This window comes from Protopterus annectens, chromosome 2.part0, assembly GCF_019279795.1.
Source record: "Protopterus annectens isolate FY-2018-M chromosome 2.part0, PAN1.0, whole genome shotgun sequence".
Classification (NCBI taxonomy): domain Eukaryota; kingdom Metazoa; phylum Chordata; order Ceratodontiformes; family Protopteridae; genus Protopterus; species Protopterus annectens.
Window position 1 is genome coordinate 1,809,585,637 of NC_056728.1, and position 144,179 is coordinate 1,809,729,815.

Genomic DNA, 144,179 nt, shown 5'->3' on the forward strand with positions numbered 1-144,179 from the left:
TGCCCAGGACAAAACCTCCTGTCCTTTGCCCTAGCATGCCTATGGAACTCCCTCCCTTCCTCCATCCATACTACTGCCAATCTCCCTTCCTTTAAAAAATGACTTCACTCACATCTAACATTCAAGTGGGAATGTTCCTGCTCCCACCCCACAAAGCCTATTCTCCACTTATTTTTGCAACTATCTCATATATCCCCGGCACTAACTTCATATTTGTATCTAGCAAATACTAAGCCAATTTAAATAACTTCTTAAATTCTCAAATTGTACTACTCCATTTGAAGAAATTGTATATTTACTAATGTAATGTTTTGTCTTCTACTAAATGTAACCTAAAAATTTAATTGTAACTGTTGAAACTTTGTTGAGTCTTGTAAACAAAAATTTAATTTGTAAACTGCTGTAATCTTTGTTTTGTCATGGAGCTTTTCTCCCCAGGACTCCATTGAAAATGGGTTCTCTTTGGCCCAGTGGACTATACTGGTTAACCAACTGCAAATAAATAAAAATAAATAAATAAGAATTTACGACATATGCCTTCTTTGCTTATGTAAAAATAAAGACATTCCATATATTCTTTACCAGTCATAAGTGCTGTGAAATATTTTTCCACATAGATTTGATTTTCTACCTTGCCCCAAAAGGTAATCTCTTAAAAGTTATCTGTGTAGCTGATAAACAAATATCACTGAATGGGATATGATGACCAAACTTGTTTACACTTATCTATGTTTACTATTAATCTTAGTTTTTTGTGAATTCATATTCAGTCATTTTAATTGCTTTCTTCATCGATACTTTACTTTTAACAATAAGTTCAGCATCATCTGTCTAAGCCATACATAAAGGTATATACAATTATTTGGTCTCATCTACCAGACTGTGTCAACTTAATTATATTTACAATTATGTAGCACAGAATTTCATGTCAAACCAAACAGCACACTGCTTAATGGGCATCCCTGTTTTATGCCTTTTTTGTATTTGGATATCATTAACTAAATAACTATTTATCAATGTTTTTGTAAGTATTGTCATATGTAGATCAAATAACCATAACTGAAGTAGAATGCAGACCACAGAAATATACAATGTTCAACATCATATTGTGATTTATATCGTCAAATGCCTTCACAAAGTCACATACTCATACTAAAATTTTACAATTTCCACTTTTGTTATTATACAACCTACCACTTCCTTATGCATTACAGCATATCTTTCACATTCCATTCCTTCACCCTTGTGTGTGTGTGTGTGTGTGTGTGTGTGTGTGTGTGTGTGTGTGTGTGTGTGTGTGTGTGTGTGTGTGTGTGTTTACATTCAATACTTCCTTTAATACTGCACTGTATAGCTTCCATATCATTTTTCTTGCAAATAAGTATAATATCATGAGATATTTCTTTATTATTAATTCCTTCAGAAAGCCATTCATTTAAGATTTTTAAAAGAAAGTTTGTTATTGTTTTACCGTAAATTAATTAGAATTTAGTCTATACCATCTGTATAATAAATGTTATTATCATTTAAACATCAAAGTACTAAATTAAAATCAAATATAATTATGGGAGTGATCATAGTTCTCACTATGGTTTTCATAAATGTTTTAATGCTCTATAATGTTTTAGGCTACATTTCCCTTTTGTTCATAAATTTTGCATGCAATCTTCTACAAAATGCATAATGTTACCCTGTTTGGTTAAATTATCTATCATATCATCTTTCAAATAATCACTTTTACTTTCTTTAGTCTTAATAAATTGTCCAAAAAAAAAAAGATGAAACAATTTATTTTTTATTTGTAATAGACAAGAAAGCCTTTTGTCTACTATATAAATTCAACATAAAGTATATTTATACAACTTTTGTTTCTGTACCTTTACACAGATTGATTGTTTCACTATAGTACATTCAAGCTTTGCCTTAAGTCTAAAAGCAGTATCTTTACTCTTCTCCAAAAAATATCACACTAAAATAAATGATCTGTTCTTTATTTTTGTCACCAAATTTTACAAGAGTCACAAAAAGGATGCATGGATAAGTGGTCTTTCCATAATGCAGACATAACCTATGGAAAGTATTGTTCTGTCATACGATTTGCCAACCTCTTTATATCTTTTCCCATCTTAAAGTAATCCTCATTTTTTCTACTTTCTGAGTCAACATCGCCAAATGGTAAGAATAAACAGTATCTGTAGTACCAGCATTATATTCAAATAATCTTTTAGATAATAATATATATTATATTTCAGTCTTGAGAAATTGTCTATAGTACACATGCCCTTCACAAATTCCTATTTTCCAATCCTCATAAGAAATCAATTTTCCATATTTTAATATCTGAAACAATTTTACAAATAGTTTTCTTTAGATTATAATTAAATTGCCCATAATCATAATCTCCACATTAATGATCACATACAGTAACATGGCTTTAAATAATTGTACTCTGTTAGAAGTCCAAGTGTAATCATAAAGTCTATAAGCAGTTCATACATATCATATGTCTAAATTAATTAATCTATCGTGATGTACAACAATCCAAATCAAATATCTTAATATTCTCACTCTTATGAAACATTGCAAGTATTTATCTTGTCCAAAAATCCATATAATAGTCAGATCACTTCTGTTTGTGGGCATTGCTATTGTCAGTAAGTTTGCATCTAACAAACAATGTAGATCATATGCCTTCGCTTAAACCATTTTAGAATCATTGGGTGTTTAGCATCATGTTTAAGATTGTTTGCATTGATAGATAAATGTTTTGTTGCTAACATTTTCCTTTTTTGCAAAAAACTTTTTTCTTCTCTAATCCATTTTTTAATAGTCATATCAGTTTCACCCTCATTAATAATGTCTTCCTGTTCACTGCCTTTGTTAATGAGTGCATCATTCATGTCTAGTAATGATATGGCATTAACTGGCTCTTAATATGTCTTCTACAATGTCTCTCAAATTAGGTATATCTGATTGTATGTCACTGTTTACCTTTATCATCTTGTGTAGCATATTTAGCTGAATCATCTTGTACTATAATGCCATTGGTTGCAGAACAGTCAAACCAAGAATTACCTCCATTAGTACATTTTTCCGCATTGTTTTACAATTGGCTGCAGCATGGCTTGAATCTCTACACTGGGAACATTTACGTTTAGAGCAAGAGTTCATTAAATTATCAGCAGAATTGTTATAACATAGTTTGGGTTGACCACAATCTCTTATCATGCCTATTTGACAATTCAGATTAATAATAAGGGCAATATGCTGTGTATATGTACCATCCACTTTTAAAGTTACCAATGCAGACCGATCACTAGTCCATAAATGTCTCTTATCTGCAGTTTTGTTAATATCATGTACCATTGGACAACAGTTGTAGAAAAAAAGATGTTTTTATTCCCCTGATACTTCCGATATTCAAAGTTGCATAGTTACTTTTTTTTAACAGAGATACAATCATGGCACGGGCTACAAACGACTTGGTATAAAGTAATGCCAGAAATTTCTCAACTAAGTCAAGTGTTTCAAAAGTGGCTTCAAAAAATGTTTTGATCAAATGTGAATTAGTGCTGTTATATCCACAGTATCCAAAATATGTGTCTATCTATCAACAGCTTCATTAGTTTTACTTGCAGTGCAAATCACTGTATTTTTTAGTGTTAAACATATCTTTGACTGCTATTTTATTTCTGGATTTTTCTGACCATGTCTGCATAAAACTTCAGAATAGGACAGTTTTCAGTTTACTTATCCTTTTTCTGTGTTATAGTGCTTACATTTTCATTTACATCAGCTTCCATACTAGGTGTCTGTTGCATTTACATGCAGTTGTCCTCACACGGAAGACACCATTTAATGGCATGCAACCAGGAATGTGGCAGCTCATCATTTGGTTCATCATCATTCATCATTCTACAAAGTATGTCATCTTCTAAACCTCTCTCATTAAAGGTCATGATCTGACAGTCATCTACTTGCTGGTTATTATCCTGTTTATTTTTATTTGATAAGTTGTTCTTAGAAACAGGTAGATTCTGCTCCATTGCTGCAGCCATCACAGCATTCTCTCCTGTAGCTACTCTACAGTTCATGTTACAGGAAATGGAATTATCCCCTCAAAAAGAGTAGGGGATGTTTCCTAGTGCTCAGGATAAATTTCCCCTGGTCAGTATGATTACCCACTGGGGTCACCCCTGTAAATAAGCCTTTGACTTAGTGTGACTAATCTAGTCAACAGATTTACCAGGCTTCAATTCATACCACACCTTTCGGCCACCTAACCCAGAAAGAAGCACTAAAGGCAGAGGCGTGTCCATATTCATTAAGGTTATCCACACCTCCAGGCTAGTTGCACAGCATAATGCATCCGAGATAATCCAAGTGAAACTAACTCTGGGCAAGACCGCAATCCAAATTGTAGCTTGCTACAGACCCCCCACCATGCCCTAGGATTCACACTCCTCATTTCTTGATACACTGGAAAGTATTAGGGTACAACCCAACACCCTAATAATGGGTGATTTCAACTACCCCACCATTAACTGGGAAAACTACTCATGTACCAACTCTTTTGCTCAACGTTTTCTAAAATTCATAAATTCCAATGCCTTGGATCATCTTATTCACACCCCCACCAGGGGCAGCAATATCCTAGACCTGGTCATTACCAACATGGGAAACCAATGTTCCACACCAGAGGTCAATTCCTTGTTGGTCAGATTCAACCACAAGCTAATCAGCCTAGACATCCACATCCACATCCCCAGCCCCAATTAGGGGAACCATCATAAAAAACTTCTCAAAAGCCAACTTCACACTTCTTAAGACAGAAGTGGCAATTTTCATGACACCCATGCAGACGGACAATAGAGGTATGACTGCCTAGTCCTACACAAATGCACTTTATAAGCACTTACACGAGTGCATGGATCATGCTATCCCTAATAGAACCAAGATGTTATCCTCCAAAAAAAGGAAGCCAATCTGGTGGTCCTCTGCCATAAATAAACTCTACAATAGAAGAAAGACACTGTTGCAAAAAAGAGTAAAATCCCATGACTGGAGGAACTCCCTGGTCAACCTCAGTAAGAAGCTGTGACCCTCATAAAATCCTCCAAAGCTAGTTACGAAAATAAAATTGCCACTGACTCTAAAGACAACCACAAAGTATTCTATAGCTATGTCAAGAATCTAAATGGGAACACTCAGATCGGCTCTGAGTTACAGCATTATGGCACTAAATATACAGAACCAACTGATATTGCTAACATCCTAGCAGATAAGTTCAGTGCTAACTTTACCCCCCCCTCTCACCGCTAGAGGGCCCATCTCTATACTGGAAGAATGCAAAGTTCCTATAATCACAGCTGCACAGGTAAAAAACACACTCTCCAAAGCCAAGAACACAGCATCCATGGGACCTGACAATATCCCAGGCTGTGTTCTGCATGAACTACAGAATGAACTGGCACCCTACCTAAGTACCATGTTCAATCATAGCCTCACCTCAGGCTTTGTACCCACTGAATGGTGCACCATGACAGTTATCCCACTCCACAAAGGGGGAGTCATGATGGACCCCAGGAACTACCACCCCATTAGCCTGATGAGCCTGGTCTGCAAGGCCATGGAACGTATCACCATGGAAGTCATAAACAAAGACATTGGTAATCTCCAAACTCTTGACCCTAATCAGTTTGGATTTGTAAAAGGCAGATTATGTCTCCTAAACCTGATTGACTTTTTTGAAGCAGTCACCAAAGCCATAGATGAGGGTAAAATGGTTCACACAGCTTATCTAGATCTCGCCAAGGCTTTTGACACCATCCCCCACTCTGGAATTATAGATAAGCTCACTAAACTAGGTATAAATCCCTAGGTCACAAGATGGGTTGCCAACTGGCTCATGGACAGAACCCACATTGTGAAAGTAGCGGATTCAAAATCCGACATCAGACCAGTGAGAAGTGGAGTACCACAGGGTTCAGTCCTGCGTCCTCTCCTGTTTGGTATCTACTTCTCTGAAGTGCAGGCCAACACAGAAGGTCTTTGGCTAACAAAGTCTGCAGATGACTGCAAACTAGGAGCCATAATTGAAACTCCTAACGATGTGGACAAACTACAAAAGGGCCTCACTGAGACAGATACCTGGTGTCAAAGCCATGGCCTGAAGCTCAATGCCAAAAAGTGTATTGTCATCCCCTTTGGTAAAAACTCTGTACCCATGAACTACCACATAGCTGGTAGTCTACTTAATGCCGAAAATGTGATAAGAGACCTTGGGACACAGGTGGACAGTAGTCTCTCCTTTGATAATCACGTCGCCACAGTGGTCAGGAAATCCTTCTACATGGCTCATCTCATCACAGAAGGATTCTCATCCAGAAAAAAAGAGGTCATTGTTCCCCTCTGCTCATCACTCATTTGACCCATTATAGAGTACAACACCCCTTTTGGTATGTACCTCACAAGACATCTACAACAACTGGAAAGACCACAGAAATACCTCACAAAGAGGATTACTGGCCTCAAACATATGCCCTATGCAAACCGTCTCAAAAAGCTACAGCTTTACTCCATCGCATATCGCCTACTCAGGGGCGATCTCTGCCTAACATATAAAGCTATGTCAAACCCAGAGCTGTTGGACATGCTCCACTTAAAGAAATCCCAATCCCTCCTAGCTACACGCTCTAGGGATTTTAACCTTGTCACCACAATAAACATAACATGCTGGAGGGATAGATTCCTGTCCCAGAGACTTCCCATACTCTGGAACAGACTACCTATCTATGTCAAACAGAGCTCCTCATTAGCACTCTTCAAGAAAAATCTTGATGATTGGATGGGAAATGGGAAATTCACCCCGGGGATCAATTATGTGGCTCTGCTCGACAGGGGCACAGGAAAATAATTTTCTTGGGTGGCGAAAGCCAGGGTACATTTTTTGGCTAGGCTTGTATGGGCCCTAGGGCCGATAGCCTAGTACCTACCTATGTACCTATGAAATAATAATAATAATAATAATAATAATAATAATAATGATGATGATGCTAATAATTATATGCTAACTCTACAGAATAAATATGATATCTTACAAGGACAGGTTCAACACAGGCCCTGCATTGGCAGGAAACATATAACAAAAAATGTCTGCTATTTTTGCTATGGTTAGCAAACTTAAGCAGTGTCAGTTGCACAACTAGAAGTATACTCACCCTTGGGAAGAAGATTGTGGGTTCTATTCCAACACCAGGAAGCTGGACTACCTACACTGTATTGCAACATAAGGGGGTGCTGCACTCCTGTCATCCTCTGGATGAGAAGTTAAACTGAGGACCCATACTGTTGCATTGGTGGTAGCTCAGGTGAATGTAAAAGATCTAAGGCACCTCTCTAAAAGACTAGAGGGAGTTCCCTAATGCCATAGACAAGTTTCCCTGATAGTGTCTCAATTTTCTTCTGAAAAGAGGCACCTAGCCTAATGGGACTATCCTGGTCAACAAAGGATAAATAATTAAATAGAAAAGATGCTTGTAAATTCCCCATATTTAGTGAAGAGGAATGTGAAAGCTTTGCATGTTAATGTTAACAAATTTGGGATTTGTTCCTTAGGGGGTTAGCTATACTGCACAGGGTTAAAACAACAACAGTGCTAAGATGGAATGTCTGCAGGGCATAGAGTTGTAGCATGTGGGCTGGTGTGTAAATCTGGCATACTTGGGTAGGTGACTGTTCTGGATTGGGGGTGTTATGCAAGAAAAGGGCTTTAATTCTGATAGAATCATCAGTAACAGACTGTGGCAGAGATGTTTGCATTGATTTCGAGATGCCAGGAATAAGATATAGCAAGTGTATTGTCAATGCTATCAGTAAACAGTGTGTAAAGACAAAGTTATTGTTTGAAAATTCCAGACCTTTTTCATATGCACGGATTGGTAGGTTGTAGCTGGCAGATTTTAATTTTGGAATAAGGCAGACAGGTTTATAAAAGTACAGATAAGAGAGATTTTCAAATGAGTAATTGAAGGAAAGATAGCAAGTTAGGCAAGGGGGAAATATATTCAGCAAAAAGACTGGGTAGGTTGAAAGTTACATGCACTAGAAGAAATCTGGGGACAACCATAGGTCTAGATTTAGGAATATGAGTACCATTCATCATCATCAACAACCCCCTTTTCCCCATTTTCTGCATGTGGGTTGGGTGTCATATCAACTGCAGCCATCTTTCTCTCTTCAGTGCAACTTTCCTGCCTTCTTCGACACTCATGCCTGACTGTCGCAGGTCTTTTTTCACGCAATCCATCAATCTCTCTACTGGCCATCCATGCTTCTTCTTGCCTTCTTCCTGTCTGTCTAAAATCTCCTTCATCAGATTGCCTTTTGTTTTTCAGCACATGTGCCTGAACCACAGTAATCTTTTCTCTTTGACCTTTTCAGCAATTGGAGCTACTCTGGATTCTGCTCTTATGTCATCATTTCTTCGTTTAACCCACAGTGTCCTACCACTCATCTCAGGCACTTCATCTCCATCATCTCTGCCGTCCTCAACTACTCTGCCTTTACTGCCCGGGTTTCCATACCATACTGTAGTACTGCTCACATTACTGTTTTGTATGCCTTATTTTCATCTTATTTGACATTCTTCTGTCATATAATACACCTGACACTCTGTGGCAGTTGGCTTTCAGCTTTTTGTGTCATACACTAACTCTCATACTCTGTGCCAGTTGGCTGCAACTCCTCTGATTCTAACTTTGATCTCCTCATTCAGACTTCCCTTCTCCTCAGCCACCTAGACCTACCATCTCCTCACTAAATATCACTTTCATTACCCCTGAAACCCATACTAAGCTCCTTGATGTGACCATAGATGATCAGCTCAAGTTTGATCTACATGTACATCACTGTATCAAGAAATCCCACAAAAAGTTTGGTTTATTAAACAGAAATAAAAGGTTCCTCACCCCTGACTCTAGATTCTTACTCGCCCATGTCTGCCTCCTCCCAAACCTCTTCTATGGCTCACAAATTCTAACTAATCTACAGTCTTCACTTCTCTCCAAATTAGAATCTACCTACAACAGGATAGCCAGATTTACTGCTAATCTGTCTTTTAATTCTCATCATTGCCTGGCTCTGAGGACACTCAGTTGGCTAGACTTTCCTAAACAACTCCTATTTTCTCAACTTCTGGTTATCCATTTTATCCCGTATAAACCCTCCACCTGGCCTAGCATCTCTGCAATTATCTCCATCTACAGACCACTCGATCTCTCAGAAGCTCTCAGCAATGCCTACTACAAATTTACAAACCTAAAAAAATCACTTGGACAGAATCTTTGCAGCTCTTCTCTTGTCGCCCGATGGAACAAACTTTTGGTACCCCTGAGAAATATTTCAATGTCCAAGAATTTAAGAAAACACTTAAACTGCATCTAAATAGCACCTGCTCTTGTCTCTGTAATCATCCCACCTGGACCTTGCCCCTACTCTAGCACTTCTTTCTCCTTTCCTTTCCCCATACACTCCACCTTTTCAGATTTTTCTACATAATGGCTCAACCTGACTTTCATATTTCGTTCTTCCTTTACTGTTTTACCATTATCTACTTTCTTTGTCTCCTTTTTATTTTTACTTATAGGTATATTTTTACTATTACTGCTTATATTGTCAAATTAATTGCCAAATATTTGTCATGTACTTTATCACATGAATATTCTTATTGTTGTAATGTGGAGCTTTTCTCCCCGGACCTTCACTGAAAAAGGACCATGCCCAGTCGGACCATCCCAGTTAAAAATTTCAAATAAATAAATAATACTTAGAGCTACTAACCTGTTCCACTATTTTCCCTTTTCTCTCAGTTGTCAACTTCTTCTGAACTCCACCATTTGCTGCCATTATAACTGTGAAATCTGTACTCATTTGCATCCTATGTGCCCTCAGTTTTGCATTCCATTCCCCTATCCTTTGCTGAAGTTCTTGCTCAGAGTCTGCCTGTAATGCCACATTGTCTGCATACAGCAACTTTGTTGATCTGTCCCCTCTGACCTGTTTGCTAATGTAGTCTATCACCAGTATGATGTACCTTGGTGCACATCTACTTCTACTGGGAACCCCCCCTGTGAGACCGAGCACTTTTCTTACTTGAGTCATTGGGTCCTTATGCATAGCTTGTACTAATTCTATCAGTGTTTCTGAGACTTCAAACCACCATAGGACTGCCCAAATCAGCTTTCTTTGGACTTTGTCATTCTTTTTCCAAGTCTAGGAATGCCCATTTGAACTATTTCCTCTTCTCTAGCTTCTTCTTCAACTCTCTGTTTCACTGTAAACATTGGGTCCTTTGTACTACATCCTGATCGGAATCCATACTTCTCATCTCACATCTTACTTTCTACTAATCTCTGTATTCATTTATCAGTCACCCTCTCCAGAAGTTTCATTCAATGTGACAGGAGTCTGATACCTCTGTACTGCCCACAGTTGTGGATGTCCCCTTTGTTCTTGAACACTGGCACTAGTATGCTTACTTGTCAGTCATCTGGAATACGTCTTTCTGTCCATACTGCTATAAGTACTCTACAGAGCCATTTCTGCCCATCTCACCCAGCATCTTTACCATATCTGCCGTGACCTAATTTGAGCCAGCTGCTGTTCCTGACTTCCTTTTACTCAGTACTGTTATTACTTCTTCTATGGTAAGCTCCCCTTCTTCTCTCATCATAGGCTTTGTCTGGGGCAGTGCAGCTTCTGTGGGGTTTTCTTCATTTAGAAGCTGCTGGAAGTACTCCTTCTATGTACATTTGATGTCCTATGAACTGGTGAGCAGGTTTTTGCTGGCATCCATTATGAAGGGTGTCTGACTGTCTTCTTTATCTTTCTGTCTTTACTGTGCAACCTGATAGAGTTTCTATGTGACTTGTACTGACTTACTTTCCAGCAGTTGGTAGAGTGCCTCTGATGTCTTGTTCTTTGTTATTGCAACTCCTTTCTTAGCCTCTTTGTTAACCAACCAGTATTCCTTCCTAGCCTGGTCCATCTTTTCTATCTTCCAGCCTTTCCTGCATACATTCTTTCTTTCAATGTCTTTCTGGATTTCTGCATTCCACCATCAGCTTTCCATTGTGAAAACGTTTTTAGAGGATATGATAATTAAAGCCATTTTTTTTATCATAGGATCATAGGAGATTACTAGGCTATTGACTGGAGGTCATTTTAAGCCTAGCTGTTTCAACCCGATGTAATACTGTAGAAGTACTAGTCAGCACCCAAGATTGCATTTAGTGATGACTGTCCATGTCCAGGAGGGCTGTGGGCACTACCCCCAGTAAGAATGTATGGTGCCCCATCCACTCATCCAGATTCCTCTTGAACAGTGTCATAGAGGTGCTCTGTTTCACATGAATTAGTAACATGTTCCAAAGAAGTGGCGGTCACTGGGAGATAAATTTGGTCCTCCAGCATGTCCTATTTAAGTCATAGGTCATATTTAAGTCCCTGGAATGGTAGCCCTAGACCCATTTGATTTATGTATATGCAGTGAGTTCATTAGGTTTGGGTCTTAGGCTACTCTGTAGGCCATGCATAGGTCTCCTCTAAGAAGTTTATACGATACAGAGTATAGTGACAGGGATTTTAGTTGGTCCACGTAAGGCACATGCTGGAAGCCCTTGATCTTCTTTGTAAGAAACCTCTGAGGTCTCTCTAATTGCTGTAGGTGCTTAGTATGGTACATACAGAATGGGGTGTTATACTCAATTATGGCCATATAAGTGCCGAGTATAGGGAGTTATAACTTCTTTTGCTCTTGAGGTGATGCCTTTGCTAATCAAGTGAGCTATGTGGAAAGCTTTCCTTACAATGATAGATATGTGGTGGTTGAAGTTAAGGTCCCGGTCAACCTGTGATCCCAGGTCTATTACCACTACATGGGTACTTAGGGTATTGTTACTGATTTGATAGTATGCAGGGACATTGTTTGTGCTAAAGGGAATGATGATGCATTTCTTTGCATGCAGTTTGAGCCCGTGACTAATACACCAGTCATTGGACTGTGGGAGACCCTCTTGGAGTTTACTGACTTAATTTGAGGATTCAATGATTGCACCTTGTTTGTTGTTGTCTGCAAACTTGGTCAGCCACAACACTTTACTTTAGTTTTGACCTGAACTTCTGAGAAGTATATACCAAACAGTAGGGGGCCCAGCACTGACCCTGTGCCACCCTGCTGGTAACAGGTCTGCTGGTTGATGTGGAGTCACCCACTTTGATAGTGTGTGCTTGGTTTGTGAGCCAGTTGGCAACCCATCTTACAACAGAGTTTACATTCAGTTTGCTAAGTTTATCAGTAATGCCTGAATGTGGGATTGTGTCAAAAGCTTTTGCCAAGTTGCTTTGCCCACATATTTGCCCTCATCAATGGCCTTAGTCACACTTTCAAAGAAATCCACCAGATTTAACAGGCAGGATCTGCTCTTCACAAAGCCGAATTGGGTAGGATCCAGGGTTTGGAGGTCACCTATGCCTTTTGTATGAGATCCATAATGATACGTACCATGGCATTACATATGAGGTTTGTTAGGCTTATGGGTCTGTAATTACCTGGGTCTGTTGATAGGCTACCTTTTTGGAGAGGAATAACTGTAGCTGTTCTCCCTTCCACAGGAACAAAGTCTGTGGCTAGGCTATGATTGAAAATAGTACTTAGTGGTGATGCTAGTTCATGTTTTAGCCTGTTTTGAAGACAGCCTGGGATGTCATCTAATCCCATAGAGGCCATGTTCTTTGCCTTGGACACGGCTTTGAGGACCTGCTCTTCAGATATTTAAGGCGGAGGGAAGTTTGGGAGAGAGTTTGTTGTAAATTAGGAGGGAATAAGGGAGATAAATGTTCACCAAACTTATCTGCTAGCATGTTTGCTTTTTCTGTGGGGTCAGTGTGCGTGATACCATTGGCCACCAGTTCTGCACATGCTTGGTTCCTACCCTTTAGATTACATACATAGCTGGGAAAAGCCATATGGTTATCCTTGTTAGTACTTGCTAGGTTTGTTTCTCTCATAGGAGCTGTTGGAAGATTTGACAAGTTGTTTTGTTTGCCTGTTAAGGTTGAAGAGGGTACTTTTCCACTGTTGGGTCCTTGTCTTTATTTTCTTGCAAAGCAACTCTTTGTATTGCAGAGTTTGATGATGCTGGAAGTCCACCATGGCAACCTGATTTTACTTGGGTCTCTGTCTTTGGTTTTATCTGGCACAGCCGAGTTTATACACTTATGTAAGTGATAGTACAGGCTTTAGTGTAATATTCAGTGTAGTTAGCACTTTCAGCTTGGGGTGGGGCTTGGAATGCATTTGTACCTTCACCTGGGAGTGTATAGTTTGCCTTGGTGAAGTTTTTTAGCCTGATTTCACCCTTTGTAAGTTCGGGTGTTATTGGTAGTTTGAAGGTGACTGATCTGTTATCACTTTTAACTAATGAGGGTCCAACAGTTGCAGCAGTACACCTGTTTGACATGTTGGTGAGGACCAGATCTAGAATGTTTCTTCCTCTTGTTGGGGTATGGACAATTTGCTCCAGGGAATCACAAAGTCAAGGAACTTTTATACTAGCGAGTTTGAGTTACAGTAGGTTTCCCAGTTGATGGTGGGATAATACCCCATAACCAGTGTGTTTGGTAAAATTTTGATTGTCTTCATTTGGGTTAAGTAGGCTTTGTGGGTGTTGTGACCCATGGGGGGATCTATAACTGGGTAAGACTTGAATGGGCATCTTACCCACCGTAACCTGGACCTGGAGTAACTCCATGGAGTTGTCCAGTCTAACTAGACATGAGGTGAATTTATCTCTAATATAGATTGAAACCCTGCCTCCTTTGGTTTTCACGTGTTCATTTTGCAGTATAAAGGTGTGGAAGGCATTGTAGTCTTGCAGGGTTGGGGTACTCTCTGAGGCCTTAAACCAGGATTCTGTGACTGCACAGATGTCTAGATCTTCTAGTAATAGAAGTGCTTCCAGGGAGTGCAGTTTTTGGTTTAAGCTCCTAGTATTTAGTAGCATGACCCTTATTTTGTTCTGATTGGTTAATTTCATGTCAGTAATGTTGTTTTCCAGACCTTGTCTAAAAAGGCACTAGGGGGGAGGCAAGAGTCTTAGCTAGCAGCCAAAAGCCTAAGGGTGCCAGGTGCAAATTGTATCTAGGAATGCAGTGAGGTTTGTTAACCATTGCTTCCCAGGCACACAAGAACTGGATACCCTTGGAATGAAAAAAACTAAGCCAATTATTGAAATCAATCATATTTTGTTCATACTGTGGCATCATTCTACATGAGGGTAGTATGCTGCTCAAAGCTAGAGACATACCTGCCTGGGACACATGCTCAGAGAGCTTGACCATGTCTCTCTTCATATAGACCAATGAGGTATGTCTCAGGCCATTCACACCAATATGAACTATGACAGAGTCATAATGGTGCTTGTTGTTGAGGGTCCTGAGTGCATGCATGATTTGGTGAATCCTTGCACCAGACAGGCAGCCGGCTGTGACTTTCTCTTTGTCCAACCTGGTGAGAAAGACATCCATGTGTCTCACTACTGAGTCTCCAATGACAAGAAAACTTGGTTTTTGAGTGTTATGTCTTATGGGCTTGGTGGGTGAGACACTGGTGTTGCCATGTGGGTGTCATGGGTGGTGTGGTGACTTGTGTTTTGGAGGTTTCTGGTGTTTTGGTAAGTTTTTGAGAGAACTTCTGTGTATGTGAATTTATGTGCTTAATGTCTACTATGTATATGACTAGTGGTATGCGGTATGAGTAGTGGTACTATATGAATATGTAGTGGTGGGTGAGGTGACAACCTTCTCTTTGTTACTGTTTTGAGTAAGATAGAATATGGATTCTAGATTCTTGGTATAAATACATCTCTCACATTCTGTACTAGACTGTGTTTTCAGCAGACGGTTGTCTGTGTACATGAGGCAATTGCTAAACTGCCTAAAGTGACCCAAGTCAACAGGATGGCAGGAGAAACAAGGGTAGTCCAACTGTCCACAATGCTAGGTTGAAGACTGGTGTCAATAGGAGTGGCTTTTGAGAAATGATCAAGAAGGATCTCGACAAATGGATATTTCTGCCTGTGTTTTAAGGGAAAATTTGTTAAATTTAACTGTCCAGCCTTGGCACACGGTTGCGTGGAAGTGCACAGTGCTGTGTGATGCATAAACATACAGAAATCTGCTCAGATGCAGGGACAAAATATCAGAATCTAAAACTTGAAAAAAAAACTCTAGCAAAATTCAAACAGACCAATGAGGATGCTTATTCCAAGCCCTAGATTGGCCTCCCTTTACCAGTCAGGTGCTAACCAAACACAATTCTCTCATGAAAGTGCAGATAGGCCCCTTCAAATCCAAGATGGCATGGAAAACATGCTCAGAACAAACAAGCCACTACAAACAGTTCCAGAAGAGGCAGGCCTGGATCTGGAGTATGCTATAGCTACTAGCTACCCTAGTTTCAGAAGGAAACACTAGAGAATATTTAACACAGCAGAAAAATAGCAGTGACACACTGAAAAAAAATGTATTTTACATATTTATTTTATTTTACATTTGTTTACCGAGAGAGTCCGACTGGGCGTAAAACCCTTTTTCAGTAGAGGCCTGAGGAGAAAAGCTCCATTGTTAGTAAACTATTTTGTCAGTAGAAAGAAAGTTGTATAATACAATAACGAAAAAATAGTAACAGACATGCATAATGGTAAAAAGACTAAAACAGAATAAATTGGTCAAGTGGGAGACAAGACCAATAATCTTGTATAACAATGCTTCTAGAAGACAGTTCATACAGTAGTAGCAGGTAGTGGCATTGTATACAATAAGAGTGCAATTACGATTCTTAGTCTTATTTACAGGTAGCATAGCAAACTGAAGACTTAAAATCTGATAGATATTAACAGTGAGAAAGAAAAAAAACATAAGGTAGTCATATGGCTTAAATTCAATGCTCATTACATATGCAATTAAAATTTTAAAATCAGCTAGTTCCATGGTTTGGGCTACCCATGCCTAGTACATGTACAAGTCCAGGAATTGGTGAGGTGGGCTTTAATGAGATGCTTGAAGTTTTTTAAGCTATAGTTCTAATTTCAAGTGGTAAGGCATTCCACAGTTTAGCAGTGTAGTAGGAGTATAGATAGTCACTTGAGCTATTTTTACTCCTGGTTACTTCAATTAGAGCTTTATTAATGGATCTTAGTGGACGGGCACTTATATGGGGATTGAGGAGGCCTTGTAGAGCTGGTGTTTTATCGGGTTAATAGTACATTTGATGGGCAGTAGAGAGTTGTGTGAGAATGAGTTGGTGGGGTAGTTCTAACCAAGATAGCTGTCTTAGGGTCTTACAATGATGGGTTCTAGGAGGACAGCTAGTGAGAAATTTAGCTATCTTATTATAGCAGGCATCTAGCTTGGTTAGGTCTGATTTGTGGATGTTGGTAAGGTTGGGTAAGGTGTATAGTAAATTTGACAGAAGATGAGTTATGGCTGTGGTTATTCTGCAGTTGTGTTTCGGTAGTTTTTGCATCTGTATGAGGTACCTATTTTATTGTGTACTTTTTTTACAGTCTGGGCAATGTGTAAGTCGAACTTCAAATTTTGATCAATAACAACACCGAGAAGTTGGGTGGATGGTAGTGGTTCAATAAAAGTCTTATTACCGGATGTGATGTTGAAGTAAGTGGATTGGGTTTTGAATTTAGTGGAGTGGAAGAGCATGAGTTTAGTTTTATTTGGGTTCAAGATTAATTGGACATCTGCCAACCATGATTCAATAGCATTGAATGCTTAAAACAGCAGAAAATCAGCCAGGAAGCTCTAAAGAATGATTTAAACAGTTAACAGATCAGTTACTTATGTACTGCTTGGCAGGAAAACTGAAGCAGGTAGAAGAGGTAGATTTAAAACAGTGAAAAAATACCAATAAATATTTAACAAACAGAGGAACCAACAAAAAAGCTTACTAAACAGTGAAAACAACAATAAAGTTTGATTTTACAGGCACAGTGTAGGAGGTGATTGCAGTATAACAGTGTAGTTTAGTAGACAGTAAATAAATACAGTATAAAAATGGGCAACAGGCAATAAAAAAGTACAGTAAATAGAACAGATAAGCAAAAAAAAAAAATAAAAAACAGCCAACTTATTTTTTTTTTTTGGAAGCTCAGAAGCTTCTAGCCATCTGGTATCTCAGCTCATAGTTGTGGCTGGTAGCTCACCTCACTTCAGCTTGATACAAACAAGCAGAAACCTGCTCAGATGCAGGGCCTAAATACCAGAAGCTAAAACTTGAAAAAAGACGTCTTAATAAAATTCAAAAGGACCAATGAGGATGCTTTTTCCAAGCCCTAGACTGATCTCTCTTTAGCAGTCAGGTGCCAGTCAAACACAATTCTCTCACAAAAATGCAGACAGACCCCTTTCAATCTAAGATGTCATGAAAAACTTGCTCAAACCACTACAACAGTTCCAGAAGTATCAAGCCTGGATCTGGACTGTGCTACAGCTACTAACTACCCTAGGTTCAACAGGAAACACTAGATAATATTTAACACAGAAGAAAAATAGCAGTGAGCTGCTGAAAAAAATGTTTAAAATAGCAGAAAATCAGCCAGTTAAAAAGTTAGTGCAAAACAGGGGACATTAACATAGACTCAGAGTTGTTGATGAAAAAGAAGATAAAGCAGTGCAAGTGTCTGCTATGTCAGTGTCACTGGGGTATATATCCAGTCTTGGATAGGACAGTGAAGAAAAGCTGTAAGATAAAAGACAGCTGGAAGTAAAAGATGCAATTTGGAAGAGAAGGGACGAAAATTGAGCAAAATATGAAGTAGTTTACCACTAAAGTTTAAGATGTTGGTCTCCTAAAAACTTCATACTGTTGTCCTAGATTTTATATCCATATCCACCTGTTACAGACTGTCTGACTCTGAGGAAATTATGTAACTAGACATATATCTTCCAGGCTGTACTAGAAAAAATGCAATTTGGCTAAATGAGTTGAGATCAGGAAGGAAAGAAATTATGATACTTTTGGGGAATTACATAGGGAGATCAGGTGGGCGACATGAAGGTTATAGAACATAACCAAATTTTCTTAGAAAAGAAAGGAAAATGGTTTGACAAGTGTTATTACAGACAATAATAGTAAGCACAGGGCACTTCATTGGTCAGATTGGGATGCTACGATTGCTTTTAAAAGAACAAAGGCATATTCAGCAGAGTTGTTTTTCATCTTTGGTTGCTAGTTATAGAATATCCTTACCTATTCACTAAGGAATAAACTTTTAAATACACATTTCAGATATAAACTCACCAAACATTTCATTTTTACAACAATATGCAGTATCATATGCTCATATCCCAGAGAGAGAAGTGAATTCTGATTAGTATTTGCTTTTTGTTTTAATGTAAATTGTAGTCGTTATAGCTATTGTACACATAGGGCAGGACTCACGAAGGCTTGCACGGAGTCTAAGAGTAGTGTAAGACTCCATGCAGCCCTCGCGATCCAGGAACAGCCCGAAATTCCGTGTAAGAGACCAGCTAAAACATCTCTTACATGGAGTGGGCGTGGATATGCTAATCACCTCACTTGCAGCCGAAAGGCATGCAAATGAGGTAGATTAGCGATCCAGGAAGCCCAAAGTAGCCTGTGTAAGAGCCGTTTTAGCTGCAGAAATGTACTCAGTTGACAACTGAGTATGTTTCCGCAAATAACACAATGGAGCCATGTCAGCTTCAAATAAAGGGTGCATATGTGTCAGGCAGCATGCCAATGGCCAAATATGTGGCCATTGGCAAGGTACCCTGATGCAAATATAAGAAATAAATAAGTTTAAACGCAGCGCAGCCCCACACAAACGGGCTGTGTTATATAAAACATAAAAATGAAGGTTATAAACCCACAAATGTGGGTTTTATGCAATACATGGATTTACAATGCAGGGACCAGCAGACGAAAAACAACATGGCCACCATTTAGTTGTTGCTAAGGGGGGAAGCTGAGTCTAAGACATGTAACTAAGCATTAGTAGGCAATCTGATGTAAATGAGTGTTAGGATACTGAATTCCACTGTCACATAGCAAAATGAGCACATTCTGAGTAGTGTAAGAGATACATAAGGGGGAGGAATAGAGTAGGAGATAGGTGACATCACAGGGGGGAATGGCAGAAAGAAATGCAGTTCATTGGAGGTCAGTGTTACATGACAGATGTCAGACACATGTCATGGAAAGAGGAGTGCCACAAGATAAGCATGGGAAAGTCAAGAAATGGAAGGTGTACACTGTTGTTTACACCAAAGTTTCTTGCTGGGCGTGCATGCGCACATGTGTGCGCCATGAGGCACAAGTAGGGCAGTGTGCACACGTCTAAGGCAGACTGAGCATGTGGGAGTGTGTTGGCAGACTTCTAAGACTGTTTGTGCCAGTGTGCATGCGTTTTAACCTGAATAAGATGATTCTAAACTGTGTAAGCATGTCTGCGCGAGTGTAAGCCACTGTGAACATGTTTCTGCTGGTATGCGCGTTGCTCCCCCCTGAGGAAACAGAAAGGAAAAAGGAAGCAACAGAATTAGTAGGAAGCTAGCAGGGAATACTGCTGGAGCTAGCAGGTGAAAACAATTAGAAGCAGGCAATTACACAGGTAGAATAGTAGCTCAGCCAAGCACTTAAAACTCTGCAAACAACAGTGCAGGATGTTTCTCTCAAGAGACACTGCAAGACAGGAGTAAGCTATTAGAAGTGAAAACTGAAAAAGCTGAACTCAGAGCAGAAATGCTAGGGGCTGCCATAGCTGTCATAAGGAGACATAGGCTGCTTGCTGAGGGTGGTGACAATGCAAATGGTGCCAGACAACCCACAGCCAGGAGACAGAGAAAAGTGTACAGGCCCAGGGTCACCTACCACGGGTTACATGAGTTGGAGATAGTACAGCACTATAGAGTGAACAGAGACCTCCTGCAGCAAATTGTCGAGCTGTGCAGGCCACGCCTCACACACAGAACCAACAGAGGGGAACCCATCCCAGTGGAAACCAAGGTATGTGTTGGCCTAAGAATACTAGCAACAGGTACCTTCCAGAGACCAACTGGTGATATGATGGGGATATCACAGGCATCAGCCTCCAGGGTACTGCACCAGTTCCTGGATGCCATGTCAGCACATGTCGGTGATCATGTATATTTCCCCAATGCCCGTGAGGTATTGGCCAGCAATATGCGTCTCTTCCAGCAAATAGTGGAATACCCTGAGGTAGTGGGTGCAATAGACTGCATGAACATACGCATCAAAGCACCAGCCGGTGAGCGGGGTAGGGCCTACATTAACCACAAGGGCTTCCCCTCCATCAACTGCCAGGTCGTGTGTGATGCCCAGGGCATAATAATGAATGTGTGTGCTGGCTGCCCTGGGAGCTACCATGACTCCCATATCTGGCATTTGACGCAGCTGTACCAGACATTTGCCAATGGATAGAAAGTTTATTGAGTGAGTTGGATGGCATTCATGATAAAATAACACATGATTTAATGTTTGATCAGTATTTTACCAACTATGTTAACACAGTGAAGGACATAGAAAAGAACTGTGATATTTTATATCGCAAAAAGTTCGATAAATTGCAGCGTGATATTGTGGCATACAAGAATGGGAAGGTGTACCCGCTGGAGACCAATGCCAGTCATCGTATTTCTACAACAGAAGATTCAACCAATCAAGAGGAAGAACTACAAGAAGGGGCGTTTACGGAAACAGCAACAGGTACTTATAGTGCCGCTGTGCGCAGACCCTTTAGGAGAAGTTCCAAGGAGGTCGGAGAGAATAAGACAGCAGGGGCCTGTTTATGGAAGCGACAAATATCAAACGGGTCTAAAGTCAAGGATGGATTATCAGTGGAGAAACCAACAGGGCGACTGGCAGAGGACAGCAAAAAGGTAAATAAAAGAATATTTTGGATACATGACAATTCTAGTTGCGAAAAAGACTGTGTTGTGTGTTTAAGTAGCGGCGCAAAAGACTTCTCGGGGCATGTTTTGTCAAGTTGTTCCATGACTCCGATTAGAAAGAACTTAATTAACGGCTCTGAGAATTTGTTAGACATTGAAATCAGTGTTTATAATGATGTGATGGACGACGACAACGTGAATGCCAGTTTACATTTTGAAAGTTTATGCGACGATTACTTAAAAGTTAGCGTTACTCGTGATGAGACTGTTTTGTGTTCTTCTATGGGGGACAAATGTGGTTCCAACCCAAATGATACAGCTCATGTTATGATGGATATTTGTGACCATTTGGTCGACATTAAGGACAAGAATGATATTAACGACAATTCTGTTAGCATACATGGTGACTTAAATAGTCTTCAAGATGGGGTAATCATTGATTCAATGTTCCCTAGTACTGCCGATATTAATGAAATGCAGATGAGTTCGCATCAAATTATGGATGTACCGAATTTTGTTTACACCGATTCTGAATGTATGATGTGTAATACTTTTTTAGAACAATTAACAGCAGGCACTTGTCAGCATATTGACTTGAATTCTTCTGTAGTACAATATACGACAGAAGATTTTAATACTAACCTTGTTAAGGACATAAATATATGTGCTAGTTATGTGGGTGACAACTATGTTCATAACACCGTTAATGAAGACGTTCATAATACAATAGGAAATCATTTGGTAGATGACAGATATATAGACATTAATGATGGAATTTTGATGCAATTGAGTTTACACAAAGGTTTTGAAGACCTAATCGAAACACAATCAGAATTAAATGATAAGCTTAATGAAAATAATGAGCAGCAAGCTGTACATACAATGGCGTTAGAGATTAATGAGCAAATTATAGATGATGAAGTTAATTTTGATGTAATGAATGGTAGTGATTTCTTTAAAGGAACGAATAACGACAATAATGATTTAATTAACAGTTTTGAATATGAAGGAAGTGTTTGCTCTTGTCAGAGCGAACGGATGGTAGAACTTACCACCCCCTTGTCCAACCCTACAATTATATTTAATACCTCCCAAGATTTTAAATTATTTAATTATTCAAGTTCGGAGTTTAATGTTCAGCATGTGGACACATTATCAAAAGGTTTTAATTTTGTACCTTGTAGAAGAGGGAATGTTGCAGAGACACTAAAGGATTTAAAATTATTTACACGCAAACTTAATTTGTTAGCACATTTTGGATTTGAGAAGGGTGAGGATAGTAATGCTAGACACACAGGATTACAAAAACCAAGCTATTTCAATCCACCATACAACAACTTGGTGCATATTTTCGAAAATTTGTGTGAACAGGAGATTAGGCAATTATATAAAAGCAGTAATGTTACAAAGTGCAGCAATCTAGGGAAAGATAACATTGAATGTATTAAACACATATGTAACAACAAAAATATACGTGTGATGAAGCCCGACAAGGGAAATGGAGCCGTAATAACAGACAAGATTGATTATGATAATGAAATGTTGATTATGTTATCCAAAGACAACTATGTGGAAGTAAGCATCAATGAGATCCATTTAGCATATCAAAAAATTGATCTGGCCCTAGATGACATGTTGTATCAGGGACAAATTAACGAGGAAGAATATTTCTTCATGGTTAATAAACATCCTGTGATCAGTGGGATCTTTGGTATCCCAAAAATCCATAAGGGCCTTGACAATGTTCGTTTTAGACCTATCGTTGATGGTAAGAGGAGTAAGGTGTCTTTTATTAGTCAATACTTAGATTTAAAACTGAAAAGTGGTTTAAAAAGTTTTTCGTATATCTAAGGACTCGTGGCACTTTTGGATAAAATTAGAAATTACAAAACTTTGGAAAACATTGTGTTTTTGACAATTGATGTGGTTAACCTATTTAGTGTTATTCCACATGAAATTGGTCTTGAATGGCTGGAGGAACAATTGATGGTCACAGGTGTTTATGATCAAGATCAAATTAATGTGTATGTTAGGTTAATGGAACTGGTACTAAATAACAATTTCATATTTTTTGAAGGACACAAATTTCGTCAAAAAACTGGTGTGGCAATGGGGGCAGCATGTGCCCCCATTTACGCTAATTACATCATGGCGTATTGGGAGAACAAGTTTGTCTTTAATAGTGAGTTCAGGTCATCCATTAAGGTATACACCCGGTTTTTGACGATATTTTTATTATATGGCAAGGTGACAAGAAAGATATAGAGAGATTTATATCTTATATTAACCAAACAGTTTGGTTTTTGAATTTTACCTTTGAAATAGGTGAAGACGAGATTAGTTATTTAGATGTGAAATTAATTTACAATAGGGATAAAAAATACATCTCTTCTAAAATATTCAGAAAATCAACATTTTCAAATTCTTATCTGCATTACGACAGTTGGCACCCAGAACATCAGAGGAAATCAATTGTCAAAGGTCAGTTAATTAGGGCTGCACGTATGGTTAGTGAAGAGGCTGAATTTTTAAAAGAAGTTGATTTTATGATTAAATTATTCACGAATAGGGGTTATCCTTTATCCCTGTGTGAAAAGATAAAAAAAGGAAATATACACTAAAAGAATGAATGGATGTATTCAGCCAATCATTAATAGTTTGTGTTCAGTATTTACCAATCCTAACTCAACAAGGTTTGATTTACGGGAGGAGTACACCTTATTTGTAGTTACATACAATGCAGATACAGATGGTGTAATTAAAATTATAGAAAAGAATTGGAGATCTTTTACCAAGCTTAAGGAGTTTCAGGGTTTTATAGCTAGAAAACCAAAATTTATATTTCGCAAGGATAGGGCTTTAAAACAAATTTTTGAAGGATCTGCAAATCAACTGGACAATATTAACCAATTAAGGGGCAATAATAATTGTGGGAGATGTTCTACTTGTAGTTATGTAATGAAAACAGGGGGTAGAATAACAGTTAACAACACTAATATTTTGATTAGGGTAAGTTCAATTGTCATTCCACAAATGTAGTTTATTTAGCTAAATGTGAATCATGTACAGCTTTCTATGTGGGCAAGACATGTAGGAAATTCAGGGACAGAATAAAAGAACATGTCCTTGACATACAACATCAAAAGCCCACGAATGCTTTAGCTAGACACATTATAGCACATAAAACTCACAAATTCTCTTTTTGTATAATAGAACAATTGGTACAAGATCAACAAGGTAGGTTAACTGGGTATCATCTTGACGTTTGTGAGCTTAAATGGCAACTAATTTTAAATGCACATTTTTATCCAGGCCTCAATGAATTCATATCTATTAAACCCTATCTGAGGCTACAAAATATTATGGGTTAATCCTGTGCAGTAGTGTCATTTTAGCACGGCCAGTATGCAATGTTTTAACTGTATATAGTGGTCATGATGGTTAATATTAATCATATTTAACATTTTTTCAGTTGAATTTAGACAATATGATGCATTATATTACGTTACATTAAGTCAATTCTTTATGTAGCACATGTATATTCCACATGAATAGTGTTTTTAATGAATAGGGGTTTTTAGTATAGATAATTGACATATAGTGCTTGATGTTTGATGTTTTTTGCTACTTGTTTTTTTGTTGTTTTTTTGTTGTTTTTTTTTCGTGTTGTTGTTTAATAGTCAAGTGTAACCAATCAATTATCAATTGAGTAATTGATGTTTGTATTTATTGTGTCAGCTCCAACACTCTGAAGAAGTCTTTACGACGAAACCTAGGTCAGTGGTGGAGTTGTCTTGTGCCTTCTGTTACAATAAACCTTGGTGGAACTTCGTGTCCTTGTGGAGTTTTAAATTCAGTTTAGTTTTGGTTACTTGGTTTGTACCAGACATTTGCCAATGGGGACATCCCACATGGACACCTAGTGGGGGATGCAGGTTATGCACTGGAGCCGTGGCTGATGACACCCATCAGAAACGCACACACACCTGAACAGGAATGCCATAATGAGGCACAAGCACAAACACATAATGAAATAGAGCGTGTGTTTGGGCTGCCCAAGTCACGGTTCCAGTGTCTGGACACATCTGGTGGAGCCTTGCAGTACTCACCAACTACATGTACCCAAATTGTCATGGTATGTGCTATGCTACATAATATGATCTTGCAAAAACAGCTGCAGCAGGACCAGCATAGGGCCGGGCCAAACAGCCCCCCACCATTGCCAAGGCCATCACTGGCTGAGCGTGACTCGGAGGAGGAATAACCTGAACCTGCCCCAGTAGGCAGAAGGAGGCATGCCCAGTATGCCCTGGCCTTGGCAAAGAGGCAATGCATAGTACATACACTGGCTCAGTAGGAACCCTGGGAATGATACCCCTCTCTGACTCACTCATATAATAACAGGGATGCCTAAAATGACATAACCTGCTCTCAAACATGTACAGGGAGTGTAGTATGTGCATCCGACAGAGGCAGCCCTGCAGCACCACCTGAGGCATGAATGCCATGTGTTAAGCAATGTAACACCATGTAGTATATGCACACTTGATGACCCTGACTAACATCCTACCCTCAGCAAGCATGATGCCACAATATGACGATGAGATGATCAATTGCAATAATTGGCTGAAGTATTGCAGTTAGTCAAAGGGGATCCAATGTGTGCCAGCCTGGGATGACATGCTGAGCATGACATGATGCTCCACCTGCTAGGGGTGGCGTGCACCTATCAGTCCAGGCCTTATGGATACTGGCAAAGGCTGTTGTTACCCACAGCATGCCCTGAATAGGTAAGGCTCAAAACACAAACCCACCTCCATAGGTATCACAAGGGATAAGAACCTAGATGTAATGTTACCCAATGCCAGAAGTCTAAACAGCAAGATGCATGCAGTCTAAACTCCCCCAGTATGGAGAATGTTGATTTCTGTCCTGTAATAGAAAACTGGGTCAAGGCTCACAACAGCACCCTAACACTACCAGGTTACACATAATACTGTGCTGTACAGCCTCAAAACATGGAACAAGCTACAAAAGGAGGGTGACTAGCAATAATTGTCAAGGATAACCACACTCCCATGTTGGTACCACAACAAGAAGCAGCATGGACTAGCCATGGTCAAGTAACAGTGGCTAAAACTTCCTCCCAGTTTATAGCCTGCTACAGACTACCATCCTAACACCAGGAACTGCACTTGGCCTATGTTGGAATACATGAATATATCAAGCCCTCCAAACCACATTATATTGGGTGACTGAAAATACCCTGACATAGACTGGGAGCATTATACTAGCTCCAACACTGTAGGACAAAAGTTCCTAGAATCCATAAACCAAAATGCCCAGGAACAATGTACCATTCCCACAAGAGGGGTAAGCATACTGGATGTGATAATCAGCAACATGGGTACTGGATGGCAAGATGAGAAGTGTATCCCTCACTGGTAAGACCAGACCATAGAGTAATCACACTGGATATACACATCCTGACCACAGTCCCTGGCCAGAAAACCACAGTGAAAAACATGTGTAAAGCAAAAGTTGCACTCCTCCAAACTGATGTGGAATCCATTAAAGGCCCTGTGCAGGTGCAAAATATGGGCCACACCTCAGAACCTGTTATACAGGCATTCCATGAACACTGCCAGGAATGCTTGGATTATGCAATCCCAAATAAAACCAAGACACAATGCCATATACACAGGCATCTGGCATGGTGGACTCCAGCCATTACTAAACCATGCAAGAGAATGAGGAAGCTACTACATGATAGAGAAAACATAAAAAGGGAAGTAATCACTAATCAGTAGTATGGCAATAAAATATGTCCACACATACAATCCACTAAGGCCAGCTACAACAAGTTGAATCTGTGAATCTTGAGGCAATGTTACACCTGCCCCAAGTACACAGACAACCCTCAACTCACCCCAAGAAATACAAATATATGTGAGAGATGCAACCATTTATCCAAACCAGAGGCTGAGCTCCCTCAACTCAGTACTGTCAAAACTAGTCAGGAGGAGAAGGTAACCACACACACCACAAACCCAGTCCCACATAGACCGATCACAACTGCTAACCAAAGACATAAACACAGAAAAACATTCCCGGAGGCCCTAATTACAAACACACCACATCAACAGAGGCCTCCAAAGTAGACACCCAAGCAACCACAACCTCCAAACATAGCACATGCAACACATAGTACACAAAGCTGGTGTGCCAAACAGTCACAGGCCAGAAGGAGAAACAACATGCCTGATACAGTTGTAATAGGTGACTCCATAGTCAGACACACTGCTGTCCCGCTCACCAGACTGAACAAGGGAAAGGGTACAGTAAGCTGCCTGTAGGCTGCTACAATACGCCACATAACACAAGTACGCAGGTCACCCCAAAGCAAGTAGAAATATGATGCAGTCATTGTCCATGCTGGTGTGAATGACCTGAGATGTACCTCCCTGGACTACATGAAAAGAGACATAGATGAGCTCTCCGATTATGTAGTCCAGGCCGGTTTGACACTGACCATTTGCAGCATCCTACCCTCACCAAGAATGATGCCACAGTACAAACACAGAATGATCAGCTTTAACAAGTGGCACAATTACTAGTGTCATTCCAAGGGGATCCAATGTCTGTCTGCTTGGCATGTCATGCTTGACAAGCTATGCTGCTGTTCCAGGGATGGCTTGCACCTGTTACCCCTGGGTGTCTGGATATTGGATAAGGCTTTTGCCACCTCCATAGAGCCTTTTGTAGGCATGGCTGAAAAGACTAACCCACCACCCTAGAAAACATAAGTGGAAAGAAACATAAGGGTAATGCTGACCAATGCCAGATGTGTAAACCTCAATATGCATGCTCCCGAGGTCCTCCCCAGTATGGAGAACATTGATGTCCATGCAGTGACAAAAACCTGCAGCAAGCCTCCTGACAGCACATCGGCACTACCAGGTTATACCTCATATCATGCGTTATGGCCCCAAAACCTGGACCAAAACATAAAAGGAGGGGGAGTATCCATATTCAGCACAGACACCCATACGTCCAGGTAACTGACAATGCATGAAGCATCGGAGACCACCCATGTGCAACTAACCATAGGCAAAACTACTTTACAGTCTGTAGCATGCTACAGACCACACTCTCACACACAGGAACCCCACCCAGCTGTCCTGAAGACAGTGGACAGTATAAATGTCTCACCAAATACCAAACAAGGTACTCACAAATTACCACATAGGTGGTAAACCATTATATATGGAAGGAGTAATCAGGGACCTAGGGACACAAGTGGACAGTAACCTGTTATGTGACACTCACATTGCCAATGTGGCTAGGAAGACTGTCTATATTGGACACCGTATCATGAAAGGATTCACATCTACGTCAACAGAGGTCATTGTGCCCCTATACTGTTCTCTTATCAGACCCATAATCTAGTACAATGCCTCATTTGGGATGTACCTTACCTGACACCTGCAGCGGTTAGAAAGACCTCAAAGGTACCTCACCAAGAGGATAAAGGGTCTCAAATATATGTCATATGCTGCCTGGCTGTAGACACCCTAGCTGAATGCAGTCACATACTGCCTACACAGAGGCGTTGTATGCCTGTTGTACAAGGCCATGTCCAACACAGGAGTAATGGACATGCTCCACCCCAGAAAACCCAAAGCCATAGGAGCTGTGAGAGTGAGAGATGTCAACCTCAACACATAATGAAATAGGATGTGCTGGAGGGACAGATACATAACCCAGAGGCTCCCTACACCCTGGAACAGAATCCCACTCCATGTTAGGCAGAGCCCCTCACTGACAATCTTCAACAGGAATCTTGCCAAGTGGATGGATGATCGTAGATGTACACTGGGGGTCTTCACTGTGAAACGTCCAGACAGAGGCACAGTAAAGTAAATCATAAATGGCCATAATATTCACATAGCAAGGGGTGGTGAAAGCCACACACACACTGGCTAGGCTTATAAATGCCCTAGGGTGGATAGCCTAGTATGAACCTATGAACCTATGAAGATACAAATTGTACAGGACACTAAGGATAATCACAAGTCTTTCTTAACTGATGGTAGGAACCTTGCTGGGAATTCACAGATATGCTCTGAATCACTCAAATATTACAAACAACATACCAAACACACACACATATTGCCAACATCCAACCTGACAGGTGCAGTTCAACCCCCCCCCCCAGAATGCAAAATATCTATCCCAGCAGAATGCTGGCCCCCTGACATTGCATATGCTGAGGTAACAGCCAGCATCTACAAAGCAAAACACACAGCAGCAATGGTATGAGATGGTGTCCTGGGCTGAGTCCAATGTGGACTCCAAGAAGAATGGAATGCCAAATCACACTACTGCTCAATGTCAGCCTTACCACAGGATATGTACCCAAAGAGCAGTGTACAACAACAGTGGTCCTTCTCAACAAAGGTGTTGCCTGAATGGATACTGCAAACTACCACCCCAGAATCCTGACAAGCTTGGTCTGCACAGCTATGGAAAGGATCAGCATGTACAGCAGACATAAAGATATTGGGGACCTACTGACAACGGACCCTACCCAGTGTGGCTTTCTTAAGTAAAGATTCTGCCCCTTAAACATGTTTGACTCATTTGAAACAGTCATTAAGGTCATTGATGAGGGCAATGTGGTCCACACAGCGTAGCTGGACCTTGCAAAGGCTTCCATACAATACCCCACGTGTTCATTAAAGATAAGCTCACCAGCTTAAATATAAACCCCTATGTCAGTAGAGGGGTTGCAAACCAGACCAAGGACAGAATTGATATGATCAGACATGCTGCAGCCATGTCAGACTACAAACCAGATATAACTGGCATCCCACAAGGCTTGGTCCTGGGACCTCCCTTGTTTGGTATATATGTCACATAGGTACAGGCCAACATGGAAGGACTGTGTCTGAACATGTTTGCAGAGGACTACAAACTGGCCACCATATCTGACCCTCCAGCTGACACAAGCATCCCACAAAAGGGCCACATAGAAACAGACAACTGGTGCCATAGCCATGTTAGCAAGCTAATTGCAGAAAAGTGTATAGTCAACCCCTGTGGATATACAGTAAGTGCCCACCAATTACCACATAGGTGTTAACCCATTAAGTACTTAACATGCAATGAGAGACCCTAGGACACAAGTTGATAGATATCCTGCATTGGACAAGCATGTGGCTGTAGTGGTTACAGAAACATACCATATACCCACCTAATCATGAAGGTTGTCAGATCTAGATAAGGGGAGGTCATTGTGACTCTGCAGTCATCCTTCATCAGCGTTACAATTGACTACAATAGCCCCTGTGGGATGTACCTCAGCAGACACCTCCATCAACTGTAAAGTCCCTAAAAGTACCTCACCAGGAGTATCAATGAGCTTGAACAGATGCCATGTGTTGCCTGATTAAACAAACTGCAGCTCCACACACTGCCATACTGACCACCCAGAGGCAAGCTGTGCCTGATGTATAAAGCCATGTCCAAGCTAGAATCAATGAACATGCTGCACCTTGTACAATCTGAATGGCAGTGAGCTATGCACATGAGAGACCTGAACCCCAGCACTGACATATATAGGACAAGCTGTACTGAATGATCCATAACACAGAAGCCACCCTCACTCTTGAGTAAACTCCCAGTACAGGTTAGCCAGAGAGTCACTCATCGACTATCCTCAAGAGGAATCTTGATGAGTGGAGGGGAGATGGTAGGTTTACCCAGGGTATCACTGTTATGTCACGGGCAGACAGAGGCACATTATACTAACCATGACATATGTCATGGCAAACTCCACTTACAATGTGTGTCGAAGGACAAACACACTCTCCGACTAGCATTAGAAATGGCCTAGGGCACATCGCTAGTGTTTGCCAATGTATACCTATGTTGTGGAATACACTACCAATGTTGGACAAGCCTGGTTTAAGTAGTTCATATCTGAACATAATGCAACATGGTCAGATGTGCACAACTGGCCCCTAACCAGGCTGTTGTGCTCACTATAAAAATTTAAAGCAGTGATAGGACTAAAGCCCAGGATACTGTCCACCACAGTGAAAGTACTGAACCAGTACACTATACGGTACTACAGTGTTAGGTCAGTATGAAAGGATGTTGACAACTGTATGCAAAGTATCCCATGCAAACCCTGCAGGCACAGTATAATCCCTGTTGTGTTCAGACACAAAGCAGTTGGACAGTAACTACACAACATGACACACAACACACAACCATAAACATGAGATATTGTTGAAGTTCACACTCATCCACAGTTGTGGTGGGCTGCAGAGTTCAACATATGGAAAGCTCACACTGGGCATGCTCGCGCACTTGATAAATGAGACATATGTCAGACAACATGGCATGGAAAGCCTGAACTGGGCATGCTCACACACTTAGGCCAAATCTCAGTTTAGCAGTTGGCCACACATATCTGGTATTTGTACGTATTATTCCAGGAACCAACCACATTACAGCAATCTGCCCAGTGCACACAGTTAAATGACTACAGAGACATAAGTGATATAGTGGATCCCTCTCATATTCAAACATCTTCCACAGATACACAAGTTGTTCATAGAAACAGGGAATGCTATGGCAATAAAGACCTGCAACCAGTCTATCAGCAACAAATATTGTGCATCTGACAATTAAACATATGGGTGTAGAGGTCAACACTAGGCTGTTTGCCCTAGGGAATGACAGCTTAGCCAGAGTGTGCTTGGCGTCTGCCTCCCCAGTAAAGTAGGCTACTGTGCCACTGTAAAGTAGGTCACATAAGGCACCGTGTGAGGCTAGTGTGCTGTGCCTCCGTCAAGCAGGGACACAGTGGAGATCCCAGGGTTTGAATTTGCTAAGCCACATCCATGTTGTTGGTGTGTGCTGGAAGAGGGTTGGTGAGGACCTCTAACAGTAAGTGGGCATCAAAAACAGACTGAGGGGAGCCTTATCTGCATTGTCTGGACAATTTCACTGTCAACACTTTGTCGTGATGATTATGAGGGATTGAAGTGTCGTGCCAGTACTGTTCAGAGATGTCCTCCCTCTGTGGGCTACTGCTGTGCAATGTATTAGCTCACTCTGTCTGTTGGACAGCTCATATATGGCTGGTGTACACCTGATAGGTGTCCTGTTGTGGAGGAGTCATGGGTATATTTGGGATAGCATGATCAATGCAAACCTTCCACATGCTCATAGAATGCAATTGTCAAGGATTATGCAGAGTGGCCTGTATACTCCCCCAGCATGGGTCCTTTGAAGTCTTCCACCCCAGTCTTCACAAGTGTAAAGTCTGCTTTTGATAAATACACTTTGTTTGCAGTGACAATCTTGCCTGGGAGTGGGGATGGGATATGGATGTCCAGGGAAAGGTGGGTATGGTCAGATATCAACAATGGTGGTCTAACTCTGGTGTGGAACAGTGAGTACCCATGTTGCAGATGGTCAGGTGCAATATATATTCCCCCTTGTGGCTGTGGTGAGTGGTTCTGCCATAGCACATGGACTCACAAATTGTAGTGGCTGTAGGGTAATGTTGTAGAGGCCTGAGTAGTTCCCACATACAATATACCTGTACCTGACATTAACAACTGGAATGGTGTATGTGAACACCTGCATATCTTGGCACTGTTCCCAGGGAAGCAAAGTGTGTGTCCTGGATGTGGGAGGGGTGGTCCGAACTGGTTGTGTTGTGTGTTACAGGTCCTGTGGTCACAAAGCATGGTATAGAACATAACCTGCCAGTGCAATGTGCATATCTGACCCTGAAGTAGGTGGCTGCAAATGCATATATATGCTATCCCCCACCTGACAGGTAGTACTAGATGTACATACCTCTGTAGAAATAATGATGTCAGCACCCTATAAATACTGCAGGTGCGGAACAGATGCCCAGTAATTTGGATAGTGCGCTCTGCTAATGCATTTCATTCACGTGTCATAATATAGTTAGGTAGGGGTTTGAATCCTGCAAATGCTTAGTGTGTGTGTATGTGAGCAGCGTTGGTGTGTGTGCAAGTCTGTGTGAGGGAAATGTCCCTTTTGGCAACTGGGAAAACACACTACAGGATGCACATTTCCCCTTTCTAAACACTGATGATGTCAGCAGCCTATAAGTACAGCCGGAGAAAGGAAGCTTCCCAGTAATGTGAATAGCGCACTCTGCTAATGCATCCGTTTCTAGCGTCATAACATACTTAAGTAGGGGTTTGAATCCTGCAAATACTCAGTGTGCCCCTAGAGGGGTTAGTGTGTGTGCAATTCTGTATGAAAGAAATGTCCCTTTTGGCAACTAGGAGAACACACTACAGGATGCACATTCCTCTTTCTAAACACTGATGATGTCAGCACCCTATAAGTACAGCAGGAGAAGAAAAACCTCCCAGTAATGCGAATCGTGTGCTCTGCTAATGTGTCTGTCTCGAGTGTCATAACATACTTAGGTAGGGGTTTGAATCCTGCGAATGCTTAGTGTGTGTGCAATTCTGTATAAAAGAAATGCCCCTTTTGGCAACTAGGAGAACACACTACAGGATGCACATTCCTCTTTCTAAACACTGATGATGTCAGCACCCTATAAGTACAGCAGGAGAAAGAAAACCTCACAGTAATGCAAATAGTGCGCTCCGCTAATGCGTCCATCTTGTGTTTCATAACATAGTTAGGTAGGGGGTTGAATCATGCAAGTGTGCATCTGGGGGTGGGGATGGAAGTAGGGTGTGTGCAATTACATGTGTAAGAGAACTGACCCTTTTGCTAACCAGTACAACACACCAGCTGCTGCATACTCCATTCTCTACACAGAGATGATGTCAGTACCCTACAAGTACAGCAGAAGAGGGCAAATCTCCCAGTAATGCAAATAGCACACTCTGCTACTGCGTCTCTCACTACTGTCATAGCACAGTTAGTTATGGCTTTGAATTCCACACATGCCACGTGTGTTTTTGTCACACAGAATGCCCATGTGTGTAGGTTGTTGTTCACAATAATGCATGACATTGATTAAACCAGTAATGGCAATGGACACAGATGATGTATGTGTGTGCCAAATACACATATGTACCTGTGACCTTCAATAGTTCCCATGTCTGACGCCTGCCACATGTGAATACATGGTATTTGCACTAGATAACATTATGACTGTGGTCTTCTGTGCGGGTGCTGCATGTGGTATGTGTATATACAGTGTGAGATATATATGGTATCATCCTAGGAAGTAGGGTGTGTGCAATTACATGTGTAAGAGCACTGACCCTTTTGCCAACCAGTACAACACACCAGCTGCTGCATATTCCAATCTCTACACAGAGATGATGTCAGTACCCTACAAGTACAGCAGAAGAGGGCAAATCTCCCAGTAATGCAAATAGCACACTCTGCTACTGCATCTCTCACTACTGTCATAGCACAGTTAGTTATGGCTTTGAATTCCACACATGCCACGTGTGTTTTTGTCACACAGAATGCCCATGTGTGTAGGTTGTTGTTCACAATAATGCATGACATCAATTAAACCAGTAATGGCAATGGACACAGATGATGTATGTGTGTGCCAAATACACATATGTACCTGTGACCTTCAATAGTTCCCATGTCTGACGCCTGCCACATGTGAATACATGGTATTTGCACTAGATAACATTATGACTGTGGTCTTCTGTGTGGGTGCTGCATGTGGTATGTGTATATACAGTGTGAGATATATATGGCATCATCCTAGCAGCGAGGGATACACACCTGGTCTGAGGCATATAGTCTACATGTTGTTGATGAACAGGTGCTGCATGTTTTCACCTGTTGTGGGAGTGGTATGGCTACATGCTAGGAACCTTTCAGCTAGGGTGTTGTAGCTACAGTAATTCATCAGCATTCAGTAATACGTCAGTATTCCTGGTGACGGTATGATGCCAACCAAGGTCAGGGTCATACCAGCCTGTGCCACATGCTCAGAGAGCCCTTCCATGTTCCCTATCATGTAATCCAGGGAGGTACATCACAGGTCAGCCATAGTGGCATGGACAATGACTGAGTCATATGTGTCCATGCCTCTGACTGACCTGTATGCTTGTGTTATGTGGTGGACCATAGTGCCCCACAGGCATATCACTATGACCTTCACCTTGTCCAGTCTGGTGAGCGGGACCTCACTGTACCGGACAATAAAGGTACCTAACACAACTGTAGCAGGTGTGTTGTCTAGCTGTACAGGCTCTGACTGTTTGGCTCACAGGATTTGTGTGCTATGTGTTGCACGTGCTGTGTTCTGGCTTAACGTATGTCTGTGTGCCAGCTGCAGAGGTGTCTGCTGCTCAGGCAGGATGCTATTCTGAGGCTCCACGAATGGCCCATTGTGTTCACGTGTTTGGATTTCTGTCAGTGTAGGCCTACATCAGACTGGTATTGTAGTCACTGTAGTATTTCATGCCACCTGACAGGTTATGCCAGTACTGGGTTCAGAGTGCTTAGTCCCCAGTTTAGCTATGTGGTTGCATCTCATACATGTGTTGTACATCCATGTGTAGGGGAGAGGGTTGACTGTGTACATGTGGCAGCTGTGACATTGCCACATGACCCACATATTCCACAACTGTACCATAGAGGTGACTGACAAGTGACCTTTGCACATGCTATCATAGTATTGTGATTGCCATGGTGATTAACAGCACATAGGGCCAATGGGGAACAAGGTACAGAAGGTGAGTATGTGAGGGTGTAGTGCCTGTGATTAGTTAGCACTGGCATATATGACTGCTCACGTGGACAAATGCCAGGTAAGTCATATGCAATGTGTCACAGGCAACGTACATGTGAACAGGACAAACAGTGACGTTCTGTCAAGTGAGACATGGACATACATATAGTAAGCTATGCAGATGTCACTAGGAGTCCACAGAAGCTCTGTAACTCTGCATTGCAGGTGGGATCAGTGTTCCAGGGTAACTGCAAGCAAACATGCATGCAAACAAAGCTACCGTAAGCAGGGCTGCATGTAGTCCATTGTACAACAAACAAGCTGTACCACTTCCAGTAGGTAACAGTGCAAATATGCAGGCACTATACACATGTACATAGAAATACACAGGTCAGATGGCTAGGGTCCAGTCTCAGCGCACACAAGTGTACAGACCATGTACCGTCAGGATGTACAATAACTGGATGGAAACCTAGGTGCTCATATCTGCAGTAATACACATGTCAAATAACAGGCACTGAGCCTTCACTCAGTGGTTCCATACTTAGTAGGATGTATGCTACCTGTCCTGCCACCACAGTATCCCTGACATTTATGGGGACTCTCCCTCCTGTGAAAGTTAGTTTTGTGTGTTGGGGCTGTCTAGCATGGTATGAGATGTGAGCTTGCAGTGCTAGGGTGCTCCTGTGTGTCCTGTACCAGTCGTGTAGTACTGCACACATATCAACATCCTCAAACATCCGCATTGCAGAGTCCAGTGTGGGCAACATGCCACTTGCAGTTTACATGTCCATCATTACGTATCAATACTTTCATTACCTTATCCCCTGTGCTACCTATGTATGTAGCCTTCTGTTGACATCCTTACCACCAGTATGCCAACATGTGCAGATGATACATTATGGTACTTACCATGGGTGTAGACAACAGTACAAGACAATCATACCCTTACTGCATCAGGCATGCTGGGAAATACCCACAATTATATCAGCACACAATACTGTTAACAACATGATACTATTACTACACATCTATGTAGTCACGCTGTGCATCAGCAACATATTAACCTGTACCTGCACTGATGTTACAGATTGCAGGAGGTGGCACAGTTTCATCATATGCACAGGGTGTGAACTTGGTATGCCTGAGTCTGCCACTGATACCACCAATTGACTTGTATGTGTATGTGTGTTGGTGAGGGACAGCAGTACAAGGTGGGGCAATGTTGATGCAGTGTGTGCATGTATGCAGTAGCCCTAGGTGTTGTCAATTCGCATGTGTGTATGGATGCACACAGTTACACCTCATGGCTGCCATATACTGGTGTTTGTGGACAGCCACAGACTGTACCTGCCAGGTCATACAGATCAGTGTCTCTGGCCACGGACATGGTACCTGTGCCTTGCGGGGGTGCTACAGACTGTATCCGGTACCAATTCAGACTGGGTACTGTCATCAGAAGCAGTTGTTCATTGACTGGACGCAGATCCCTGTCGGGCCTGTCCAGAGCCACGTGCACATGGTCTCCTGGGGCAGTCTGATGACAGCACAGACCCAGCATTGCTGGGACTGCTGCTGGCACTATGGGGGTGGCCGCAGCCCTGTTGTCATCCGCGATGACTGCTAGCTGCTGCTGGCATACACCCATGTTGATGCCTCAACTGTCCACCATCGCCCTGGCTCATGGACATGTAGTTGTGGAACTGATCTAATATGTCCCCACAACATCTGTCTATGTCATCGGTGAAATTACGGATGGCAGCCGCAATGTCACGCATACTGTCAGTCATGGCTGTGCGACATGCTGTCAGCTCCCTCAGACCCTGTCTGGTGAACTGTTCCATACGTGACTGTGCCTGCATGACAGCCCGAAACATAGCTGAGGTTGTAAGACCTCTGTGGGCACGTCTGACAGGGGCAGTACACCCACGGATGCTCCCACGAGAACCCCTGGACATCTGTCTGTGTGGTACCATCTCAGGGCCATGCTCATGGCTGCTGTGTGGGGAAGCATGTGCCACAGATACCACATTACCATGGTCAATGCCCACTGTATCCTGTCCATCACCTAGGGACATTGGTGACAAAGGGTGTATTGGCAGGATAACTGTGTGCATTGATGGGGTTGACAGCTGTGTACTGTCAATTGGCTGACCAATGACGGACCCTGGCATACCTTCCTGTGCCATTGCACAGATGTCATCATTATCAGTACCCATGGCACCTGATTCAGGTTCCCTGCTGCATGACACCAGAGCAGCACCAGAACCTGTGGGAGGGAAACAGGAAACACAGTTTACAATGTCTACATAATGTTACCAGTGATACACACATGCACACATGCACACATGCACAGCTGCACACATGCACACATGCACAGGTGCACACATGCACACATGCACACATGCACACATGAACACATGCACACATGCACACATGCACACATGCACACATGCACAGGTGCACACATGCACACATGCACACAGTTGCACAGCTGCACACTACTCAGTATGCGAGATATCAACACACAGACACAGACACACCTGCATGCATACACACTACTCAGTGAGCCTAATATTACTATTACTATCAAGACTATTAAAGGTATTGTTAATACACACTCAACTGCATGGATAGGCTGCATTGCTGTTACACCGGAGGGACCTGCAGAAGTGAGGAAATTAATGTCAGTGGGCACAACTGTGCCATTGTTACTGAGTATGATACAGGTCAGTAGTAGAACAGTCGCCTTTCACAGGTCAGCTGCTGATATTGAGAATATCACACTTGCACATTAAATACTATGATGACAGCTACAAACCAAGGACACACCTCACGCATGCATTAACTACCAGTGTACACAACAGTCAACTATACATATGGCATATTACCTGCACGCTCGTAGTCTTGCTGCTGTGTGGCTCCAGCCTCCATCATAATGCAGGTCTGCTGCTGTTGTTGTTGTTGGCGGGCTGGAGCCACAACACTTATGAGTAGTCCCTCCAGTCTGATGAGTGGGGAATGTGTAGCCACCCCACCACCTGTGGCAACCTGTTGCCTGTGGATATCCGACGCATGCTGACGGACATTTCTGATTAAATCGCTGCAGTGATGTCGTACCTGCTCATATGTCCTATTATGCGTGCCTATGTCATTTACCCGACGGACCAGGTCTTGCCACAGTGTAGCCCTCTCCTGCTGATTCTGGCTGGTGCGGGAAAAGAGTATTGCATAATCCTGCACCAGGCTCTGGTGTATCTCCTCATCCTCAGCTGCAGAGTATGCTGGATTGCGCTGGTGAGCCATGGTCCTGAAAAAGGAAATAACATGATATCAGCAAAATATGTCAGCAGAATTTGGCACACATACTACATATGCTACTCGACTGTTGTGATACAACATATCTCACATATATAGCATCTGTCTGTCTATTGGTGGATACACATGTAAATGGCCAGGTATCAGTGCTCAGCCAACAACTATGCAACAGTACCTGGCACACTCCATATGACATACTACCAAACCCCAGCAGTCAGAACACTGATTCAGGTCCAAAGCACCTCCTCACTCTGGGGGTTTGTATCGAGGTACTGTATGGGGTACATCATCAACTACTGTGAGCTGACCACAAACTAATTGCCCAGGATATACATATCCTACCTCCACCACCAGCACAAACGACTACAGTGAATAACATTTCAAATGCAAACTTTACACTTCGTAACACTGACATGGTATCCTTTAAGCCCACTGGGCCAGTGGAAGACACAACCCACAATGCTGACCCCTTCACAAATGATTTCTATGGACATCTCCGAGAATGCATGGATCATGCAATCCCATATAAGACCAAGACACTCTCCACAAAGGGAAAGCATCCTGTCTGGTGGACCCCAGCTATAGACAGATTGTATAACAAAAGATGGAAGCTACTGCAAGGCAGAGTATAATTCCATAAAGGGAAGGCATGTCTGATCAGCACTAGTAAGGAGCTATTTTCTCTCATACAAACATCCATGGACAACTTTGAGAGGGAAATCAACGGGGACACTACAGATAACTACAAGGCCTTCTTCAGTTATGTTAGCAACCTGGTCAGAAACCCTCCAATATGCTCATAGTTAGTACACAACATATAATTCACTGAACCCACAGATGTTGGCAACATTGTGGCAGACAGGTTCAGTGCAAGTTTCCCCCCTCCCTCTCCCCCAAACTATACTTATCCCAGCTGACTGTAACCTCCCTGTCATCACAGATGTCCAGGTGAGAGCCGCCCTGAGAAAAGCAGTAAACACAACATGAATGGGACCTGATGGTATCCCCGGTTGCATGCTACATGAACTCCAAGAGGAGCTAAACACACACATAGAAGTGCTATGTAACACTAGCCTGACTACAGGATATGTATCTGTACACTGGCGTACAGCAGCAGTGGTTCCACTCCACAAAGGAGGCACCTCTACATACCAATACAATACAACATAATACAATACATTACAATACAATACAATACAATATGCTATTTCCCCTGGGACTACAGCAGCATACTGTTCTGCTACCCTGACCATTGTGACACATGTGATGTGATGATACCTGCTCCTGTCAAACAGTTACACAGGGTGACATATGGCATATTATCTATCTGACTAACATTCAGCAGGGGTATGTGTGACATGTACTCATGGGGAGTCTTGCTTCTTAATGCTGTGTGGTTTATTGCAGGTTATGTCTTATCTGTAGGTAGGAACCTGTACCTCCGCCATGTGCTCTTTACTGCAGTGTCATGGACGACACACAGCAGTCATTTAGGTTGTGGATGGTGTGAGGTGTTACTATAGTTGTTGGACATCTGTCATGGGTGTGACTTAAGTATGTAAATCCAGGAGTGGTAACCTCTATGTTAGTGTGTACTCTGTGGTGTTGCCAGTCACTGTGCATTGGTAATGTGTTTGAGTGCATTGTCACAGTGTTGTACATGTCACTGTGTCCTTCTCCATATCTGTAGCTGTCATGTGAGGTTCATACCGTGGCAGCCATTGTGTGGTGTGGAGGGGTACACTGACCTACATGTCCATAGCTGACACACCATGTCTGCTGACACATACCATGTGCAGGTATTCGAGGAATAGTGTGCCACTGTGAATATCATTGGGGGGACTATTGTACACATTTATGACCCTGTACACCCCTGACACATGCAGTGGTGGGCAGACAATCACATATCTGGTGGTTACTGCTGTAGGTGATTTGAAATGGGGTATGGTACTCCAGTTTTGACACTGGTGTTCACTCCATGCCTTTGTCACCAGGCACCTGTTGAAATACATCTGTACACATGTGCCTCACTCAGAATATATATACATCTCTCTCTCTGTATATATATATATATATATATATATATATATATATATATAGATATATATATATATATGTATATAGATATATATATATATATATATAAATATATATATATATATATGTAAATATGTATATATATATATATATATATATATATATATATATATATGTCTGTATACATATACACACATATATATCGATGTACATATATTGCTATAGATATGGAGAGGGGGGGTGAGAGTGACAGAGGGGCTGGGACAGGGGGAGTGTGAGATCGTCATATACAGTCATATCTGTAGATAGTCAGATCTGTCTGTCTATGTATATGTATCTACATATATCTATATCTGTATGTGTGTATTACATATATATGTTTGTACATATTCTATCTATCTACATCTGTCTATGTATTCCTACATCCCTCTCTATGTATGTATACATATATGCATATTATATATATATATATATATATATATATATATATATATATATATATACATACATACATACATATATATACATACGTATCCATATGATAGATAGGTATATCAACATGTTTGTTTACAAAACTGTATACACACACTAACATACTGCTAAACATACATAACTGTGAAACCTACTTTGTACATTGCACTACAACCTACATTCAACCTACATTGATATGTGCATATAGATGCCCTCACATACATATGTATGTACAGCCTTCACTGATAGTTGCTGTATGTCCCCTGCCCTATGCACATCTTCATATACATATGGATACAGACCAATGACACATATGGAGGGTTCACAGTATGTAGACTTTTAAAGTATTACTTTACATTACCTGTGTTTGTCACAGCTGCTTGCATTGTTGTCTGGTTTGGTGTCCTGATGCTCCAGTTGCCAGTTATCAGCTTTCGAGTGGTTGTTGATGACTGGATTTGTTTGTGTATGTTTCTCTCTCTCTCTCTCTCTCTCTCTCTCTCTCTGTCTCTCCCTACCTCCACAGGGTAAAATGAAAGTATTGCATGTGTGGACTGGGAGTACAGCATGCTTTTTTAGGTATCTGCATATGTCCATGTGATGGCCTCTGCACCAATTGTTAGCCAGCATTTGCTAATTGCATGCAGCCAGTTGTGTACTGATTGCAGTTCTCACTGTGATTCCAGGACAGTGCTATAAAAAGGTATGTGAGATAGGCATAGCCCTTTCAGAGTTTAAGGGCAGGGACCATGCTGGTATGCTGTGGACACTGTTCTGTGAGTGTAAAGGTAGGTATCCCTCTCATATTTATGGCTGTGTTGTAGATTAACATTTCTCCATTCATTTCTCCAGTTTCATGTACTAAGTGTGTATGTACACTGACAACTAAGACTACTACTACTGTTAATGTGGGTGTTTGTGCTTTCCTGTGGGACATGTGGTGTAACTGGTATATAGCAGTGGCTCTTGCACTTTGTTGTTATGGCTTCAATATTTGCCCTTTACATTCACTACTTGTATGCCTGCTAGGTGTCTTGACTGTAGTGTGTTGCTGTGGCTTTCCTAATTTCCATGTACATTCACACCTTGGAATGCTTGCTATATCTGCTAGGGTGTTACTGCATGCAGTGTGGTCTGGCCATGGTGTGGGCCTTGACATCTATTAGGGTATTTGAGTATGCTGCTGAGCAGGCCCCAGAGACTCTCAGGTGCATCTTTTATCTGCCTCATGGAATGGTACATATCAGTGGGGTACACCCATTAAATTGTCTGGTATTCTGCAGTTGTGACTGTGGGATAGCATGAGCATATGTATTACTACACTATTTCTGCCGTGCAAGTGGTGCATACTTTCAGTACTTCATAATTACCATTGCATGTGTTGTAACACTTTTCTGCCTACTGTTTGTACATTTCACAGGGAGTCTGTGGGGCATCCCTGTAACTCAGTCACTGTTGCTATGTCTAGGCTCTTAACTATTCAAATATGGCAGTGTCAGACCTCTCAAGTGTACAGATATTTGCAGGTTGTCCACATTTTTGCCTCATATTTTGGTCAATATCTCATAAACAGCTTTTTCTGGCAATTCAGTCTGGGCTCAAGTCAGACTATAGTGACAAACATTTCAGTTTCAGACTTCATACCCTTCCAAACATCCAACAAAATGCAGAATCTGTTACTCTCTGAACTGTCTAAGTTTGTTGTAGCATTATTTGGAATGTGTCCCTGTTTTTGGCCCTTTGCTCTGCATTTTTTATTACTTAGTCCAGATGTGTTGCTGTAAGAGGTTGTGGGGTATGGGCAGTGATTATCCTGCTGTGAGTATGTGTGTGGCTTGCAAGGTGCTACAGTGACATTATTACCTACTAGCTACCAACTAGCATGGCTGTTTCTGTTCACACACTACTATTCTAGAAATCCACTACATTTGACAGTAAATATACATGACATGCTTTGTGTACTACACATCTTATATTCCCTTTACATTCATTCCTACTATTACATGATATATTTATTGTAGCACGGTGTTCTTATATAACAGTCATGGTTTAGTGGTAAGTCATGCAGACTACTGTTTCCTGGGTTTGGGACTGACAGTGGGATTTTATTTTGCTTTTTAGCAGACTACAGGACTTGTCATTCAGAGTGACTAAGGCACTTTTAAGCAGTTGTAACCAGGTTAGCACTGGTTTACGCGGAGCTCTCGCATGAGCACTGGCGTTCAGCTCCACGCACACCCGCTTACAACTGCTTAACAGTGCTTACTCTTGCGCACACCCGTGCTATTTTCTTTGAAAGAAATGAAAATGGGGAGACAGGAAAGTGGTGAAAAAGGGGTCACAAAGAGGGTAAGACAGTAGGGAAACAAGCTCGGGTTTTGCAGGAGGGATGTAGGTAAGGCCCATAGTTGCCCATTTCTTCATCAGCAACAGCTGTGCATATGTTTGTAATTTGGTGTGACATTTGAAACCTTCCACCCCTGAGAGAGGTGTAAGGACAACAATAATACTTGTTGTACAGCCAATTGTAATTGACAGTTTCCATGTCCAGCAGATGTGTGCGAAATGGGCAGCTATGTATGGGGCGGAATTTTTTTGTGGGTACAGAGTGCCCTTTTTTTTCAGGTGAGAGTGGTATGTCAGGTACAGGAAGTTGGTTTAGCTGGGGAGGTAGGTTGGGTAGGTTAACAGACAAGACAAACAAGACGCATACAGGGGCAGTGTATGACACATGTGGGTGGGTAACACAATTGACGGGGACGGATGTTTGGATATCTATAGCCCATGAGCCCACAGATGGCAACAGCGGTACTGATATCCCCACCCATGGGCAGTTGCCACTGTGCCTTTATGGCCCAGGACAGGGCTGTGCTGGGGGCTGTGTAGGCCGGGCAGCAGGCATGCCCATTAGTTGTGCCACCCGTGTCTCAAGCTGGCATAGGGGCCCAAGCACAGTGTGCTGGATCTCCCTACGCACCACAATCCGGACACTACGGAGGGTGAGTGGATGTTCTCCTCCAGCCACGCTTGCAGAGGGGGGATGAGCCCCATCCCCTGCAGCGCTTCCACCCACAGGTGGCACAGGGCCACTGGAGGATGGTCCGGCCTGGGCACTACTGCCAGGTGCACTCGCCAGCTGAGGAGGGAGAGGTGGGTCCGCTTGAACCCGCCTTCCCTGTCGTCCTATGTTTTGCATTATGTCATGACAGTTTGGGTTAGTAACGTACAATACCCTTCACAATTAGTTGTAACAGCATGCATTAGTATTCCCATTAACCAAACACCCAGATATTCAAACCATTGAACAGCAAGCATAACACATGCATATTTTGAACAGCAATACACAGTCCAACAACATGCAGGGTTGATTGATGGCAACAGGTCATCAGGTTTGGATGTATGAACAGGGCAGATGCATCAACATACATGCAAATATGTATGAACCAACAGGACAAATGTCCAGGGGTGTTAATTGTAATTGCACATACCAATTTCACGTAGAATGGATTATATGTGGTTATAGGGTAGGGTGAAGAAAATTTAATTAACAACTTCAAATACCAATACATATGCTATACATTTCTAATAGCTGCAGATATATACACACTACAATTCTGCCTACAGTTTCCTATGTGATAATTACTACAAGTTGGTGATAGGAATGTTACTGCTACATCAATATACATTTTCATTTTTATTCATACACATTCATATCTGGCTCTGTTCAGCTACATCATCCTGCTACATTTGCTTTATATAGCTATAGACAACTGTGGATGTTTGGTATTTCAGACAACCATACTATCTGCATATTGCAGACTGAGAGCAACATATCCAGATTTTGGGATACACATTCCAGCTGCAGTTACATTTTCAACACATGTTACTGTTTGTTCTGCTTGTCACATTCATTTCATTCTGTACTGACTGCAGTATACTTTATTCAGGAGTTATTACTACTTTATTGGTGGATTCATAACTCTTTCTCACACTCTCTCACTTGTTTGATTTTTACAATTCAGGATGGTAATTAATTCTAGGCTTTATTGACATGTTTTACCTGTAGTTCTAACAATCCTTTCCAACAGTCTCACTTCTGTCATGTTTCTGTATGTCAACAGGGATATATTTCACACATGTGTTTTACTTAGCTTCTGCAGCTGTACTTTTCAGCCTGCTGCAGGTTATGTACTATTATATTACAGGTGGGACATCTTTATTTCAGACTTGTTTCATTTTTCTGTTTGGATTACAGACTGCATCACACTTTTGTAATCAAGCAATACTTGCAAACCCTCTTACACCGTTACTTGCACATTTTATTAATTAGTGACTACACTGCACTCTTTTGCTGTCATACTTATATATTTATTTACACTTACAGGGAGAGGATTACTGACCTGCCTGGTGGCGCAACCACGCCAGCCTATCGCCATAGGCTCTATGGTTCACAGAACGGACACCTGCAGCTGTAATATAAATAAAGTAATATTGGAATACACATCTCCATAATATCAGCTAGGTTAATTTCTTACATAAATAATTACATGTAACTTACTTAGTAGTGGGGCGTTAGGCATTTGCCGGGCCTCCTGGATCCAATGGTTCAGTTGGTCCTGCTTGCATCTCTTCAGGTCCGCATGGTGGTGACGGACCTGCTCACCAGTCCTTGGTATCCCTGTGGCACTGGTGAGATCATGAGCCAACCGGTCCCACGCCTCAGCCCTATATGCTCCCCACAGGACCTGGCCTTGCATGAGTTGGGCCTCATGATTGTGGGCAAGGATCCAAACCATATATTTTGACTCCTCAATGCCCCACCTTTGTGCTTGAAAGCAACTACCCTTACCTACACCTGACATTCTGGCTGCAAGTCTGTTCTACAATCGGTTATGCTGTGTATTCCTGCCTATGGGGCTTATATATGCCGTTTTTCCCGCACTTTTCTGTGATTGGCCATTTTGGAATTGTATCAGCTTCACAAAACCTGCTTTGTCATGCTCCTCTTTCTATTCATTCCTATATATATGCTGTTACTGCATTTCTTAGTGCAACTGTCATCGCTTAGTGGTTCAGTACCTTGACTATGGTGCATGGTATCTTGGGTTCAAATCTGGCCACTGCTTTTTATATTTTATGACTGTCTACACAGGCTAGGAGGTGTGTCTGTGTAAAGGCAGTTTTGTTACAGCTTGCTCAACTTTGCCCATCGGTTAGCTTGTTGGCACGGCATGCAGCTCTGCGCAAACGAGTTACGCTGGTTTACGCATCATTTGGCTGTCAGCACGCATATTACGCTCAGCTCAGCTGTGGGCACACAGTTTCAGCGTGTTAAAATGCTGCTCAACCCCGGGCACTCATTTTACACCTGTCAAACCGCTGCTCACCTACGGGCACTCATTTTACACCTGTCAAACCAGTGTTCACCTACGGGCACTCATTTTATACCTGTTAAAACACTGCTCACCTACGGGCAGATGCACTCAACTTGTTAAACTGTAGCTCCGCTAAAGGCACATCTGACATTTTTTATTATTTTGTTATCTCAAATTTCTTCAAAAGATATGACCCATTTCATTACATTTTAAATAAAATATAATTTTATATGTGTACATATATGTCAGGGACTTGTTTCGTGCTTATTTCACTAAAAATAAAAATTGATGTTGAGGGGGCTTGAACCATGACTGCCTGTTCTTCAGACGATGTCTCTACCGCTATGCTATTGCTTCTTGGTTTACTTTGCATATTTAGTTCTTATATTCTTTTCCACTGACTGCTAACTGTAGCTAAGCTACGGGCACGCCCGTGCAAATGAGCGCACTCACAGGCAAACATCTTTACAATTAAAAAAAAAAAATTATAAGATGTTCATTCGTACATTTTATATTTGTAGTCTGTGGGGGCATGTGTTGTGTTGTATTTATTCACATTTACACGGGCTCTGTCGTGGGGGTTTACTTTCGGGACATTTACTCTTATGGGGGGGCGTGTCTGTTTGCAGGGCTCAGCCTACGGGCACGCCCCCTACTGTCTTCCACGGACCGTGTAAGCCTTAGGTGTGATTCAGCATGCCCTCATGCATATGCATGACATGCTGACATCACACTGTTTAACTGCAGCCTCCGTGTAAGCCTTGTAACTCTTACACGGAGGCTTCGTGAATCCTGCCCATATTCTATTCATTATACTTGCCATTTAAATTTGGATTAGATTTCTTTTTTTCCTTTTGTGTCTTGAAAGAGGCTTAAATTCGTCTCTAGGACAAACCTTATTAAATGGTTATCAAATAAATTAGTACAGTAAAATCACAACACTTGTTAAAAGATGGCAAAATTAAAAATGGTTTGCCCAGCTGTGGTATAAGGAATGGTCATTCAGAAGTTAAATAGCAGCAAATGTGATATGTTCTTTATTTGTGTATTTTGTACATATTATCATATGCAGTCAATTTAATTGTGCATTATTTTATGGTTTACCATTTTTGTTGTTCTGCAGTTCTGAACCTGTATTGTTTACTCTTAAATTATTCTATACAATCTATTATTGTACTTCCCCTGGGTTGAACCTGAAAATGGTCCAGCTGGATCCATTTTCTCTCTACTTAGGAAATGAAAATAGATTACATTTTAAAATCCTTAGGTTTACAGATGCTGCCCTCTGTCCTCCTGGGTGGTTAATTCTTTATGTTCTCCATATATATTCTCTCTCTGCTTTGGTATTAAATATACTATTTTAGGATTTTACAGTAGCCACATAAATCCACCTTCTGCTGCCAGAGATCATAACCTTCGAAGCCATACTGTTATTGACTTGTATACTGCACCTTGTATTTAAAACCCAATCCTTTAAGCAAATATTTTTGCAGTGATAACTTTTGTGTTCTTATGGATGATTCACAAAAAAATAGCTTTGCCTTGCACAGTGTAAGGAAAGGATAGGGTGATTGCATACTATTTTCTATTAACGGTACTTGGCCCTTAATTATGCTTTGTCAAAAAGTCTGTTTCACCTGCAAATTGTGTTTTTGAACTACTTCCAGAAAGAGTTATTGTCTATTCTATATAACAAGAAGGGGATACTGTCCCTGTATTATGGAGTCTGCTGTTAGTCATGAAGTAGTGGAAGCAGAGGAACATTAGTTCTTGTCTTTGTTTTGACTGCTATATTTAGTGATATACTTGCAGCATCTGAGTCCATTGCATTCAGCTGTGTCCTAGTTTTTAATATTTTTTGGTTCTGCCTTAACATTTTTCTACCAGCTGCAGGGAAATCTGTGAACATTATCATCATCACAATCTGTTGAGACGTTACTCATTTTGACTCTGTTCTCATTGAATGATGATGATATATAACCTCCTATTTATGGGTGAATCCTCTGAAATCAGTAGTCTCAAAAAGGAACTCATTCCTAAATAAAAAATATACAGAATTAAGTAATTCTTCTCCAAAACTGTCTCCTTTTTACTGACCTGATTATTTTTTTTTGTATTTTAATCCGATGATTAGGCTGAGTGCTGTCATTTAATTTACTGAATATCATTAGCGCTGCAGACTCATTTTTATGTTTATAAATTGCTAAAATACATGCAATTTACTGAATATCTGTGCAGATAGAAGTTGATGCCAACTGTATGACATCAGATGTGGTGTATTTGGCTACTTGTCAGTCCTACCCGTCATTCTATGTAGGCAAGACCAACCGCCCCTTAAGAGATAGGATGAGGGAGCTTGTATACCACATGAAGAGAGGTACATTGCATAATGCTCTAGCTAAACATATTGTATCACATAACAATAAGCATCACTTTCTATTTAAGGTGCTAGAAGCTATTTTTCCGAATGTGAGGGGAGGTGATATTAGAACTTATACAGAAAGCAAGGAGATGCAATGGATTATTTTACTAAGGGCTGATAAAGGTTTTGGTCTGAATGAGAGAGCCTCTATAAAGCCAAAATTAAAACAACGCAGAAATATTAAATGAAACATCACATACTGATACATCCACATTTTTATATAACAGGTATTAATCTATAATATATATGTAGCTTTGTGTAATTTTAAAAAATTTCCTAGTTAAAAATTTTAGATAGTATGAATGTAATTCGGTGCTCTTTTGTAATTTATTTTTTAGTAGTGTTATATGATGAATCCTATACATATTTTTGTTTATTGTGTTATATATTATCTGTTGCTTTAAAAATGATGGGTAGTAGCTTGTATGTTATCTAATTAGGAGTATGAGTCATTACCTGCAGGTATATATATATATATATATGTATTCAGTATCTGGTTTCTTATGGATCTGATGAAGCTACTTGCGAAAGCGCTTATCCTATTATTTTTATATTAAAAGTGAAGATTTTAATTTCTGCATTGTTTTGATCATTTTGGTTTTCTCACTGTCGCTCAGTTCCTGTCATTATTTAATGTTTCTTTCCTGTTTTTTTTTTTTTTTCATTAGTAAGGATTTTCCTTGCATATGCCTAGTGCACTTTCAATGTTTGCAATATTTGCATTGTCAGCATTTTTTAATTGAATTATTAACATTGATATTTGAGTGTGTTGGTCAACTTAAGTATACCCATATATGTATATATATATATATATATATATATATATATATATATATATATATATATATATATATATATATATATATATAGAGAGAGAGAGAGGGAGAGAGAGTGTATGTTTTGAATAAGAATTTTTCCCTATGTGGATTACTGAGTTTTTTAGACTGAATTGCTGGTTGCCCCTGGAAATAGTTTTACCCATGTAAACCTGACTTTGCCAAGTTTTGCAAATGATGACTAGGAAAGGAACGGGACTATATTTGAAAGAGGCATTCATTATTTATTGTTGACTTCTTTGGACTCACTCTTTCCTGTTGAAGCAGTTGTTGATTGCTATAGGCATTGGCTGGATTTAGGACTGAAGGAAGATGTATGTTAAAAATATTCAGGAAGTTGAAACCAATAAACATATATGCGTCCCAACCTTGTTATGTTTAGCAACAAAACAATGCATTTTATGGGATGCCATCCAGAAATGCAAAACATTGAAGAACAGTACTCTGATCTGCAGGCAGTTATGTGTGAATGTCATGATTTGAATAAAAAGAATGAGACTGCATATTTCATTGAATTCTCCTTAAGAGCAATCTTAGAGTTAGTATTTAAAAGTATTAATGAATTGCAGAGTTGCAAAAAGAGTGAATCTTTGCAAAAATGTTTTAAAAGTGATCTCTGCAGTTTTAGATTTTGATGGTTGCATGTCACTTTGACCCCCAGTTCCACAGTAGTAATACATGCTAACCCTAACATGTATCTTAAATTAAAAAAGCTCTTCCAATAATACTTCCTCTGCACAAGACAGCTCAGATCCTCACCATGTGAGTGTACACACAAACAGATGCACACTCACACACACACTCACACACACACACACACACACACACACACACACACACACACACACACACACACACACACACACACACACAGTTTATCCCTAACCTAAGCCCAACCCAAAATACTCAAAAGTACACACATAGACACTTAATTTACCCCCTTACTTAACCCTTACTGTAACCATAATGTACATACATTTGCAAACACACCCAGCTACTACACATCCCACTTAGCACAGTTGACACAATGTCCATTTAATAAACTAGATGTTTGACCAAAAAACCCTGTCAATCCAACAAATGTTGACACAGAACTCATATACAGAGACCGAGAGAGAGAGAGAGAGAGAGAGACAGAGCATTAAATGCCTGAAATATCAGGAGTTTTTGTGTCATGTGAAATGGCAACAAGTCTGTACAATGTTGAATTATATAGCTATTAAAAAAGTGTTAGGCTTTCGAAGATGCTTTACATATACGCATTCAACTATTAGAGAAAGCTTATATAATAAAACTGCTAGTTTCTGGTACGGGGTGGATGGCTGATATATGCCATTTGCTCAAAACTGGCAGGCATTGTTATGTGCAGCAAAACAATGGGGGTAGATGCCACATTCATTGAGATTTACTGCAGTGCATCGCTCATAGGTTCATAGGTTCATAGGTTCATACTAGGCTATCTGCCCTGGGGCATTTATAAGCCTAGCCCGATTTTGTTTGGCTTATGCCACCCTTTGATTTGAGTATACTGTGCCCTTTTTAAAGTTTAGTTTACTGTGCCTCTGTCTAATAGTGACACGGAAGTAATCCCAGGGACAAACCTACAATCCCCCATCCACTCATCAAGATTCTTCTTGAAGAGAGTCAGTGAGGGGCCCTGCCTAACATGAATTGGAATTCTATTCCAGAGCGAAGGGAGCCTCTGGGTTATGAATCTGTCCCTCCAGCATGATCTATTTATTTCTGTGCTGAGGTTCAAGTCCCTCAAGCACGTGGCTCTAAAGGATTTAGATTTACTGAGGTGGAGCATGTCCATTAATTCTGGGTTGGACATAGCTTTATATGTCAGGCATAGATCGCCTCGAAGTAGGCGGTATGCAACTGGACCTGAAATTGTTCCAAGCTGAATAAGTAGACCTTGATATGCGATACATTTTCCTTTAATGTGTTAGGATTTATTGCTTGTAGTCTTTATTGCAGGAGCAGTTGTCTTCCTCGAGCCTGGGTTCAATTCATGAACAACAGCACCTTTATGGCCATTTTGCATTTGGAATGTTAGAGCAGAAATGGGATAAGTGGACATCTAGATGTTCATACCTGATATATAACAAATGCAAATATTATACTATGTGAGATATTATAAACAGAGCACTACTGTTTATCATACATTGAATTTGATGGACTACTGTTGATTTTCTCTCTCTCCAATTTTTATTTTGTATCTTCCTTTTTAGTAGATATGTTCTCCTGTATATGATTTAAAGATCTCACTTTAATGTTTCTTCTGAAGAATGACATCTCAGGAGTCTAGCACCTACTCACTACCACCATGATGCTCATCCCGAATGTCATTGTAAGAAAATGAGTTTAAACACTTTGTATGGAGATAGAACCCCACCCTTCATATATTTGTGGCATCAAAGGAAAGTGTTCTACTGCTGTTTTATCTTCTCTACGTTATGGAGAATTTAAGATTCACTCAGATTGTTTCCTTTGCTGCACATATACAAGGCCATTCAATGGACTTGATGTTTTAGCTGGATGGAGTTACCATGAAGCTGGAACCAGTTATACTGTTTAACTACTAACTAGTTCTCATCAGTCTGGTGTCTTCCTCAAATTAGTAATGGAGTACCAAGCAGATCACTGATACAAACTTGAAGAATATTTCAAGTTGCAGTATGATTCGTTTGATGAATCAACTCCTTTTGGAGAATAGTGCTGATGGGTTAGATTTTGTAAATTGTATCTATGTAAAAGAGCTGTGATGGTATCATTGGATTTTGCCATTCCCAGAACATGTATGCCTTATGCCTATTGTGACTTATATTATGACTTATGAGTAATGGTTCAACCATGAATGTTGTGAGCTATAGACATGGGCAAAGATGTAAATAGATAGGGAAGAGGTCATATCTACTCAAGGATGACCTTAGTTTGGATGACCATTATTATTATGCAGCATACGGCTAGGAAATCTCATGTAAGACATCTGTGTTCTTGTTTAACAATAGCTCTGCTGTACCAAATCATGCAGCTGTGATCTTATCAGGCCCAAGTTGCACTATATTCTGGAAAGCCTTCTTCATGATGTCAGGAAGCAACTCAATTTTATAGATAAGGTTGCCAAGATCAGAACATTTTCCCCTCAAAGTATGACTAGAATGCGTGGTGATATCTTCAATATGGAGTACTCAGGTTTCTACTCAAGTGAATTGATAAATGTCAGCTACTATGATATTGAGAATCGACTTCAGTCTATACTGAAGGCCTACCATGTCAGATAAATATTTCCTAGAATATTACAGCCTAGATATCTACCAGAGTTTGTAGTTATCTCTCAACACAGGAATATTCTAAGCAATTATCAGATAGGCTGTCAATACTCCATTTCACTCACACACGTGCACCCATGTGCACATACTCACACATACACACATGCACACACGCACACACACGTACACACACACACACACACACACACACACACACACACACACACACACACACACACACACACACACACACTCTTGAAGCATGCAGTATGAGAATTTCTACCACACCTCTAACTTACCTTTCTTAAGTAAGTTTTTTTGAGACTGTGGTTTAAGAACAGTTTCATTTTCTCTTTTGGATCATACTCAGTCTGGTTTTAGAGCTTGACATAGCATTGACAATGCCCTATTCATGATTTTAAAACACCTCTTGGTGTTGAGGAAAAAGAGATTTTCTTTAATCCTAGTTCTTCCTGATCTTCCACTTGTTTTTCACACTGCAGAAAATGGAATCCTGATTGAAATCTATGGATCCATAGTAGTCCTTCTACCAAAGTACTCACATGGTATGTTTTTTACCTCTCCGGGCACATTCATCAGGTTCTTTCCATGGAAAAGATCATCTAGAAGCTACCTGCTGATGTGAAATGTGACTTTGCTCACTCTTGGTTCCTTTCTTCTTCAATGTGTACTCTGTTTTTGAAATAGATTGTACAAAGCAGAGGTATGGTAATGAGTTGTACTTCTTGTTTCAGGAGTACGTATCTGATTTAACTGCCCTCAGACATTTTCTGTGCACAACCCTTGTTTGAAGTGATAAAAGTCACATAAATGTTTACCAATTTAAAACTAAAATAATATGCATACCTCTGTTAATGCATCTCAGTTAACATACCTTCCTTCATTTTTATAAGGCTGAAGTTTCTTTTAAATGTGAAAAATTGATGTTTGATCATTGAAATGCTGTCCGTAAATGGGTATAAATGAGGTTTGGTAACAAACCAGTTTGTTCAGGGACATCTTCAGGTGGGGTTATGTAGAAATAGTAATGTGAATTAAGAGGGTAAGGGAAGAAAGCTGGTTGGGGGATTTAAAGGGTTAAATGGTAAAGTAGGATGATTGGGAGGAAATGAGGTAGGTGGAGGGAGGGGCTTAATGGGTTTTATGTGAGAGTAACTGGGTAAGGAATCACATTTTGGCATGAACTTGCTACTGCAAGTATCATGTCCATGATGACCTGTGGGGTATTGTGGTGCAGGTAAGAGTCAGAAATTGAATGGGCTTGTTTTTTTTTTTTTTTGTGGGTGCTGGTGTCTGTAATACTTGTGGGCTTGGAATGACATTAATGTGAGAGTGGTAAGTTGTCATTTGGTTGCTGGGGATGGCTTTGTTATTTCTAATAATGGAGGGTTCAGACTGATGTTGAATGTGCAAAACCAAAGGAACTCTGAATAGAAGATCTTGGTTTGTTTATTTAATGCTGGATTCAGATGTGTGAGCTAAGTCTGTTAAGTTGCCATTCCTAATTGGGTTGGTTCGGTATTTATGGAGCCTCATGAAGTGGCCATAGTTTGTTTTAGACATGGTTTATTTCGTTGGTGGTATTGAGTTGTTTGTGTTTTAAATTAGTGGTGCAGAAGGCGTATGGTAGCTCGTCTGTTCTGAAGTGGGTGTTTGAGTGCGAGCGCAATTGGCTGAGCAATTGTTCTTGAAACTCACCCCATTTTGTTGGTGGTGGAGTTGACCTTATAACTCTTCATTTGGCTCGTAATGGCAGTTCTACAGTCCTGGCTTACAGTGAGGTGGTGAGGGATCTGTTTGCAGGTTTATATATAGTGGTGGGTAACATTTGTTGGGTCACAGATGCAGTAGCGGCCTGAGCCATTAGTGTAAAAAATAAATAAAGGCAGCCGCTCAACAGCTCTGTAATTTTAGTTGCTCTACTTGCAAGCAACTCTGCTTAATATATTAAGGATTTTAGTTTGTTTTTACAGTTTTTATACTTCTCTTTTGTTCATTTATAAGATAGGTTATTACATTCTCCTCAACTGTATGTGCGCAATGATGTAGATTTTCATATTTTTGATCTATTTCTCATAAAATGGGTGGCCACGGTGGTGCAGCGGTTAGCATTGCTGCCTCACAGCAAGAGGTTCTCCAGTTCGATCCTTTTTTTTTTCCAAAATACTTTTTATTACGTTTTTGTATATAACAAATTAAAACAATCACACAACATAGCAGGTGATATATAACAGAAGTTCTGTATAGGCGTCATTATATACTCGTTGTAAAAGAAGAAAGGAGGAGAGAAGAGAAAAAGGAAAAAAATACAAAACACAACCTAATAACCTATGTACACAAGTGCCATTGACTGTGCTCAAAGCAAGAGTATCATGCTGCAAAGGGAGAAAGAAGAGAGAGAATAAGATGACTCCAAATAACAAGCATAGAAATATACCAATAAAGGGGAGGGGAAAGAAAGCAACAGCAAAACCTAATGTATATATTCCATACCTTCCTCTATGCTTTCTTGATAAACATAAACTAGCAAGGAAGATTTAAGTCCCTATGCACTATGGAGGGGTTACTTAAAAAATAATTAAGGGGAATATCAATGACCAGGTTGTAAATTTCAATTATACTTAAGTAGGAATAATGGGGGATATCTCAATCATCTGTTAACAAGAGAAAAATAAAATCCCAACGTTTTTGATATGCCGCTTTCTTGCGAGGGCCTATTATTATCATTTTCTGGGAGGTAATGTATTTAATTGCCAGAGCTCTAAATTCTCTCCACGTTAACTTTGATCGATCCATCCAATGTTTAGTTATATAGAATTTTATTAAAAGACAAAGGGTGATAAGTGCTCTAAATCTAAGAGATGTCATGTTAATCCTGGTAATATGCATCAAGGCCATTTCCCAAGATAGCGTAGATTTATGGTGTCCCATTTTGTCTAGTCTTACCTTGAGAGAACACCATAAGCTATGAGAGTATCTACAAAACCACATTATGTGAATGATATCCGCACGGGGGTATGAGCAGCAGGGACATAAAGTGGATACAGATGTGTTAAATTTGTTTAGGTGAACTGGAGTTAAATATAAGTTATTAGTAATCATGAATTGAGTGAAGGTAAATTTCTTAAACGGGGAGTATTTGAGTGTAGACTTTATCGACAGAATTTTCTGTTGGGGAGATAAATTCACTCCTTGTCGATCCCAGTAGTCTGCAAAGATGATTTTCCCTTTATTTAGGTAGGTGGAGAAGGATTTATAAGATACAGAGAGCATATTTTTATTGGAATTAAGGCTTTGTAATAGATGTGTCACAGAGTCAATTTCAGTGTCTAGGCTGGGGAATTTTTGGAGAAAAAATGAGGTGAGATCTCTTAGCTGTCTCAAGATAATGGTATATGCTTTGGACAAAGATAAAGCTTCCCTAAGTTTCGTTAACAAGAAATGCTTGAACTTGTATAAGTCCCATAAGGTATAATCTTTAATCAGTGGAAAGTTGTTTAGGTTTATCATTTTATTGCTCATTTTAACATTTGGGTTAAGATGAAAGGGTTGAAATAGTAGGAGAGCGTTAGTTAAGTTCAAGGAATGGAAGAGCTCTTGACAACCCTTTAGGGCATCATGTAGCTTTAATTCTTTGAGGGTAAGTTTAGTCAGAAATGGTAATGATTTAGGGTTAATATTATTACTGATCGCATGACTGTACCATATTTTAATCCACAGAGGTGCCCATGGAGAAGAGTTTGGAATATGGTTGGCAATGGCAAATATTCTATTAGAATGAATAATTCTAAAATAAAGAATGAAGCTGGGCATCGCCATACCCCCCAATGTTTTAGGTAATGTAAGCCTATAATATGACATTCTGACTGATTTAGGGTACCAGATAAATTTTGCAATGTCTTTCTGAATCCTATTAAGGAAGGTACTTGTGACCGGGGATAGAGAGGAATTACAAAGATAGAGAATTTTGGGGAGTATATTCATTTTAACTATAGAGATTTTTGAGAGCGTAGAAAGCTTTAATTGTTGCCATCTCAGAATATCCTGTGAAATAGAGATCCATAACTTCGACAAGTTAGATTGTAAGAGAGAGGAGTATGAGTGGTCATATGAGACTCCTAGATAATCCAGAGAATAGCTAACACGAAAGGATAGATCTGGAAATAGGTGCTGGCAATGTGCTGTAGGATTAATCGGGAAAACAAGAGACTTATTTGTATTTACTTTATAGTCAGAGATAGTGGCAAAGGTGTTCAGAGAATTGATTATTTTCATAGCGTCATATGTAGGGTGCATAAAATAAAGATTAAGATCATCTGCAAAGGCTGTAAAGCTAATGTTAGTGTTACATATTCTAGGAATAGAATGATACGTTTTCTGGACTACAAACAACAGAAAGGCTTCTAAGTATAGATTGAACAATAGGGGAGAAAGAGGGCATCCCTGTCTAGTGCCATTTGTAATCTTTATAGGTTGAGAATATTTTTTATTTATGTATAGGCGAGTATATGAACTGTTGTATATGATCTTAATCAATTTGATAAATTTAGGGGGGAGATCAAATTTCGATAGAACCAAAAATAAAAAATTCCAGTTTACCCGATCAAAGGCTTTACAAGCATCCAACACCAAAGCATATTTAGGATTTTTTTCTTTTTTAGATATCTTTATTATAGTCTCTAATGTTAGGGTATTGTCCCATGTATGTCTGCTAGCCATAAATCCTGTTTGCTCTGGGGAGATTAAGTCATTCATACCTTTTTTAAGCCTAAGTAATAAGTCTTTCTGGAATTTGGTTATTTTTGGGAAGGTAATCTCGTTTAGAAATTTTTCCATCTCTTCCCTTGTAGAAAGCAGGTTATTGCTTGCATAAATTCCGGAGTAAATTTGATGAAATAACTGAATAATTTGTTCATCAGATCTGTAAATCATGTTGTTATGTTGAATGCAGGATATTTTGGGGGACCTGGGTGTATTGAGAATTATTCTGGCAAGGGCCTTGGAGGGGGTTTGTATATACTCTGAAAATTTTGAGATATATCGGAGTTCTTGGATAGACAGATTGGATTGATGATGTTCAAACAGTTCTTTTTGTTTATATTGTAACTCCTTTTCGGTACTTGAGGAATAATTATTTAAAGTTTATTCTCTAAGAATTTAATCTCCGAGGTTAGTGCTATTGATTTCTTATTACGTAATTTTTTAAGAAAACTAGCTTTCCTGATAAGTATTCCCCTAATTACTGCCTTTGCTGCTGCCCATCTAATATCAAAGGAAATGTCTCCATCCTGTGATGTCCCAAACAAGTCATTAAGTGTATCCTTAATTTCTATGATTAGAGACTGTTCTTTGAGTAGGTTACTATTTAGAGACCAATTTGATATTTTATACATTGAGGTTAAGCTGTGGTTTAGACCTATCTCCAGTTCTATTTTTGAATGGTCAGAGAGGAATCTGGGTTCTGTTGTGAATTTGATTTGTCTATTAACTAATGTGTTTGAGATTAGAAAGTAATCTATACGGGACCAGGATTGGTGGCATGTAGAGAAGTAAGTAAAGTGATTGGATTTGTTGTTACCAGCTTCAGTAGTAAACACAATTGGGTCTATTAAATCAAAATCCTCTATTAAGTCTAAGAGAGTCCTACATACCAGTGAACTAGAGAGTTTGTTCTTACATGATCGGTCTCACTAGGGTTCACAACTGTGTTCCAGTCCCCACCTATAACAAATTTGTGGTTTGGGAATTTAAGCAGGAGGTTGTAGATAGACATAATGAAATCTGTTTGTCCTGAACAAGGACCATAAATGTTTAGAAATAGTACAGGATCTTTTAGGGTTTGTGAAAGACAGGTAAAATAACACCATCTACCATCCTGATCTGATCCTTTGGAAATAATCTGTAGTTGGAAAGATTTTTTAATGATAATTACCACCCCCTTGGAATTGTGGTTAACCCCAGAAGGGATAATATCTCTAATCCATGACTTCCTTATATCATTGACCCAGTCATTATTTAGCATGTGTGTCTCCTGCAAGAAACATATATCCGATTTAGACTTAAGTAACAGATGCATTATTAGATTTTTCTTATTTTTATCATTAAGTCCCCTCACATTCCATGAGAAAACCTTCCAGGTACTATTCATAATACCTGAGTGTAATAAGGTGAAACATAGAGGTAGTGTTAGATGGAGTCAGAGGTAAGAAAAAAAAACATATTATATAACAGTAATGCAGCATATGGTAAATAAATGGCACAAAATCCCCTCAATTTAACCCCCGTGCTTAACCACACTACAATAACAATTGAGAGAATGCAAGAGTGGAATATTTTAGGTATCCGTACATCAATGTAATATTTAACAATTATTACTAAAAGTAGTACAATAAGGGTATTACTATATTTACAAATATTATACAATCTCATTCCAATTCCGAGCCAGGTCATCTATACCCTGCTTAATATATCCTAATAGCTTCCAATATTTAGTCAGATAACTTATCACTGCATAGGTCACATATCTACTTACTGCATTAGAGCTAGTATGCTATAACAGTGTTGTGTTGAACATATAGAAGTAGGTTGCATGTCAAATGCATCGGTAACAAGATAATCCTTTTCAGCAATCAGTAAAATGCTAGCTATGGAAATTACAACATATTTATTCTAACTAAATAACACACGAACAGCTTCTTTTTATCACTTAACAGGCCTTCCTGTTAACGTCTAGTTGCTTTAGAGTGGTCATAGGCGACTTCACGTTCTGGTCAATTAGAAAATACTATACTCCGAACTGTCAGTTGTAGCGCGATGATACCATATAATGCCAACATCCAGTATCTGCTACTAATAATTTTAATTCGTCGGTTTAGGTGAAGTGTCCAACAAGGTATATTTCTCAGGCTTATAGTTTAGATAAAGCCCTCACCGTTAATTTCTGTGTTATATCACGATCAACCCGAATAGACTTCATACCTGAAGTTATTAGTGTTCGTGTTAGGGAGCGATCATGACTAAGACAGACAGGATGCAGGAAGTCTATTTCCGTCTTTGATGTGCATCTATCAAGATTAGGTAAACCAATCTCATAAAGGGTCCCTCCTTCAACCGGAACTAAAAATATGTTCCTATTGTTTAAAAAGAAGAAAAGACCATATTTTACGTAAATCAGGATACGAAGCTTAGAAATAAGCCAACGTACTCCTAATGCTGAAGGGATATCTCTAAAGGCTGGATCCTCTACTCTTGTACCAAATACTCAGGTAGAAAATCATCAGTTGGAGGGAGCTGAGCCAAAACATTTTACAAATACAGCTTTCGCTTCTTTAGGGGATGACATAGAGAGCTTTATTTCTTTATGTGTAAAGTACAGTGTAGAGGGGAATTTCATTTGAAATTTAACTTTCCGATGAATAAGGTCAGCGCAATAAGGGGCAAGTTTACTTCGCATCTCCCTTATTTCAAGGGGAAGATCTTGTGTAATTGTGATTACTTGATTGTTCCATGTGAAGTGCTTAACTTTCTTGAAGGCTGCGAAAATGGATTGAACGTCCTGATATTTGAGCAATTTTACATATACTGGTCTTGGTAGTGCATTCGATTGCTGCCTCCGGAGCGCTCTGTGTGCTCTCTCAATGATGTATTTATGTGGGGAGTTTATTTCTTGACATAGGTTATTGAAGATTTGAGATGCGACTTCTATCAGTTGGCTTGGTTCATAGTTTTCACTTAGACCCCTTACAATCAAGTTGTTCCTCCTGCTTCGCGCTTCGAGATCTAAGATTTTAGCTTGCATATCGCTAATAGCTTTATCCTTCGACTGGAGGATTTCTTTTATATGGTCTATTTCAAATTCGTTTGACTTGGATCTCTCTTCTACTAGATCTAGTCTATCAGCAATTTTATTAATAGTTAGATCAAAGGAATTCATTTTGGCTGATAGTTCCTGAATAGCTTCTTGAAGTGGTGAGAGCACGCATTTTAGTTCATCCATTAACAGTGAACTTTCAGTCTTTTGTTTGATCGGTTCTTTCAGATGTTCCTGAACTGCTTTTGATGATCTTAGCCTTTTTGCTTCCTTCTCTGGTGATGTGGAAATAGCGGACAGTTTGGATTTCGTAGTTTGAGTGTCCATATTTTCCGATTCTCTTGACATTTTGTACATCGTTATTAGAACTTATGGGTGCTGTCACTAGGTATGGTGCTGGAATTAGGGCCTCTATACATCCACGTGTAGGTTCACTCGCAACTTGCAGTATGTTAAAGTAGGCAATTAACATTTATTAGAATTATTTATATATTCTCAGAAGTCTCACAAGAGTGAACGTTAGAGGAGACTTGCCAGTTATATACGATTTTAGCCTATAAAAGCCAAAAAATAGGTTTGACCAAAAAAATAGTAACTGGAGCTAGAAGGAGAGGGTGCTTCTTAGACGACCACCATCTTGGAATCTTACTTATACAGACTTTTGAAGAATCATACCTCTGAAATGTACAGATTTTTGCAGCTGAGGGGGAAACACTGGGGTAGGGAAGTGATTTAAAAATCAGCAAAATCGAATATGGTATCTGTAATAATAGTGTGCTGATGAGTGTGGACAGGTCCTCTGACAGTTGTTCGGTTTTCCACAGCTAACAGTAACTGGGTAGTATGGTTGGACACTACTGCAGAACAGCCATAGTTTCTAAATGACTTTGAGGTTGAGTAGTTGGAAACAGACTTTAATATCTGGAAATTCTACTTCACCACGTTTCTTTTTGTAGAACAATTGGGATACTGTTTGTTTGCGACTTGACAATAATACTTAGAAAATATGTATGCTTCAGGTATTATAATCTACATAGAATTGTATTTGGAGGAGCAATTCTAAAATTTTTGGTGCTTTGATTTTCTTTGCATTAGTCAATTTGTGTATGGGCAGAAGGGATATTTTATTACCTTAATTTTGTTGTCACCTTTAGAATGTTTTGTTGCTCGCAAGTGCAGATGCCACCTTGTAAGAGATTGTAGAGGAAATGGGTTCGTATTTTTAGACAGGGATGCCCATTAATTTCCTTTCCCAGCTACAAAAAAAATGGGTAATGTGGTTAGGCAATGGGATGCCTGGGTTGCAAGTTGCGTGAAATTAATTTACATGGGGGTTTGAGATGACAGCACCCTGGTGCTTGACTTCTGCCTTGAAATGTCTGGACTGTAAAAAAATTCATTAAGGTATTTTCATAGGATTGTCATATAGGGTACAGTGAGTTGAAGTGGCAAGTAAATGGGAACAGTAAAAGAGGGGTCTCTGTGTTTTTGTATCTTGTGAGAGAGAGTGGTGGAATGAAGATGGTATCTTTTCTGTGGTGGAGAGTGGCACTACTACGTGCATGTTTCCCATATGAAACTTGTAAGTTTTGTAACATTATGTGGGGGGGGGGGTTATGCTCCCGTTAACACAGATGCAGTTCCAGGCTCCATAATCTTTTGTATTGACAGGAAGGTCGGAATGGTTTAATTTTCCTTTACCCTGATTATCGCATCCACTGTAGCCTTAATGGTGGGAGATTCTTATAGCACTGGTCAGAAGCAATGCTTCAGCATTTTATCGCAGCTTAAGTGAGCAGATGCTCTAGGGATAGGTTCATAGCTTTCAACCTTCCATTTACAAATGAAGAATGCTCTAGGGGTATGCTCATAGCTCTCCACATTCCATTTCCAAAATGAGGAATGTGCCTCTCATAATGTGGAATAAATGGGTAAAGGCTAGCTCAGTAATGACTTTAACTAGGAAGCTCATAGGATGGTTAAAATGTGATAGTTTACTTGTAGAATAGGTCTTTTAATGGAATAATGTAACTCATTTCTATTTACCATTGATAGTTAATTGCTAACAAGGAATGTGTAGCGAGACTCTTGTAGTGTGGAACTGAGAGAAACATGGACTATTTATGACCCTAAATAAGGAAAGTTCCTTAAAGTGAAATACACTTCAGAGGTATTATGGATGTATTTTACACCTGCTTTAAGCATATTAAGTTTCATTGCTATGTACTTGTTGCTGTTAGAGTCTCAAAGTGCCGTTGAGTGCTTCTAGTCACCCTAAAAGTGACTGGTAGTGTGTTTCACACTCAGCAAGGCCAAGTATGTTTTATCGGATAAGTTAACCGTATTTGTTGGTATGGAAATTAAGAGGTAACCCAGGTATTTTGATATTTAAGTTATCTCTCACCGCGGTTTCAGTGGTATCATACTCCAACTTGTACTTCACTTTATGTTTTGCATTTTAAAAGGTGTAATTTAAATGCATAGGTTCAGTTACTGCTGCTTGTGTTTATAGGTTCATAGGTTCATAGGTTGGTACTAGGTTATCGGCCCTAGGGCCTATATAAGCCTAGCCATAATAATTCCCTGGCTATTTCTTCCCACACTATTTACTACCCTGGTCCCCCTGTCTAGCAGGGCAACTGATATGATCCCCGAGGTGGATTTCCTATCTCCCATCCAATCGTCAAGGTCATAGAACCATTTTTGCTGCAGTATGTTCCCTCACTGAGGTGCCAGGTTATTGAGGATAGAGGATGCGGGGCATTGTAGTGGCTGAGCAGTTGATGACCAGGGTAGGCCCTTGGCAGCATTGCAGCAGCTGAGCAGTTGATGACCAGGGTAGGACCTTCGCAGCATCTAATGTTGTCATTAAGAAGTTTTGGTAATGGGTATGCAGAGGATTTACAGTTTTCTTTTTTTCTGGAGGTGGGAAAGTGCAGAGTTGCATCAGTCGGTGGCCTGAAAGAAATGAACTTAACAAGGTGATGACTGCCGCTGCAGTGGATGTTCTAGCCAGGGGAGAAGTGTGCAATGAGTTTGCATCTTCTGGTGGCTTGAAGGAAGTAGATTTGAAGAATGTTGGATTTTGCTGTGGTGGAGGTGCTGGATGTTGGATTGGTGCATAATGAGGTCACAGATAATCCTACCTTATGAGGTGTTCATTAAGTCATGTCAGAGTCAGTGCAGTTTGGGAGTAGTGTGTGGACAGGTGAGGATGAGGTACATCAAGGGCAGGGTGAAGCAGATTTGGGGATTGTTCAAGGGATGTCGGATGCTTTACACAGGTGGGTTTGAGTCACAACAGCTTGAGGTTAGATCGGATTTTGTGGGCATGGTAGTTGGGTTTAAGTTTTCCAGTGTCAAGGCTATGCAGATGGGTTGTTCGGTGGCCTGTGCTATGTCGAGAGTTTAGCACTGCTTTCCATTGTACTCGGCAGCAGGTTGATCATCTTGGAAAGGAAATTTTATTTTAGTCATTATTATAGCCTTTGGTGGCAAAATGACATTACAGCTAAGATGGCACGCAGTTATGCTTGTTTTGTTTTGAATGGTGTTGGAATATTTAGTGTTTTGGTGGTACATTGACCTGTGAATAAATACAAAGCTACCGTTGGTAGTGAGATAAGTGCAAATGTTTGATTTACAGAGGTTATACAGGGGTATGGGTATCACTTCAGCATTGGTGAGGGATCATTGTTTTAATTTTGGCTGTTTAGGCAACTGGGTACTTTTGCTTATTTATAAGATAGGGCTTTGGGAGGTTGATGACAGGGATCCAGTTTGGTTTAGCGATGACAGAGTAGATTGAATGAAGTTTGGTGTCTCCCCTTTTAATGTATGTTTAGGTTTGTTTTGGAAGGTTTTGTTGGAAATTTTGGTATGAAGGAAGGGGAACAGCCTGGTCAGGCTGTTGAACAGAGAAGAGGAGCAGGCTTGTCCCTCTTCTGTTCCACTCTGGTGTTAGATGTTCATTTCAATGAGTTGGAAAATGAAAGTGAGTAGTTAGACACTGCTAGATAAGTAAAACTAAGCAAGCAGAGGTGAGGACACTGCTTGTTTAGTTGGATGTTTAATTCAGTAAGTGGAAAATGAAAGTGAGAGATGGGACACTGCTTGATAAGTAAAATAAGTGAGCGGGGCTAATGAAGCTGCTTTTTTGGACAGGGTGAGGAAAATCACACTGCCCTAGTCAACAGTTATATGGACGTTTATGCTGTGATTCATCATTTTCTTTCAGCTGTTCCCGTTAGGGGTCGCCACAGCGGATCATCTGTTTCCATTTCTTCTTGTCCTCTGCATCTTGCTCTGTCACACCAACCACCTACATGTCCTCTCTCACCACATCCATAAACCTTATCTTAGGCCTACCTCTTTTCCTGTTACCTGGTAGCTTCATTCTTAGCATCTTTTTCTCAATATACTCAGCATCCCTCCTCAGCACACATCCAAACAAATGCAATCTTGCCTCTTTGGCTTTGTCTCCAAACCTTCCAACCTGGGCTGACCCTCTAATATACTTATTCCTAATCCTGTCCACCCTTGTCATACCCAGTGCAAATCTTAACATCTTTAACTCTGCCACATCCAGCTCAAACTCCTGCCTTTTTGTCAATGCCACTGTCTCCAACCCATATAACATAGCTGGTCTCACTACCCTCTTGTAGACCTTCCCTTTCACTCCTACTGGTACTCATCTATCACAAATCACTCCTGACACTCTTCTCTACCCACTCCATCCTGCCTGTACTCTCTTCTTCACCTCTCTTCTACACTCACCATTACTCTGAACTATTAATACCAAGTATTTAAACTCATCCACTTTCACCACCTCTACTCCTTGCATCCTCACCATTCCGCTATACTCCCTCTCATTCACACACATATATTCCGTCTTAGTCTTGCTGACCTTCATTCCTCTTCTCTCTAGAGCATATCTCCATCTCTCCAGGGTCTCCTCCACCTGTTCCCTACTCTCACTACAGATCACAATGTCATCTGTAAACATCATAGTCCACGGGGACTCCTGTCTGATCTTGTCTGTCAACCTGTCCATCACCATTGCAAATAAGAAAGGGCTCAGAGCTGATCTTTGATGTAATCCCACCTCCACCTTAAATACATCCGTCACTCCCACTGCAGACCTCACCGCTATCACACTACCCTTGTACATATGCTGTACACTCTTACATACTTCTCTGACACTCCCGACTTCCTCATACAATACTGCAACTCCTCTATAGGCACCCTGTCATATGCTGTGATTAATAAATTAAAATATTTGTCAATAAAGTTATATTTATGGAATTTTAAAAGAGGTCATCAAACGTCATTTGGTGTGATGTGTGTTTATTGAAGGAGACTGGGACAAATGGCTGTTTTCAGATCATCTTATTATAATTTATGAAACACCTGAAGTTAACCCATATTTATCACCTTTCAGATTAATGTTAGTGAAGTGTGCACCTGTTTCTTGTTATGCTACTTACTACAATGCACTTGCTCAGAAGTTTTCTGATTAATCACTACAATTATATGGAATCTGCATCCTGACAGTCCATAGCTATTAATCCTGTGCTGGTGAGCTTGTATTTCTCTGGCTTCAAGGTCCGTTTAAAAGATCTTGGTGTTAACCTTCTGATCCCTGCACAGTTTTGGCCTTGTCTGTCCATCAGAGGTTACTATTTCTGCCCTAAACAATGCATTGATCAATGACTAGCCTACTCAGGTCCTCAGTAAGGGGAAGCTAGTCACCTCAAGCACAGATTTAGAGATTTCAAGTAGGCATTATTTTCACTACCTTGTACATGTCCTGAGCAGCTCACTGCCTTCCATGTTATGAACATATTACACTAAATACTCATACCAAAAGCTCCTTAAATGCCCTCTGTCTTTGACATTGAGGCATAATTCCAACTCTCTCTTAAATGATCTCTGTTTACAATGATCTCCATAAAATCTCAAGACACTTTACATCAATCTTTTTTATCATTTGCATGCTTTTATTGACTAGGTTGGCAATATATTTAGCTGCGAGTAGTTTTTTCAATTATTAATTTTAGTTGTTGATTGGCTCAGTTGTTATTTTATATAATATGCTTAACATTTAGGCACTTTAATAAATAAATAAATAAATACTTAAATAAACTTTTTCCAGTCTGTGTAAACATTAGGGAAGTGTTTGCAGATATAGCATAAACAAAATTAGATGGCAGATGATGTTAGGAGCTGATTTTGGGAAAGCCTTAGCTATGCTCCCTAGTTCAGTATCCTCCTTTAAAACAGGCAATTTATTATTAAAGCTGAAATCTTCTAGAGATATTCTCATTGAAAATATACAATGCATTGTTAAAGCTAATGTTTTCTTATATTATCCTTCTTAAAAATAAGGAGTTTATTATTGATTTTCTCCCTGCTCACTGTAGTCCCTGTAATAACATTATTCTTTACAGCACAAATGGTGATACCCAGCGGGCAAAAATGTTTGGTTTGCTAATTCATCCTTCTACAAATGAATGACTGTGCTGTGCTATGCTAGCTTCTATTTCCTAGCTAAAGGTTCTGCAGTGGTCTTAGACAGAATGTCAGTACGTCAGTGCTAACAAGCCTTAGGCCAGACAGTCCGGTGAAGTGCTGAACTGAAACTTTAACCTCCGTCTCTGCAGCTGCAATACAATCACTCAGATGTTAGCACAGTATTCAGATATCAAGTTAAGCTTAGACCTCACTTTACTGAATAGACGTAGAATGTGTCTTGGCGGAGCATTGTACAGTACCTATTCATTTACCTATGCAATATTGAACTTCCATTTTCTGAACATAGCTTCTTTTGGCAGGCCACACTATTGTCTTTTGTTTATGATATATCTTTCTATGTCCAAGGTTATTAAATTATGATACCTACAGTAGCTAGCTCTGATGTTCAATGATCTGGTTTCTGATACACAGGAACAATGTCAATTTCTCAGTAAGCAGCTACACTGAGAGGTGTGAACTGCAATTTTGAAAACTGACTTTCTATTTCAAACATGTCATTTGCTGACATAAGAACCTAATTTTCCATTTTAAATTAAATAATCAGAAAATACAAAAAAAGCTAAACGTATTTGTCTTGTCACTTGTAGAAATAGTGTAGCCATGGTATCATTCAAACCATAATAATATTGAAAAGGTAATCCATTGTATTCATGGTTGCAACCTTTATACAGTAAACCATACTTTTTATCAAAACCTCAAACAAAAAGTTAATCTGGTATTTAAAAAGGACAAAACAAGAAAATGTATAATTATTCACAGGCCGTTATACTTTTTGCATAATAAGAAATTGAAACAAATACTTGACATTTAGAAAAAAGCCTGAATATTTATCTTAAGGAAGACCAGAAACATACAAGTAACAACAATAAAGGTTGCCTATACTGATTAAATCCTCAAATTATCTTTCAATAAAAAAGGCATAAAATATATGCAACATTCATCTCCTTAAGTGGGATATTAAAATACAATGGAGGAGTTAAAGTATATTCTTAAAGTTTCACAATACCTGTTACTATTAGAAATCCTACATAGCATAGATTTTTTTTAAAACTGTTAACATCTCCAGTAGTACATTGTGATTTACCTGTCTTAATAAACACATTTATCATATTACTCTACTGAAATGTATAGAATATATAATTATCTTAATTTTGTAACTATCTGTGGCTCAGGTCATGCCTGGAACAGGTCCAGGAAGCAGACCACCTAGCCAATTAAAAAATGTAAATAAAGAAATAAACCAGTTATAGGAACTATTATTTGCAATATTTGTTGCAAGTACTTAACCTGTTTGTCTTCCCAAACACTTAAGGCTGTTGTGCCTCAGTGAGTTGTGACAAGCTATGCAGTACATGATGTGTCTGATATTTCAGGGCAACAATGATTCAGGACGTGACTAGGGAATGACATAACAGGCTATGACAACACAGACAAGAGAGCATATTAAAGAAAGGAAGAGTGTGCTATCATTTTTGGCAAGTAGGCACAACAGAAAATAATAACTTTAAACAATTTTATAATGATTATTTCATTTTTATTGACAGTTTTATTTTAACTGAGGACTCTTGGGGTTTCTTTGTCTGAAGAAGTTCATGTATTTTCTGAACAAAAGTGCTAACAATAAACTGGTTGGAATTCTACAGCTTGCCACCTATATTTGTTTTTGTTTTTGGTTACAAGTTTATTTTTTGTTTTGAGTTCATGTGTATATGTCTGTGTGTATGTCTGTGTATGTATGTTGGCTGTATTGGATATTGTCCATGAATTATGCTCCATGCCTGCCTTCCACTGAATTTTTTCAGCTATTTGATTACATCATTTGAGGATGCATTATTGGGGTTGTGAACTAATTTTAACTGAGGGCTGTTCAAGTCGGGATTGCTGGCCATTAAGCATATTGCGAGTACAGATTTCATCTTTATAGATTTATGCTCCACTCTTGCTTTTTGCTGATTTTTTTCATGTATTTGGACTCCATCATTTGTGGATCCAGTATCATTGTCAACTTATTTTAATTGTGAACCATTCGAGTCAGGTTTGTCAGCCATTAAGCAGACTGAAGATACAAATGTCATTGTTATTGTTGATGTTGGCACATGTAATGTCACTGTGAATAGTTTGAACATTTGCAGCAAATCATTTTGGGGTGGGTTGTTTTGTTGCTCTTATCATCAAACAGAATTCAAGGGACATTAGATATGGGGTGTTTGCAGCAACGAACATTCCAGGGGACATGGTTTACTTCAGTTCAGTATTCTAATGGTCATTTTGACTGGTTGCAATATTGTGTACCTTTCTGAATTTTTACCAGCAAGATAAATGTTTATTAATACTGTACAGACTATTAGCATAAGGCTTTTCTTTTTTTTTTTTTTATAAATATTAACAGTATAAATCGAGCAGTTTATTTGGATGTAATCTATTTTACTGCTATATAGATTTCATGAATCTTAAGTGTAAGTATTTAATAACCTGCCGAGAACTGAGTCGGCCATTATTTAATGTTAGATTCAATACTCATTGTTATATTATTATGTTAAAATTAACAAGCAGTAAGGGCTCTATTGGGGTATTTATAACTAAAGTGAATTTTGTAGGCTTGTCAGTTTAAAGTGTTGTGTTTTCATGGATTTGACCTAACTCTTGAAAGGTCTTTCGGCCGATAAGGATGATTTACATGTTTTTGACCAAACATATGAACGTGGCACAAATCAAACCAATGATGGGTTGAGTATGACATCATGTGTAGGTATCTTTAGATGGATATCTACTGTCATGAAGGAATTGAAGATCAATGCTTGGCATTTGAGGTTATTCGAAGCCTATATTGCCAAAGGTATTACTCTAAGGGACCTTCGAGTTTGCATCCACCCTTATGTAAAGGGTATGGAAGGAAAGCAGGAGGCCCAACAGTCAGCCTCAATCTCATTTGGTAAGATATTAATCTCATTTCTGAGTATAAAATTTCTAGCAGTCTGTTTTGAAGAAATAACATTTTTCTTTGGAGACTTCTTCTAATGAGTTTTCTTCAACCACTAATGTAGAATTACAAACACCTTCAGTTTCCCCCAACAGCTAAGAAGAAAAATACTGATGACCATTTAGGAGAACTAGAACGGGTAGAAACATTGTTACAAATGATGGTACTGAAATAAGACAAAATCAGAATGTACACAATATTACTTCAGTGCAATTGTCTAAAGTTGAAATTGTGTTTCTGAATAAAGGGCTGGGCTTTATACCTAGCTATTTAGTACCTGAAAATGTTTTTGAATAAGATGTGGTCTCTTTTTGTACAACATTACATCTAAAATAGTTTTTTGATCAAAAACTACCTGAAAATAAGGATATGAGTGAGTTTTGATTCAGACAAGCCTCCTTTATGCCTCCCTCTAATAAAAATGTTGCAATTTTTCAGTACCAACTCTTGAAAAATTAACATTTCATGTACATTTCCAACAAATACACAAATTATGACAATTTGCCAATTTTATAATGGCAAGCTTTGCAAAGATCGAGTGCAAACAAGCAGTTTGTCATTAATGCAGCAGATAAAGGGGGAACAGTAGTTGTCTGGGACTGGGCTATGCATTTTAATGAATCCCAAAGTCAATTGTCAGACTATTGATTTTATCAACAAATGTACTTAGATCCTACTTTGGTATTTAAGGTGGATATTGATAATTTTTTATGAACAGCACATGAGAAGAGTATTATTTCCAGAGAGATAGTATATCATTTGATATGCAGCCAGGCAGACATTCTATGTGTTACCCAAAATCCATAAGAATTTAGATACGCCTCTTGGAAGACCAACTGTCTCAAATAAAGGGTCGCTAATGGAACCTTTGAAAATTTATTTGACCAGATATCTTAAACCATTGTCGGTATATGTACATTCCTGGATTTAGGATACAACAGAATTTCTTAATTTTGTAGAAGAAATGAAAATTGAACAAGGTTGGTTGCTGTGTACCCTTGATGTTTCAGCCCTTTAAACTAACATTCCACATTGGGTAGGACTTTTGGTATTAGAATTTTGTTGAATTGGGCATCATTGTATAGCCCTGAATTCAGTACTTTTCTGATTTGTTTAACAGAACATGTATTGACAAAAATGTGTTTTATTTTGGGAGCCAGTGCTATTATATTAAATATATGGGAAGCTGACTTTGTGTGCTGGCTGTTTGCTCCTTTCCCTCCTACCCAGCCTAGTAAAACTGCCCCAGCCCATTTAAAGATGTACAGCATCCAAAATGCTTCTGTTCTCCCACTTCACAGCCAAAACTCCCCCCTACAAACTTGTCCTCTTAAAAACAATTTGACTTACTAGCTTGATTTTTCTTGTCCATGGAGAATTTAAATGCCATAAGATTACTATTCATCTATTGCTGTATGTCTAAAAGTCTTGTCCCTCCATATTTTTTAGTAGTTCCTACCTCCATCCACATGGAATTTTCTTTCAGCAATTATTCAATCAACTTCTAGGTTGTTCGCAACTTTATAATTATTCCCCAGCACTACACTGCCTCCATCCACACCTTAGCATATTGAAAGAATTTGGTAAAACTTAATTTCTATCCCATGTAGAACCACAGAAACTACCCAGAAATTATGTTTTTCTCCACTGACAATTGTAAATCAGCACTCTATTCCACCACAGCCTCCTTCTCAAATATTGCATTTCTTACCAAGATTACAATGTCTTGCCTTCTCCTGACTCACAGCATCTCACACCTATTTTACCTGGCCAATCCACTGGCCATGTTTCAACCTGGGCCATCACTCCAGAAAGAGAGAACTGCTGCATCTTCTGTCTTCACTGCAAACAGGAACCTCAGTCAGTTAGGCAGTGCTGGACTGTTATGCATCATCATCCAGATGAGTGGCTCCAACATGGCACTGACTTCCAAGAACTTCATGACCTACAGCAGCATCCTTAAATCAAATGGCCAACACCCAGACCCCACCACTTTTATCTGGACTTGACTACAAGATCAGGATGTTATTCCCTGAAAAAGATTCACATGGCCAAACAGTATTTCTCAATCTTAGCACCTGCTGTCAAAAACCTTTGATGTACATTTAAACAATATTTTGCTCTTCCTTCTGTGCTTAAGAAGCTCAACAGATTTAGGATATTCAAGTGAGCTCAAACCTTCTTCTTCTCCTCAAGGGTTTTAACAAAGGCACTCGCATCTCTTATTTTACTTTCTATAGGTCAAGTGCCACAGTTAGTAAAGGATAAGATAAAGCTGTGACCTAACAAAAAGCTGGACTGCTATAACGATTATTCTGTTAGACCCTAGAGTGACCTTGACACCTCCTGGAATGACCAGCTCTTATCATGCCAAAACAATGTCATGGCCTCACCATGTGTAACTCAGATATGGACTTTGACCTCTATCCATTTTTGACAGCATCCCTGAATACATTTTTCCTTTTCATATCTCAAAGTCTTCTACACATTTTAACAATTGCCTCTGAATATGCAGCCCTTTTAGCTCACAGATTTTCTCAGAATCCATACCTTTGCCCTGTGAATTGTAATTGATGTAAATGTTGTCTATGTCTACCATCACCGCAAAGCTTTTTGCACAATCTTAGTACTATTTCCATATTCATATGCAGTCCTGGAGGCCAACTATGTAGCTCTTAAAAGAACTTTTTCAAAATCCGCAAATTATTACAATACTCTTTAGCGTTCCATAATTCTCTGTCCATCTAATCCTTAAGAATTTCTTTATGAAAATTGTTTATTTCCTTACCATAACAAAAGATGAGTGAGCCAGCACGCTGGCAAATCCAGTGATAGACCAGCTAAGTCCAAAACGAAACAAGAAATCACTGCAAACCAGATCAGAGTGAGCTAAAATCCTTTTAATAATTCCAACTCTTCCTTACTAAAGGATTTCAGCTCACGCTGCCCTAGTTTCCAGTGATTTTTTTTCATGTTATTTCTTCATCATAGCAGCCTAGCATTTTTCTGACTCCAATTACTACTTCTCTTAAATTGCTTAGTTACCACCTGACTGCAACATGACTTTCGGCACAGATATGTCTGATATACTACTCCACATCAGAGTTTACTGTGTCAAGCGTCTCTATGAATTTTAATGCTGCCTCCATGTTGAAATCCAAAACATAATGCAGACGTATATAACAAAGGCTTTCTACGAAATATTTCTCATTCACACATAGTACAGGTGAAACATATTAATTTAAATCTTTACTGTACAAAAAAGCTCATCAGCTAAGCTGCCATCTTGTTCAATGACAAAACAGTGCCAACATTAGTCAGTAATGATTTAATGTCAAAAAGTATGAAAAATGACTCATTCATAAATTTAAATATTGCAGAAGTTCCAGTTTTATGAGCAAAATAATATTTACGTGGGTGGGAGCAGTACTGGGGAATAATAAAACATCCAGGACCAGCACAGTTCTGGCAACCGACCCCTGCCCATGCCATCAGGCCAAAAACAGTTATGAGTCCACTGTTTTTCAATAAATAGCAAACATTTGTTTAAGTATTGTTTATTTTTGAATGCAAAACTTGAAACTAAGTCAGTCACAAGCACTTTAACCCATTTCATGTGCATCTTCTGGGATTTGGATTATGTATATTTGTCAAATAACAAAAGTCATGGTACTTATTAACATGTATAAGATCTCTTTGTTATAAAATCTCTAATGAATTTTTGTTAATTTCTTTGTGAGAATAGAACAAACGCTGTCTAAGAACTCAAGACCAATCTAATTAACTTTCAGTACAAGCTTATTTCTGAATGTTGTAGCAGAGAGTTACACAGAATGACATTCCTACTGGGTGACTGGAAAAGACAATTTTCTGCTGAGCTGCTGGAGTTACAAATGCATAACTAGCATTCAGTCAGTTGTAATTGCTACTTCATAATTTGAGTACTTCTGCCTGGGGAGTGCTTGACCAGTCATCTGAGCTTTAAATTGTTAGAAGAGTAAACTGACTGGTAGGCAGACACCAATAATGTGGTAGTGCTGATCAAAAACAAAACTATTTTTATAATACATAAAATGCATTTAAAAAATTTGAAGCAGACTTTTAAAAACAATTATTTGCTTCATTTTTTCAGTTGCCTGCCTCTCAATATCTCATCCCACTTTGCCATTATACACTTGTAGGTGGAATGGACACTCTAAATTTGCCCTAGGCTTGAGTGTGTGCGTGTGTGTGCCTTCTGTGGAAGGTTGGATGCTGGGCTGGCAACTCAACACCGTAAAACTCCACTGCCAATCATGAGCGGACAAGGTGATCCACTGTGGCGACCCCTAACAGGGAAAAGCCAAAAGAAGAAGAAGATTTTGTAACTAAAACTGAGCACTTTAAAATGATTTAACATCTCTAATGAGAAAGACACATTTCAGAAGAAACAATAGCAGTAATAAACTAGTTTACATTGATTATTAGATCAGAAATTTTTTCTTGATTCAACCTTGCAAAGGTAGAACAGCTTTAATGGAAAAATTAAAAATGTGCTTCAAGTGAAATATTTATGTTCTTATGTGTAGCATGGTAGCGTTGTCGCCTCACAGTAAGACGCTGTCCAGTTTGATTCTCAGCTAGAGCGTCTTCTGCGTGGAGACATGCGTGAATGGGCGTACCTTAATTGAAGGTTGTGCATCAGGGCTGGCAACTCGACACGTAAAAATCTACTGCCAATCATTAGCGGACCGGAGTTCCGCTGTGGCGACCCCTAACCAGGAAAAGCCGAAAGACACAACATGTGTAGCATCTCAACACAAATTAACAGTCATAATACCACCCCTGTATTCTTTTATGCTAAGAGCTTTCTCTAACCATAATGTTTAGCAGAAGCATCTCTTTAGTTCAATATAAATTAATTTTTGATACTCCCTTTATCATGTTTAGAGTTATGTGAAAACTGTAACCTGTCAGTGTGTAAAGGACAGATGAACCATCCTTCATACAACTTGAGTCCATAACAACACACACACACACACACACACACACACACACACACACACACACACACACACACACACACACACACACGCATGCACGCACACACGCACACACACACACACACACACACACACACACACACACACACACACACACACACACACACACACACACAAAAACATGGATATGAAAAATTTCTGCCTTTTGTCACCATAACAGTTGGATAAGATTTGTCACACATTTTGTTCACCACAAAAGGCACACACTGCTCAAAGTATCTTCCTTTTGATTATTAGGTTCTCAAAGTAATTTAATGCCCTTGCAATTTACTGTGAATTGTCCGATATGTCTTTCCATTGATCAGTAGTAATGACTTAAGACAGAGGACCCCAGTAAGCTTCATTTAGGCTAGGAATCCATTTATGACCTTAACTGTAGTTTCTCACATAAACGTTATCACTAGGTGTGAAACTGCTCAAGTGTGCATATCTACAAAAGCCTGTATCTGAGCTCACTGTTTAAAGCTGGTTAAGGTATGGCAAATGTGGATGCTAGATATCTTGACAAAGGTGAACAAGCCATCATCTGAGAGGTAATGTTTCAACTAACCAAAAACATGGTGATTTTGTTTCCCCACTATCACTCTTTGTTTTATTTAGCTCTTCCTTCCATCTGAAGTAGCGCAATCTCTGCTAAGCTGTTATACATGCATGTATCAATGCCAGTGGTGCAATCTACAGCACACATGTCGTCAGTCCAGAAGGCTGTGGGGTCTATTACCACACCAGGTAGATCCATTGTTGATACTACAGTACAACATAAGTGGGATACTGCACTCCTAAATGTGGCACCTTTGGATGAGACATTAAATTGTGGTCCTATCTGCTTGAATGGATGGTAGCTCACAGGGATGTAAAAAAATCACATGCACCTATTGAAAAGAGTAGGGATCCTTTACTTTACATAATATAAAAAAACGCACATTATTTACATATAGGTTCATAGGTGTGTACTAAGGTAATGGCCGTGGAGCCTTTACAAGCCTAGCCCATTGGATTACTCTGCCATCATGCCACCCGACCTTAGTTCCCAGTGCCTCTGTCGAGCAGAGCCACTGGAGTAATCCACGAGGTGAATTTTCTATTTTCCATACACTCACCAAGATTTTTCTTGAAGTAGGCCAGTGAGGTGCTCTGCTTGACATGTATGGGAAGTCTATTCCATACCACGGCCAGTCTCTGGGTTATGAACCTGTCTCTCCAGCATGTTCTGTTGATTGTGGTAATGTGGTTGAGGTTTCTGGAGGATGTGGTGTGGAGAGATTGGGATTTCCTTAGATGTAGAATTTCTAACAGAGCTGGGTCACACATGGCTTTGTAAGTCAAGCAGAGATCATCTCTAAGTAGGTGATATGAGACAGAGAATAGTTGGAGTTTTTTGAGTCTGTCCATACAGGACAAATGTTTAAGGCATAGGATCCTCTTTGTGAGGTACTTTTGTGGTCTCTCCAGTTATTGCAGGTGTTTAATTAGGTACATGCCAAATGGGGCATTGTACTCAATGATTGGCCTAATGAGGGAAGAGTAGAGGGAGACAATGACCTCTTTCTTCCTGGATGCAAAATCCTTAGTAATGAGATGTGCCACATAGAAGGACTTTCTGACTACAGTGGCAATGTGGTGGTCAAAAGAGAGGTTGCTGTCAACCTGTGTCCCCAGATCTCTTACAACACCTTCTGTGTTCAGTGGGCTACCATCGATGTGGTAATTCATGAGAACTGGGTTTTTCCCAAAGGGGATGATGACACTTTTTTTGGCATTGAGCTTAAGGTCATGGTTCTGACACCAGTCATTGGAGTCATTGAGGCCTTTCTGTAGGATGTCAACATCACTTAGAGAGTTAATAATAGCTCACAACTTGCAATCATCTGCAAACTTTGTCAGCCAGAGTCCCTTCATGTTGGTGTGGACTTTAGAGAAGTAGATACCAAACAGGAGAGGTCCTAGGACCAAACCCTGTGGAACTCCACTTGTGACTGGTCGGCAATCTGACTTAGAGTCAGCTACTTTCACACTGTGAGTTCTAACTGTGAGCCAGTTTGCAACCCACCTAGTGATATAGGGGTTGATGCCTAACTTAGTGAGTTTTTCTATGATTCTTGAGTGGAGAATGGTATCAAATGCCTTGGCCCAATCAAGGTAGGCTGTATGAACGAACCACCTTAGCTTCTTCCACAGCTCTGGTGACTGATTCAAAGAAGTTGAATGAGTTGAGCAGGCATGATCTATCCTTCACAAAACCAAGCTGTGTGGGATCCAGAGTTTGGAGAATCCCTATATCCTTGTTTATTAGATCTGTGATGATACATTCCATAGCTTTGTATATCAGACTCGTTAGGCTAATAGGGCGATAGTTCTCAGTGTCTGTAGTCGCTCCTTCTTTAAGGAGAGGGATGACTGTAGCAGTGCGCCATTCCGTAGGGACAAAGCCTGAGGTGAGGCTGTGATTGAACAGGGCACATAGGTGAGGTGCCAGTTCACTCTGTAGTTCATGTAGAACACAGCCAGGGATATTGTCAGGTCCAATATAAGCTGTATTCTTGGCCTTGGACAGTGCTGTTTTAACCTGTGCAGCAAAAATACAGGGTGCCTGGCAATCTATTGGTATGGCGACTCGTCCTTGGGGGGTGGGGGTAAAGTTGGCACTGAATCTGTTGGCCAGTATATTGGCAATATCTGTTGGCTCGGTATAGGAGGTACCATTGTGCAGTAGCTCAGAGCAAATCTGGGTATTGTCGTATATCTTGTATATTTACAAAATATACATATTTACAGGCACATAGTGTATATACATTTCTTGTTTTTCAGTATTTATCATTTTTTCTTATAACATCTTTCATTGTTATTCGTTATTAGTTAAACTCACTCCTTCGTCTATAACCATAATGTAATTTTCACAATATATCTGCCAAAATATATTTTCCATTAAAAAAAATCTTGTGCAGTCTTTCATTCCAAATAACCCATATTACATAAAATATATTATCTACCCTTGTCAAATATTCTTTCTTCTTGTTCTTATAATGTCCATACATAATCATATTCATACCTATATTGTTTATGACATTAATATTATCAAACAATTGTCATACAACTTTTTTCCAGAGTTCCACTACTCTTTTTCATTTCAAAAAAATGATCTCTTGTTTCTTCTTCCCAACAAAATAAACATGCCTTTCAAATTTCTTTTATATGGCATATTCCCCTTTACTGGTAACTTAATTATTACCATTCTCCATAGGAAACCTTGACACTACAATCTTGAAGCACCACTTTTTCCTTACTTTAATGACTTTAATCACTTCTTTTGATATGTTTTCACATGGATTTACATAATAATACTGTTTCATCACAATATTATATCACAGCCTTCTAACTTTCTCTATTATCATCATATTTTATTTTCCATGTTAGTATTTTTTCTTGATAATTTTTAATTTCTTCATTTACATATTACTTTCCTCTTTTTTTCTTATTTTCATCATCTTCCAGAAACTTTTGTAATTATATTTAAACATTCTCACAATTACAGTCGCATTTTCTTCCTTTACCCTGTTCAATACTTTAGACAAGTTAAATGAGCAGAATGAACAACTGGATTTAGTTACCCCTATGCCCATCATCTTCACTTCTATAAATCAAATCTCTTTTCAACAGGTATAATTTTGAAGCCCATATGAAAGAAAACACCAAATGAACAATTTCATTTTCATATTTTTGTGGGATCATATAAACATTTGACTTACGTGTGATTATCTTATTAATACAAAATTCACCAGCTAAACCTTTTTCCTGAATGTTAAGCTATACATGCTTAGCAGAAGACATATTTCTTTCAATTTCTTTATCAGACTCTCCCATTGCATCATAACTACATAATTTTTACCAAATTTTATCCATAGTAAAGATACCTCATTCACTGAAAAATGCACCCTCACCAATGCCCACCACATCACCCAAACCCTTACCTTTATCTTTATTCAAGGTCATTTCCATTTCATGTAAACATCCATTCAGACATACCAACATCCATATTTTGCTCTTACCAACTACTATATATTGTCTGTGTTTGTCAAAACTACTGGAATCACCACCTCCTTTTGCATCACATTTATATTATCTTTAATTTTATAAGTTATTTCACTCACTGTTGTCTTCATTGCCAATGCAAACAATATTCTAGTCATGGGACATCCTTGTTCTATAAAATACTTCATGCATTTTAATTACTCAGGCACCAATTCACAAACACTGTCACTCTATTATTTTGATATGCTGACATACACGTGGTCCTACTTTAATTCCCTATTCCATACTTCTCCATAGCATCCCACAAAGCACCATGCCCTACTGCATCAAATACCTTGCAAATATTACCTACCATAAGTTTCACATCCACTCTTTTAATTATATCATCCACAGTTTCTCTCACAGCCAATAACTGTTGACATCCCTTCCCTTTTATTCCACATATACTTTCTTCCATAGTATTCCTCATCTTTCTTTCCATTTTCCTTTGTATTATTTTTGGAAAAAGCTATAATCTGTGGTATTTAGTGTGATGGGTCTCCAATTTTTTATTTCCTTCTTCTCACTTTTCTTCCATATAAATGTTAATACTCACTATATAACGCTTAATAAACAAATCCTTCTTTCAATCATTCATTCAATATATTTCCAAAATACGTTCTTTGCCAAGCCACTAATTTCTTGTACATTCCATATTTTATACCACTTGGTCTTGATGCCAAATATTTACTTTGCTAAGTACTTCATCCAGTTTACTAATAGCAATTTATTTTTCAAATTTTCTTTAGCTTGTTCTAGATTTTTTGTTTACTTTCACTTCTCTTTTAATTTTCTTCTTTTTACTCATATATATTTCTACAATCTGTACTACAATATTCTCAATTTGCTTTTGTGTTCTTTTTACCTCACCTTTGACATTTTTAATTTCCCTCATTATTCTAATATCATCCTTTACTACTTTACCCAAATATGCTGATACCTTCCCCTTTCTCCTTTGTAAATATTTCTGCCTAAATAGTAATGCCTTTTTTTATTTCTTTTATATATTTCTTTTCCTATATCATTATACCTTCTAATATTATTCATTAAATTATTCAGAGCATTTCTATACATTTCCATACCTCACATTATCTTTCTTTCTAACATCATCCTGACATTGAAAAAAAAATGTTTATACTTCTTTTTTAAATTCAATCCACCATTCAGATGAGTTTTTAATAGAAGTCCTTCATGGTTATACAAATTTTCCATAACTGCAAAACTTCCCACTCTCCAATTTCATCCAATGATCACTCAACTATTCAATTTATTCCCTTTTCAATTTTAATACGCATCTCCATCCATATTGCTAAAAGGTGTAAAAGACCCATCATATCTGTACTCTCAAATCTTCTGATAATAGAAAATAATCAACTTCAAATCCAACTTCCCCTGTCTATAGGTCCATTGACTTTTGTTCCACACAGTTAATTTACCACATTTTATCACTTCCTGTATTTGTTACAACTTTTTCTTTTTTTTCATATTTTCCTCTTAAATCACAATTAAAATCCCTTGCAATTATAATTTTCATGTTAACCACCACATAGTCTAATATTTTATATAATACAATCTCTCTTTCTTTGCTATTTATATATGCATATAATGCTATAATTCTATAAACATGCACTCTCCACACCTCACACCCATGACAGTTAACCTTCCCAGCCTTATCAATGTTGTATCTGGTATTTTGAATGTTTTTTTTTTTTACACAACACAGCTATTCCAGAACAACGTTCACTTCTAAGTTCCATATTGCATTTCCACCCTAGAATTTTTCTGTTTGCAGTCTTTTTTCACTTAATGATACTGTTCACATTTATTGGAAGTTCTCTAAAGTTGTTATTTTTTTACTTTTTAAGTTTAGGGGAAATATTTTTATTATTTATTATTTAAATTTTCATATTCTTATGTTTACTGTTTCCTCAGTTTAATATTTTCCTAGGTTTACATACAAGTAATCCTTCATCCTGAGAATCAGATTTTTGTTGGCTAGAATTTCAAAAAATTATTAGCATCCATTCCTTCTCCTGACCTCACTTTCTTGCATGCACTGTCTCCTTATTTCCACTCCATATTTTTATTCTTACACAGTTTCTTCAACACTAATTTCACCACCTCCCCCAGCCACTTGTCCTTCCTCACGTATGTTTTCTTCCTTTTCCCCTTCTTTTTCATTATTTACTGTTTGGTTCTCCAGTTCAATCCTTGGCTGGGGTTGCCTCCTGTGCAGAGTCTGCATTTCCTCCCTGTGGTTGCGTGGGTTTCCTCCAGGTGCTTCGGTTTCCTCCCACATCCCAAAGACATGCTGTAGGTGGACTGGGTACTCTAAATTGGCCCTAGGTGTGAGTGTGTGCATGTGTGTACCTTTTGTGGAAGATTGGGCACTGCTGGGCTGGCAACTTGACACCGTAAAAAAATCCACTTCCAATCCTGAGCAGTCAGGTGATCCACTGTGGTGACCCCTAACCAGGAAAAAGCCGAAAGAAGAAGAAGGCTGTTTGTTCTTGACAATCCTGCATTCAGACACACTCCTTCTTGCTGTATGCACTTTCTCCCCACATTGGTTACATTGCACCTTAGTACACTTGTTCTTCTTTTGTCTTTTCCCGGTTAGGGGTCGCCACAGCGGAACTCCACTCTACTAATGATTGGCAGTAGATTTTTATGGTGCCGTGGTGCCAGCTCGATGCCCAAGCTTCAACAAAGGCACGCCCATTCACACATGTCTTTTGAATGCCACTCGATCACAGGGAGGACATGCAGACTCCACACAGAAGGCTCCAGCCAAGAATCGAATGGGAGAACCTCTTGCTGTGAGGCGACAATGCTACTGCTGCATCACCGTGGCTTATTAATTATATTCAAAATTTCCTCACAAAATAAACATGATTTTAGGCTGGCCAGCATTTCGTAATGTCCCTGTATGATCAGCCACAAAATAATACTTTGCAAGTGTTTCACCTTGTTTTTTTTCACATTTCAAAACAGCTTCCATCTTCTACTCTCTGTTCTATATGTTTCTCTCATCTCTATCTTTCACTATTATCAGCAGTTTCACACAGATCATTTTTAACATCATCTTCTTCCAGTTTATAAGTACTAAACAGCAAAGTAACATTTTTTCACATTTAAGTTAGCACCAGAAAACAAATAATTGTTCAACAGATAAATGTCTTACTTATTGTTACATACTGCCAGAAATTTCATCATCAGTCCATCAGTTTCAAATGCTAGGTCATAAAAAGTTTCTGCCTCAACATGTATAAAAGATGGAGTTTCTTGAGCTTTAAAATCCAGAACAGTTATCCAATTGTCCTATACATAATATCTGTCTACTATACTGTCATTCTTTTTCTTATTCTAGAAATTTGTCTCTTCTTTTTAAAACAGTTTTACTTAGAGTTTGTTGTTCTCATTTTTTGCTTGCCGTCACTGCTGCACAAGTTTTAGTTATGGCACTATCTGACACCATAAAACCAGATGCATTCTCAGTTTTTGCTGCTTTCCTGTTTTTCTTTCTGTCATGGGTGCATAAGTTTTTAATTATTGCCTTCTCTTCTGCCACACCACCTGGTTCCTTTATGCCAATACCATCCTCAGCACTTCTGAAAAAAAATTACTTGCCATCTCACTCCATGAAACAGCAGAACTGAAACTATATTTTTGCCTTTTCTACATCTCTTGCCTTCTCATCTGATCCTTTACCTTATATTCTTTCTTTTGTTTTTGATACATTCAGTTGCTGCCATACTTTTGTCTACATTTGGTTTCATTTTCATTCCTGCTTAACACCGATATGCTTCTGCTAAACTAAGTGGAGAAGTCATCTTAGACTTGTTCTCTTCATGATTTAAAACTTTCAATATGTTTGGATCTTGAGTGGTCAGCAGATATGTATGCAGTCCTACAATTGCAAATCTATACATGTAATTAATTTTGAGGAGGCCCATATCTCCTTCAGAGTGGGGAATATATAATCTTGGTATACACAGATTTTATAAATCATTTGATAAACATGAAACATTTTTCTTGTTTTCCTGTCCAACTGATCCAATACCTTTTAGGGCCAGTCAGCCACCCCAAAATTGTAAGTTAGAACAGGAAGAGCAACTTTGTTTATAGCTTGGACTTTGCTCCTAGATGTCAGGGCTGTTTTCAGTATTAATTTTAGTCTTCTAAAATATTCCTCACCATGTTTTATTCACATTTGTTCATGTTTTATTGTCGATTCCTCATCAGTTCCCAAATATTTATATACTCTCTCCTGCTCAAGTTCCTTTATATCACATTGTTGTTCCAGACTGATATTTTTTTGGTGTTACAGCTTTCCTACTTAAAACGTTGGTTTTGCAAATTTATCAAGACCAAATATCATTCTTATATCACCTGAGAAAGTTTTGACCACCCACAGTTGTGCTTTCAGTTCCCCTTCTGTTTGATAAACTATACAATTTTAAATCATCCACAAAAAGAATACAAGAAGCCTTTATACATTGTTGTTTTCTGAAAGCCAAATTGTAACCATGACCTAATTTGTTAAGTAGACAGCTTAATGGGTTAAGGGAAAGACATAAGAGTAATAGTGACTAAGATCCACCCTGGAATATCCTCTTTGAATATTTACCCCTGGGACAATAAATTGCCCTTCATCATAACTTAGCTGTAGAGTAGTTTGCCACTGTTTCATGGTCACTGTAATGTAATCAATCAATGTAGGATTTACCTTGTACATCTGTAAGTACTTCTTTATCCATGAATGTGAGATGCTGTCAAATGCTTTTCTGTAGTCTAACTATGCCATACTTTGATTTTTTTTCCTTTTAACAACTCTCCATTATGACTTTATTTAACAGCAAATGATCCTTTGTTCCATATGACTTTCTTTTCTTACCATTTTGTTCTATTGCTATGATTGAGTTTTCTTCTAAATAACAATAAACTCTTTCAGCATCCATTCCAGTATATAGTTTATACATTTTCGAAAGGCAAATTATTGGTCTACAATTTTTAGGATAGCTTGTAGGTTCACTCTTAAGGAGGAGTATTATTTTTCTGCTTATTAACCAGGTTGTCTGTTCAGGATGTGTCTATAACTAGTTCTTACTTGAGGCTAAATCTCTGTATAAAACTGTTAATATTTTTAGCCAGAAGTTAGGCACTGCATCTGGCCTGGGATTTTCTAACTTGGAGCTTTTCTTAATTTTAATTCAATTTTTCTGGCTGTTACTTCATCCAATTTCTTATCCCATACATTTGAACTTCTTACTGTTTCTTTTACTTCTTCTGTCCTTTCAGCATCTGTGTTATGTTCCACAGGATCTTCATAATTTTTTTCCAAAATTAGTCTATTTCTTTTCTTTTTTTTTGAGGTATTTCGACTTCTTTTGCCTTGTTTCCAAATTCTATATAAAACTTTTCTGGGTCTTCAATGAATTGCTTATTTTGTACTTTTCCTTTACATTTATCTGTGTATCTTCTAAGTTTTTCTGCCTGTGTTGATAACTTTAGTTTATTATTTGCAATATTGTATGATAGATACTGGTCTGTTCTGATACTACACATTGCTTTTATCATGTCTATCTTTCTAAATATTTTTGTTGATCTCTTCTATACTCTTTTAAGAGTAATACTTCTTGTTTAATTCTGTTTGATACTTCCATGATGGCATTTGATTTCCTTCCTTCCTTTACATTATTGCACTGTTATTTTGTGGTAAGACTTTATCTGCTATTAATTTAGTTGCATAGTTTGTTTGTTTGTGTCTTTCGGCTTTTCCCGGTTAGGGGTCGCCACAGTGGAACTCCGGTCCGCTAATGATTGGCAGTTGATTTTTACGTCCGGCTTGCCAGGCCTGACGCACAACCTTCAACTAAGGTACTAGTTGCATAGTAATATATCCTATTTATTTCTGTTATATCACATGGATTTCTGTGAATAGTCTTGAATACTTTAATTTGTTTTATCAAATTTTAACATTTTGATTCCCACAATCTATTTCTTTATTTGATCTTAATATGTTTATATTAAATCAATAACTCTTCCCTTAATTTTCCTCTGAACTAATGGCGCATTCTTTGTTTTCCATTTCCTGCAGATATTCTACAGAAAGTTCCAGAACATCTTCCAGTGACATATTCTCTTCAGCTTCATCCTGTGTTGTCTGTTTCTCATTTGTATAGGACATCACTGGCCTATCACTCCATAACATTGACTGTGTCAGAGTTGCCACCGTTTCCTGCTCCTTCCCTTGCTGTGCGACTCCCACTGAACTTTTGTACTGGTTTTCTATTGAAAGTTCGAAAGTATCATCATATGGCAATAGATCAGATGCTTCCTGTTCCACCTCTTTTTCCTTAATTTGGGGACTCATTGCTCTATTATGCTGTGATGTTATCAGGGTTGGATTTTCTACACTAAATCCTTCACTTCTCAGGTAATCCATAACTTGAGTTTCTATTTCTTCAACTTCTCCATTACTAATCCTCTCTTCTACTTTCTCCCTTTGTTTTCTTATCCTTATATTGTAAAGTATTCCATATCTGGATGCCTTTGCCTGTATTTCTCTTCAAATATCTCTGGTGCTGATTTTTGTATTAATTAGTTTTGCTTTCTCCTTTGCATAAATATTATGCCATATTAATTCTCTTTTTTCTTTCCAATGTCCATATTTCTTCTTCAGCTGTCTCCACTCCTCCTGATGCTCCTTACTTTGGGGACTCATTGTTTCATCATGATGGTATAACCTGTGTTAGATTTTCTGTACTAAATCATTCACTTTGCAGGTATTCTGCAACTTCAGCTTCTATCTGTTTAACTTTTGCTTTACTAATCTTCTGTTCTACATTCCTCTTTGTGATCTTATTTTTTGTATTGTGAAATTTTCCATATCTAGATACCATTGCCTACATTTCTCTTCAAATATCTTTGGAGCTGCTTTTTTCTATTGATTTTATTGGTCTTTCTCCTTTGCATAAATATTTTACTGTTATCAGATCTCTCTTTCTTTCCCATGTCCATCTTTCTTTTTTTATACCTTTCAAAAATCTCTAGATTTTGACCTTTATATTTTTGCCCTTCCTAAGTCATTTCTTTTTTCAAACAACCCAAGGTCTCATGGTCTATATAATGTTTTTCATGAATATGTTGTATTAATGAACATAGATTTGCATTTGAATCTTTTGACAGTTTTTCATGTGCAAGTATTTTCTTTCCTCTGATTTCTCTATTAATCTTTTTGTGTATATTCCATCTGGAAATTCAGGGATTCTTGCATAATAGTAACAATACATAATTTGTTTCTTCTCCTCAATAGTCCACTCTATAATCTTTATGTCTCTTTTTTGGCCTGTCAGTTTTTGTGTTTTATGTAGAGTACTACTTCCTTCTATAGGGGGCCATCCTCCCCCTGAGTCTGGCCTAACCCCATTATAGGAATATTTCCACGACCTCTAGCTCAGTATAATTGTCTCCATTAACAATGAGCTTTACACACCATTGTGTACTGTCTTTGAGGTTGCAGATATAGCTAAAGAATGCCTTGTGGATGTTCTTGCACTGGTAGGCCAGATTTACCTAAAATTTCAATTTGGTAGACTTTATTTGACCTCTGAGTTGCTTGTCTAGTTTGATGAGAATGCTTCTATCCTGCTGGGAGCTAAATCTCCTAAGTTTTGCCATGATTTTCTTTTATCTGCTATACATCCTACTGATGTTGTGATTCCACCAGGGTGGCTTGTTTTTTGAGTTAATTCTGTACTTATTCCTGGTGGCGACAGTTGCCTCTATGCAGCCATTAATATGCTTGTATAGTGTTTCTGTGAACATCTCCATGTCAGCAGCAGTGTTCTTCGGGTTTAGGTGGGCTTGAAATTTTCCAGGTTATCACTTAATTGTTGAAAGTTAGCCTTAGAATAATTTCTGAACATTCCAGGGTTAGCTGGAGTTTAGGGTTTTGTTTTTACTTCAAATGAGACTGTTTTGTTGTCTGACCTTACCAGAGAGGACATTACAGTAGGAGGTGTGCAGCGTTCTCCCATATTAGTGAGGACCAGATCCAGTATGTTTCTGCCACTGGTCATCTATTTGATAATCTGATCTAGGGACTTGATGTTTACAAAATCTAAGAATCTCAGTGTCTGCACATTTGGTGTTGTATATGATTCCCAGTTAATAGTGGAGTAATTAAAATCACACATGAATATGAGTTGGATTGTGAATGTTTCCAGTAAGCTAAAGTACATTTTATGAGTTTTCTGGGTCATAGATGGGAACCTATAGCTTGCAAGGAAGTGGTATTGGATTTTTTTCTATAATGATTTGAACATGGAAAAGCTCAAGTGCATCATCCTGTTTAACCAGTGTTGAGGTATATTTCCTTATTTAAAAGCACTATTGGGGTGGACAAAGTTTTAGCTAATATTGAAAAGCCTACAGGGGAGAGGTGCAGATTATCCCTGGCAAAGCAGCATGGTCTACTAAATTATGAGAATTGCTTGAACAGTATGGACAGTTGAGGGCACTTCCTTCTTTTCTCCAACACTTTAGTGGATTTAATTGCTGCTACAATGAAATAGTCGTTTCATCATGGTCTTCCATTTGCTATTTGAAAAACAATATTGAGACTACTAAGAATACATTATGATATGAACTACAGTCACATTTCTAAGAATTTGAAGGAAGAATATCCACACTAGAGAACTGCCGCAATTAAAAATCTTTTAAGGTGAACTGGCTAGATTTTTCTACCAAGGCAATAAAAACCACTGTGTTATTCCTTGAGCTTAGGTAAGTAAGAGATAACCTTAGAAGACTAATGAGAAATATTGCTCTCTCTCCTCCAAAAAAATTGAAGTTGCTGGAATTTGTCTTATCAATGTGCTATCCACCTATTTGATTGACTGAATATATCTCCACCCTCCTCAATGGCATTCACCTCATATAATTCACATTACTTTGCTTATCTCATGTCGTATTAGCTGCAGAAAGTATAAATCATATGTATAGAAAGACATTATTATGAAAATAACTGCTGACTTAATAAAAGAAGTTAGGTAGGAAAATTTTGATCTGGCATCTGACATACAACTTTTGATTCAGTATGGCATAATTAGAATGTCATATTTGTAAATTATTTAATTTTTATTCAATATCACATGAAATTAATCAAATTAAAAATTGCAAATTTCACAAATATAGAAGAAAAAAACAAGCAAGCAAAATAAACAAAATGTTCTGATAATATTTCTACTTATGGTCATATATAACAAGTTATTGCTAGGTCAGTATATCTGGCTGGATTACGTGCTGCCTTGACATTGTAAAACTTTGCATGATGCCTTTTTATCTTAAGTGAACAAGAACTGACAACCATTAGATCTGATTTACTGGAAACGTCCTACTTGAGTTGCATAGGCATCATCTGACAAAAGATGTATATGAGACATGCTTACTGATACCAGAGTTTAGAATTGTTTTCTCCCTTGAGTCTATTTTGCGTATCATTTTTGATATGAACAAACAGGATTCGTTGGTAGGTAAATGGAGATGGTGACCTGATATAAGTTTATGTTTTATTTGCCTGCTATGTCTTGTGGGCTTGGGTTCCCTTTCTCCCTTTCAGGTACTGATACACCTTTTTATATTTAACAATTTAGTCTATTTATTAAAATTGGAAAATCTATGGACACTCCTGGTGTTATGGACTTAATGGCTAGTAGCTTTCATATATTTAGTCATCCAATTTTCTGGTTATAGTGTGTTTGCACTGGGGTATTTGGGCATTACACTCTACCCAGTGTGTTTGGACAATGCCAATTATGTGTCAGTGTTAACTGTATAATACCCACTATGCTATTTTAATTCAGATTCATGCTTCAAAAAACAAATTACTATTGAACTCATTTTTTAAGAATAGCTGATGTCTTTTACTGCCTCCTCATTTTAAATGCACTAGACAAGACTCTGTCAGTGACAATGTTCTGTTTTTGTGATATCCAACAGGACTTTATTGAGAAATGGGGATTTTCTTTATTATCCTGTGTGTGGACTGTATTTATCAAGATTCTTTTATGATAACTGTACTAACTGGAAATAGCTGATTACAATCCCCTAATGCTGAAGGGTGGCTTCCACCTTAAACTGCAGTAGTCTTGTATTGCTTACTTTATATTTATCTGAAGTAAAAATACCTTTACCTCATATTAATGTCCTTGGTCCATTAGGTCCAAGTGATTCCAAATATTTTAATACTAATAGAGTAGCTAAGTTTCCATTTACTTAAGTCAACAATCACATTGAGCTACTTGAATGGAGAGGAGAGGAAATAATTCAGATATCTAAGCAGTGATATCAATGCAAAGTCAATGGACTGCACTTTATTTTTGGGCCACCAACCCCAGTTTCTAAACTATAGAACTTTTAGGGAGTAGGGCAGGACCTTATTAAGTGTAAGTTATCTTAATGATTTGATGTTTCCCTTTTCGAAATACACCTTTCTCTATAATATGTTTGATTTACAACATGGATGACATTAATACCAAGCCCAAACTGGTGCTCTTTTATTATGCACTGAATACCATAGATTGCCATTTGTAATTTCCTATGGACAAATAATCCCAGATCTGGGATACTACTGTATTAATAGAATGGGATAATATTTTATTAGAAAGTATTTTATTTTTTAGATAGCTAAAAGTTAAGCTGATGTATAAGCACATATAAATGTTAATCAATATTTATACGTGTGGATTAAAACTTAGTTGTAGTTTTTATGGTCTTGGTCTATATATATGTAAGCTCCAGAGAGAGGTTTGTTATAGTGGGGTAAAGCAAAACTGACAATTCTTCTTAATCAAGCGAATAGCACTGTAAATACTTTAGCTGGCTATGCCTATATGTGGTGACATAGGGACATTCTAGAGTGCTAGGTTCTCTTGGTGTTAGCCAGCTTCATTTTATGGTTGTAGAATCAGGTTCTACGGGATGGTAGCAAGCCACCTAGGCACCTGTGTTTTCACTGCTGTGCTGGGTTTCATCACAGTAATTATTTGAAGGGAGTTGACATAAACAAGCATAGTAGGTAAACACAAATATGCATTTCAACTCTGTGTGAGAACTTTCAGATTGTAGACGTAAGAGTGAGGAGGGTGTTGCATTACTGTAAGACTGAAAGTTATATTTCTTGATATTTTTGACAAGGTTTAATAAAATTGTGATTAAACTTACTGTCTCATGTTGGAATGTGCATGGTGTATGGTTTACAACTCAGCAATAATGAAGGTTATTCTAGCATTGGTTTTATAATATGCTTTCTGATTTTTTTATGAGTTCTGATGTTTACTTAGTGTGTGAGACATACAATTCTTCGTTACAATTTAATCTTTTAAAGAGGATTTGCCATAGATATATATATATATAAGTCTACCTGAAAACACTGAAATCACGAAACACCGACAACAAGAACACTGACACTGGAAGATCGACAATGGAAAAGACCAGCAGTTGAGAATCCCGATGCTGAGAACACCGACATGTAAAGGTAAGTGTGCGATAGGGATGGACGTTAGGGTCAGGGTGTGGGTAAGGTAAGCGGCAGTCTGTAGGGTTAGGGGTGGGTTAAGTGAGTTAGGGTTAGGGCGTGGGTCAGACGAGTGTGCGATAGTGACAGACGTTAGGGATAGGGGTGGGTTAAGTGATTTAGGGTTAGGGTGCGGGTTAGGTGAGTGTGCGATAGTGACGGACCTTAGGGTTAGGGTTTGGGTTAAGGTTAGTGCATATATAGTTGTGTAAGTAAGGTTTAGTGTAGGTTTGTAAGGTTTTTAGTGTGCTTGTGTTGTGTATGTGCTTTTTGGACAGGGGTTTGTTTTGTTTAAGTGTCGGGATTGTGGTTTGTCGGGTATGTGATGTTTTGTGTTTCTGAACTTTTGGTTTTGTAGTGTCGGCAATTCCGTTGTTGGTGTTTTAGCGCATCAGTGTTGTCAGGTAAACCCATATATACACATATATATATATATATATATATATATATATATATATATATATTTTTTTTTTTTAATTTATTTTTTTTTTTGCTTTGGGCAAAGCCACAGATAATTCTGGTACTATTCTGGTTAAAAAGAATTTCTTTATTTCTGGTGGTGCATATAAAGAAAATGAGGAGGGTATGCAGTCATTACTGTTGAATATAATATTTCCTTAGTTTTTTACCTCATGGTTTTAAGATTAGTTAGCTATATGATTTTTTTTTAAATATTTATTTTATAATATCTCCTTGTTCGCAATCACGATGTGCTGCCAGGAGGTAACTAGAAATTAATATTAAGATCATAGGTCAGATTCATATAGGTTCCCACAAAGTATACAGTTTGTGTACAATTCCTGCATTCAAGTACAGCCCTACCCAATGCATGTGCTTTTTATTCACTCATAAAGTTAAGCTAAGCATACTTTATTAATCTGGCCCATGTCTTACCAAACTGGAGGCCATATCTCCATATATAATAAATATGATACATTACTACTACTACAAGACCTTATGAACGCTCATGATTTGTGTGACCTGTAGTGTGCATTACACCATTTTGGAATGACTGCACTTTTTAGCTTCTCCCAACTCCTTGTCTAAGGCAGATTTCTTATATCCAAAATATTACATAAATATAATCTGAAATATTCACAATGACATCAAATGTTTTTTGTCCACTCTCAAAATCAATTGGTTAATTTGGTGAATTTGGTGATTGTTCCCAGAACTTGGTATTTTTTCTATTTTAATGGTAAACCCCAGTCTTCTTTGGGAACAAGAAAAAACTAAACACATTACTTTGCTGAATCAAACTATTTGTTTCAGAACATTTGTGATAATAGTATGGACTGAATTCAAAAAAGCTGTTGCAAAGTATACATGGCTGGAGGCCAGTTATATGGCATTACATTCATGGTATTGGCCACTTTATTCAAATAGACCCATAGCTAAAACAATATCACTTCAATAAATAATGATGGGATATGTCAACACATATGTTCCTGCTAATGCATATCAGTTCATAGGATATCATGAATTGTGCACATTGTTTTATACCTACAGACCCTGTGATACAGTCAGTCAGCTAACACTCCTACAACTGGGTAGGTAAGTCCCCATCAGGGAAAACCTTCTTGTTTATTTATTTTTTTTTACTTTTCTGACTAAATAGTGTACTTATTCTTGTAAAGTTTTATTATGTTTACTAGTAAACCAATTGCTTGGGCTGTTACTGAACTGGAACAAAGAAACTGTTATTTGGTGCTTGTGTAAACATTGTGTGAGAAAATGTTTTCTTTTTTGGCTGTCAACTGTCATATTACTGAAGTGCTATGTGTTGGTGCAGGATATTGTGTATGCGAGGCACTTTTGGTGGTTTATATAACTCTGACCCACTTGTTCCTGCTGTTCTCTATACCGACTCCATGGGGCTTCACTACCCACTCTTCAGACCTCTTTCCCTGCTTAGCAATGGAGCAGCAGTTAGTATCCACAGTTCTTCTTTCCACAGCAAACAAAAAGAAAAAAAACATCTTCTTAAGGAGTCTTCAAGGGTTAGTCAAGCTCCATGTTTGTATTAGACACTGGTGGGTAACATTGCTGCGGTCAACAGTTGTTCCTGAGACCACCCGTCTTGTTCCCCTGGTCCTCTTGATATAGCTTTCCATGACAAAGACTGGGGATCAGCCACATCCTCTGCAGTTGTATGAATGCTTTAGTGGGCCTTTGTCATTGCCTAGAGAAGAAGCTGGTGAAGGGTCATCATGTGGCAGAGTCAGAGTTTAGGATGGTGGGTTGTGTGTGCCTAACAGCCAGATACTGTTAAGGAAGAGTGTGCTTAGTAAGAAAACCTTCTAGTCACCTATTTCTATTTCCTTGTCTTGACAGATTTACTGGGATTTGCCAAGGAATTGATTGCTACTTTTTCATCACATTCCTTTTGACATTTAAGTGTAAGAAATCTGGACAAAGCTAAAAATAATGGGGGGAAAGGCCAAAATCATGTACAGATGTTAAATATTGCTCTTATAAACTTAGAAAGTTGCTAGAATAACAGGCATTGTGTTAGCAAGCATTTTCTGAAGAATATGAAGTCTGAAACTCGTGTATGTTATTGTTTAGTGACTTCAATCCTTCATGATTTGTCAGAAAACTTCAAATTTTATGAGGAGCAAACCAAAATTTGGGGGCACAAATGTGGTCATTCTGCAAAAATCTGGACAGTTAAGAGGTATGCTTCATCATCTTCTCAACCTGCTGGGAGAAAAAAGCAAAAGAGTTCCTTTTCAATTTGACAGAATTATCCAGTCACAAGAGCAGTTTGTGTGCATGTGTGTGTGTGTGTGTGTGTGTGTGTGTGTGTGTGTGTGTGTGTGTGTGTGTGTGTGTGTGTGTGTGTGTGTGTGTATGTGTGTGTGTGTGTGTGTGTGTGTGTGTGTGTGTGTGTGTGTGTGTGTGTTGTGGGGGGTACCTCAGGAGTTTCTTCTCAGTTTGATCATTCTGATTCTGAGAGCAGTATTGCTTCATATTCCTGTAGTGAAAATGAAATTCCCTGACATTTTAACTAACATAAAAAAGGTGTTTCAGTGGGATCAAATTAAATTCCTGTATCACAGAAAATGTATTATGATTTGTAACAAATACAGTTGTATAAATCTGTGCCTGTCCCTCCTATTTTACCTGCTTTAGAGAATGTTTTTTTCACTGCATCAAGACTCCATGATAGGCAACCTTCAGTCACTAACAGCTATGGGGTGGCTGCAGTGGTGCAGTGGTTAGTGTTGCCACCTCACAGCAGGAGGATCTCCACTTCAATCCTCAGCTGGCGTGCCTTCTGTGTGGAATCTGCATGTCCTCCCTGTGGTCATGTGGGTTTCCCCCCAAAGCCTGTAAGTGGATTGGCTACTCTAAATTGGCCCTAGGTGTGATTGTTTGCATGTGTGTGCCTTCTGTGGTTGGGTGCTGGGCTGGCAACTCGACATCATAAAATTCCACTGCCAGTCATGAGCAGACAGGTGATCTGCTGAGGCAACCCCTAAATGAGAAAAGCTGAAAGAAGAAGTCGCTATGACAGGTTATATAAGGTGCCCCAGACCCAAAGGTATATGTTTTCTAACCCTATGAGAAGATATAGCAATCATTTTGTTAACCAATTCTGCTCCTGCTAAACAAATTACTGCTATTAATCCCATTCCTATGGACAAAGGTGACAATGGATAAATGGGGAAGGAAATCTATTCTTCTAGTATTTTAAGTTTCAGAATTTTGAAATGTCAAGCTCATATAGTTAAGTATTGCTTTTGCCTCTTGAGAACAAGCAGAAGTTAGTGGTTACCCTTCCTTCTTCTGCAATAACAAATTAATTAAATACTTCTCACCTGGCAAAGCCTGTTTTAAAATGTGCTCATAGTACAGCTGACTAGGGTTCTGCAGCTGGATCAGTTTTGAGGAGACTTACTTGGGTTTGTAATCACAACCTTCCTGAAGATGTGACATCTGAGATTTTAATCACTTGCTTGAGTAAGGGGACTCTGGTTGGTCCTTTTGCAGCTGACAGTATATATAAGTAGCACATTTCCAGTGATCAGTCCCAGTACAGGATGTGAATAACATACTTATGACGTTATTCTAATTTCTTTATGATTTATATATTTAAATCATGATTTCTCAAAACTGTATCAATATATCAGTAAGGGTGTGTGAGACCCGAGGCATTAATTTGAAGCTAGAATCAGTCTGGAAATAAATATCAGTCTGAATATGACCTCAGTCAAGCACACCTGCAGAGATAACTATTTTCTTTCTGCAGAATCTTGGATTTTCATATTTGTGGGAATATCTCTGTAGGGAAACACAGTAACATGAGGGGAATGAGGTATAGGTTCATAGGTAGGTACTAGGCTATCGGCCCAAGGGCCTACATAAGCCTAGCCAGCAAGGTTCCATAGCTTACGCCACCCAAGAAAGTTATTTTTCTGTGCCACTGTCCAGCAGAGACACAGAAGCGATCCCTGGGTGTATTTCCTATTTCCCATCCACTCATCAAGATTTTTCTTGAAGAGTGCTAATGAAGAACTTTGCTTGACATAGATGGGCAGCTTATTCCAGAGTATAGGAATCACTGGGACAGGAATCTATCCCTCCAGCGTGTTCTGTTTATTGTGGTGACAAGGTTTAGGTCCCTAGGGCATGTAGCTTGGAGAGATTGGGATTTCTTTAGGTGTAGCATGTCCAACAGCTCTGGGTTTGACATAGCTTTATATGTTAGGCAGAGATCACCTCGGAGTAGGTGATATGCTATGGAGTAAAGCTAGAGTTTTTTGATGCGGTCAGTGTAAGGCATTTGTTTGAGGCCAGTATTCCTCTTTGTGATGTACTTCTGTGGCCTTTCCAGCTGCTGCAGATGTCTTGTGAGGTACATTCCAAAAGGGGCATTGTACTCTATAATGGGTCTAATGAGTGATGAGTAGAGGGGAACAATGACCTCTTTTTTCCTGGATGAGAACCCTTTTATGATGAGGTGTGCCATGTAGAAGGACTTCCTGACTACCGTGACAATGTGACTATCAAAGGAGAGACTACTGTCCACCTGGGTCCCAAGGTCTCTTATCATGCATTCGGTGTTAAGTAGATTGCTGCCTATGTGGTAGTTCATGGGTACAGAGTTTTTACCAAAGGGGATGGCACTGCACTTTTTTGCATTGAGCTTGAGGCCATGGCTCTGACACCAGGCATCTGTCTCAGTGAGGCCATTCTGTAGGATGTCCACATCATTTGGGGACTTGACTATGGCTCCTAGTTTGCAGTAATCTGTGAACTTTGTTAGCCAGAGGCCTTCTGTGTTAGCCTGAACTTCAGAGAAGTAGATACCAAACAGGTGAGGTCCCAGGACGGAACCCTGTGGTACTCCATTTGTCACTGCTTTGAGGTCAGATTTGGAGTCTGCAACTTTTACAGTGTGGGTTCTGTCAGTGAGCCAGTTGGCAATCCATCTTGTGAAGTAGGGATTTATACCTAGTTTAGTGAGTTTAGCTATAATTCTAGAATGGTGGATGGTGTCAAAACCCTTGGCAAGGTCAAGATAGGCTGTGTGAACCTCCTTACCCTCATCCACGACTTTGGTGACTGCCTCAAAGAAGTTAATCAGGTTCAGGAGGCATGATCTGCCTTTCACAAACCTGAACTGGGTGAGATCCAGAGTTTGGGCGTTACCAATGTCTTTGTTTATGAGTTCCATGACGATACGTTCCATGGCCTTGCAGACCAGGCTCGTCAGGCTAATAGGTCAATAGTTCCCAGGATCAGTGGTGGTTCCCCCTTTGTGGAGTGGAATAACTGTTGCTGTGTGCCACTCAGTGGGCACAAAGCCTAATGTGAGGCTATTACTGAACATGGTGCTTAGGTGGGGAGCCAGTTCATTCTGAAGTTCGTGTAAAACTCAACCTGGGATGTTTTTGGATTTAGAGAGTATGGCTTTTACCTGCGTAGTTGTGATTACAGGGACTCTGCATTCCTCCTGTATAGATATGGGCCCTTTAGGGGGTGAGAAGGGGGTAAAGGTAGCATTGACCCTATCTGCCAGGATGCCGGCAATATCAGTTGGTTCTGTAATTTTCGTGCCTTTGTGCTGTAGCTCAGAGCAGATCTGGGTGTTGCCATCTAGATTCTTAACATAGCTATAGAATGCTTTGTGGTTGTCCTTGGATTTAGTGGCAATTTTGTTTTCATAGCTAGCTTTGGGGGATCTTATAAGGGATCTCAGCTTCTTACTGAGGCTGACCAGGGAGCTTCTCCACTCATAGGATTTTACTCTCTTTTGCAACAGTTTCTTCCTTCTGTTGTACAGTTTGTTTATGGCAGGAGATCACCAGATTGGCTTCCTTTTTTTGGAGGATAGCGTCTTGGTTCTGTTTGGGATAGCATGATCCATGCACTCGTGTAAGTGCTTATAGAGTGCATTTGTGTAGGATTCAGCAGTTGTAACAGTATTGTCCATCTGCATGGGTGTCATGAAATTCACAACTTCTGTCTTAAGAAACATGAAGTTGGCTTTGGAGAAATGTTTTACTGTGGTTTCCTTAATGTGGGGTGGGGGTGGGATGTGGATATCAAGGGTGATAAGCTTATGGTCAGATTGGACCAACGAGGAGTTGACTTCAGGTGTGGAACACCGGTTACTCATGTTGGTAATGACTAGGTCTAGGATATTGTTGCCCCTGGTGGGGGTGTGGATAAGTTGATCTAGGGCATTGGAGTTTATGAATTCCAGAAAGCGTTGAGCTAAGGAGTTGGTACACGAGTAGTTTTCTCAGTTAATGGTGGGGTAGTTGAAGTCACCCATTATTAGGGTGTTTGGTTGAACCCTAATATATTCCAGTACATCAAGAAAAGAGGAGTGGGAATCCTGGGGCAAGGTGGGGGATCTGTAGCAAGCTACAATTTGGATTGCAGTTTTGCCCAGAGTTAGTTGCACTTGGATAACCTCGGATGCATTATGAAACTGGCATTGTCCAGAGACATCAATCCTAATACATAATTTCAGTCTGACACACCTGCAGAGACTTTATGCTTGTTTATGTTTCAGATATCACAAATATAATGTTATTCATATTCTATCAATATCTCTGTAGAAAAGCTTAGCAGCATAATGGGTGAGGTATGAAGACAACGGTGGTATCATTCCTGAAACGCTGGTCACAGTGCATGACTTCTGTTGAGCACAGTAACAGACATGTGGTTTGTTTCTGTTTTAGATGTGAAAGTTATGAGTATTCATATCTGTGTCAGTCTCCATAAAAGAACAAAGCAACATAACAGGTAAGTAATGATTTTTAAAGCTGGTATCATTGCACAGATATATGTCACAATACATGACCTCTCTTTAGTACACCTGCAAAAATATTACAGGTTATTTTTACTTCAGATATGAAAGTTATAATTTTTCGTATTTCTGTCAAGATCTCTGTAAGGAGACAAAGCAGCATGCTGGGTTAGGTATCATTTAGAAGCTGTTTTAAGTTTGGAAAAATTGAGTCCCAAACACAGAGTCTATCAGAGCTAAAAAAATGTTTTGTTTATGTTTTGTTTATGTTTTAGGTATGAGAATTATGATTTTTCACATCTGTGTCAGTATCTAAGTGAACGTGACTGTATGATGAATTAGGTATCATTTTTAAGCAGATATCAATCCAGGTACATTGGACCCAGTACAGGGTCTCTGTTTTATACTCCTGTAGAGATAATTTCAGTTACTTATATTTAAGATATAAAAATTAATTATGATTTCTTTAATCATTTATGTCAATATCTCTGTCATGATCGTGACAGCATGATAGGTCACAATACATAGCTTATATGTAGTACAACTGCAAAAATACAATAGCCTATGTTTTACATATGAAAATAGGGATGTTATTCATATTTGTGCCTATATCTCGGTAAAGGAACATGACAGCATTATGGGTAAGGCACCATTTTGCTCCTGGCATCAGTCCATGCAAATTAGGCATAATATATTGCTTGTAGTAATCTACACTTACATTGTTTGTGTCTTTCGGCTTTTACCGGTTAGGGGTCGCCACAGCGGAACTCCGGTCCACTAAGGATTGGCAGTTGATTTTTACGTACCGGCTTGCCAGGCCTGCCGCACAACCTTCAACGAAGGTACGCCCATTCACACATGTCTCCACGCAGCAGACGCTCTAGCTGAGAATCGAACCGAACAGCATCTTACGGTGAGGCGACAACGCTACCGCAGCACCACTACCGCAATAATTTACACTTACATAATACTTGGTTTATTTTGTCACATTATGAAAATTATGAAATTTCCAATTATTATGACCATGTCACTTGAAGGGATCTTGGGGGCAACACAGAAGATGATTCATTTGAAATCCCACTTCACACTACATAGACTGTCCTCTGATATATGACCTCTAACTGATACATATGCTGATATATAAAACTTTGTTTAGTTGTCAGATTATGGGAAATAGGATAGTTTTCATATTTTGTGAATATTTTAGTAAAAGCATATGGCATAATACAATCTGAGGTCTCATTTTAAAGCTGGCATCCAGACAAAAAATAAACAAGTTCCACAATCCCAGCCACCCCTTCAATTACTATGGAATAGGTTCTCTCAGCCCATCCAAAGACTACGAATATTTCATTCATGGGCCCTGACAACATTGCAGGTTGCATGATAATCAGTGTCAAGCATGATCTTTCTGATCTGCTACATAACCTCTTTAATCTAAGTCTCACCACTGGCTGCATTCCTGAAGCCGAAACAGTTGTTGTAATGACATTACACAAGGGTGGCTCAACTATAGACCCATTAGTGTTACTGATCTGTGAGGCCGCATAGCACTACAATACATCCAGACTTCTTACGCTGATTGTTTTCATTTTTGCAGCTGATTTTTGTATCATCTTTTAGTTTTTTTATATGCCTTATTTTAATACAATTGCTTGCCTAGCATCTAGTTAGACATACAGATACATGTCTTACTAGCAAAATCTTACTCATTTACTTTGCAGCATTACGTTAGTAGATCAAGAATCGGATCTTTTATGCCTAATTTTAATCTACAAAATAACCTATATAGATCAATTCCTTCAGGTGACGATCAGGTAATGAATACTTTGTCAAGCTTGACAGCAGTTCAGACCAAAACTTCTCATTTTAATTTCACTTAGGAACATCATTTGTAAAAGAAGTAATCCTGTGAAACTTTATTCATCAGTATAAGTTAACTTCCTTGCTGCATTTTGCTAGCTTGAGCTGCTGGTTATTCAGAAGCACAACATTAAACTTCATTGACTAGTAATAACTCAACAGCTACTGCTATTTCTGAGGCTTCTTTAATGCACATTCTGCATAACAGAAGATATCCATATGAATGGCTAGCCAACAAACTAGAAATCATCATAAAATGTCTAAAGGTCAGTTTCCTGTGCTTTCTCCTATTAACCTGGTGAACTTGGGCATCCTGAGGCAATGTAGCAACTGCCTCATGTACACTGACAACCCTCTCCTCTTACCCTCAACACTCAGATGCACTTATATATCCAAATTGGAAGCCACGCACTCTCCAGCCAAGACCGGAATAGCTGGTCAAGAGGAGAAGGTCAACACTTACACCACACCACATGGAACACATAGCCCTCCAGAAAACACATCAGCATTGCCTTCACATAAAAACACAAACCGCACAACCACCTTCGTTGAGGCTCCCAATAAAAATCTAACCAAACAGCAGAGACCTCCAAGGCAGAAATGCACTCGACCACCACAACACAACACTATTCAAGAGACACATAACTCTCCAAAACAGTGTGCCACTCAACCAAAGCCCCTGAGGTAAAACAGCATGCCCAACACACTAGTCATAGGTGACTCAGTAGTGTAGCACATTGATGTCCCACTCACTAGGTTGAATAAGGAGAAAGTAACAGTCAGCTGCCTGTCAGGTGCCAGGATCTGCCACATAACACACACACTCAGGTCCCTCAACAACAAGTACAAATATGACTCTGTCATTGTACATGTGGGTGTGAATGACCTGAGATGTACCTCCCTGGACTACATGAAAAGAGACATGGAGGAGCTCTCAGATTATGTAGTCCAGGTGGGTATGACCCTAGCCCTGAGCAGCATCTTACCATCACCCAGAATGATACCACACTACAAGCAGAAAATTATTGATTTCAACAATTGGCTAAATTTCTGGTGTCATTCTAAGGGGTTCCAGTATCTGTCTGCCTGGGATGACATGATTGACAGACCTCGATGCTTTGCCAGAAATGGCCTGCATCTGTCACCCCTGGCCTTCCGGATACTGACCAAGGCTCTTGCCAGTCCTACAGTGCCTTTTTAGGTGGTGTTCCAAAGACCAAATTACCATCATAACAGCTACAATCAAATGCAATTTGAGGGTCATGCTGCTCAATACTAGAAGTCTAAATCTCAAAATGCACTCGCTCGAAGTACTCCTTAAAATGGAGAACATCAACACTTTTGCTGTAATAGAGACCTGGTTCAAGGCAGCAGAAAGCACCCCTGCACTACCAGGCTACAACTCATTCCACACCTTTCATACCAAGAACTTGTACTGAAGCGCCAAAGGTGGTGGTGTTTCCATATTCATAAAGGATGCGCACACTTCCAGACTGGTAGCCCAACATAACGCATCTGAGATACTTCAGGTGCAACTAACATTGGGTAAGACAGCGATTCAGGTCGCAGCCTGCTATAGGTCCCCAACCATGTCCCAAGATTCACACTTCACATTCCTAAGCACCCTGGAGGATATTAGGTTCAAACCTAACACTCTCATACTGGGCAACTTCAACTACCCCTCCATTAACTGGAAAAACTACTCATTTACCAATACACTTGCCCAACGCTTTCTGGAATTCATTAATTCCAATGCCCTGGACCAGCTCGTTCTTACCCCCACTAGAGATAGCATCATCTTTGACCTGGTCATTATTAACATGGGTGACCGTTGCTCTAAACCAATAGTAAACTCCTCCCTGGTTTAGATCAATCACAAGCTAATCACCTTGGAAATCCACATCCCTCCCACCCCCGCAACAAAGGTAACCACCATGAAAAACTTCTCCAAACCTAACTTTGGGCTCCTAAAAACAGAGGTGGCTAACTTCCTGGCACCCATACAAATGGACAATAGTTGCATGACTGCCAAATCATACACCAATGTACTGTACAAACACGTACAGAAATGCATGGATCTCACCATACCCACTAGAACTAAGACACTCTCCTCAAAAAACAGGAAGCCAATCTGGTGGTCCCCTGCCATAAACAAACTCTACAACAGAAGGAGGAAACTGTTGCAGAATAAGGTGAAGTCCCAAGACTGGAAAAACTCCCTTATCAGCCTCAACAAAAGGTTGAGATCCCTCTTCAAATCCTCTAAAGTTAGCTATGAAAACAGAATTACATCAGATAGTAAAGACAACCACAAGGCCTTCTATAGTTATGTAAAGAATATCCATGGGAATACCCAGATTTCCTCTGAGCTACTGCACAATGGCACCTCCTATACTGAGCCAACAGATATTACAAATATACTGGTGGACAGATTCAGTGCTAACTTTACCCCTCTCTCCCCCCAAAGGACCAATCACAATACCAGTAGATTGCCAGGCACCCAGTATTACTGCTGCACAGGTTAAAACAGCACTGTCCAAGGCCAAGAATACAGCTTCTATGGGACCTGACAGTATCCCTGGCTGTGTTCTACATGAAGTACAGAGTGAACTGGCACCTCACCTGTGTGCCCTGTTCAAACACAGTCTCACCTCAGGTTTTGTCCCTACCGAATGGTGCACTGCTACAGTCATCCCTCTCCACAAAGGAGGAGCGACTACAGACTCCTGGAACTATCGCCCCTTTAGCCTGAGAAGTCTGAAATGCAAAGCTATGGAACACATCATCATGGACCTAATAAACAAGGATACAGGGAATCTCCATACTCTGGATTCTACACAGTTTGGTTTTGTGAAGGGTAGATCATGCCTGCTAAACTTGGTTGACTTCTTTGAGTCAGTCACCAGAGCTGTGGATGAAGGTAAGGTGGTTCATACAGCCTATCTTGATCTGGCCAAGGCCTTTGATACAATTCCCAACTCAGGAATAATAGAAAAACTTACTAAGCTAGGCATCAACCCCTATACCACTAGGTGGGTTGCAAACTGGCTCACAGATAGAACCCACAGTGTGAAAGTAGCTGACTCCATCAGATTGCCAACCAGTCAGGAGTTGAGTCTCAGAGGGTTCAGTCCTGGGTCCTCTCCTGTTTGGTATCTACTTCTCTGAAGTCCAGGCCAACACAAAGGGACTCTGGCTGACAAAGTTCACAGATGATTGCAAGTTGGGTGCTATTATTAACTCCCCAAGTGATGTTGACATCCTGCAGAAAGGCCTCATTGAGACTAATGACTGGTGTCAGAACTATGGCCATAAGCTTAATGCCAAAAAATGTGTCTTCATCCCTTTTCAGAAAAACCCGGTTCCCTTGATTTAACACATTGATGGTAGTCCACTGAACACAGAAGGCGTTATAAGAGATCTGGGAACACAGGTTGACAGCAACCTCTCTTTTGACCACCACATTGCCTCTGTGGTCAGAAAGTCCTTCTATGTGGCACATCTCATTACTAAGGGTTTTGCATCCATGAAGAAAGAGGCCATTGTCTCCCTCTACTCTTCCCACATTAGGCCAATTATCAAGTACAATGCCCCATTTGGCATGTACCTCACTAGACACCTGCAACAACTGGAGAGGCTGCAAAAGTACCTTACAAAGAAGATCCTAGGCCTTAAAAATGTTTCCTATATGGACAGACTCAAAAAACTCCAACTATTCTCTGTCTCATATCACCTACTTAGATGCGATCTCAGCTTGACTTACAAAGCCATGTCTGACCCAGCTCTGTTAGAAATGCTACATCTAAAGAAATCCCAATCCATCCACACCACATGCTCCAGAGAACTCAACCTCATTACTACAATCAACAGAACATGCTGGAGGGACAGGTTCATATCCAGAGACTGCCCATGCTATGGAATAGACTTCCCATACATGTCAAGCAGAGCACCTCACTAGCCATCTTCAAGACGAATCTTGATGAGTGGATGGGAAATAGAAAATTCATGACGGGGATCACTCCAGTGGCTCTTCTCGACAGAGGTACTAGGAACTAAGGTTGGGTGGCATGATGCCAGGGTAATCCTATGGGCTAGGCTTGTAAAGGCTCCAGGTCATTAGCCTAGTACACACCTATGAACCTATGAACTGCTTTACAAATCTTTTAAAGCCACAGTACTATTTTAGTATACAGAAACTAATAAGAGTAATAGGAAATGCCAATATTAAACTAGTATATTGTATGTTATACTAATGCACTCATAAAAAGATATTTAATCTTTCAATAACTATTAGTGAAATTTAAATAAATAATCACAATATAACTAAAATTGCCTTGCCTGTCCATTAGATAATCATATTGGTGGAATGTCTGTGCTATCTTTAGCATTTAATATTTGAGTTATACTTACATTCATATGGATGAATTATATATTTTTTTGATCAGGACCCATATACTAACACATCCAAATGTCCATTGCTACCATTATTAAGTCAATTTTACTGCAATAAAATACAGACTTCTTAGTTGTCTAAAGATAAAGTATTTATGTTATATGTAAGGCTCCAAAATCATCACTGACTAGATGACCATGGGCAGATTAGTGCTATAAATAATTGATGAACAATAGAGACGATGACTTCTGTTCCACACAGACATTTGTGTAAAAGATTTGCTAAGTGATATTTTCATGGCTGGTCATACAGGGTGATTAAGATATGATGGCCATCATGAATGATATTTCATTTACTCATTTAATTAATGATTGTAATAAGATACAATGTAACCAATGTGGGGGGAAAGGGCATACAGCAAGCATGCATGTAGCACATCTTTTTTCTTCTGCATATCACTCCAAACTGGAGAACTCAACTCTGTTTCTTAAGTAGCTTTATTTATTTTTATTATTTATCATTTGTTGGTTGACAGTGTTGGCTAGTGGCATCTTTTTGGTGGAGACCAAAGGGTGGATTTGTATTTCTACTGGAAATCTGGCCAGGGTGTTGTGGAACTTCCCCTATTCCTTTCCTTTTGGAGCTGTTAGATGGTGCTGGAAGTATGGTATGACAACGATGCCCAATGAGTGGAATATGGTTTGTATTGGTAATGAATGTGACAGTAAGTGAAGTAGCTTATAGTATAAAAGATGCTAGATATGTGATATAAACAGAGGTGGTGATATTGGTTGTTTTTACATACATGGACGATACAGCTGTAATTGCTAAGAACAAAGCAAGGATGAGAGAAGGTGATTTGTCTGAATGGATGTTTGAAGGAAATTTGAATGACTGTGAATAAAGGTAAAAGTAAGGGTTTGGGTGATGTCATGAAAATTGGGGGGTGTATTTTTCAATGAATTAAGTATCTTTTCTAGGAATAATTTTTGGAAATAAATTATGTAGTTATGATTCAATGGGAATAATTGATAAAAGACATGAAAGAAATTATGTATTCTGTGGAAGATATATAAAATAGCAATTGGGAAAAGTTTTTTTTTTCTGGCGAATTCAGTATTATTGGAGAAAACAATATATACGGCAAACGTTTATATGATCCCTCTATTATATGAAAAGGAAATTGTGCAATTGGTGTTTTCTTTCATATGAGTTTCAAGATTAAACACAATGAAAAGTGGTGTGTTGTGTATGAGTGAAGGTGAATGGGGTAAGGGTTACAGAATCCAGCTGTGTATTCTACTTCTTGAAACTTGTGTAGATTATTAAAGAGGGGAAAGGAAGAGACTGAGAATTTAATATTGGTAATGTTTAAATATAAGTACAAAAAAATCTGTGAAATTATGAAAATAAGATAGAGACAAAACAAATATGTCAACGAAGAATTTAAAGTTGTCAAGAGAAATACTGACATTAAAAACAAGAATTGATATAGAGAAATATAGAAGGGTGTGCTATAATAATGTGATGAAACAATATTATTGTGTATTTTTATGTAAATCCATGGGAAAATTTACATGAAGAAGCAAAGTAAGTAAAAGCATTGTACCAAGATAGTAGAGTATCAGGAATTGCTTTAGAGACTGGTAATAAATAAGTTGGCTATAAAGGGGAATAGGCCATATAAAAAGAAATTTGAAAGAGTCTATTTATTTTCGCAGGAGGAAGGGACAACACAGCATGTTTGTTATTTTAATACAAAAGAGTGGCAGAAGTCTGGAGGAAGTTGTGTAAAGACTTTTTTTGATAATATTAATGACACTATCAATATATAAATGAAAATGATTGTACATGAATATTGTAAAAATAAGTAGAAAGGATATGTGAGAAGAATAGATAAGAATTAATTTATGTTATATGGGTTGTTTGGAATTAATGAATGAATGAAACTTTGCTTAATTGGGACTAGATTTTTCGCAGCTATACTGTGAAAAATCAGATTATGGATGTGGAAGGAGTGGGGGTCTATTATGGAGGAATAGCAACACGGATGTTATAAGAAACATGAAAAACAGTAAGAAATAAAAATGTATATGCATGTGCTTGTAAAAATTTAAAGTTTGTATATATGTAAATAATGCCTTTAAGTTGTATTTAAAAATACTCTTTTTGATTGGTGCTATGGGAACATTTTCATCAGCCTGAATTGCCTCCAGCTCAAGCAAATGGGGCCTTGCTTTAACATCTTATATTAAAGACAGCAAACTCAGGAGTACTGCTCCCCCTCTAATGCTGCACTGCAGTGTCAGCAATCAAATCACCTGGAGGTGGAACAGAACCCACAGTCTTCCAGTCTTCCAGAAGCAGTGGCAAGTCTACTATCTGTTTTCCAACAGACACTGACAGAACACTGACTGAACAAAGGACATACATCCTTTAAAGAGACAAACATTTGTGAATCTTCTAGAATTCTTATCCTGATTTTGGCTGGGGAAGTAATAGGAGTCTCTATTCCATTCTTCTTTAGTAAATTGAGCAGTGGGCAGAATAATTTTTTTTATTATACTGGTAGAATAAAAAAATTCAGAATTTATGACACTGGATTCTTTGGGTGAAGGTTATAGCAATGCTGCTCTATGACTAATTTGTGTGTCTAATTCAGAAATAACTTTAACAATTATAGATATGACAGGAGATCCTTGGTAAAAATCTGGGTACTTTTCCATTAAACCCCTATCATGCATCTCGTGTCCTTTCAATGCCATGGTAGAAACCACCTTGCACATTAAAAGTCTTAATGCGACAAGTAGTGTCAAAATGAATCATATTGTTCCCCACCATATTCTCAGGAACACCATACAGTCTGAAGTTGTTTTTATGTTCCTTATTCTCCAGATAATCTTTTTTCCCTAAAAACTAGTTGGTTTAATAAAGTTCAGCCCATGCTTCCTCTTTTCCCAGCCTTCCTTCAGTGCCATTTACAAAAGTCTCAACATTGCTAAATTGGATACATTCTTTGTAAACCATCCCTGGGATTCAAATACATTTGCCACACTGTAGTAAGTAATATTACATTGCAAGTGGCCATGCAGAGGGTGTGTGCAATTCAGAGGTGCACTCAGTGTGATTGGAGGAGTCTGAACAACATAGCTGACATCACTACAAGGTAATGGATATATAAATAGTTGGAAATGAGCAACATTATTAAAATTGTGGGCATCGTGTATGCAAATGAGGTAAAACAAGATGCTAGAGCAATTCAGAAATGTATAAAGAGTACAGACATCATAGAGTACATTCAGGAAAGATTGGAAAGATGCTGGGACACTATTGACTGCACTGACATTGAAATGAAGACCGCATCTGGTAGCCTGGAAAGAGTTTATGTGGACTGCTAGGTGTATCACTCATTTAACTCTAAGATTGTCTGTAATGGCTCAATATTGAAATGGCAGTGGAAAGGAGATTTTGCAGATAGGTATGATTGCAATTAGGGGTACAAAGAATAGGCAACGGGGCTGGAATTTATTGGAGAAAACTGGTAAAGGAACCAAAGTATTGGGAGGAAATAGAGAGAGAGAGAAAGGTAATAGAATGGGAAGAGACCAAGAATATATTTGGACTGCAGGATAGAGATTGCCTTCTTTATCAAGGATTGATATCAGAGTATAGGCAAACAAAAAGGAATAGGGGACTCCTAAGCGAAAGACCAGCACTAGTAGAGTTTTTTGTTGAATCTAGTACAGAAGCTGCTGCTAAAAAAAGGGATAATTAGTAGGTCATATAAAATAATACATGATAACTATAAGAATCAATTATAGGGGGTTAGAAAGGATTGTGACGAGAGATTGGATAAACAATTTACAAAGAAACAGTTGAAAGATATCCATATGGTTCCAAAGTATGCAACAAGGTCTAGAAGATTTAGGATTTTTGCTTAGAAGTGTTGGTAAACAATGCAGCTATACTAATATCCCTAATCTGTTCTACATGCACTTGCCACACAAGTAAGTTTCCTCTTTTAGAAATTTCAGACAGTTGAGCCATGGGGCAGTCAGTACTGCAGATTAGCATTGCTTTCACCTTTTTGAGAATTGTTCTGTTTAGGTGGTAACTGCAAACAAGTGCTGAGTTGCCCTTATATCTTGCATTTAGCTACAGCTACCCCTTGCAGTTTAGGACAAGCTTTTCTGAAGCTTGCCTGGGGTGCTTGTATCACATTTATTTTACAGTTTGTGATCTGTAGGATTTTACACTTTATCATAACATACACATACAAACATATGCAGACACTGACAGGGAAACACAAGCATAAGTAAGCATTGACATTTCCCCCACAGTCACTTTACCACATGCACAAGTGCACCTTCAAATACAAACACACACACAAACACACACACACACACACACACACACACACACACACACACACACACACACACACACACACACACACACACACACACACACACAGTTGCTCACATATTCACCTTTCGCAACCCATTTATTCTTTTTAGTTGTGTTGTACTGTCCATCTCATTCTATTGCTTGTCTTATTTATTCCACTTATTGCCTTGATTGTCCTAAGAAGCCAGTTATTAGAGTACATAGCTGTATGTATCATTTAAGCCTAGAACATTTTCAAAATGAACGATTCCAGTAAATGTAAAAAGCAGGACAATATAATGTAGAAATTCAACAGAATGGATAGAGCTTGAAGACAATACTGAATATGAAAATGGACCATTAAGAAAGCCAAAAATAGAAGTTAGGTGTTTATCAAATTAAAGTTTATTGCTGCAGAAATGTGAAAAAAGTGGACATGGTAATACATAGCATGTGCAATATAAAATCTGTATGCTATATGTTCATATAATCTGTATGTAAGTACAGTGAACTGCAGAACTGCTATATATATTGGAATTGTAATATACCATGACAAGAGGCCAAAAGGATCTGCAGTCATTTGTTTGAATGTTTACTGAATGTGTCTTGATGGATGATTACAGAATTATGAAATGAAAGCTAATGGATCAGCAGTTTTAAGAATGGATTGTTGTTGACTAAGTTTATTTGGCAAACAGACCATTCCCTTTTCTCAGAGTGTGCTTAATCTCAGAGTTATTATGCTCAAGTCTTATAGGTACAGGGTCATATCCCAGTACAGTGCTCAAAGACATTCTTTTGTTTTTAAGAACTGAATTGTGAGTTGAATTAGATCAGCTTTATTAGCATAGAAAAATGAATCTCTGACTATAGTCCAGTTAATCACAGCTTGATTAGTGGTCTGGTTGTCTGATTGAGTTGACACGGGGAAAAAAAGAGTGCCTGTCCTTGTGGTGAGGGGCAGACTAGGTCCATTCAATGCCAAAATTCCCCACAGGTGTTACAAAGGATAACCCAGAAATTGGAATTCAGCTGCCAGATTATAACCATAGTAGCCATCACTGCAGGTTCACATACAGTCATATTAGCATGGTAGAGTGATTTCTGCAGTGATTCTAGTCACTTGTCCTCCACAGAGGGGAGGAAGTAGGGCCTCCACAGAGGGGAGGGAATAGGGATATATTAAACTTGACTTCTTTGCCAGGTGGGTTTACTTCACTCTACTGAATTTTCATATAACCAAAAATCAAAAGATCAAGACAAGAAGAGCAAAATGGCACAGCAGTGAACCTTTACATTGCCAAAATTCATATCAACGAAACACCAGCTCTGCATGTCACGTACCACTTGGAGCTTCCCAATGGAGATTGCGGTATGGTGAGAATCAGGAAATTTACCCTTTTCCTCATTGTAGTACAATCCCGGAGTTGGTATATATAATTTCCAGGGGGTGTGAAGGGTGCAGGGGATCTTGCCTCCCTGCAAAAACATAACAGAAGGTACATTTTTGTGTTGACTTTGAGCAGCTGGTGTTTTGTTGAATGTTGGCAATGGAAAGGTTCGCTGTTGTGCATTTTTGCTCTTCTCGTTTCGTTCTTTTGATTTTCAATTATGTGAAAATTTGGTATAGTGAATTAGGCACTGCCAAGTGGATACAAGGGCAAGCCTCATCAATACGGGCACTTGTATGACACCTTACCCTGGCCAGCTCTTAGACTCATTGATGAATACTTAGGATAGAGGCTCAAGTGTATGCTGTGTTTAGGATATAAGCCATTCCCTAACTCAGTACTGATGGATTTAATGCACATGAGCAAGCCAAATGATATCAGAAATACTCAGTTTAGAGATCTAACCTCTTCTGCAACATCAACAGAACAGGTTGAAGGGACAGTGTATCTTGCAGAGGGTGCCAGTGTTCTGGAACAGACTCCCCATTCACATAAAACAAAGCTTACCCCTGTCCATATTGAACAGCCACATGGATCTATGGATGAGAAACAGAAAATTTACCCCAAGACTGCCTCCTGTACTACTATTGGACAGAGGGATCACTTAAATGCATTAGTCCATGCATGGGTCCCCTAAATTATATATGGTATCTTCCTAGTTATTCTAATTAGTGGTAATAGATAATTAGAGAATGGGCAAACTGTACATCAGCACCCTGCAGGGTATTAATGTACAAGTAATGCCCACTGAAAAACGAGTCCGCCGCTCATGGCAGCATATCAAGCTGCTTGGAGTTTGGACTGAGAAAACAGAATGACCGCCATTATTTTACACTTGCTAAACAGGGCTTTTTCTGTTTAGTGAGTGTAAAATGTAAAAAAAAAAAAATAAAAAAAAAAAAAAAATAAAGAAGGCAACTAAAAATTGTGAGTGCGTTTATGTCTGTGTGTGAGTGCGTGCATGCATGTCAGTGAAAGTGAGAGCGAGTGAGCCATTGTTTTACACTCACTAAGCAGCGCTTTTGCTGTTTAGCGATTGAAAAATAAAAAAATGAAAAAAAAATCAAATAAAGTGTGTCTATGTGAGTGTATGTGTGTATGAGAGTAAGACAGAGAGATCAATCGAGCGAAACAGAAAAGTGTGCGTGTATGTGTCTTCATGTTTCTGTCTGGCTGTGTGAGTCAGTGTGGGCATGAAAGTAAAGGCACTGTGTGTATGTGTGTGTGTGCGTGTGTGTGTGTGTGTGTGTGTGTGTGTGTGTGTGTGTGTGTGTGTGAGAGAGAGAGAGAGAGAGAAAGTGAAGTGTGAAAGCGATCAAATAATCCCCTGGTAGCATGTGTATGAGAGACAGAGTGAGAGTGAAGAGAGAATGATCCCTGGCAGCAGTAGTGGCTTTACGTACCTCTCGACCTCTTAGACATACCTGTCTACCTCTTAGCACAAGAAATCTGGACAAAGTCTGACATGATGGGGGAACAAATAGTAAGAAATAGAAACACATTTTAAATATTGCTCTTATAAACTTAGAAATTTGCTAGAAGAACAGGATTTGTGTTAGCATGTATTTTCTGAAGGATATGAAATCTGAAACTGAAATGCATGTCGTTATTTAGTGATTTTAAGCTTTAGATCATCCAGTGGTTTGTCAACAAACATATTTTTATGAAGAACAGACTGAAAATATGAAGCAAAAATCTGGACATTCTGCAAAAATATGTACAGTTCAGAGGAATGGTGTTAGATCAAGGTATCTGGATAAGCCAAAAATAAGCAGGACAAAGGCTCAGCATAGGAACATATTGTAAATGATTTGTGTTAGCATGCATTTTCTGAAGCAGAGGTGAGTGTGCGTGTGTGTGTGTGTGTGTGTGTGTGTGTGTGTGTGTGTGTGTGTGTGTGTGTGTGTGTGTGTGTGAGAATGAGAGAGAGAGAGAGAGAGAGTGTGAGATCTACCACTGACAGCAGCAAAGAAGTTTATATGCTTTTGGATGCTTCAGCTGAAAAAATCTGGATAAAACCTTAAATAAAGGGGAACAAACACACAAAGAAAAACAGATTTTAATTATTGCCCTTATAAAATGACATACTTAAATAAAAGGATTTGTGTTGTCATGAATTTTCTGAAGGAAATAAAACTCTGAAACTTAAATGTATGTCACTATTTAATAACTTCTGTCTCCAATAACTGTCAGTAAACCAAACATTTTAAGAGTAAGGGACTGAAAAAACAAAGTAAATACTTGGATTTTTCAAGTGTTATATTTTGGATATAAAATGTTTCCTCCAACACCATTAACATATACTACAGCAAGCATGAAACATTAATTAGGTGGTTGAACTATTTTACACCAAAAATATATTAAGAAAATAAAATAGTACTTAAACAATAAGTAAATAAAACACAACAATTTTACAGAGAGCCCATTCTCTAAGCACAATAATGCCATCCAGGGTGTGTGTTAACTTGTAATTAACACCCTTCCAGGGGTGTAGAACCATATTAACACACACACCCTGTTGGGCTGTATTGCTTGCTTATTGTCCATGAGAATAGGAAAGACCATTCTAACATCAATAGGGATAGTGGTAAATTTTGCAAATAATATCCCACAATGTCTGTCAATGATCGGTATTTAAACAAATGTATGCTCACACACACACACACACACACACACACACACACACACACACACACACACACACACACACACACACACACACACACACACACAAATGGACACATATATGTGTGTGTAATGAAATTGAAAAACAGCGACAGAAAAAAACAAAACAAAAACAAAATCAAAAAAACCTAAAGTGATTGATCACAAAATCTTAAAACATAAATAATAAAAAAAACTACAATAAACATTTTTTGCAAGGTGGCAAGCCACCTGCACTGGATATACTCCCTGCTAATTATGTACACCAACTATGAGATTCCACCATAGTTGGGAAAAGGCAAATTTCCTGATCCCTGTTGTACAGCAGTCTCATAAAGAAAAACAAGAAGCATGTGTGATCACCTGATTTTCAATCACATAAGCCAGCTTTTTCCACATTTGTCAATGAAAGCTTTCAACAACAGGAATATATATATATATATATATATATATATGTGTGTGTGTGTGTGTGTGTGTGTGTGTGTGTGTGTGTGTGTGTGTGTGTGTGTGTGCATTTACAATTGATAGATGTGTATATGAGTGTTATGATGTGTCATTGCACTCATTTATTGCATGCTACCATGCTACAGTTTTGGAAAAAAGTATCATTGGTGCAGTCAGTTGAATTATGTAACAATCAAACTTCAAGAGATCGACAATTACATAACTGAGGAATTTTTGCTTTTCTTTGCAGTTTTGTGACCCTGGAGTCCCTTTCTATTTTTTATTCTTGTCTTATTTTTCCAAGTCTGTTTTTTATTGCTTCTTGTTTTCCCTTCATCTTCATTTCCTATAAATGCAGTTGATCATCGCCTGTGTTAAACAAACTTGTATTTTCCCTCATGTTAAACCTGTTTTTTCTGTTTTCTGGTGATCACAAATGTAACCTATGAATGCAATCACTGATAATATTATTACTTTTTTTTTTTTTGATGAATAATCCCATTGACAATATTGACAATTATTCATTAGCTAGATAATGTTTGTACACATATAAATGTGTCCTCATTTCATTATTCCCTCATTTCCTCTTACTATGTATATGTGTGTGTGTGTGTGTGTGTGTGTGTGTGTGTGTGTGTGTGTGTGTGTGTGTGTGTGTGTGTGTATTTATACATACATACGACTCCCTACTGAAGCAAAAAAAAAGACCAAAAACCCAGGAAAAGAGTGAATCTCAAATATTCTTCTTCTCTTTTAAACTTCTTTTTTTGATGTGGACGCAAGCCCCCTACACCCCTGAACTTATAAACACCAAGTATGGGTTTGCCACACCTTAGAAAATAGGGAATATTCTCAAACTTGGTATATGTAAGTCTGTTTTTTTCTGTCATTCAGTCTCAATGTTTTGAGACTCACTGTAGCAGGTTCTGACATTTCAGATAGTTACCTATCTACACATACACATATATATATATATACAGACATGCAGACAGACTAGCCAGTTTGCAACTTCTGACAATTTAATACTTAAACTGAAATTAAAGTGTGTTTGTAGCATATTGACATTTTCCCTTCTTATTTCAATGAATAAGCAATACTCTTCCTGCCAATTGTAAATATTCAGTGTGAATTGGTATTCTGTGCATTGTTCAGTAAAGTATTTAACTGCACTGGGTGCTAAAAGTCTGAAATTTTTGCATGGTGTGGTTCAGCATACTGTGATTTTTTTCTGAACTTCCATATTCAAATGCAATAATGCAACTACAAGCATGTCTTTCTCTAATTAAATCTGTCAAACAATGTAATTTATGTCAGGTAAAATATAGTTCTTTCTTTCTTTGCTTTCTTGCTCTATCACAGTTGTAATGGTATTTGCCATACCTATTGTCTTTTGGGCCTAGTAGGCTCCATCCTCTTGAAAAGTTAAGTCAACAACTAGTGGGGCTGTCATTGCTCTTTTACTACTCTATGCAATATGTTGCTTTCTGATTCTTCTCTTACTTTTCCAAGTCTGTTTTCTATCACTTCTTGTTTCCCGTTCATCTTCATTTCCTATAAATGCTGTTGACCATCACCTGTGTTGTCTAAGCTCGTATTTTCCATTTCCAGTTTAAGTATGCTTTTCTTCTCTTCCCCATTTAGTCAGGTCTTCTTTTCACAAACTTCAAGCCAAACTTTAAGATCAAGGTCCAGCAGGAACAAAGTTACAGCCAAAAAGATCTAAATGCTGGTGTTTCTTCCACCTTCTCTTATAGCCTAGCCTCCTAGTCTTTGTTAAAATATGAGCAGTTTTTCAACCCTTTCTTGTTTCTCTGTATCCTGACTCATCACTCTACAGTCTACAGCAAAAGGTTTGTCATTTTATTCTCTCTCTCTTTCTCTGCCTTGAGTTTCAGAGCGATCCCCTCCAATTTGCCCATTATTCCAGTTTTACTGTTTGCCATGTTTTGCAGACATTTATGTTGTATATTATGAGTAGGTACATGTGACTGCTTACTAGAAGACTCACAAACAGTAGCCTGATTGAGAGACTTCACCTTCCTTTCCTCTGCATGCTAGGTATTGCTATTACACAGCTCACACGTGACTCAATTCAAAATTCATACAAAACTAAAGGCGATCATCTGTGATAATGTAGGCATTCTTCGAAGCTTGGAAATCCTTGCTCTGAGTGAAGGATGAAGCACTTTATGAAGCTTTTGTATTGACCACTAATGGCTTTTATATGCACTTTGCATGATGACGTCTTATACACTGTTCCACAGATTTACCTTTTTTCCTGCTTACAGTGTAAATAATCGTTCTCAGTTTAGTCACCATGCAGCTTATCTGCTTATCATAGTTTTCAAGGTTCATATCTTTTAGTCACATGAATGGTTCTGTTCTTTCCTTATCATAGCTCTCATTCTAAGTATAAGAGGTCTGTTGGGAGGGTGGCCTAATGGTTAAGGTGCTTGTCTTACCAGTGCAAGGTTTGAGTCTCACAAGGGATAATGGCTAGACTTACAATGACTTGCAAGAACAGCTAGCCTAGTATGAACCTGTTAAGCAAATCAAGTTAACTACCTGTACCAAACACCTACAAGTCTGTATTTATAGATATCCCTTATTAATGTATTGTTAATTTACTATTTGTTAATTTAGTAAGAAGGCTGATGAAGACTGAAGTATTTACAGTCACAATCTGTGCCATTTGCAATTGTAATTCTTAACATATACAATAATACAATATTAATTAACTATATATGTATGTGTATGTAGATATATATACATATACATATATGTTATTTTATGTGTGTGTGTGTGTGTGTGTGTGTGTGTGTGTGTGTGTGTGTGTGTGTGTACACACACACAAACACACACACACACACACACACTCAAACATATACATATATAGATGCACATTATATATACAGAGAGAGTGGGAGAGAGTGAATGTAATGGCTTCAAATACCACATCAACAGATGTGCTGGATGTGAAGTAAAGTATCAGAAGACCATTATGCTAAAGTATAGAATGACCTGTCCTGTCAAAATGATTGAAGTAGCACAGTTCATAGGCTGGATGACTTCCATGGAGTTGCCACATTGTGCAGATTATATTTTTTATTTTTAAGTAAAGCTGGTAATGGGGAAACACCCATGTTTCTCTCCAAGAAATCATTTCATAGTGCTTTACTCTGTTCAGGAACTTACCAGTGTGGTCCATTCTTTTGGCAGGTAATTTCCATTTGTTTGTAAGTTTTATTTATGGTATGTAAGTGAAATACAGATAAATGAACAGACAGGGATCTGGTTGTAACTTTATCATTCTGTGTTATCCTGTAGAGTGAAGTTTGAAATCATAGCATGAATCTACACTATACACAAACACTCATACATAGATATAAAGAGCAAACAGACACACACACACACACACACACACACACACACACACACACACACACACACGCACACGCACACACACACACACACACACACACACACACACACACACACACACACACACACACACACACACACACACACACATACACACACACACACATACACACACACACATGTTTGTGTTTCTAGGTATGCTGTGATAGATATAGTTGTTGATTGACAAAATATATGACAGAATATGAAAGTAATAATTATATATATATAGAAAGAAAGAATGGAAGAGAGAAAGAAAATATCTACTCTACTCGGTATCATACAGGTTGCTCAGAGGTGATCTGTGTCTCGCCTATAAAGCAATATCGGACCTTGCCCTACTAGAGATGCTCCATATCTGTAAGTCTAACTCCTCATGCATTACCCACTCAAGAGGCTTAAATCTAATATGCAACATCAACAAAACCTGCTGGAGGGATAGGTTTGTCTCCCAGAAGCTTCCCCAGCTCTGGAGTAGACTTCCCATACATGTCAAACAGAGTAACTCGCTGACTCTCTTCAAGTGCAGCCTTGATGAGTGGATGGGAAAGCACAAGTTTGTTTGAGGTGTTCCACATGTGTCCCTTATTGACAGGGAGACAAGTGCTGACTGGGGTTTCTTTTTGGGGATAAACTCTTGGCTAGACTTGTAAGGCCCCCAGGGCCATTAGCCTAGTAATTTCCAATGATCCTATGATCCTATAAAATGAAATGATCCAGGAGTCAGTGTTAGTTATCTGATAAGAAGTGAAGTGATACATTCTGCTGAAATATCTTACCGTGCCTGTGTAATGTTATGAAACTATTTTAATTATAGATGGATACATTTCTAGGTACCTGGGCATTCTGGAAAATAATGATTACTTTCTTATTCTTAGCTGGCTTTATCACTTCATATGTATCTAATATAGACACAAGTTCTAAGATAGCCAGATACATTACCATGTGGTATTTGCATAATTTTATTAAAAGTAATTAAGCAAAATAAAAAGGAACAATCGGAGGTCATCTGTGCAGCTCCCAAGGATACAACAAGTCAAGCAAGTTTAGGATTTTTCCTTGGAAGTGTTTGTATAGGTATTTTGGGTCTATATTAGAAGACCGAAAGTTTAAAATCACGAACTCTCTCAAGAGCGAAAATGCCGGACCTCAAAATCATTATTGTGGAGGGCTGCACCCCCAACACCCCCCACTAAATATATATTCCAACTCTGAGATCGCACTACAGTGAGGAAAGGGCAAATATTCCGATCTTCACTTACTGCAATCTCAAAAATATCACTTTGAGGTCCAGCATTTTCACTCTTTAGAGCATTCACGATTTTAAACTCTTGGTCTTCTAGTATAGACCCAGATATTTTATATCCCCAACAGATATGACAGAAATTTTTTCAGGCAAAAACAAATGCTGGAGGTATGATGGGAATGAGAGAGATAATCGGGAACATAATCTTTTTGGAAATTAAATGAGTTCCAAGTTTTTAAAAATTTCCTACAGAATACTTTGTCAGAAATGTTGGGGGAACAAATTGTTGTAACAAAGGAAGTTATTTTTCTGAGCTGGGATAGAGGATCTGAATTTCCCGGACACAGTAAGGCCTTATTAAGTTTAATGCTATTGGCAGAAAGAAAGAAAGAAAGAAAGAAAGAAAGAAAGAAAGAAAGAAAGAAAGAAAGAAAGAAAGAAAAAAATTACAGAAAGTGGAATCAGAATTAAAACCAACTCTAGATGAAGTACTGAATATTGCAAAAGAGATAGAAGAAGTGGAAGCTGGATTTTTAGAAAAGGGAAGGAACAAATGTCATTGAAATAAACAGAATTTGTGGAAGCAATACACGTAGAGCAGTGTTCTGAAGAAGAAGCAGTGAAATTTAAGGGAAGACAGGAATTGAGCAATTTATGTAATATTTTAATGGAGTGAATGATAATTGTTAAAATGTTTACTGTGTCAAAATAAAAGAAATATTAGTATTTTTTATTGCTGTATGGTACTACATCACTTTTTTAATGTCACAATTAATAAAAATGTTGAAAAAATGCAATTAAGAATTAGTGGTCTATGTTGCCGGTGTCACAGTTGTTTAAAACTGTAACATGTCTGCATCTCAGTTTTGATAGTGCACTAAACAATGCCCTGCTCTGAAGTATAAATAAACTAAATGATAATGTGGCACAGATCAAGAAAACTTCAAGGCAGTCTCTCATGCCATTGCTCACTTGGTTCCCACAGAATAATGCAGACATTGTAATTTTCAGTGACATGTCGACCGTGATTTGAACTTGTGTACAAGCATATTACTACTGATCCAATGTCTCGGCAGGCTTCCAGAACATAAGAGCCTAACATTTGCTTATCTCTGGAACTGGAAGATAATAACCATGCAGTTAAATGTTTAGAAAAGGTTAAAAATATGATGAACCATTTGAGTGTAACCTTGCAGAGGTATGATTCTTCAGATGTTTGTGTTTCAGCATAATCATGTTTTGAGCATAAGAAACAAAATCAAGCTTCTAACTGTTTTTCGTTGCAATTAGGCTACTTGGAAAGGGGGCATCAGCAGCCTGAATACTCTCCTTCCCCATATAAGCATTCCATGATCCTTGGAAATGCAGCTTTTATTTAAAAGCAAACAAGCCGCTTTCGTTGGCACCACCTCTTGTGGAAATCTGTTGCAGAATGACATGGTTGCTTTGGACTATGACTTATTCATGCTTGTTTCTTTCCATATACACGTGCTTTTTCATTTATAACAGATATTTGTGAATTTATGACCATTTTTTGTTTCATCTTCTTTTTTAAATTCAGCATAGAGATCTGGCCAGTGGTGAGATCCAGAATGATCAGTGTACAATTCATATGCAAATATGTTTTCAAACAGCAAGATCACAAATAATGTAAGAACCCCTCACAGTAAATTACCAACAACAGCACAAGACAACTTGAGTATTATGTAACCCTATATACTGCATTGCAGATAAGGGCCTTGGTGCACAGTGTCAGAGACATTGAAGCCATCCATCATATTAGGGTATAATCAGATGAATGTGAAAATCAGTGCATTTTGAGCTAGCAGTAAAAGCAGACAGATAAGCAGGTTCAGATGTGTAATCTTGTTTTCAACAGCAGAGCAGGAAACGTGTGGTTAGACCCTAGTTGTGGAATCTCCCAAACAAGGCAGATGGCCAGAAATACAGCATTAAAATACACCAATCAAGGGAATGCTCCTGTAAGGACAGAGCAAAAAGGACAAGTACCCTTTCAGTTTTTACTGATAGAGCCATAGTAGAGGCAGTAGAAACAGATTAAACAGTACACCAGCCATTGCATAAAGAAGTGTCAGGCACTGCATACCAGCATTGTGTACAGAGTCCCAGACACTGAACCCACCAGCATTGTGTGCAAAATTGTCAGTTACTACTTTACACCAGCAATGTGTGCAGAGGTGCTAGGTACTATTATACCTATTGTATGAGCAATGTGAACAGAAGTGTCAGCCATGGCACCATACCAGCATTATGTGCAGAAGTGTTAGGAACTATTGTATACTAGTAATGTGTGCAGGGGTGTCACATGTTACTGTACATGAGTAATGTGACAGAAGTGTCAGCCATGGCATCAAATGAGCATTGTGTGCAGAGGTATCTGATAGTACTGTATATCAGAAATGAGTGTAGAGGGATCAGACACTACATCACACCAGAACTGCCTGTAGGAATGTCAGATAGTATCGTACGCAATAATTTACATTAGGATTCACCATATGCATGGGTATTTCTAACAATGTCATCCTACCTAAGTATTAGATGAAATACGATGATTTTGTGCTTTAGGAGATGAGTGATTAAATAGACAGACATTATAATGAGTATCACAGGGCTGCACTCCCCCCACACTCTCCACAGTAGGACCACAAGTAATTTAAAATTATGTACAGCAGGTGGTGCAGGGGGGCAACAGACCACTTGCTTGATGTCAGTCACAGTTGTCACTCAATTATCCATGCCCATTGCCTCGAAGACTAGGAGAAGGTGAGTCCCAATGTAATGTTTTGCCATACTGTACACCGGTAATGTGTACAGATGTGTCAGGCACTGCACCACATCAACATTGTGTGAGATGCTTACAGTGTACATTTATATGAACACATATTGAGGACTCTATGGCTGCCAATGTGCGCACATACCAAATGGCTCACCCTGTGAAAATTCATCTTACATGAAATAGTCACATAGGTCACACATTTACCAGACTTAAGAATCATGAGAACTGCTTGGATGCTGCACAGGCACATTGTATGCAATACCTTGTCACTGCACAACACCTGGCAGTTGACAGACCAGAAGCTTTATGGGTTGAGATACTGGACATCGTATAGAGAGCTGATAGAGTATTGATAACAATGTGGGTACAGTGAATGGTCCCCAGGAGCTCAGAGAAATGGGCTATGTTGTAGAATGCTTGCATAGTAGTGGGCCTCTCATCTGTTGTCAGTGGGAACTAAATATGCTTCTGAACATGCTGTGGCATCTTTTCAAGGTAGTAGTCTAGGATATGAGGGTTCCCCTTCCTGCAAAACTCTTAACATGTCTCTTGTCAGATGTATAGATGAGTAATGCTGTGCCAACATTAATATTCACTTGGATAGATAGTCCAATGCATCCTCTTATTTTCCTCTGAAGGTGGGATTTTTACCCTAAACTCCTATATGACATAATTTTAGTGGATAAGAATGCCCTGACTGTTGAGGTCATGATACATTAAGCACTGGAGGGCCCATCTATGAAACAGAGAGCAACAATATTTCAATTGAAGCCATTGATACATCCTGCTCTGTTAATGCTGATACTATTCCTAGCGTCATAACATAAATGAAAACCCTGCAGAACAGAAAAAGCTGCCAGTCAGACTAAATTGTTTTTATTTATCATTTTGTTGACCGGGAAAGTCCCACTAGGACAGAGCCTATTTTCAGCTGAAGCCTGGGGAGAAATGCTGAAGACACATGTCTTTGGATTGTGGGAGGAAACCCACACTAACACAGGGAGATCCTGCAAAATCTGCACAGAGGGCAGCCCTGCTGAGAATCGAACCAGAGAACATCTTGCTGTCAGGTGACAACATTAACCACTGCACCGCCCATAATAAATGATTGCTGTGGCTAACTCAGCTAATTGTATATGCTCTGAATCACGCTGTCATGTTTAATTTCATCACTTGCACATGTGATTCTTCTCCTTAGCACATTGATGCACAGTCTGCATACTATCATGCAGTCATTTGCATATGATGCATACCATGCTGTTTTGCAGATAGCGTGATCTTGTTTCATGTGTCCTTGAAATGGCCCCCTTTCAGTGTATTGACACCCACCAAAGTGTTTCACATAACGGTTTACACTGTTTCTGAATAACCCCATTTTCTTGCCACTCCAAGCAGCCATATCCCTACAAGCCTAGACGAGTCTAAGATTTGTCTTACTAGAACAAGTAATAGCTTGGATTCAATTTACTTCTTGCAGGCATTCTTTTACCTGAACTTCAAACCAGGAAAACGCAGCTATATAAGGACATTGACCATACAGTTTTATTAAATGTATAGGGTGTTTTATATCCTTCCTTGCTTTCCAGGTTTGTTAATGGATAATATACTTCTTTTTATTAACAGCTTTCAAGGTAAACAAAACACAAGCTGGAAAGATAATAATCATAAGAGCGTGAGAGCAAGAGAGAGCAAGAGGGAAAGAGAGAAAGAGAAAAATCTAACTCACCATAGCAAGCACATTTGTGTTGTTCTTGAGTACTACAGTTTTTATCCCTGTTGAAATGTCCAAGCCATTCCATATTCTATTACAGATAGTGACAAAAAGCTGCAGTTTTTTGTCTGCACAATAATTAGCCCTATGTGTTTATACAAAGCTGGCTGTACATGGTGAAAGCACTCTATAATTTACACTGACCATTTTTAGTAAACAGGCAAAAGACTCATTGCTAGGGAACAAAGACCCAAAAATAGGGACAGATTTTAAATATTGCTTTTATAAACTTAGGAAGTTGCTAGAATAAGATGCCTTGTATTAGCATGCATTTTTTTGAAGGATATGAAGTCTGAAACTCAAATGTATGGCATTATTTAGTAACTTCAATACATAGTGATTTGACTGAAAACTACAAATTTTATGAATAACAGAGCAAAACTATGAGGCAAAAATCTAGATTTTTTTACAAAAATATGGACAGTTGAGAGATATGCATGCTAGAATTGTTTTTGTGGAAATTTAGACTAAAGCGTTATTGGACTTTGATTAATGTTTTACTGGTACCATGTCAGTAGACTAGCATCACTATATTCTGCATTTAGAACGTTTTGTTTTTTACAGAAGACACTTGAAATGCCAGTCTGTCATCTACTGAGCTACTTTTGCAACCTGTTTAAGGACAATAACCTCTCACATCTATGTACCACCTGTGTCAGCAGAGAGTTCCAGTCATACCTCTAAACCTCTTGGGGCAAGAAATCTGGACAAATCCACAAATAAGAGTGGGACAAAGGCCCACAAATAGGGACAATTTTTAAATATTGCTCTTAGAAACTTAGAAAGTCGATAGACAATACTCTGAAGGATATCGTCTGAAACGCAAATGTCAATCTTTAATGATTCACCAGTAATTTGCCAAAAAAAAAACACAATTTTATGAAAAATAGGCAAAAATCTGTACAGTTGAGAGGTAAAGTTCCAGTCTATATATAAAGCAAAAATGGCTTATATAATATTTAGTCTTTCTTGCTATTTTGAAACTACTGTTTAAACCACTATGTTTCCTACCTAAAGTAGTTAAACAGACATATTTTTTCTTTAAAGATAATTAAAAAAAAAAAAAAAAATATATATATATATATATATATATATTCTTTTATAATTAAAATAGATTTAAGTGTAGTTTGGAAGAAAATATAATTTTTGCAATTTTCTGACAAGTTTGCAGTGCTGATTTTACCCACAGAACAGATATGTAACTAAGTTTGAATGCTGCTGTCAAACAGTGCTCCCAAATATTTATAGAAAATCAGTATTCTTTGAGGAAAGGGCCACTCACTTCACTAAGAAATTAAAACACTGCTGATACTTTATTGTAACTATTAAAGTAAGAAGGATAGTTCTGTTTGAAAATGAAACAGTGCCAGATAGTAGTCTTCACAGGTGGTAATACAGGATAGGAAGGAAAAAAATGCACCGTCCTTCTTCACATAGGAAAGTACCATCGATCAATGAAGAGATCAATCTGTTAATCAAAAATCAGTCAATCAATATGCCATTCAATTTATCAGTGTTAAGCTTAGACTTATTATGAATAAAGTAAACATAACACCAAAAAATTAAACTGCATAAAACACAAATTAAATGTGTTTTTTGTGAATAGTTAAATAAATAACATAAATAGGACTGTGCGAAACTAACCGACCATCCAAACGAAAATTACCATAAAAAATAGACATAAAAATAACTATTATAAATTTGAATGGATTTTTAAAGCCCTCCAATTATCCTCAGATCTTGTCCAACAGAGTAAAGAATTCCTGAGGCAAAAAGCTAGAAATGTGAAATAATCTAAACCGGAGTTCTTCTTATAGACTCTGGGAATTGCCCAAATGAGACCTTCAGTGAAAAAGCAGAGAAGGTTGATATGGCTGATCAGGTAACAGCAGCTGGTTAATGCAGGAAGATCTTACTTTAGCAAGTCAAAAAGGGTAATGGAATGACTGACAAATGGAATAAAGAAGGTAGAGCAATGGTTCTTTCCAATGCATACATGCACAAGCTTCACACAAAGTACTAACTGTTCAGTTTATTTCAAGGGACTGGCAAAGATCATTCACATTCACTAGCATAACAACAACTTATGCTGCATGTATGAATGGCTGAATTCTTTCATTTGGAACTTCCTCTAGGCTGTCACCAACATCAGTGTTAGCCATATCAGTGCAGGATATGTGTGCGTAACTTTTGAAGGACTGTCAGTGATTAGCAAAGGAAAATTATAAGTCGTGAGACAGCAAGAACTGGCACAGATATAACCTCTGGATTCAGGCCATTGCATACATTCATACATACAAATATTTCAGGCACATCCAATGATGCCTTTTTAGCCTCTCAATATACCAAAACAGTTATTCCCATAATAAGTGTCTAGGTTGATATTAAAATATCTACACTAGTGCTTGCTTTAATGTAATTTAGTAGTCTGTTACACACATCAGCTGCTCTCTCAGAGAACCAATCAGTACACTTCTCATTCCTACAGAATCTACTACACAGGTTGTCTGATGATTCTCTCCTACTTATTGATATCCCCAAACATTCCCAGACGTAGTTGTCTCTAAATGCCCTATATACCCGAATAAAGTCTTGCTGTAAATATCTGTATGAGACACTGTACAATGTGAGATATTTTAGTCTTTCATAATAAATTAAATTTTCGCATCCATGGATGCCCTTGGTATATTGCTGCTGTATTCCTTCCAACTTACTCATGCTTGTTTTCTTATAAGGTTTCCATTTTGTTATTCCATAGTCTACTTTGGGTCTAAGGCAACTTGTAAACCATGACGTCATTGTTTCTGATTTCCTAGACTTGCTCATTCTTTTTATACCACCTATAATTCTACAACTACCATTAACTAAATGAATGATATGTTTAAAAAAATCTCAAAAAAGCTCATAGGTGGATCTACCTATATGCCCAGGTCCTTAAATGAGTCGACAGTTTCAATCACTGTGTGTTGTATTAAATATCCACCTTTCCTGTGACTCGACAAGTGCACATCATTCTGTCTAAACACTTGTTGATGGAATTAGGCTTGCGTGTTCTACACATTTCCATTTTTTGAATGGGCCATTGTTTTTATGTTGGCATTTACCCCCAAAAATCTTTTCATTCAGAAGATACTATTTATGATCTACAGAGTCCAGACATTTTATTGTCAAAATCCAATGAATGTTTGCACAGTTTTTGTAAAAGACCAGGCAATCTGAATACTAACACATAGTAGCAATGAAAAAGAAAAGAAAAAGTTGACTAAACAAATCTAAAACTGTATACTTATTTTTGCACTTGTAAAATGATCATCAGTTCCTTGTTCTGTAAACTGTATAGCACAGAGAGAGAGACATAGATTTTATCATGGTACTGTAACAAACAAAATATTTTCATTTCTAACATACAAAGTGATATGACTTTATTTTTATAGATCGTTAAACTGTTTTCTATTACACTAAGAAAATTGGCCTTTCAGTCAGATAGATGTCACGTTTTATATGAGTAGTGTTTAAAACATTTTTCAGTTTAAATTAGAATTTCCTACACACACACACACACACACACACACACACACACACACACACACACACACACACACACACACACACACACACACACACACACACACACACACACACACACACACACACACACACACACACACACACACACACAGATAGACAGACAGACATAGATAGATAGATAGATAGATAGATAGATAGATAGATAGATAGATAGATAGATAGATGAGAGAGAATTTTCAGTGTTACAGTATTAATTATTGATTGATGTGCCAAGGTTTTCTTAAAATTTCCTGCCTTATTACTTTACTTTAGACAGATGACCTTAGCTCACATTATTCAAATCTTGATTTTGGCATCAGAGATTTGTAAGCACATTACTTGACAGATCATAGCTTACTTCTTTTCTAGTACTACAAGATTTAAGATTCAAGATCAACTTTATTATCATTCAACCGCTTGCACGGCTGAATGAAATTTCGTTCCTCCAAGCAACAGAAATAATGTTGCTCATAACAAACACGGAGTGAAAAACAAAAACAACAGTACGAGCCAATCGCATACAGCAACTAAATCAAGTTCCAGTCCAACTGCAGGCACAGCACATCAGTTACCGCATCCTTGCATTCTGCTCCACTCAGAAACTATACTCCAGTCCAGCAAGAACCGCAAGATACTCCATCTCCACATCAAAACCAACAATCCATAGACCGATCCACTGATGAACCTCTGCAGCCAACCGCACAGCCCTGAAAAAATGTCTGTATCTCCATCTCACCTCTGTTCTGGATTTCCCCATCAAGACATAACCAATTTTGAATTTCGCAGCAACAACTCTGCTTCCGCCTCTACAACCAACGCGCCGACTTGTACTGCAGGCCCAGCTTCAAGTTTCACAGGTAAGAACTACATTACTGCATTACATATTACATTACATTAACTACATTACTGGATATGAATAATATCCACAAGGTATCAAAGGATAGGAGGTTACTAGGCTATCGACTCGGAGGTCATTTCAAGCCTAGCCATTTCATCCCAATGTAATATCATAGAAATGCTAGTCAATACCCAAGATCGCATTCAGTGATGACTGCCCATGTCCAGGTGGGTTGTGGGCGCTATCCCCAGTAAGAATTTACAGTGCCCCATCCACTCATCCAGGTTCCTCTTGAACAGTGACATAGAGGTGCTTTGTTTCAGATGAATAGGTAGCCCATTCCAAAGATGTGGCAGTCACTGGGAGATAAATCTATCCCTCCAGCATAAGTCTCCCCTAAGAAGTCTATACAATACAGAGTATAGTGACAGGGAATTGAGTTAGTCTGTTTAAGGCATGTGCTGGAGTCCCTTGATCTTCTTTGTTAGAAACCTCTGAGATCTGTGCAATTACTGCAGATGCATTGTACAGTACATGCCTAATGGGGTGTTATACTCAATTATGGGCTGGATTAGTGCTGAGTATACAGGGGTTATAACTTCTTTTGCTCTCAAAGTGATGCCTTTACTTATCAAGTGTGCTATGTAGAAAACCTTCCTTACTACAGTAAACACATGGTGATCAAAGTTAAGGTCGCAGTCAACTTGCGATCGCATATCACTTACACTTTGAGGGTACTTAGGGTATTGTTGTTGATTTGATGGTGTGAAGGGGCATTGTTTGTGCTGATGGGAATGGATGATGCATTTTTTTGCATTCAGTTTGATACCATGATTAAGACACCAGTCGTTGGTCTGTGTAAGACCCTCCTGGAGTATACTGACATCATCTGGGGATTCAATAATTGCACCCAGTTTGCAGCTGTCTCCAAACTTCAGTCACAACCCCTTAGTTTTGACCTGATTTTCTGAGAAGTATATACTAAACAGTAGGGGGTCCAGCACTGACCTCTGTGGCACCCTGCTGTAACAGATTTGCTGGTTGAAGTGGAGTCATCCACTTTGATAGTGCGTGTCCGGTTTCTGAGCCAGTTTGCAACACATCTTACAACGAAGGAGTTTACATTCAGTTTGCTAAGCTTATCAGTAATTCCTGAGTGTGGGATTGTGTTGAAAGCTTTTGCCAAGTCAAGGTATGCTGTGTGCACAGATTTGCCCTTGTCAATGGCTCTGGTCATATTTTTGAAGAAATCCATCATTTTTAACAGGCAGGATCTGCCCTTGACAAAGATGAATTGGGTAGGATCTGGGGTTTGGAGGTTGCCTATGTCTTTATGTATGCGTTCCATAATGATGCATACGTTCCATGGCCTTACAGATGTGGCTGGTCAGACTTATGGGTCTGTAATTCCCTGGGTATTTTGCTAGGCCACCTTTGTGAAGGAGTAGTAACTGTTGGTGTTCTCCATTCCTCAGGAACAAAGCCTGTAGGTTAGACTATGATTTATTTATTTAGTTATTTATTTATATTTGTTTACCAGGAAAGTACGACTGGATACAAGTCCTTTTTCAGCGGAGGCCCGGGGAGAAAAGCTTCACAGATAGTTACATATAGATAGCATGGTATACAGACTAGGCAGTATCATTTTACAGTGGTAAGTGGTGTTAGCATGACAAGTACAATGGAAGATTAGTTAAGGTTTAAGTATATACATATACAAACAGCATGCAAGAATACTAGGTAAAAGAACACCTAGAATACACTTTCTCTGACACTAGAGTTATGATCAAAGAAGAAATTAAAAATATGTTGGTAAATCCTGGATTTAATTGGGATTTTGGCAAGGACAGAGCCAGTGAGATTTTAGATGAAAACATGGCTATGAAGGGTAGTAATGTTAGTTGGTAGGTTGTTCCAGAGCTTGGATATGGCACAGGAGAACAGTGCTTCCCCTGCAGAGTTTTTGGCTTTGGTGACTTGGAGCAGATTTTTATTGCAGGGGCGTAGGGGTCTGGAGGAGTGATGGGGCTGGAGAAGTGTGTGAAGAGCTGGGGTACTGAGAGGGTGGTTAGCAAGTTTATGAGCAAAGGTGAGCTGGTTTAGGTGAATTAGTTGAGGGAGCTCAAGCCAGTCTAGGTCCCTAAGGGAGACACAGTGGTGGTTGTGGTATGTGGTGCAGGTGGCAAATTTTGCGATTTTATTGTAGCAGACTTCGAGTTTGTTTAGGTCAGATTGTCTAAGGGTTGTAAGTATGGGTGATGCATAGACTAGGGTGAATATAAGTTGGTAATTGGCGGTAGAAATCCTAGTTGGTTTGGTGAGGTATTGGTGGTTTCTGTATAGGGCACTCAGTTTTTGGTGAACTTTTTTATTGTTTGAGATATGTGGAGGTCAAATTTGAGGTTGTGTTCTATTTGTACGCCAAGTAGTTTGGTGTGGGCAGTTGGTGATATAGAGGTATTATCCTTGGCTTGGATATTGAAATGAGAGGTGTTACGGTGGTTTTGGTGGGTTGGAATATGAGGAGTTTGGTCTTTATTGGGTTGAGGAGGAGCTGAGCATTAGATAGCCAGCTTTCAATGGAGGAAAATGATTCTTGTGTGATCTGTTGGAGTTCTGTTAGTGTTTGAGCTGAGCAGATGAGGGTGGAGTCATCAGCATACTGTATGAGGGAGGCATGTTTGGTGGCAGTGTGTAGGTTGTTAGTGAAAAGGGAAAAGAGAAGGAAGCCAAGGATAGAGCCTTGGGGAACTCTGAGGGTAACAGGGAGGGAAGGGGATCTATTATTGTCCCAGACAACTGATTGCTGGCGGCCATGTAGGTAGCTATGGAACCAGTTTGTGGTTGGCGTGGAGAAGGAAATGTTTGAAAGAGTAGAGAGTAGTAGGTTGTGAGAGACAATGTCAAAGGCCTTAGATAGATCGAGAAATATGGCGGAGGAGAGGAGGCCATTGTTTTTGTGCTGAAGGATAGTATTTGTGAAAGAGATCAGAGCTGTAGTCGTACTGTGGTGTGATCTGAAACCATGCTGGGTATTGGCGAGGAGGTTGTTTAGGAGATATTTGGAGACCTGTGAGTTGATGCATTTTTTGAGTATCTTGGAGAGAGGGGGCAGGATGGCAATGGGGCAGTAGTTTGAGAGGTCAGTGGAGGGGCCACCTTTGTGCAGGGGAATGATGTGGGATATTTTTCATAGTGTGGGTACATAGGATTCAGATATGGAGTGGTTTATTAATATGGAGATTGTAGAGGTTAGGACATCAGCTGCTATTTTTAGGTATTCAGTAGGCAAGTTTTTGGCTGCAAGTCTAGTGGGTTTTAGTTTAGTTAGGAGTTTTCTTATTCAGGAGGCTTTGAGGACATGCTTTTCAGATACATGGCATAGGGTGGTACAGTGGTACAGCAGTTAATCCTGTCATCTCATAGCAAGAGGTTTGCCACTTCAATTCTCAGCTGGGGTGCCTTCTGTGCAGAGTGTGCATGTCCTCCCTGTGTTCACGTGGGTTTCCTCTGAGTGCTCCGGTTTCCTCCCACATTCCAAAGACATGCTTCTGTAGTGTTTCTCCCTGGGCCTCCACTGAAGATAATCTCTGTTGTAGTCGGACTTTCCAGGTCAATAAATGTTAAATAAATAAATACATAAATAAATACGTGGGGTGGGGGGTGGGGAGTTTGGGAGAAACTTTGTGATAGGTTTGGAGGGGGTAAGGGAGTGAAATTTTTTCTAGCAGGTTTGCTATCTCTGTTGGGCCAGTGTGTGTGATACCATTGGTCATGTGTTCTGTACATGCTTGGGTCCTACCTTTTAGGCTACATATGTAGCTGTAAAAAGCTTTATGATTATCCTTACCTGTACGTGATAAGTTTTTCTCAAAGAAGCCCTTAGAGGATTTGATAAGTTGTCTTATTTGCCTGTTGAGGCTGAGGAGAGTGCTTTTCCATTGTTGTGGTCTCGCCTTTGTTTTCTTGGGTAGCAACATTTTACATTTATTGTAAAGGCTGGTGATGTTGGATGCCCACCATGATGGCTTGTTTTTACTTGGGGCTCTGGCTTTTATTTTATTCTGGTACAGCCGACTCCGTACACTTATGCAAGTGATTGTACAGGGCTTTAGTGTAAGCTTCGGTGTAGTTACCACTTCCAGCTGGGGATGGGGCTTGGAATGCATTTATACCTTCATGTAGGAGGGTATAGTTTGCCTTGGTGAAATTTTTTAGCCTGATTTTTGTCCTTTGTAAGTTATGGTGTTAGTGTCAGCTCAAAGGTTTATATATATATATATATATATATATATATATATATATATATATATATATATATAAATATATAATATATATGGAACTATATTCTTTAATCAAAACTTTTGGGGAAAAATTAAAACAAAAATAAACATATTAATATCATCGATGGACTACCATAAAACTGCAATGGAATTGCTAAAAAACTGTAAATAGTGCTACATTTTTGATATATGTATTTTTGATATTTGTATTTCTATAATGTTGACTTTTATGTGGAGCTTTTCTCCCTGGGCCTCCACTGAAAATGGGCTCACCTAGGCCCAGTGGACTTTCGCGGTAAACAAATGCAATAAATAAATAAATAAATAATTAAAAAAAATAAATAACACAGTAAACACTAATATGCAGTGGGGCAAGCCCCCCTGCACCCCCATGTGGGGGGCTGTGTCCCGGACACTCTGAGATCGCACTACAGTGGGTAAAAGGGAATATTCCCTTATCCCCACTGTACCACAATCTCAACAGGAGTTTCCTTAGTTGTACATCAACAGTATATGTTGATGTACAACTAACGGTACATACAAACTGCATGTTTTTTGTTTTCTTTTTTCTTTAGCGAAAGTGCATTTTCAACAAAATGCACTTTCACTAAAGTGGGTTCGATAAAGTACAGTTCGATGAACAGTACTTTCAACAATACAAATAGGACACACACACATATATATATATATATATATATATATGTGTGTGTGTGTGTGTGTGTGTGTGTGTGTGTGTGTGTGTGATTAAATATATCTATTTTTTCTGTCTATTTATCTATTTATCCCTTTCTCTCTGTATAAATATATATATATATATATATATATATATATATATATATATAAATATATATAGGACAGATATATTTAGGACTGGGATTTTCTAGAAGATTCATAGCATGCAAATCATGCAAATCATGTTGATAGAAGAAAGAGGGCAGGCATAAAAAAGTTGCTAGCCATGCTTAGTTTTGTTCATTTTATTTGAAGAAAAATATTTTTAAAAGCCAGCCAATCAGGTTAACAAGTTAACAGTAAGCCATAGCCAGTTTTGGTATAGAAATTAATCTTTTGTTAGCTAAAATTAGAATAAAAGACAACCCATCCAATTTATTGACTGAGGCCGAAAGTGAGGTTATCCAAGGCAGAGCCTCCATGTACACTGAGACTGATTTTAGTGACCTACTATTACCTATGACCTAGACTCCAATGCTGCTAAGGATGTTGTTTGCTGCCAGTGAAAAATGTTCATGAGAGATAGACATGTCAAAGTGGAGATGGCTGATTATCATATTTTGTCTTAAAGTATTTTCTGCAACAGAAGCGTAACAAGGTAATACTGCAGAGCAGGTCAGTCAAAGGCACATACTTCTACAATAGATACAAGCAGTGAAGGTTTATAGCTTATTCATGTTCTTTATTTTGTGGAAATCCAAGTAGGAGTAATGAGGCCCCATGTCATTTCAACCCTGCTTCTACTTACTTGGTATATGTGGCCATTTGCTCAACTTGTTCTGCCTTTTATATAAAGAAAACTAAGGTGGTTCTACATAAAGTAGTAGAAAAATTATATTATTGGTAAGAAGAATATCTTTTACAGACATTCCACAATTTTAACAACTTTAAATGATTTTTATTGTGCCTTAGATGTGTCTGTCCCAGATATGTGTAATGGTGAATTACACACATTCTTGAGTTAAAATTATATAGGTGGCAGACATTTTTATATCCTTGTGTATTTCATGGGCTGAATGAACACGTTATGCTTCCATAATTATTAAATGATGTTATTTAATAATATACTCAGTATTTTATGGGAATTCAATCTTTAGCATTAAGGTTTGTTTTTCTTTTTATTTCTTTAGCATTGTTGCTGTCTGAAAAAAAATCTTGTTCCTTTAAGAGACTAAAGTGTTTATCAGATTTTTAAAAAGTTGGTGTAATTGCATATGCCTAGTTGGTGCATTTTTTAATTTTATTTTGTTATACTATGTGCTTGCACTCAGGTTTTTTATATTACAGTTGTATAAAATCTTGAATCCTATACCCTCTCACAATGATATCTGATTATCTCTTAGCCTATGGAATATTATACAATTTCTCTATTACTATCTCTTAGTCACTAGTATACTCTTGTTACAGAAAAGCTTCCTTCTTTCAAATGCTTCCTAAAATTGAATTTTCAAAGAAAACAATTAACCTCTGCACTAACTGTGCTGTGAATGTCTAAAAAGTTTTGTTAGAATATTCAAATATATGTTACTACCTAATATGTACTATCATTGCCAGGATTGTCTAAATGTACTAATATTCATTGCTTATCTATTATGTAACTTCTATATCTTTTGCAATGAATGTTACACATGAAAGCCTATGGCTTACTATGGTGTGCTTATACTGAATACTCCTCTAAACATGTAAACTCTCTTGTTATGAATGTAACTTCGTGTGGAGCTTTTCTCCCCGGGCCTCCACTGAAAATGGGTTGCTATGACCCAGTGGATGCTCCCAGTCAACAAATACAAATAAAATAAATACATTTAAGAACATTCTTTGATATGTTTTTTGCAATTATCAGTATCAAAAGTTATTTTAATTATTTTAGCAAATTTAATCCACAAGCACATTTGTGAATATTTGATTTAACTGTTTAATTGAATTGTGACAGGTTTTGGCTCAGTGGCGAAAAGACATACATTGGAATTTTCAAACAGAGACAATTTCACAGATGTTTTATATTTGCATTGACGATGGAGTTATTTTTCAAGAAGGATAGTGATTTAATGTTTTTAACAATGAGGAATGAGGAAATTTGGGGTATTTTTTTTTAGTGAGCATACATTAACTTGAAAGGTAGTCAAGGATTCTATGAGGACATATGGTGATGGGTGTGAGAGCCACTCAAAATGAATAGCATAGACAATGAATGAAAACAACAAAATGTTAGCTTTGACGGTGTGGATGTATGTGAGAGGGAGAGAAGGTGTGCAGTAAGGTTGTTGTAAAGTAACATTATTGCAGCCAGTAAAAGTTTTGCATGTTGTCAGGGAGAAGGATGCTATAAATCAGATATGTGCAACATGGAAGCTTGGATGAGGAATTTTATGGATTATGAGAGATAGAATCAAAGGGGGTTATAAGCACTAGATTAGCTAAATAGGGCAAAGAGAAAAATCCCATCTTAGCCCCAATTCAGAGCAGACTGGGCCTTGCTTATCTGTAAAGTCGACGATGGAAGAGAAGGCCAGTTTAGACTGCAGGTGAATAGGGACATAGCATGAAGCTGGGGATGCAAAGGAAAGGAATGCCTTGATGGGACTCAGTGCTTAAAGTAGAGGCAACACGAGTATATTGTAAATGTTATAAAGGAAAGGAAAACACAAAAAAGGGTAAACTGCAAATTGAGCTCCTGGGTTTTGGACTGGTGACTGTTCACTGAAGCCAGTCAGGCCCTGTACATAGAAGGCAGATGATAAGGACATGCCCTTTTGTGTCACCTGGGAAAGTGATAGCAAAGAGAATGAAACAAAATGAATCATGCAGAGACAGCGGAGCAATCAAGCATAAGATACAAAGAAGGGAGGGGAGAGGAAAAATCAGAGGAGGTTCAAGTATAACAGAGTAGATTTCGTCCTCTAGCAGAACATGATGTTAGAAAGAAAGTAGATACAGCAACAGTGCAAAAAATCATGCAAACATAACTTGTCTGGGTAGATTTTGTTTCTGAGTACCACAATATGAGATTATGCACAATCTATTACACCAGTACCAAAGAGTACCAAAGATATCACTGTATTATATTTTCAGAAAGATAAGAAGTCTCTATCTGTGATATCTAGCATGAATAGTAAATGTAATCCTTTCTGTTTTACCAGAAAAGTCACACGAGGATGAAGCGAAAAAGCATACTTAAGAGTTTTGGGTTTATGCTAACCAAATAATCTGTGAATACCAAAAATGTATCAGTAAAAGCATATCTACGTGTACTTCTACAGTATATACAAGCCAGTAGCGGTCTTCTTAATTATAAAATCATTTAATGCTAAATTGTTGTTTCTTAAGCTGATTTTCACATAAGATTTTGTTGTATAGTATGTAAATATAATCATCTTGACAAACCAGTAATTTTACCAAACCTTTATGCACCATGTTTTGGACAAGATGATTTTCATACTACATACACATCAAACAGAGTACCTAACTGACCCTCTTCAAGCACAACCTTGATGAATGGATGAGAAGCCACAAATTTGTCCCAGGGGTTCCACCTGTGTCCCTCATTAACAGGGGTGACAGGTGCTGACTGAGGTTTCGTTTTGGGGATAAACTCTTGGCTAAGCTTGTAAGGGCCCCAGGGCCATTAGCCTAGTAACCTCTTATGATCCCATGAATATCCGATTTGCTTTTGATTTTTTAAGCAATGCTTTAACATTTCAGAAAACTGAAAATTAGTAACAGGCACAGAAAAGGATAAATTAATTAAATCTAAACCTTACAGTATCAAACATATTCAATATGTCTTCTGATATTCAAGCATAAAAGGATCTTAGGGGCACAGTTAATCAGCTCTATACTTTTTTTCAAATTTTTTCTTCTGTATATAAAACTTGGTATTGTGAAGACATTGTCCTTATTTCTAAAACATTTTTATCATCTGTTTTAGTATCACAAATTGAGCGTCATTATTTTAGATTATCTATGATTTGCCTTTCTCTCAATTTTTTGCTCCTTGGTAAAAGCATAAAATCATAAAAACCTTAGAGTTTTAGAACCAGAAGTATTCAAATTCTTAATGTGTTAAACATAGACTTCTACATTAAAATAAACTCAGATTTAAGCATGATAGTCAGTAGGCTACACTAATAGTATAATTAATGGGCATTCTTCTAAATAAAGCTACAACATTTAAAAGGTTAAGAATTAAGAACAAAAATAAATAAAAAAAGAAATAAATAAATTAAACACCAAATCAAAACTCCTTGAAAACTACCAACTAATGCTCCATGATACCTCAGTAAAACAACGCATTACAATTTTATAACATGAATTGAATGGATTATACATATTTATTTGTGTTTATTGACTGGGCAGAGTACAGAGGCCCAGAGGAAAAGCTCCCATCACAATATTTATATTAACAAGTAAATTTCAGACAGTTCTCAGAAAAACAACAGTAACATTTCTCATGGAAAAACAGACATAATTACAAGACAGTTATAGACAGTAAAATATTTGCATCAACAATTATAACTCTATACAGTTGTTGTAGCTCTAAAATCTTTCAGGAAAAAATTGATTTATAGTGCATAAGGGAAAACATCGTAGATAAGTTTAGTGTTCTTAAATTTCAGTAAAGAAAGATTTGAAAGGAGTTCAACATACATAATGAAGTTAAAAACAGCAAACTGGAGCAAGGACTGTTGTGGGTCAGCAAGTTTAAGTTCCCATAAAAAATATACAAAAACGTTGTAAATTAGGTACATCAAGATATACAACAACCTTTTATTAAAGAGACATTGAAATAAAATATAAGTGCTTTCATCTCAGAACTTAATGAAACTTCATCAGACAAACCAAACTGACATGAATCAAGTTTAAATGAATAACAGAAGACACATCTCTCATTTGTTACAGCCAATAAATATTTCAATACAAACAAATAATGCATAATTCATGGGTTCAATGTTCTTGGAGCTTTAAAATGTGTTGAAAGTAGTGCGGTAGCCAGGAATCAAACCCAGGTCAGCTATACATTTCACATTTGTTATAGCCAATAAATATTTCAATACAAACAAATAATGCATAATTCATGGGTTCAATGTTCTTGGAGCTTTAAAAATGTGTTGAAAGTAGTGCAGTAGCCAGGAATCAAACCCAGGTCAGCTGCTTGAAAAGCAGCTGTACTCATCACCATACTGCATAAACAGCACTAAACATAATAGCTCAAATAAATGATACGTACATTTCACATTAAAAACATATAAAACACTGTGAATCAGATAATAAATAACAATATAATAGTTGAACAATAATAAACATTTCAAATGTATAAATGTAGTTAAATATTTAAAACTACCTTTCTTGTGCTTTTAGTCTTACAATACTAGTTATAGAAAGGTGGTCATTCAAACCTGGCCAGTAGTTAGCCATTAGGGTTAACTGCCAGGCTAATTCCAATCTCTCTAAAATTATAGTCCATGGTCCACCCCCTTCTCCTATCTTCACTAAATCTAGTACAAAAAACTTAAAGGAATCTTCTGTATACTCCAGACAGTGCCTTGCTAAAGCATTAGTTTCATCTTTTAATCTTATTCTCAAATGTTCATAGATACATTTTTCTTAGCTTCCTCTCCGTCTTACCTTTGTAGAAGCATACACATGCACTGCACTGGGTGCAGTACACTACTTTTTCAGAGGTACAATAATTTGTCTTTTGGTCCAATAATTAACCATTAATCAACAATTCCTCATTTTCAGGAAAGAAAGGACAATAATTACAACACCCACACTTTTTCATGAATCCTGTGGATTTAAAGTGTGGTGTCCTTTCTAGTATGTCCTTCAGATTCAATCCCCTCTTGTGTACAATAACCAGTTCTTGGCCCACTGAATCTCTTATCTCTTTGTCTTGCTGCAGTATCTGCCACTGTTTTGCAAGATGTATTTTACCTGCTGTTTATGCCAAAAGTAGTTATAAATGATCATGTGAAATCATAACCTGCCTGCAGATCATGTTCTAAAATATTAGGCAATGTGTCTGCATCTACTCTACCATTTACATTGATTGTTCCATTTACCCTGTTTTCAAATTCAATCAAGCCTCTAAACAGGGGTTTAAAATAACCTCTCTCCCTTATATTTACAACTTCCAACATAATGTCATATATGAAGTTATGTGGATAACCTTGCTTCTGAAACATATCTTTTAAGGTCTCACACTCCTCTAAAAATAATTCAGATGTAGACACCATCCTAGCTGCCCTTACGAATTGACCTTTAATGATATCTTTCTTCTCGTGTAATGGGTGAGTACTGGAAAAAATTTAAATAACTGTTAGAATAAGTGTCCTTCCGAAAAATGTTTGTTATAAAACTGCCCTTTACAAAATCCTTACTTAGGTGTATGTCTAGAAAAGAAATTTCATGCTCATTCACCCAATAAGAAATTTTTAAAAAATACTCTGTTGTTCTATTTAAATAGTCTAAAAAGTTTGCAATTACTATTTTAGAGCCTCTCTATAAAACAAACAAATCATCTAAAAATCTGGGATAAAATTACAGTATTGATAAAATTCTGAATTAATAAGATATGCCTTCTCCAACTGCAGCATGACATTATTAGCATAAACACCATCACAAGCTGACCCCATGGCCAACCCTTCTTTCTATGAATAATACTCCTTCTCAAACACAATAAAATTATTGTTTAAAACAATTTCTAAAAGGTGCTCAAGTAAATCAACCTCCTCTTGTAAAAAACACTTCTCAATCAAAAACTCATGGAACTGTTGCACCCCTATATTGTGTGGGATTACAGAATGCAAATCCTTTACATCTATTGTAATAAAGATGTATTTCTCACTAAATTCAATATCATTTAATTTTATTTCAAAATCCCACAAATCCTTACAAATTGTTGGTTTGCTGGACACATTTTACATTAATGTATTTAGCCAAGGGGTATATAATAAACCCACTGGAATCTACAAAGGGGTGCATCAGAGGATGTTGTATACTCTTGTGCAACTTTAGGAGGCCAAACATGGTTGGCATGATTGGATGGGACACCGATAAATAATTATATTTAGTAATAGTGATATTGCCATCTATCAACACAACTTCCAGTGTTCCTCTAATATGCCTGTATGCTCCATTGAACTCATTGAGTGAGCTGGATTCATATGATTTAGTAGACAACATTTCTTTAATTTTGGATATATAATCCATACGATTCATTACCACTAAGCTGCCTCTTTTATCTGGTTTTATAAATTGAACCAATGTATTATTTGGGATAGAATCCATTAACTGTCTTTCGGCTCTAGAAATATTAGAAACATTCTGACTGTTCTTATTTCTCAAGTCAAGCTCACACATCTTATAAAATAACTCTAATGTAGCATGGTTATGGGGGTTAAAAGTAGCATGGTTAGGGGGGTTAAAAGCATTGGATATATGCAGTGGTCTTGTCACCATGTTAACATTGTGGAAAATAATTTTAAAATTCCATTTTCTAATAAATAATTTGAGGTCTATCAATAAATTTACTATGACAATTTTTTGGATGGTATAAAAATTAGGCCTTTAGCAAAAAAATCACAGCAAACTTTATCAATGCGAATGTCAGAAAAGTTGTATATTTTAAAATCACCTTTGGTATTCAAACACATTTGGGCAGGTTGAAGGCTTACACTACCATTCTTAACTTGTTGGATTTCTAATACTCATTCTGGTGTCTCTGTCCTTGCCTCCCCCTCCCACCCCTCTTATTGTACCCCCCTCCTGTGGAATCGACCAATTTGTGGATTCCTAGCAGTTGGGACAAACATATTCTGTCCCTGTTGTCTGTTTCGAAGATGCTCTGAACATCTTAGGGGAGGAAAATTCTTAGTCTAAAAAATCATCCTCATCTTCAGTGTCAACACTTGTTTCTACATTAGCTGTAGCATAATTCTGAGATGGATTAAGTGTTCGAACATTTTACGAGACTGGCTGTCTGTTCTTAAATTTATCTCTCCATTATTGAGGTGTTGGAGGTAGGGTGTAGGCAGAGTTCTCACTGTAAGCTTTCTTATCTCTTGCTAGTTTTTTTACTTTTCTACTCTTAATAACAGACACCTTTTCATCAATACTTCTAAAAACCCTTCCATATTGAAATTCAAATTCTTTAAAAACTACATAATTTATAATAAACCTATCCATTTGTATAACCTGCTCAGTTAAGCTTTCAATAGTTAAACTGTTGTGCTCTATGATTAAGGACATGTATTCAAACCCATGCTTATCAAACAATTCAATAAGTTCCTTATAGAAAGCTGATTCTGGTGCCAAACCAGTAGGAAATCTCCAAGAACGTAAACCCTTAGGTGTACAACTTTTGAATTAATACATTCAGTAAAATAAAGATTTTCTAACTGTAATTTTTTTTATTTTCATTAACAAACAATTTACTTCAGACAAATAATTTAGTATATTATTTCTTGAAACAGTCTTTAAAGACTCTAAACTCACAGTATACCTCATCCAGTTATTTAAAATGAATGGTTTCCCATTCAGTCCATTCTGAACAGAGTTACCAGCAATGTGTGTGTTACTGACCTGGTTTTAGTGAAAAGTTGCCAAGTCTGTTAAATTATTATATTGTCCATTAAAACCATTCTGTTGGTTAATACTTTGCCCAAAACTTGAATTGCATCCAGGAACAATCCTTTGGCTGTTAAAAACAACATTGTTTGCCTCAGGAGCAGGAAAAGAACCAGAACTCACATTAGAATTTACCAGTGGTTGTAGGGCTGCACACTTTTTGAGTCAATCCAATCTCTGTGTAATTTGTTGAAGCAACAGCGTAATATCCCCAAATGAATGTTCAAATTCCTGAGAGAACAAATGTTGTGATGTCCCCACACCTTCCTCAGATGCCATAAGTAAACCAGACAAAATCAAAGGGCAACAGAACAAACCAAAAACAACAAACTGGAGCAAGGACTGTTGTGGGTCAGCAAGTTTAAGTTCCCATAAAAAATGTACAAAACATTGTAAATGAGACAAATCCAGATAAAAAACAACATTTTATTAAAGAAACATAATAAAGTTAGTTATAAAATTACATTGGAAGGGAAATTTTAGTACTGTATAGGTTTGTAAAGAGTTCAAGAGATATAATGAAGTAAGTTATAAAAGTGCATAGGCAGGGAGATACAAGTACTGTATGAGAGGATAGTGGTAATATCATATGACTGACATAACATGGTATAGGATTAGTTGTATTTAGGCTGCCTGTTCCAAATTGGTGTATCTAGTAGGTCTATAACTTAGGTATACAGGGGATGCATGAGAGAGGTACAACACTGGATAGGGGGAGTTAGAATAAGAGAAAGATGAGAAGTATTGTATAAAGGGGGATGAAAAGGGATACAGGAGCTAGAGAGTTGTTAGGGGTGTAATGACTGACGTATTGGAGGACAAATATTAGAGGTAAGCAATAAGAAGTTTGTATTTTCACTAGAAATCTCAAACTGTTGATGAACATGAGCATGACCAGGCTTGGGTAAGTTATTGTTTGAGCTGGAAGTTATAGCTATATCGAGATTGATATATCTCTCTTTTTAATTTCTCCAAGACTTTGGGGTTTCTAATACCATGACAGGAATGGACCCCATTCCTAAGTCAAAGCATGATTTAAGTTCATGAAATTAGTATTGTTTTAATATTTGATGTTGGCCAAAAGTGCTCTTTGCAGCACCTGCAATGTGCCCTGAATTGACCCCTTCTTTAATTCATACTGATTTATGTGTCAGTAACGTATCTAAATACAACTGTAAATTATTTTTTATGAGACCCATTCCTCCTAATACTATTGAAACGGTCTTCTTCTTAAACATTGCCCTTGTTTCTGCCTGCAAATCCTGGAATTTTACGACGTTGTGTTTTTCTGTATGTAATACACTGTAATTACTGGGTGTAAGAATTTCAATGATCAATGCTCCTCCTGTCTTCTTTTCATAGACTACTATATCTGATTTTCTAGCATCTATTTTTTCAAATGTTGGTAATAGGTGATCCCACATGATATAAATTTCATCATTTTCTACAATGCTTTGTGGTTCATATTTCCAATGCTTCTCAGCTACTTCAATATTATAATGTCTGCGCAATCCCCAATGAGACAGTCTTGCTACATTATTATGCCTTTCAGTATACAGGCCTTCTGCCGTTAGTGCATCACATCCAGTAACAAGATGTGCAATTGTTTTCAATTATGTTTTACAAAACCTGCATTTGTCTGTTTCTCCACGTATTCAATGGCCTTTGTAAACCAAAGTGTATGTAGTTCACTAAACTGGGCTGCCAATGTTAATCTTTTATATTGTGGTTTAAATTCACCTCTCTTTAACTATTCCTACATTAGGTCCTGATCAGCATGAGGTTGTTTGAGGAGTTTTCTGTACTTGCAACTATATTTATGCATTTTCCACATTTCTTACCTTCTTCTCTGATTCTTCACCTAATATTCTTGCTTTTGTTTTTTGGCACATTCAGTTGCAGCCTGATTTTTATCTAGTGGCTTGAATCCCATTCCCACTTGACACTGATATGCTTCTGCTAAACTAAGCAGGGAAGTCAACTTAGACTTGTTCTCCTCATAGGATCATAAGATCATAGGCAATTACAAGGCTAATGGCCCTAAGGCCCTTTTAAGCCTAGCCAAGTTGAAACCCTGTTCCCAAGAGTGATTGTTTTGAGCAAACACTGAACTCAGTACCTATTACCCCTTTCCAGGAGGGATACAGGTGGAACCCCCAAGATGAATTTATGGTTGCCCATCCAATCATCTAAATTTTGCTTAAATAGAGTCAATGAGGGACTTAGTTAGATATTAATTGGAAGGCTGTTCCAGAGATGAAGCAACCTGGCAACTTCTGATAGATAAATTTGTCGCTCCAGCAAGTTCTGTTGATGTCACATACCAGGTTAAGGTCCTTAGAGCGGGTGACACGCTTACCATTAGACTAATGGAGGCACAGCATTTCCAGTAATGCAGTGTCAGAAATTGCTCTATATGCAAAGTACAAGTCACCTTTGAGTAGTCTGTATGAAACTGAATAAAGTGACAGTGATTTAAGTCTGTCCATGTATGACATGTGCTGAAAACCCTGAATTTTCTTTGTTGGAAACCTCTGTAGACTCTCCAGTTGCTGCAGGTGCTTGAAAAGGAACATACAAAGGAATCATTGTATTCTATTATTGGTCTGATGAGGGAGGAGTATGGGGGGATTAAGTATGGGGAGATTAAGACTTCTCTCTTTCTGAAGGCAATACCCCTACTTATGAGGTGGGCAATATAGAATGCCCTTCTTATCACTGTAGAGACATGGTGGTCAAAGGTAATGTTGCTACCAACCTGCATGCCCAGGTCTCTCACCACAGATTGCATGCTTAGGGTGTTGTTATTAACTTGGTAATCTGCAGGAACATGCCCTTTGCTCAAGTGGATGATAATGCTTTTTTTGCATTGTGTTTAAGTCCATGACTATGGCATCAGTCATTATTCAGTGT